The sequence below is a fragment of the Arachis hypogaea genome, chromosome 2, assembly GCF_003086295.3.
Source record: "Arachis hypogaea cultivar Tifrunner chromosome 2, arahy.Tifrunner.gnm2.J5K5, whole genome shotgun sequence".
NCBI lineage: Eukaryota > Viridiplantae > Streptophyta > Magnoliopsida > Fabales > Fabaceae > Arachis > Arachis hypogaea.
In genome coordinates, this window is record NC_092037.1 from 99,986,619 (window position 1) to 100,130,797 (window position 144,179).

General features: G+C 31.3%; 13 protein-coding genes and 1 long non-coding RNA gene across 22 annotated transcripts; 9 read left to right on the forward strand and 5 right to left on the reverse strand.

Moving 5' to 3' along the window:
• Positions 1–2,250: 2,250 nt before the first annotated feature.
• LOC112756791 (DExH-box ATP-dependent RNA helicase DExH12) lies at positions 2,251–12,645 on the forward strand. The gene is made up of 5 exons (XM_025805412.3): positions 2,251–2,670; positions 2,870–5,933; positions 6,820–7,209; positions 8,306–11,489; positions 12,220–12,645. The coding sequence occupies exons 2-4, from the start codon at positions 2,964–2,966 to the stop codon at positions 11,483–11,485; spliced, it is 6,540 nt and encodes a 2,179-aa protein (XP_025661197.1). The 5' UTR covers positions 2,251–2,670; positions 2,870–2,963; the 3' UTR covers positions 11,486–11,489; positions 12,220–12,645.
• Positions 12,646–19,654: 7,009 nt separating this feature from the next.
• On the reverse strand, positions 19,655–21,595 carry LOC112729662 (uncharacterized). The gene has a single exon (XM_029290445.1). The coding sequence runs from the start codon at positions 21,593–21,595 to the stop codon at positions 19,655–19,657; it is 1,941 nt and encodes a 646-aa protein (XP_029146278.1).
• Positions 21,596–23,910: 2,315 nt separating this feature from the next.
• LOC112756814 (nuclear pore complex protein NUP35) lies at positions 23,911–26,526 on the forward strand. Of its 3 annotated transcripts, none has more exons than XM_025805437.3 (4): positions 23,911–24,176; positions 24,722–25,334; positions 25,750–25,861; positions 25,972–26,526. In XM_025805437.3, the coding sequence occupies exons 2-4, from the start codon at positions 24,757–24,759 to the stop codon at positions 26,275–26,277; spliced, it is 996 nt and encodes a 331-aa protein (XP_025661222.1). In that variant the 5' UTR covers positions 23,911–24,176; positions 24,722–24,756; the 3' UTR covers positions 26,278–26,526. The 3 variants fall into 3 exon arrangements, with proteins under 3 accessions (XP_025661222.1, XP_025661217.1, XP_072077966.1); XM_025805432.3 differs by having other exon boundaries at positions 23,932–24,176; positions 25,738–25,861; XM_072221865.1 differs by having other exon boundaries at positions 23,954–24,176; positions 24,336–25,334.
• Positions 26,527–27,659: 1,133 nt separating this feature from the next.
• LOC112756827 (uncharacterized) lies at positions 27,660–28,288 on the reverse strand. The gene is made up of 2 exons (XR_011874736.1): positions 28,152–28,288; positions 27,660–27,848 (listed from the first exon to the last, which is right to left on the reverse strand). It is a non-coding gene; the product is annotated as an uncharacterized lncRNA (long non-coding RNA).
• A 3,629-nt stretch (positions 28,289–31,917) lies between these two features.
• Positions 31,918–34,277, forward strand: LOC112756833 (uncharacterized). Its single transcript, XM_025805450.3, has 4 exons — positions 31,918–32,055; positions 32,222–32,377; positions 32,513–32,667; positions 33,158–34,277. Exons 2-4 carry the CDS (start codon positions 32,256–32,258, stop codon positions 34,030–34,032), a joined length of 1,152 nt encoding a protein of 383 aa, XP_025661235.1. The 5' UTR covers positions 31,918–32,055; positions 32,222–32,255; the 3' UTR covers positions 34,033–34,277.
• Positions 34,278–41,884: 7,607 nt separating this feature from the next.
• On the reverse strand, positions 41,885–44,381 carry LOC112756843 (uncharacterized). The gene is made up of 2 exons (XM_025805459.2): positions 42,537–44,381; positions 41,885–41,914 (listed from the first exon to the last, which is right to left on the reverse strand). Exons 1-2 carry the CDS (start codon positions 44,379–44,381, stop codon positions 41,885–41,887), a joined length of 1,875 nt encoding a protein of 624 aa, XP_025661244.2.
• A 7,738-nt stretch (positions 44,382–52,119) lies between these two features.
• Positions 52,120–54,504, forward strand: LOC112756853 (uncharacterized). 4 transcript variants are annotated; one of them, XM_072221824.1, is made up of 6 exons: positions 52,120–52,232; positions 52,350–52,478; positions 52,718–52,869; positions 52,977–53,106; positions 53,350–53,501; positions 53,648–54,504. In XM_072221824.1, exons 2-6 carry the CDS (start codon positions 52,354–52,356, stop codon positions 54,337–54,339), a joined length of 1,251 nt encoding a protein of 416 aa, XP_072077925.1. In that variant the 5' UTR covers positions 52,120–52,232; positions 52,350–52,353; the 3' UTR covers positions 54,340–54,504. The 4 variants fall into 4 exon arrangements, with proteins under 4 accessions (XP_072077925.1, XP_072077927.1, XP_025661256.1 ...); XM_072221826.1 differs by having other exon boundaries at positions 52,121–52,232; positions 52,353–52,478; XM_025805471.3 differs by having other exon boundaries at positions 52,153–52,478.
• A 1,579-nt stretch (positions 54,505–56,083) lies between these two features.
• LOC112729681 (MATH domain and coiled-coil domain-containing protein At2g01790-like) lies at positions 56,084–59,557 on the forward strand. Its single transcript, XM_025779843.1, has 5 exons — positions 56,084–56,261; positions 58,317–58,431; positions 58,526–58,677; positions 58,946–59,164; positions 59,247–59,557. Exons 1-5 carry the CDS (start codon positions 56,084–56,086, stop codon positions 59,555–59,557), a joined length of 975 nt encoding a protein of 324 aa, XP_025635628.1.
• A 1,299-nt stretch (positions 59,558–60,856) lies between these two features.
• Positions 60,857–62,677, forward strand: LOC112756868 (uncharacterized). 2 transcript variants are annotated; one of them, XM_025805483.3, is made up of 4 exons: positions 60,857–61,094; positions 61,216–61,350; positions 61,577–61,740; positions 61,848–62,677. In XM_025805483.3, exons 2-4 carry the CDS (start codon positions 61,220–61,222, stop codon positions 62,540–62,542), a joined length of 990 nt encoding a protein of 329 aa, XP_025661268.1. In that variant the 5' UTR covers positions 60,857–61,094; positions 61,216–61,219; the 3' UTR covers positions 62,543–62,677. The 2 variants fall into 2 exon arrangements, with proteins under 2 accessions (XP_025661268.1, XP_025661273.1); XM_025805488.3 differs by having other exon boundaries at positions 60,857–61,297.
• A 1,093-nt stretch (positions 62,678–63,770) lies between these two features.
• On the forward strand, positions 63,771–65,553 carry LOC112756881 (uncharacterized). Its single transcript, XM_025805494.3, has 3 exons — positions 63,771–64,121; positions 64,345–64,505; positions 64,613–65,553. Exons 1-3 carry the CDS (start codon positions 63,955–63,957, stop codon positions 65,308–65,310), a joined length of 1,026 nt encoding a protein of 341 aa, XP_025661279.1. The 5' UTR covers positions 63,771–63,954; the 3' UTR covers positions 65,311–65,553.
• Positions 65,554–67,467: 1,914 nt separating this feature from the next.
• LOC112756888 (uncharacterized) lies at positions 67,468–71,277 on the forward strand. The gene is made up of 2 exons (XM_025805499.2): positions 67,468–69,312; positions 71,095–71,277. The coding sequence occupies exons 1-2, from the start codon at positions 67,468–67,470 to the stop codon at positions 71,275–71,277; spliced, it is 2,028 nt and encodes a 675-aa protein (XP_025661284.2).
• A 14,365-nt stretch (positions 71,278–85,642) lies between these two features.
• On the forward strand, positions 85,643–88,461 carry LOC112756897 (MATH domain and coiled-coil domain-containing protein At1g31390). Its single transcript, XM_025805503.3, has 4 exons — positions 85,643–85,826; positions 86,542–86,688; positions 87,037–87,194; positions 87,471–88,461. Exons 2-4 carry the CDS (start codon positions 86,564–86,566, stop codon positions 88,187–88,189), a joined length of 1,002 nt encoding a protein of 333 aa, XP_025661288.1. The 5' UTR covers positions 85,643–85,826; positions 86,542–86,563; the 3' UTR covers positions 88,190–88,461.
• A 37,003-nt stretch (positions 88,462–125,464) lies between these two features.
• LOC112756902 (replication protein A 70 kDa DNA-binding subunit B-like) lies at positions 125,465–129,698 on the reverse strand. 3 transcript variants are annotated; one of them, XM_025805508.3, is made up of 12 exons: positions 129,583–129,698; positions 128,432–128,598; positions 128,067–128,334; positions 127,870–127,966; positions 127,649–127,770; positions 127,455–127,539; positions 127,215–127,347; positions 126,929–127,083; positions 126,663–126,792; positions 126,361–126,549; positions 126,017–126,262; positions 125,465–125,868 (listed from the first exon to the last, which is right to left on the reverse strand). In XM_025805508.3, the coding sequence occupies exons 2-12, from the start codon at positions 128,579–128,581 to the stop codon at positions 125,698–125,700; spliced, it is 1,746 nt and encodes a 581-aa protein (XP_025661293.1). In that variant the 5' UTR covers positions 128,582–128,598; positions 129,583–129,698; the 3' UTR covers positions 125,465–125,697. The 3 variants fall into 3 exon arrangements, with proteins under 3 accessions (XP_025661293.1, XP_072077935.1, XP_072077933.1); XM_072221834.1 differs by having other exon boundaries at positions 126,681–126,792; positions 127,649–127,966; XM_072221832.1 differs by having other exon boundaries at positions 127,649–127,966.
• A 6,904-nt stretch (positions 129,699–136,602) lies between these two features.
• Positions 136,603–138,923, reverse strand: LOC112756920 (uncharacterized). Its single transcript, XM_025805526.2, has 4 exons — positions 138,116–138,923; positions 137,829–137,963; positions 137,564–137,712; positions 136,603–137,378 (listed from the first exon to the last, which is right to left on the reverse strand). Exons 1-4 carry the CDS (start codon positions 138,145–138,147, stop codon positions 136,723–136,725), a joined length of 972 nt encoding a protein of 323 aa, XP_025661311.1. The 5' UTR covers positions 138,148–138,923; the 3' UTR covers positions 136,603–136,722.
• Between the last annotated feature and the right edge of the window lie 5,256 nt (positions 138,924–144,179).

Sequence of the window (144,179 nt, forward strand, 5' to 3'; positions counted from 1 at the left end):
AATGTTAGAAAGTAAAAGTTATGAATTTATGGACATGATGATGATAAACCTACTTGTTATTTAGCTATTTTAACTCTCTTTTACTATTATATTTTTTGCAAAATTAAATGCTATAGTTTGAGGTTGTTATGACTTAGATTAGTATTATGGTAGTTAGAAAAATAATAATGATATAATTAGAAGTATTTATGTCTTAGAATAGTATTATAATATTTTGCAATGATGATGTAATGTGAGATTGTGGATTTTACATAATACTTTATATATAAAATTTGATGGTAAATGTTCAATTAGTTTTTTTTAGTAATTTGATTCAAATGATTAAGGTTATTTATTGACACTAAATAAAAAAAAATAGTTGGAACTAATTTCAATGCAACATAAAAAAATTATTGTAAATAAAGAATTATACAATTATAAAAAAATGTTGTCAAAAGTTACAAAAGGCAATAGTGTTAAAATCGTTGCTAAAGGCAGCTACAAAATGACAATGGTATTAAAACCGTTACAAAAAATAACACTGAAGACAACAACTTAAAACCGTTGCTTTTGTGAACAACAAAACTACAACAGTTTAAAACCATTGCCTATCCAGTTATGGTTTTAAACCTTTACGTCATGAAAGAGAACGGTTCTAAACCGTTTTCTATATAATAACGATTCTAAATCGTTCTTTAAAGATGATTGTCGAAAACTGTTGTCTATATTAGTAATTATGGCAACGATTTTTTTGTTACTGTTGCCTTAAGTATTGACAATGACCGCATATATCACAGATCAAAAACTATCGTCAAATTGTTACCTAAAGTTTTAAGAACAGTTTTTTAATTTATGAAAATGATTTTCGACCGTTACGAAAACTTTTATTTGTTGTAGTTCTCGAAACTAAAATTTAACACAATATTTTTTTTTTACATATTTCAAGCACCACTAGACAGAAATCAAGGAAAATAGAAATATATAGCGCAAACTCATTAACCGAGGAAGAACAATGAATAAATTGAAACATAACACATTTAAAAAAAATGACAAAGGAAAGGATGATTAAATTCAAAGTGGCAATATCCAATTGTTGACTAAAAAATAATTTACGCGGAAAAAAAAAAATAAAAGGAGACAACATGAATCCTACATGAAAATTCGAGGCACACGGTAACAACATAGAAGAAATTAAGGCAAGAAAACGAAGGATAATTGCCAAAAATAATAAATAGTAATTACTTGATTATTTATTTTGTACTTTATCAGAACAAGTAAATAATTATATCAGTATAAATAATATTGGTATTATATATTATCTTAACTTTAAAATATTTTGATGAAGTTAAACGGATTAAAAATACAAGTAAAAGTTTTTCATTCGATACATTTAAATAAATATTTTAATAAAAACCTTTTTTTGATATGGGTCTGTCTAGTTAAAAAGAAGTAAACTGTAATTCTCGAATTTTGCAAATTTCAAAAAACTTAAAAATCATATTACGGACTTACAATTTTCATTAAGGGTAAAGTATACTTTTTGTTTTTAAAGTTGACAAAAGTTTTAAAAATATCTTCAAATTTTATTTTATTTTAATTTTGTTCTAAGTTTTTAATTTACATCAAATATATCATTAACGGCTAAATTTTTAAAATATTTAAGAACAATTTAACAATAATACATAAAAATTATGCTTAATTTGCTTGAGTTAAGAATTGTTTTTATGAAATTGTTGTTGAATTTGTCTTAAAACTTTTAAAAAAATAATCGTTAGGGATATATTTGATGTAAATCGAAAACTTATAGAACAAAATTGAAACAAAAATAAAACTTAGAGATATTTTTAAAATTTTTATCAAATTTCAGGAACAAAAGATATACTTTACCCTTGTATTAATTATTTTTTAAATAAAACATAAAATAATTATAGCTCAATAGTTAAAAATCTATATAGATTATAAACTTTGTGTGAACCAAGTTCGATTTTGTATTATAATTGTATAAAAGATAAAAAAATAAATAAAATAAATAATATAAAATAAAATAAAAATTGTGATGTTAATTGGACAAAAATTTCACTCCAACCATTACAATTCTCTTTATATCTTTATATATAGGTACATGAAATTATTATCTTTCTTCCTATTTAGCAATTATTCAATAATTTTTATTATTTAATCGAAAAATTGATACTATAATACTTATGAGCTAGTATAACAAAATTAATTATTATTATTATTATTATTTCTCAAACACACTATATTTTTTCTAACCCGTTCTGCTTCTACATTGCTCACGACCGACCATCCAAATAAGCCGACTCTTTTCCCTGTTTACTCCATCACCATCTTCGTGCAAACACGACCGCACCACCCCATTCACTTACTTGCCATTGCCAAAGCCCTAATTTTCCAAAGTCCCCTGTCTCTCGCTCTGTCACGCACACATACAGCCCTCTACCAATTCGACCCTCTCTTCACTGCGGCTACTTCTATGTGTTCTCTCTCCTCCATCCTTCTCCAACAAGGCTACTACCTTTGAGCTATCTGCTCTAATCTCCTCTGGTTTTCTGTCCCTCTCTCCGTTGCTGCTTTGCTTTCTACTCACCGGGTCTCGGTGGCTACCTCTGTACTCTCTCGCTGCCGGTCATATCTCTCTGCTGATCTGTGATATTCACTTTTCCAATATAGGTATTACATTTTTCTATTCTCTTCAACCTTTTCAGCATTAGGGTTTTACCATTTCCATAGTCGGACACTTTTGTTATTACTTTTTTGTTCTTTCGATTACTTCAATCTTATTGTCTTTCTTATGTTGCCTGGTTTTGTTTCAATTGGTCGTATCTAAGACTTTTCTGATCCATCTTTGCTTTCAATTTTGATTTTGCAGGGTTAGGGTATCTCTCTCTCTCTCTCTCTCTCTCTCTCTCTCTCTCTCTCTCTCTCTCTCTCTTTTAACTTGGCTTTAAAGAGAGTAGAGAAAAATGTCGCACCTTGGTGGTGGTGCGGAGGCACACGCACGGTTCAAGCAGTATGAGTACCGTGCCAACTCGAGCTTGGTCCTCACCACCGACTCGCGTCCCCGGGAAACCCACGAGCCCACTGGTGAACCCGAGTCACTGTGGGGGAAGATCGACCCGAGGAGCTTTGGTGACCGGGCCTACCGTGGCAGGCCCGCCGAGCTGGATGAGAAACTTGAGAAGGCTAAGCAGAAGAAGAAAAAGGAGCGTGACCCTTTGACCGAGCCCCTGCCTCGACAGGGCAAGCGCCGCCGCCTCCAGGAAGAGAGTGTCCTCACTGCCACTGAGGAGGGCGTGTATCAGCCCAAGACCAAAGAGACTAGGGCTGCCTATGAGGCCATGCTGAGTGTCATTCAACAGCAGCTTGGCGGGCAGCCGCTCAGCATTGTTAGCGGTGCGGCTGATGAGATTCTTGCAGTGCTCAAGAATGATGCTGTTAAGAATCCGGACAAGAAGAAGGAAATTGAGAAGCTTTTGAATCCTATTCCTAATCAAGTATTTGACCAGCTGGTTTCTATTGGGAAGCTTATTACAGACTTTCAGGAGGGGTCTGATGCTGCCAATGGTACCTCGGCTATGGATGGCGATGATGGCCTTGATGATGATGTTGGTGTGGCAGTGGAATTTGAGGAGAATGAGGATGACGATGATGAGAGTGATCTTGATCAGGTGCAAGAGGAGGAAGAGGACGAGGATGATGTTGCCGAACCGAATGGATCAGGTGGTATGCAAATGGGTGGTGGTATTGACGATGAAGATATGGAGGATGCAAATGAGGGAATGAGTCTCAATGTACAGGATATAGATGCCTATTGGCTGCAGAGGAAGATTTCACAGGCATTTGAGCAGCAGATTGATCCACAGCAGTGCCAGAAACTCGCTGAAGAGGTTCTAAAGATTCTGGCTGAAGGTGATGACAGAGAAGTTGAGAACAAGCTGTTGATCCATCTTGAGTTTGATAAGTTCAGTCTCATTAAGTTCCTTTTAAGGAACAGACTGAAGATAGTGTGGTGTACCAAGTTGGCAAGGGCACAGGACCAGGAGGAAAGAGAGAAGATTGAGGAGGAAATGAAGGGGACAGATTTGCAGCCTATTTTGGAACAGTTGCACGCAACAAGGGCCTCTGCGAAGGAGAGGCAGAAGAACTTGGAGAAGAGTATAAGGGAAGAGGCACGTCGGTTGAGGGACGATACTGGTGGTGAGGGGAACACGGACAGGGAGAGGAGCAGGAGGGGGCTTGCTGATAGAGATGCAGAGAGTGGATGGTTGAAAGGTCAGCGTCAGATGATTGATCTAGATAACCTTGCTTTTGCTCAAGGTGGTTTGTTTATGGCAAAAAAGAAGTGTGACCTTCCAGATGGGTCTTATAGGCATCTCAGCAAGGGTTATGAAGAAATTCATGTGCCAGCTTTGAAGGCTAAACCACTTAAGGAGAATGAGAAGCTTGTTAAGATATCTTCTATGCCTGACTGGGCACAACCAGCCTTTAAAGGAATGACACAGTTGAATAGGGTTCAGAGCCAGGTTTACGAGACTGCTCTTTTCAAGCCTGACAATCTTCTTCTTTGTGCTCCAACTGGGGCTGGTAAAACTAATGTGGCGGTCCTCACAATTCTCCGGCAGATTGCCCTGCATAGAAATCCAGATGATGGTTCAATTGATCATAGTGCATACAAAATTGTTTATGTTGCACCTATGAAAGCCCTTGTAGCTGAGGTTGTTGGGAATTTATCCAATCGGCTGCAGAGTTATGATGTTAAAGTTAGGGAGCTCAGTGGAGATCAATCGCTAACCCGACAACAGATAGAGGAGACTCAAATTATTGTAACAACACCTGAGAAGTGGGATATTATCACTCGGAAGTCAGGAGATCGCACTTACACACAGCTTGTGAAACTAGTTATCATTGATGAGATCCATCTTCTTCATGATAATAGAGGTCCTGTTCTTGAAAGCATTGTTGCTAGAACAGTGAGGCAGATTGAAGCCACAGAAGAGCATATTCGGTTGGTGGGTTTGTCTGCTACCCTTCCTAATTATGAAGATGTGGCACTATTCTTACGAGTTAAACTGGATAAGGGGTTGTTCTATTTTGATAATAGTTATAGGCCTGTTCCCCTTTCTCAACAGTATGTTGGAATCACAGTAAAGAAGCCACTTCAGAGGTTCCAGTTGATGAATGATATTTGCTATGAGAAAGTTATGGCTGTGGCAGGAAAACATCAAGTTCTTATATTTGTACATTCAAGGAAAGAAACTGCTAAAACAGCTAAAGCCATCAGAGATACTGCTCTTGCAAAAGATACTCTTGCTAGATTCCTTAAAGAAGATAGTGCAAGTCGGGAGATTCTTCATACTCATACGGACCTTGTGAAGAGCAATGATCTTAAGGATCTTCTGCCATACGGTTTTGCAATTCATCATGCCGGTATGAACAGGACAGATCGTCAGCTTGTTGAGGATCTCTTTGCTGATGGGCATGTGCAAGTTTTGGTATCCACCGCAACCCTTGCCTGGGGTGTGAATCTTCCAGCTCACACGGTGATAATTAAGGGAACACAGATTTACAGTCCGGAGAAGGGAGCATGGACTGAACTGAGCCCTCTTGATGTGATGCAGATGCTGGGTCGTGCTGGAAGGCCCCAGTATGACTCGTATGGTGAAGGAATAATTGTTACTGGCCACAGTGAGTTGCAGTATTACCTCTCACTTATGAATCAGCAACTTCCTATTGAGAGCCAGTTTGTGTCCAAGTTGGCTGATCAGCTGAATGCAGAAATTGTACTTGGTACTGTCCAAAATGCTAGAGAAGCCTGTCATTGGCTTGGATATACTTACTTGTATGTCCGCATGGTGCGGAATCCTTCACTTTATGGTTTAGAACCTGATGCGCTGACAAGAGATGTATTATTGGAGGAAAGAAGAGCTGATTTGGTAAGTATCACTGCAATATAAATTTTAATTGTATCATAATGCATTATTACATGAACCAAAAAGATGGATGTCATTATTTGGTTTGTTTTTATAAGTTTTAACTTGACACTTCCTTTTTATGTTTATTTATTAAGGACCCCCCCCCCCAAAAAAAAACAACAAAACCCCCCCCCCCCCCCCCCCCCCCCCGGTTTTTCATTTGTTTGTGTGAGCGCGTGCATGCGACATATATATGGATGGGCGTTGTAGTCATGTTAGAATTATTTAAAGGGTACTAGATCTTCATCGGCCAAGAAAAACTTGAAGTTGCGCTGCAATATATGCTTTCATTGTGTCGTTATGCATCATTTACCTGAACCAAACTGATTTCTTTGACTTTATTTGGTTTGTTTTATTTAGCTATTTTTTATCTTTTAACCCAACACTAGTTTATTTATTATGGGTTTTCTTTTTCTTCCGATTAATTGTATATCTGTTTTTTTTGTGTGTGAAATGTATGGACTGTGTCTCTAGTCATATTTATGCTTGTCAATTAATGGTTTGTGTAGAATTGTTTAAAGTGGTTACTAGTTCATTATTGGCTGAGAAACTTAAGGTTTGTTTACTTTCAGAAGATGCTTTCTACTTTATTTCATGCGTCCAGAATTAGTTACAAAGACGGCACATGGTTTCCATTCTATTTTTCACTTAGAGGAAAAATTTGTTGTTTTCACTACTAAAATTTCCTGTTTCCTTTACCTGGAATTGGGATTTTCTCTTTCGATAATATGGTGGACGAATTTGGGTGATATTAATGCAGATGTTTTGGATGTGTATCCTTGTATTGCCCATTCCAATATTTTACTGGTTTATTGGCTAATCTTAATCTCTGATTGAAATCTTGCAGATTCATACAGCTGCAACCATCTTGGATAGGAATAATTTGGTGAAGTATGACAGGAAGACTGGGTATTTTCAGGTCACTGATTTGGGTCGCATTGCGAGTTACTACTACATAACACATGGAACCATCTCCACATATAATGAGCATTTGAAGCCTACGATGGGAGACATAGAGCTATGCCGATTGTTCTCACTGAGTGAAGAATTCAAGTATGTGACGGTACGGCAGGATGAGAAGATGGAGCTAGCAAAGCTTTTGGACCGTGTTCCCATTCCCATCAAGGAGAGTTTGGAAGAGCCAAGTGCGAAAATCAATGTTTTGCTTCAAGCATACATTTCACAGTTAAAGCTTGAAGGGCTTTCACTAACATCTGATATGGTTTTCATAACTCAGGTGAGAATGTGTTCTATACTATTGAGATATTAATGGTCAGTTTTGTTAAAGAAATAAGAACATTTTCTTTTTTCATTTTCTGAAACAGATTTTATTTTCATATTCTCAAGTTCTAGGAAACATGTTTGGTTTGACTATATTTTGTTGTCTTTAAAAACTTGGGAACGTTGAAAATCTGTTTGATTTGCCAATTTTCAATCTGTTAAAACTTTTAAAATAAAAGTAAATGTCAATTTAAAAACAATTTAAACGTGAAATATCTTAAAGTAACTAAAAAAGTAACTTAATTTTATTATGCATCATATTACGTGTCATTGTTTTAAAAAATTATGAACTAAAAAATATTTTATATGAACTTCAAAATAAATTGTGATATTAGAATACGTTTAATTTTCCCTGTATGTACATGCCTGTATTTTATAACTGAGTACAGTTAAGTTGATCTCTTTTTTCTTTTTTCTTTTTTTTTTTGAATGCAAACCCAGATACAAATTGATTTTTCTTTTCATATCCATTATTAATTCCCTAACAGAAAATTAACTTCATTATGAATGCAACTACAAGTAGTTGAAAGGGAGGAAATGACAAAAATACCAAAAGGCTCAAAATTACAATTTCATGAAATTACTGTTAATGCATATGAAGAATAAAAGGAAGAACGGAACTGTTGCAACAATGCTTGACAGTGGTCGCTTGGGGCATGTGTGGTGCTGGCGACGGAGCAGGAGGCAGTGCCAGCAAGGGTTGGAAGCAGTGAGGCAAAGTGGGCAACATTTGCAGTTGTGAGGATGAAGTGATAAAGGGGTTTTGGGTCGGGGACTATTTAAAAGAAAGGTTGAAAAGAAAAAGAAAGAAGTTCAGCTTAATTATGGGGCATGCCACCATGTTTTCATATCTCAGTTCTTGTCAATTTTCTTAGAGAACACTTAAAAAGAATGCAAATTCCATGTTTTCCAAAATTTAATTTTGAAAATTGTTTTCTAAAATTCTTATAAATGAAAACAGAAAAACACAGCAAAAAACGCCAAATTTCCCTGTCTTGCTGACTTTTATAATTTGCAAGTATTTTACTGATTTTTATTATTTGTTCTTTCAGAGTGCTGGACGCCTTTTGCGGGCTCTTTTTGAGATTGTATTGAAACGTGGATGGGCACAGTTGGCTGAAAAGGCTCTGAACTTGTGCAAGATGGTGACCAAGAGGATGTGGAGTGTCCAAACACCCCTTCGTCAGTTCAATGGTATCCCTAGTGATGTATTAACGAAGTTGGAGAAGAAAGATTTGGCTTGGGAGAGGTATTATGACCTATCATCACAAGAGATAGGTGAACTCATTCGTGCTCCAAAGATGGGAAGGATGCTTCATAAATATATCCATCAGTTTCCAAAACTGAACCTTGCAGCTCATGTGCAGCCTATTACTCGGACAGTTCTGAGGGTTGAACTCACGATAACTCCGGATTTTGCATGGGATGACAGAATTCATGGTTATGTTGAGCCTTTTTGGGTGATTGTTGAGGACAATGATGGGGAATATATCCTTCATCATGAGAATTTTATGCTGAAAAAGCAGTTTATTGATGAGGATCATACGCTGAATTTCACAGTTCCAATCTACGAACCTCTTCCTCCTCAATACTTCATCCATGTTGTTTCAGATAGATGGCTTGGATCACAAACTGTTCTACCTGTTTCCTTCAGGCACCTTATCTTACCTGAAAAGTACCCTCCCCCAACTGAACTCTTGGACCTGCAACCACTGCCTGTGACTGCATTGAGAAATCCATCGTATGAAGCACTTTATCAGGATTTCAAGCATTTCAATCCTGTCCAGACCCAAGTATTCACAGTTCTGTATAATTCTGATGACAATGTATTAGTTGCTGCACCGACAGGAAGTGGTAAGACCATCTGTGCAGAATTCGCTATTTTGAGGAATCATCAAAAAGGGCCTGATAGTGTCATGCGTGTTGTTTATATTGCACCTATTGAAGCACTGGCCAAGGAACGGTATCGTGATTGGGAGAGGAAATTTGGAGGTGGTCTTAAATTGAAGGTGGTTCAATTGACTGGAGAAACAGCAGCTGACTTGAAGCTACTTGAGAAAGGTCAGATTATCATTAGCACCCCAGAGAAGTGGGATGCTTTATCCCGCCGCTGGAAACAAAGGAAACATGTGCAGCAGGTTAGCCTTTTCATCATTGATGAACTCCACTTAATTGGAGGTCAAGGTGGTCCTGTTTTAGAAGTCATTGTTTCGAGGATGAGATATATTGCTAGTCAGGTTGAAAACAAGATTCGTATTGTGGCATTGTCTACCTCTCTTGCAAATGCCAAGGATCTAGGAGAATGGATTGGAGCTACTTCCCATGGTCTCTTCAATTTTCCCCCCGGCGTTCGTCCTGTACCTTTGGAAATACACATTCAAGGTGTAGACATTGCTAATTTTGAGGCAAGGATGCAAGCAATGACAAAACCAACTTATACTGCAATTGTTCAGCACGCCAAGAATGCAAAACCTGCTCTTGTATTTGTGCCTACAAGGAAGCATGTGCAGCTGACAGCTGTGGATCTGATTACATACTCGAGTGCAGACGGTGCAGAGAAGCCATTCTTATTGCGGTCCTCAGAAGAGCTTGAACCTTTTCTTGACAAGATTAGTGATGCAATGTTGAAAGAAACTTTACAAGGCGGAGTGGGATACTTGCATGAGGGCTTAAACAATCTGGATTATGATATTGTGACCCAACTGTTTGAAGCTGGCTGGATTCAGGTGTGTGTTTTGAGTAGTTCTATGTGTTGGGGAGTGACATTGTCGGCTCACTTGGTAGTTGTGATGGGTACACAGTATTACGATGGGCGTGAAAATGCACAGTCAGATTACCCTGTTACTGATCTTCTGCAGATGATGGGTCATGCCAGCCGGCCTTTGGTAGATAATTCTGGGAAATGTGTCATCTTGTGTCATGCACCCCGGAAAGAATACTACAAGAAATTTTTATATGAAGCTTTCCCTGTTGAGAGCCACCTTCATCACTTCTTGCATGATAACCTGAATGCTGAAATTGTTGCTGGGGTTATTGAGAATAAGCAAGATGCTGTAGATTATCTCACATGGACATTCATGTACAGGCGTCTCACACAAAATCCCAACTATTACAATCTACAAGGAGTTAGTCACAGACATCTTTCTGATTACCTTTCAGAGCTTGTGGAAAATACATTAAGTGATTTGGAAGCGAGCAAGTGTGTTCTCATCGAGGATGACATGGATCTTTCTCCACTCAATCTTGGTATGATTGCTTCATATTATTACATCAGTTACACAACAATTGAGCGGTTTTCGTCATCATTGACTTCAAAGACAAAAATGAAGGGTCTTTTGGAGGTTCTGTCTTCAGCTTCTGAGTATGCTCAGCTTCCAATACGACCCGGGGAGGAAGAGGTGGTTCGCAGATTAATTAATCACCAAAGGTTTTCCTTTGAAAACCCGAGAGTCACAGACCCACATGTTAAAGCTAATGCTTTGCTGCAGGCCCACTTCTCAAGGCAATTTGTCGGGGGAAATCTTGCACTGGACCAGAGGGAGGTTCTTCTTTGTGCAAATAGATTGCTTCAGTCAATGGTAGATGTAATATCAAGTAATGGTTGGCTAAGCTTGGCTCTTCTGGCCATGGAAGTTAGTCAAATGGTTACTCAAGGAATGTGGGAACGTGACTCCATGCTATTACAACTTCCTCACTTTACTAAGGATCTGGCTAAGAAATGCCAGGAGAACCCAGGGAAGAGTATAGAAACTGTGTTTGATTTATTAGAGATGGACGATGATGAAAGGCGGGAGTTGTTGGGCATGTCAGATTCCCAGTTGTTTGATATTGCCAGATTTTGTAATCGTTTCCCCAATATTGATTTGTCATATGAGGTGATAGACAGTGACGACGTGCGGGCTGGGGAAGATGTCACAATACAAGTCGCTCTCGAACGGGATCAGGCAGAAGTAGGACCTGTTGATGCTCCCAGGTATCCAAAATCCAAGGAGGAGGGATGGTGGCTTGTTGTTGGTGACACCAAAAACAACTTGTTGCTTGCCATTAAACGGGTTTCGCTTCAGCGGAAGCTAAAAGCCAAACTGGAGTTTGCTGCTCCTGCTGATGCTGGAAAGAAATCCTATACCCTTTACTTCATGTGCGATTCATACCTGGGCTGTGATCAGGAGTATGCTTTTTCCATTGATGTCAAAGCAGCAGGGGCTGCTGATTTAGATAGCAGTAGAGAATGAAGAGGTAGATTGCTTTTCCCTTTGCCATATGCTAAACTTCTAGTTGAATGTTTGATGGGATCATCTTATTTGATAAAACACTTGTCAACAATATCTTGCCAGATGTCAGGAGTTGATGTGTGTGTGTTGTTTTGTTTTGTTGAGAGGTTCTAATTAATTAGGTTTGTGGATGTCACTTGGATTAGTTAAATTAATGCATACTGCTGAAATAGTACGATATTCTAATGCCATGTGTGTTTTACAAGTAGTATTAACTGCTTATCTCTCTCTTTCACAATTAAATTGTCTGTTTGAGTGGTACATGAGAAGATTAATGTACAAAATATTACAAAATACTGTCGATTTGGAGCGCTACATTTAGAAGATCAATGTTTCCAGACAATGAAAGGGAGTATTTGGTTATTGGGTCATGACATATTTAATAGAAGTAGCCTCATCATCCCCCTTACGAAAATGTCATCGTCATACTCTCGTATTGAACCCTTTTATTTGAATATTCTTTTGCGTGTTTGCTCTGAACCTTATGAAATCTCTATATCCTTAACAGTTTTGTTAAGCACTCAAGCGGCAAATTTGAATGACAATGCTTCGGTTTTTTGGTAGTAATAGTGACAACATTTTTTTTATCTTTATTAACTTCTGCTTGTTGGTTTGGTGGCAATTTTGGTAGTAATAGTGACAAACTCACTTTTCTTTTCTTTTCTTTTCTTTTTTTTTTTTTGTCTTGGATTAAGGAACACGCATAAAACAGTGGTAGGCAAAGGAGTAATTATCATTCTCAGGGCTCAGGAGTAGCAAGTGAAGTAGATGTAGCGTTGCTTATTGGAACACAATTTTGCAGGCCAGTAACAAGTTGCAACACTAGGAAATGGAGTTTGGATAGGATGCTAAATTTGGACGCTTGAGCCCTTTATTGATTTAGTATTATAATTTTGAACTTTGGGATGAAAGGTGTCAATTTTGGGCTATTGCATCCAAGGATGATAGACCTGAATTTTCATTTTTGACCATTTTTATCCCATCTCATAATGCAGGTGAACTCTCTTATATTTTTGTTCGTGCATGTGGTTTCGGATAACTGCTAGTGTGGTAGTTAATCTTGTAACTCTAGTTTGTACAGATGTATTGCTATCTGAATATCGATGATTGTACTTTACGAATTTCTTATTTTGCTTTTATTTGGTTACATAATATATAGATTGTGACTCCAGGTATGGTCTATCGATGATAATGTTTTCAGACCAGCTTATCCAAGATTGGGGTTGAAGAAAATTAGGGTATATTTAGTTTGATTGATTTATTTTTTTATCGTTATTATTTTCTGTTTCAGTATTGTGGAAAAAAAAGTGTATTGACGGGTTTTAACGGCGCTTTTTATTTTTATTTTTATTTTTTTTTTCTTTGGTCAATGGATTGGACAACTTCCAATCCTAGGTTACACAACACATCCACTCACACACTAAAGGTTCCATCACTACCCAGCTGTAGCTGGGATTCGAACCTGAGATGTGATTCGAACCTGAGATGTGGTTTCTGTGAGGCCAACATATTGGCCATCGGTGCAATGCCTCGGCCACACGGCGCTTTTTATTTGAAATAGTGGAGAAGAGCGTGTGTTTTGATGTGTTATAGAGTTGTGTATCACGAAATTGAATGGGCCCAAATGTAATGGTCCAATTAAATCCAAACAGGTGATGGATATGTTTTGAGCCCAATAATTTGTGATTAGCCTGACCGTGTCTATATAGAAAAAAAAAAGAAGAGACTAGGATTCCATATTTTTCATGTCCAAAAAATAAAAGATTGGGGATTAAATAAAAAACCATGTTGGGTAATTAATATATGATAATGTTGCAAACTTGCAATTTGAATCGTAGTTGAAAAAATTTCGAACGGACCCTATTCTAGGTCGGTCCGGTCTGGACATTGGAGTGGATAAGGAACATGTTCTAACCTGTTGACACTGGAACACAGCTCGTTCTCCGGAAAAGGTCGGCAAAACTCCTTGTGATCGAAGCACGAAGCGCGGCAGTCAGAACTGAGGTTGTGGATACCTGCAAAGGTTCTCCGACGCTCAAGTCAGTAAGAGGTTTTATGAGTGTGAGTTTCTATATTTGAAAGATTGCATACCTGTTTGGTCTCTGTCTTTCGCCTTATATCTGGTTGGTCGTAAGTGAACGTTTTTTTAGATAACGTCCGAGCATTAATCTGTATATCCGATGTTATGAGAAGAACATGAATGCCGATTTAATTATAATGGTCGGTTACAATTGTAAAATGGTACGTTGCCGAGATATAACTCGTAACCGATTTTTACCTGTTCATATCACAGCCCCCAAGCTTGGCCTGATTTGAGGAGGACAGGTTGAGCTTATTATTGATTTAGCGAGTTATAGCTCGGTATACTTAGCCCCCTAGGTCAACGTGGCGTACCAGATTTTTACTTTTTTTTGTAGCAGTCTGCTTTATTGGTTATTGTGTTAATTTAATGTCTTGTCTGGTTCAACTTCCAACGTTAATCTTGGACCGTTGAAGTGACTTTAGAAAGTGTGGATGGGATTTAATTTTGGAACTGAAAGGTTAATTAAATTGATGCTTGAGTTTGAACTCTGAAGTTCTTCATTAACATTGCGTTTAAGTCTGGGGGCAGAAGCTTTTAAGTGAAAATGAGTAGAAGAGGTTAGTGCAGTTTTTTCGTCTACTATTTCTTGGTAATTTTCGTTTTTGCATTTGTTAAAAATGAGTGAAAAGAAGAAAAATGTGTTACCCCCAATTGAAAATGCTGGGAAATATGATTGGGTTGACAACGATGTTCACATACGGGCTTCATTATTTTCTGATGCTGATAGTGTGAAGCGGATAAACATGAGTAGGGTAATGAGGACTGGGTTTCATATAGAGCTGCTGCCATGCAGCCGGTCGGATCGTGTTTTCCATAGACAAGATGGGTTTGAATATTTTTATGTTTATAGTTGCATGATTGAGGAACTAAGGGTCAAACTTCCGTTTTCTCTTTTTGAATGTAGTGTGATGAAACAATTGAATTGTGCCCCTTCCCAAATCCATCCGAATGGGTGGGCTTTTATAAGATGTTTTGAAGCTTTGATGGATTTTCTTGAAATTAAACCAGACTTAGAGCTGTTCTTTTCTTTGTTCCAAGCTAAAGGGGTATGGAAGGGTTTATGGATTAACTTGAACAGTACCCCTGGATTTTCTATTTTCAAACTTTATAAATCGTCGTTCAAGGATTTCAAAGAAATGTTTCTGAAAGTTAAATCAGTAAATGAAGAGTTTCCGTTTTACCTTGACGAAAACCTGGGAGAAACATTTCCGCTTTACTGGTGTTGCCATCCGCAACATATTCTGGGTCCCGACCTTATCAATAGTCGCAATGAATGTATAATCTCATTTTTGATTGAGATGGTTGACAAGGGCGGACTGATATCTGTGTCTGACCTGCTACCGTGGGAGGAAAATAAAGCCGTAGTATTAGAGTATTTTGGTGAGAGAAATTGGAGGTTATCTTCTTCTCAAAGCTATTTTTAACTGTTTTAGGTTTTGCTGACTTTTTTCCTTATGAATGTTGTAGCTGGTAACTTCCCTGGAGTGACTGCCTCTAGTTTGAGATCCCGATTCAAAAGCAAAAATTTTGAGGGATCTTCATCAAATGTCGAGAAGGCGGATGGTGGTGCTGAGGTGGATCAGCCCCCACCGAGGAAGAAGGGTATCGTTTTTAAGATAAGGAAGTCGGATGCGGTTGAAAATGAGGGTGGAGTTGAAGAGGAGAAGATGCGGCTTGATGATTTGCCGAATTTTATTTTGAAGCAAGAGAAATTACATGCGTTTGAGGAGGAAGAAGAAAATTCCTCGGTATGGAGCAAGAAATTTCCCTTTAGTGTTGTATCGGATGAAATTGTGCAGTCGGAGGTAGATAGGAGTCGGGTGGACGCGGTTGGAGACTTAGGTGTTGATCAGTACCTACAGGTAACGTGTTTTTTCTCTTTCTTGCTCTCATCTTTCTTTTTATGATGGTTCGTGTCTTTCTTTGCGTTTGTGTTTCCTATCATGATGGTGGCTTTATGCTTTCAGGTCTTAGGATTTCGGTTGGCCAGTATTGGCCGTAGCCAAGAGAAGAGACACAAGAAGGAACTATCTGAGGCTTCCAATATTGCTAAGTTAAAGGAACAATTGATGCTAAGTGAAGCAAGTGCTAAGGATTTGAAGAAGAAGTTATCTGAGACTGAGTCTGAACTTAAGGTTGAAAAGGAGTGTCATGAAAGAATTTCTGCATTGTTAAAAGAAAAGGAAAATGATCTTTCGAGCATAAATGATCGGCTCACCGAATTATCTGTCAAGATGAAAAAATTTGAAGAAAATAAGCAAGGTGATATTCTGGACGCCTTTGCTGAAGGCTTTGAGCGAGCTGTTAATCAGGCGAAGTTCCTTGTGCCCGGCGGAGATTTCAGCGCCATGGATCCTGCTAAAGTAATTCAAGGTGATAAACTCATAGACGACGAGGAAGTTGTTGAGGAAGGAGATGATAACCTTGCCGAGTAATTTGTTTTAGGAGTTTGTCCTTTTTGAAAGGTTCTGTGGGTTTTGCTGGATGTATTTCCGTGTTTTGATTTGTGAAGTGCAGTAGTCTGGTTATAAACTGATAGATTAGGTTTTGTTGTTTGCCTAATCAATTTTTTGATGTTGCCGTTTCGTGGCTTGACGACTGTAATATTTGCGCATTCGTGTAATAATGCGACTTACTGTTTCATAAGTTATTCCCTTTCATAGGAATATTACTTTTTGGAGAATGTCATGAAAAATATATATTAAAAATTAATGTTATTGAAAGTGATACCTGTACAAGTTTGTGTCAGGTGAACCAGCCTCATTAAAACCCCTATGAGGAAAAAACCCCTTTTGGGAAAAAAAGTTCTTAAGGTGGGAAAAAGAGTACTGGTATACTGCTTATTGTTAACTGTAATATTGTTTCAAAGAATTGATGTTCCATGTGTTGGGAATTTGCGTGCCATCTAGTTGTTCCAACTTATATGCTCCCCGGCCCAGTACCTCAGAAATTCGATATGGGCCGTCCCAAGCTGCGGCGAGCTTCCCGTGAGAAGGAGGTCGGCGAGCTTGTTCAGTCTTTCGAAGTACTAAATCTCCGCTGATGAATGCTCTTGGAATCACTTTCTGAGCATATCGCCGGCCCACCTGCTGTTGCAAAGCCCGGTGCCGAATTGCTGCTGTTTCCCTAATTTCTTCAATTAGGTCGAGCTCTACTTGCCGAGCTTTGTCGTGATCTTCGGCTAACGTACGCATGGAGCCTTGGGACACCTCCATCGGAATCATTGCTTCGGATCCGTAGACCAACCTGAAAGGAGTTTCCTTGGTCGTTGAGTGGATTGTTGTATTGTATGCCCATAGAACTTCTGGGATAAGCTCGGCCCACAAGCCCTTCGCGTCGCCGAGCTTTTTCTTTAATGCTTGCAGGATGACCTTATTTGCTGCTTCTGCTAGACCGTTGGATTGCGGGTGTTCGACAGAAGAGAAGTGTTGCTTTATCTTTAGATTCTGCAAAAATTCCTTGAAAGTGTTGTCAGTAAATTGCCGACCATTATCAGTGACGATATGGCCTGGTATACCGAATCTACAAATTATATATTTCCATACGAAACTTATCATTTGTGATGAGGTGATTTTTGCAAGCGGCTGGGCCTCAATCCATTTAGAAAAGTAATCTATTGCAACTACCAAAAATTTTACCTGTCTCGGAGCAGTGGGGAAAGGGCCAAGTATGTCTATTCCCCACCTATTGAACGGCCAACTTACTACTGACTGATGGAGATGTTCGGCAGGCATGTTAATGATCGGTGAGTGTTTCTGACAGTTGTCGCAGGTTCTGACTTTATGCCTACTGTCCTCCCATATTGTCGGCCAATAAAAACCTGCGCGGAGAGCTTTTTGTGCCAAGCTTCGAGCTCCGCAGTGTATGCCGCAGATTCCTTCATGAGCTTCGGCTAAGAGAAGATCGGCCTCTGCCCTATCTAAACACTTCAACAATGGTCGAGAATAACCTCACCTATACAGAGTGTTATTTATCAAGGTGAAAAAAGAAGCTTGTCTTTTGAATTTACCTTTGTTTTCAATTTCCTCCGGAACAGAGCCGCTACGGAGGTATTGAATGTAAGGTTGCTGCCAACTGTTTTTACTCAAGGTATTTAAAATTTTCGCCGATTCAATGCTCGGTCTGTCTAAGGTTGACTGTAAAAGTGTGGCAGTGTGTGCTTGCGTTGTTGCTAGTTTTGATAGAACATCTGCCCTATGGTTTTGTTCTCTAGTTATGTGGGCAATTTCTATTTTAGAAAATTTGTTTAATAAGGTTTGAACAATATTTAAATATTTCAAAAGAATTGGATCTTTTGTTTGGAAATTTTGATTTGCTTGTTGCACGACTAGTAACGAATCGCAGTAAACCTTTAAATCATGGATATCTAAATCAATGGCTAACCTGAGCCCAGCTATGAGGGCTTCGTATTCGGCTTGGTTATTGCTGGCTTTAAATGAAAACCTGAGAGAGTGTTCGAGGATTACACCATCCGAGCTTTCTAGTAGTACTCCTACTCCTGCCCCTTGAGGGTTTGAGGCTCCATCAACGAATAGTGTCCACAGCCGACTTCTTTCATCGGATGAAGTGTTGGTAAATTCCGCCACAAAATCAGCCAGGCATTGTGACTTAACAGACCCTCTTGGTTGGAATTGTATGTCAAACTCAGACAGTTCAATTGACCACTTAGTCAGTCGCCCTGCTAACTCAGGCTTAGAAAGTATTTGTCGTAGTGGATGCTCTGTTCGGACGATAACTATATGACTTTGAAAATAAGGTCGGAGTCGTCTCGCCGAGAATATGAGTGCCAGGACGAGCTTTTCAAGCTTTGGATACCTAAGTTCCGCGTTTTGTAGTGTCTTGCTCACAAAATATACCGGTTGCTGGTCTTTGCTGTTTTCTGTGACAAGAACCGAACTAACAGTCATCTCGGTGACGGACAAGTAGAGGTATAGCGGGTCGCCGAGCTTTGGTTTCTGCAAAACAGGTGGCTTAGACAGGAGGTGTTTCAAGCTTAAAAATGCTTCTTCACATTTCTCATCCCAGGAAAAGCTCTTTGCACTTTTCTTTAGACATTGGAAAAAATTGAAAGATTTCAGGGCCAAGCATGGTAAGAATCTTGACAATGCCGCTAATCTCCCTGTTAACCTTTGTACATCTTTCACTGTCTTTGGACTGCGCATATCAAGTATTGCTTGACACTTCTCTGGGTTTGCCTCGATTCCCCGACTTGTCAGCATAAATCCGAGGAACTTCCCTCCTTTTACGCTGAAGGCGCACTTCTCCGGGTTCAGTCTCAAGTTATAGCGTCTGATTTGAGCAAATATTTCTTCGAGATCTTGAGTATGGGATTGGCCGATCTTGGTCTTGGCGACCATGTCGTCAACATATACCTCGATGTTTCTGCCTATTTGTTGCTCGAAAATCCTGTTCATCAGTCTTTGGTATGTTGCCCCTGCATTCTTTAAACCGAAAGGCATAACATTATGGCAGTAGTTTCCATATTCAGTTATGAAAGCTGTTTTTTCTTGGTCTGATGGATGCATAAGGATCTGATTATAACCCGAATATGCATCCATAAAACTCAAAGTGTCATACCCACAGGAATTATCTACTAACGTATCTATGCAGGGTAAAGGATAAGCATCTTTTGGACATGCTTTATTTAAATCAGTAAAGTCGACGCACATGCGCCATTTACCGTTATTCTTTTTTACCATAACGACGTTTGCTAGCCAAGTGGTAAATCTGATTTCACGGATGAACTTTGCTTCAAGGAGCTTGTTGACTTCACTCATGGAGGCTGATCGCTTCTCGGCGCCAAGGTTTCTCTTTTTTTGGGAGACGGGTCGGGCCGCCAGACTAACAGCTAACTTGTGTGTGATTACTGACGGACTAATCCCTGGCATGTCTCCTGAAGTCCATGCGAAGAGGTCGGCGTTTGCCCGTAAGAAATTAGTCATCTTTATCTTAGCCTCGTCGTCCATTGATGTTCTGATGAATGTAAACTTTGATGGATCGTCGGTTAAGGCGACCTTTTGAAGTTCTTCATTAGGCATGGGACGTTCCTAGAAGTCGGCTCTTGGGTCTAATTCTGTCAAGATTGGTTGCTCGGATTGTATTGAGTTGATCCGAGTTTCGGTGTTTCTTCTGATAGGTTTCAGACTTATGTTGTAGCACTGCCGAGCTTCCTGGAGGTCGCCATGTATAGTTGCAACCCTATTATCCTGCACAGGGAACTTGACACAGAGGTGATACGTAGAAACAATAGCAGCAAATTTGTTTAAAAAAGGTCTTCCTAAAATAAGATTATAAGGGTTGAAATAGTCTACGATAAGGTACTGAATGTCCTGTGTTCTGGATAGTGGTTGTTCGCCTAGTGTGGTCTGCAACCATGCGGATCCCAGGACGGGGACCCGTTCTCCTGAAAATCCGACCAGGTCTCCTGAATATGGCTGCAAAATGTTAGTACTCAATTTCATTTTTTGAAATGTTGCAAAAAAAAGTACATCAGCACTACTCCCTGGATCAAGCAGTGCTTTCCGAACAATAAGGTCTCCTAGTTGGATAGAGATGACTACAGGGTCGTCGTAGTTTGTGTGTTTGGTATTAACGTCGGTAGGATGAAATGTCAATTCGGGAATGTCCGGGACTGGTTCCGAGCTTTGGTCGAGATCCCCCACCGTTAACATAGCTCGGTACGTCCGCTTCCTGGCTGAAGTGGTACTTCCCCCTCCGGCATATCCTCCTGAGATACAATTGATTACTCCCCGTGGTTGAGCTGGGGTCTTATCCTTTTCTTTTGATGATTGGCCTGTTGAGGGTTGTTCTGAGTTGGATATCGTTCTTTTCTGCATGTGACCTGCGATGAATTTATCGAGATGGCCTTGTCGGGCCAATCGCTCTAGGAGGTCCTTAGCAATTATACACTCATCAGTTGTGTGACCATGCTTCTGGTAAAAAGTGCAATATTTTGATTTGTCAATGTTTTTGGGCTCAGGGTAATTTCCCGCCTTGCGGGGAGGTTTGATCAATTTTGAATTCAGAATTTCCTTAATGATATCATCCCTCTTGGTATTAAACTGGGTATATGATTCGTAACGGGGGACTGGTTTGAAACCCTTTTTGGTATCACGAGCTCTTTCGTCGTCTTTAGGGAGGGACCTCTCTGATTTCCGTGCTTGGCGAAGCTCTTCGATATCTATCTGTCCCTTGGCCTTTTCGCGGAATTCAGCTAGAGTTTTTGGCTTAGCTACCGCGATAGTTTCTTGGAACTTTCCTGGACGAAGGCCACTTTTAATGGCGTGAAGATGGACTTCAGGATGGAGGTCCGGAATACTCATGGCGACCTTAGTGAACCGAGTTATATAGTCCTTTAGACTTTCCTGTGGACCCTGCTTGATGGTCGTTAGGTAGTCAGAATCGTGGAGATATATCGCCGAGGCTGCAAAATGATCTTCGAACTGTTTGGCTAGCTCCTGAAAACATGAGATAGAATCTGCAGGCAAAGAACAAAACCAGTCAAGTGCAGGACCATCCAAAAAAGAAGGAAAACATCGGCATAAAATAGGATCAGAAGCACCGTTGACAATCATGATTGATCGGAATTTTTTAACATGTTGTTTAGGGTCTCCCAGCCCGTCATATGAGGTTAATGTGGTCGGCAAAGTAAACTGTCTGGGTAGCTGGAAGTTCATTATCTCGGCTGTGAACGGTCCTACAGAATTGTCGGGGTTTTCCCCCTCATGTTCAGGTTGGCTTTCTTCATTCCGTTCCTCCTCGTCATGTCCCTGCTGTGGTGTGTCAGAGACGTGAGTCGGAAGCGATTGCCGCTCATCGTTTCCGTGCTCTTCGCGGTTATTATTATTGTGCTCCAGACGAGCATGTTCTAGTTGCGCGATTTGATTTTGCATTCGCTGATTATCCTCCGCCATCCGTTGGTTTGCTTGTTGAAGCTCGGTCACCATCCTCAGAAGCTCGGACGGGGTGGGGGGAGGAACATCAGCCATAGAGAATTGGGTATTTACGCCGAATGATATCTCAAATCGGCCCTTCTTCTAGCGCCAAATGTTCTGACCTGTTGACACTGGAACACAGCTCGTTCTCCGGAAAAGGTTGGCAAAACTCCTTGTGATCGAAGCACGAAGCGCGGCAGTCAGAACTGAGGTTGTGGATACCTGCAAAGGTTCTCCGACGCTCAAGTCAGTAAGAGGTTTTATGAGTGTGAGTTTCTATATTTGAAAGATTGCATACCTGTTTGGTCTCTGTCTTTCGCCTTATATCTGGTTGGTCGTAAGTGACCGTTTTTTAGATAACGTCCGAGCATTAATCTGTATATCCGACGTTATGAGAAGAACATGAATGCCGATTTAATTATAATGGTCGGTTACAATTGTAAAATGGTACGTTGCCGAGCTATAACTCGTAACCGATTTTTACCTGTTCATATCAGAACAAATTCGTGAGAACCCTTTTGACTCGGTTACGTTTTGTAAAAATTCGGTAAACCGGCGAGTTTGAGAAATATGGACGGCGCTGGCCGCTCACTTTGGTTTATCGCCACTGCATACTTGCCGTCTTCGCTGCGTTTCTCGTCGGATCCTCAGCATTGTGTGCTCACGAGTCGTGTCTCGTCTTTCTCTTCCGTCTTTGCTGTGTGCTCAGTCGCTTGCATATCGCTACGCTTCTGCTGTTGAATGCTCGAGCTGTGTTTCCTGTAGCCATGTAGCATGTCGTCGTCTGCCATTACAGCACCAATGTCTAATGTGCTCCACTGCTTGTCTCTTGCCTTTCTTCTTGCAGTTATGCTTTCTGGTGAGTGCTCGCGTTTCGTCGTGCCACGCCTTCATCTCTCTCTCGTCTCTCTTCCGTGGTTGTTTGTTTCCTGAGCTCGTCGTCTACCTTCTGTCCTTGCAACATGTGATGATTTAGTTTTTGTTTTAGGTTTGATTCTGTTTCTGTCTGGTAATTTGAACCGAAGTATAACTCCTTCTAGTGCCGAGATATAACTCCTTCCTCCGTGTGTATGGAGTTTTCTGTCCTAAGGACACATATGCCGAGCTATACTTCGGTCGTCAAGGAACACCGAAAGAGGTTGGGACCTGCAAAGAAACTCCAACACTCAAATTAGTAAGAGTATAAGATGAATATCAAATAACGCAGAATGAATAGTGTTCTATACCTAAGATTGGAGGTGGACGTATTTATAGAATTATTGTGGTACGATTACTCTGATATTGTGGAGCTGTTATTTAGTGGGTTTGATAACTGCTCTTTAGTGAGCTTGTTTAGAGAGATTTGCGGAGAGATTCCTGTGCCATCTGGGTTGGCACGTAGTTATTTGATTGTATATGATAAGTTCGTTAGGAGAGCAAAACAAGTACTCTCCACGTACTCTGCACGTGTGTATTTAGTTTTAACCAGATTGATTCCGATTTATAGTCCTTAGCCGAATTATAGCCAACGGACGGATCAGATTCATTGATGTTATTGTTGTGAATTTTATTGTTAATTGGTTTATGAATTGATTAGAAATAAATATGGCCATGGTTAAATTGAAATATTGAATTAGTTTATGAATATGAATATGCAGAAATTTTGCTAATTATGAATGTGGTTTGATTGTTAAATATACAATAGTTTTGTTAATTGCTGAATCGGTTTATGAATTAATTTCACTGATTATAAATTTTGTTGATTGTTTATTGTTGTTGCTGTAATGGTGCTGGTTTGTTTTGCTATTAGTTGATTGAATTTTTTTTTATAAGATTTTAAGATGGCTTCATTAGAAACACTGTCATCCCAAAAACATCATATGAAGATAGATACTACTTCTTGGACATAGTTTATAGAGAATGGATCCTCTCAGTTGTTAAAAAAAAATTGAGAGTATAAAATGTAATCTTTAATTTTTTATTGCTCTCTCTCTCTTATATTTATTCTTAGTCCCACTTATAAAATTAATGGTGAGAGATCACACTTTATTCTCTCAATTATTAAAAAAAATTGAGATAATATATTTTCTAATTTATGGGTTGTTAATCTTATTGTGTCAAATTAAAATATTATTCTAACAGTACTAACTAATTTTATGTCTATTTTTATATTAGTTATTTTTAGAGTTTAAGATTTAATTGTTGTTTAAATATCACTGAAAATATGTATTTCAATTTTAATTTTAAGTTGTTGACTATTTTATATTTTTATTTAAATAAAATTGAATTAACCGGTTCAATTCGTGATTTACCAATTGAATCAGAAATTTAATAATTTGACCGGTTCGATCACTGAACCGGTTTTAACAACTATGATTTGAATCTGTTTTGTCGGCAAGTTAATTAAAAGTGGAAAGAAAAAGAAAGAGAGGTGGATTAGGGTTTTGAATTGAATAATGAATACTACAAAACAGTATAATAGAAAAGAGTTGAGACGTTATTGCAACGGAGCAGCTGAGTTGAGCTAAGGAGCGCTTTGGTTTGATTTTGGGAGGGAAATTTTCTAAAACCCCCCAAAAATTGGACTCAAAATCTCGTCTCTTCTGAAATCTGAATCCATTGCATCGCTCTTCAACCTTCGCTCCCATATTTCCAGGTACTCTTTCTTTCTTTCTCTCAGCACAAACTTGGATTAAGAATCCTTTGTTCGTTTCCTCGTAGATCCTTTTTCATTGCAACTACTTTTTATTTGTTCTGAATTCATCTTCATCTCTTTATTGTCGCGGTTTCGATCCTTTTATATGCCTAATTGCAGCTCCAGATAGCTCATTCAAGTCAAAGTGTTCGTCTCTGATTCTTAGCTGAAAATTTTAATTTCAACACAATTCTTTCCTCCTTTTATTCTCTGATTTCTTACACTTTACATGACACTTTTATTGTGTCATTTGCATTTGGATGCTTCTTTCTTCTTCAAGAATTCTAGCTCTCTGATGAAAATGAACCAAATTTTGATACGTACTTTAATAATAGGGTTTTCAAATACTAAGCCCTTGCCTGTACCTTCATAAATTATGATTTTAGCTACCTTAGCTGCAAGGTAAATCTACTAGTTATATTGAATTCTGGGAATCCATATCCTTATCATGAATTTCTCAGCGAATTTTGTTTTAATGCAGCCGTTTTCTTTGTTTGCTTTTGCAGCTAGTAATTTGATTCTGCGAGATTAAGAATATAACATGAGCACCACAGTGCACAAAACTCCAAAGTCTGGTAGACAGACTTTGTTTTTCCAGGATTTAGCCTCGCCCGTTTCTGCCAGGAGAGGAAAGTTTTCAAGTCCGGGACAGGCAGCTGCAGTATCTGCTCTGTGGCGTGAGAATTTTGGTGGTTCGGACCTTCCACCTCCTCCTGTTTTCACCTTGGAAGACAGGTCAGATTTTTCTCCTGAATCAGGCTTACCGGATTACCAAATATCCCCGGAGTCTAAATCCAATATTAGGACTCCAGTTCAAGCTTCAAATAGAGAATTTTCAACTCCATTGAAAAGCAAATCCGAGGCCAGCACATCTTATGTGTTAAGAGGGGTGCAACAAAGCCAGCAGAGCTCACCAGGGTTGAGTTGGTGGTCACCCACAACTGCAAAGAGTGCCGGAGAACAAGATGAAAAGGGAAGGAGTTCACCAGTTGAGGGTGTGGTTCAGCCTGGTGCTCTTATAACTCTCCCTCCGCAGCTGGAAGTAGCAAGGCCAGAGGTTCAAAGGAATTCTTTGCCAGCTGGGAATCTCAATGAGGAAGAGTGGGTGACTGTTTATGGGTAATGGCCTATCTTACTTCAGCATTTAAGTCTTGACTATTGATTGTAGTACCTTAATCCTATTCCACTATATATATTTCATTGTGATTATGCACCTTATGCTGTTGCCATGTATGCAAAGAAAGCGTGAATAAAATAACATAAATTTTCCTATGACACACAAAGAAAGCTTACTGAGTGGGAAAGAGTTTTGAACAATGTAAGAAGTAAGATGTGCAGCTATTTCTGTGTAAGAAATATACCTTCCACAAAATGACCATGTTTTCGGTGTAAAGAATGAATATGCTCTTGCACCTTTCAACGAGGCCCTGTCAAATTTGCAACTATGTTTTGGATGTTATTTCATTTATATGATGAGATCTAGTTTCTATATTGTATATACTGATATCATTTCGTTAACAAGTTCCTCCTGCAGATTTTCTCCAGGTGATACTAATTTGGTTTTAAGGGAGTTTGAAAAATGTGGTGAAATTTTGAAACATGTTCCTGGTCCTAGAGATGCTAATTGGATGCATATTTTATATCAGGTGTGCGATCTTTCCCTTACTTGAACTTATTGATTAAATAGCAATAGTTGTGCATCAATCAATCAAAACTATGCATACATACTGTTTTGATGAGATCAATGCATATGCAGAATCGTTCTGATTCCCAGAAAGCCCTTAACAAGAATGGAGTGCAGCTCAATGGAGTCCTAATAGTTGGTGTGAAACCCTTGGATCCCATGCAACGTCAAGCATTGGATGAACGGCTTAACCATCAGGGATTTATGCCCTTACCTCTACCGTCTGCTAGAAATTCAGAATCAAGTACGCTGAAAGCTTCATCTCGACCCTACTATCTGCAGAATGGCAACTCAAGTGCCCGGCAAACTGGAGGAGCCATTGCTTCTCCAACAAAATCATTGGTGTCCAAGATCATGGATTTGATGTTTGGAGTCTAGATGAGCTGTAATGATGGATCATACTATATCATTCTGTTTTGTTTTTAGCAATGAGTGACTCTTTCAGCTATACAAATGTTGTTAAGAAGTTTGGCATGCATTCTGGATTTGAGTTGGAATGTTTACTCTTTAGATGCTAGTGATTGGAATTTATTTCTTCATAATGTTTCATTCTTATTGGATAACTATAGGTCAAAGTCTTTGTAGCTATGTTTTTGGAATATCATATATTAACTACAGGTTCATCAATGGTTCTGTAAAGCTGGCCATACTCTAGGTATTTGAGATTACGGTGGTTCTGTTAAATGGTAAAAGGAATGAAAATTGTAGCCTCTAAAATCAAAGAGGATGCTGTATGTGAGCTTGTTTCATTATTTCTGTGATCCTTTCGAGTCGAATACTTTTGTCAACAGAATATGGAAAGTGTACTTAGATAATCTTTGGAGCTGTTTTTTTTTCTCTTTTGGTTAAAATCTTTTGCGCTTGTTTTGCATGGATACTTCTCACTTCTGTCAACAGGATATGGCTTCCAAAAACCCATTATAGATGCTGCATCCATTTTTAATTGCTCTAGTTCTAGTTTCATATTCTAAAATCTAAATTTCGTAGGAAATATAATTTGAAGGTTTCAGCATTATCAGACAAAAGAATCCGTCACAAAAATAAAATCAGACAAGAAACATCGTATAATTAATACTTTTTTCATTATTATCTATACTAGCAAGGAACGTTAGCTATAGCAGCGGCCATATTCGAAAACCGCCACAGATGTGATGTTGGTTGTCGACCATTCTTTGACCAACTTAACTCATAACCGCCAATAATGGCCGCACGTTAGTACACTTGGCATTGATTTACCACCACTTTTTGGTTCTTCAACATCCATTCTTAATAAAGCATGCCACATCTATTTAAGTGTGTGATTCTCTTCATCATGCTGTGTACCACAGCTGCGAGGGACTATCTATGGCATTTAATTTGCACTTAGACTTATGCAACTTCTGAATGTTAATTTGCTTTGTTTTTTGCAGTATTTGAGTATGAGAATGACTCAGTTGAGTCAGTTCTAGGTGTGGAGAAATGGGACTACTTTCACTGCGATGCAATTGACTCATTCAAGTTATATGGATTTTGTATTGTATTTAATTATTTATTTATGATCATGCCTTGAGTTTCTCTCATTCAAGTTTCTTTTTTCCTCTTTGTGCTGAACTATTTTATTAGCTTAGACATTGTTAGTTAATTAGAACATTCAGCTTTCGACTTTACTTGGTGCTTCTAATCACAGAATATTCCACTGCTTGAGGTGTATATTTCAAAACAAAGAAAGTTTTAAGCAAATAAATTTGAAGACTAGGAAGGAGTAAAACTGAAGCCCTGCATAGACCAAATAGAAAAATGCATTGTATTAGTTTATTGAGAGTTCCTTTTCACCTCCTTGTCATGGCAAACAACACAGTCCTATATCATGATCAGGGGCTGAAATGGATATTTTTTTTTTGTTTGGGGTCTCGTGCTCCTTCGAAAAACTATCAGGGATCGGGATGGGATTTCCTCGGCCAATGTTCAACCTGCATCACACTAAGACCAATGAAGATTGTCCCAAGAGAGCCACAACCAAGTGCTATCAGCATAACAGATAACCATTGCATCCCTTCACTATGTGGCAAGATAACCCATGTTGCTGTAACATAAACACTTGCCATAAATGCAATAGCCACCCACATAACCTTGTGAGCTATACTCAATAGTCTCATATGTGGTTTCCTCTTAAAAGGAATGATACTAACAAGAACAATGACTATAGATAGAGAAGTGAATAGTGCTATGCTGTTGCTTATTGCAAAGACCTTAAAAGCTGTTGTATTACTCACCATTTACTTCCCCTTCATTGGCCCTTCTTGGTATACACCACCAGGAGGAGCAATACCAATTACCAGCAGCAAAGGTCACAGTTGCAATCAAACAGCAACTAATATGATGGTGTTTCTTGCATTCAGTAATGCCTCTTTGTGCATCTCCATGTGATTACTCCTTTTAGCATAATAAAGTTGATTCAGATTTTCCATTTTCTTTTGGCTCTGATGCTTATGTTTCCCTAATTATAATACACATAATGAAAAACCAAGTTTAATTAATATATCTCAACACAAGTTATGCTACATTTAATTGTACATTACTATTATTATTATTATTATTATTATTATTCATAAATGATATTATCTATTTCTTAATTATTGTCTCTGAAAAAGAATTTAATGCTTTTAGAAAATAATTATTCCCAAACTCAAAACAAACATATCGAGGTTCATGAATATATATTGGATAACTGTGTAGATCCAAATAAATAAATAAATAAAATAAAATAAATAACTTAAGACTCTGTTTTTGTGTGTTTCTCTCCAGAAGACTGTTTGATACCTGGCAGCAGCAAAGGCATATGCATGCATGAAGATTGACTACGTGTAAAACATTGAAGAAAAGTGTTGCCAACAATGGCTTTCCACACCAGAACAAACGTTAAAAAACATATAATAATAATTGATATTAAAATACATCCTTTATTTGCCATGTCTATATGACGCAACCCAAATATATCCTTTTAAAAAATACTTAAGAGTCGGTTTGTGGACTCAATGAGTATATATAAGGACCCCCCAAAAGCTTGTATAAATACTTATTTATTTATTTTTATGAATTTAATTAACCGACAAAGATTAGTTAAGTTAATTAATTAAATCCTTAAATTCTCAAATTTTGTAACAATATTCAACATAAGAGAAGCATCCTGGCAATTATATGAAGATATGTATTCTTTACCTTGACTAGTTATATTAAATATTGAGACATACAACCATAAATTGGTGCAAGTGTTTTATGTAGACAAAATTTAGTTTACTTTGAATATTATCCGAAATTGAAGGAATACTATAAGCAACGATGCTGGTATATTCCACAACAAATAATTATATTATAATATTAATTATTACGTAATATATATTAATGGCGATTCGCGATACGAAGATTCCGAACTGCTATCACAAATTCTATATGGACGTAGTCACCAAAAAAGTTACAAATGCATATTTGTTTGGTAACTAAGAATTTGGAAATCATAAGTTGCAACAAGCTCCAAAATGAAAAGTTGGGTGATACCTATAAACATACTTCGACTAATACTTAATTGATTTTAGGCAATTATTTTTCAAGTATTTATAGAAATAAGCAATTAAGGTTATTAGGGTTCATGCGTAGTTATGGTTAAGAGTAGAAAAAGGTGAGGTGACCTGTTAGGATTTATAATTTGGTTTATATTTGGTTTTGTCTGATTTGTTATAAAATAATTTTAGTTTTAAACTGATTTAATTTATTAATAAATCATGTTCAAGTTCACAAAATAATCTAATAAATCTGTTAAATTTGTGTTAAAATATAAATAAATATAAAAATAATTTTTTATAATTAAAATAATTATTAAAAAATTTAAATTTGTTATACTTTATTATAAATATTCTTTTATATTTTAAATACTTTAAAAATTTAAATATTATTATAAAAATTGAATTTAGTATATTGCATATAAATATTTAAAAAAATATTTTTTTAATATTTTTTATTTTGGTAAAAATTATATATATCAAGTATTTTATCAGATTTCAAGTCAAATTAAATTTAACAACAGACTGAACTTAGTATTTAATTTGCTTGATTTCATGGGCACATTTTTATGTAAATTTATTACTACTTGCAGTTTGATCGTTAATTATGATGAAGTTCTTGAATAATCTAAATTAAATGATTTATATGATATAGTGCATGACATACATATGCAAAACCTTAAACAAATGACATGATTGTTATGCGAATTAGAATGTTTACTTTTCGATGTGACCAGTTCTAACTTTGCATTCTTCTGGAATTTATATATATACTTATGACCAGTTCTAATGTCTATTTAAATCAGTGTTTCTGTGTAATACACATCACCACATAATAAATCGAAAATAATGATGTATTCAAATATTTTCTACCTCCCGAAAAATAGTAGGTAAATATTAATTAATGTGTTGGAAAAATTTGATAAATATAGAAAAATTCAACAGAACTGAGGTGATCTGATTAGCATTGTGTCCAGCAGGGTGTCTGCGGATCAGATCAGATCGAATCTAATATCCGCAGTTTTTAAGGTTAGATCCGATCCGATCCGCATATTTGCGGATCGGATCGGATCGGATATCAAATATATCCGCAAAATACAAAAATATTTTTAAAAGCTTATTTTTATTAAAAAAATATCAATAAAATTCATTTTTTCTATTCTTTTAAATATGTTTACTTTTAAAATAATATTAAACATACTTTTTCTTAAATATTAAAAAATAATACAACATATATGATAATTATTAGTTGAAATAAAACATAAAAAGATTATTTACTTATTTATTTCTTTATTTTTGCGGATACGCAGATATGCAAATCGGATATGCGGATACCGACACAAAATCCGCAATCCGATCCGATCCGAAAGCCTTACAAATCGGATCAGATTGGATTCGGATAAATACTGCGAATATGCGGATCAAATCCGATCCATGAATACCCCTAGACTCCAGCTATCATATCAAATCTATTTATTTTATTTTGAAAAACAGAAAAGAGAATTGAATATAGGCTATAATGGTCATTATCTAACACGAAATAATGGACCACAGCTATTATAATTTGCAATCTGTTTGTATGTCATTGTTAGCACACAAATTAATGAGGAAGATTGAATGCATATAAAAGTATAAAACAGAACAGCCGCATCAAGTAGTTAAAGAATATAATTGTATTTTATTTGGAAAATATAAATTTGCTAATAAAAATATACATATAAAGATTCATATCGGATAATTGGTTATATATTGAAATGTGAACCGATCAAACGAAAAAGAATAATACAATAATGAACTTAATTTTAGTGTACAATTCGTGTAAAATAATTTTAAATAAATATCTACTTATATAACATTATGTTAATGAAAAAATTTATTTTTATATAAAAAATGTAAATATTTATAAAAAAATAAATATAATTAAATGATTTTCTAAAATCAATACATTAAAATTAAATATATAATAGTATCCCTACTATTAGCTAGGTGTGTATTAATAACCTACATATTTTATTGTTGACTTATTTTCATTCTGTCAAAAAAAAGTTATTATTATCCAGGTAAGGAGGTATACCTATGCTTAGCTTATTCAAATTCTAGATTACACATCAAACAATTAAAACATCCCTGATGTATTTATCTGTTAAACAAGTTTAAGTAGATTTAGTATTAATTATTTTATGAAAACAAGCTCTGAATATTTTTTATTTTTTAATTACCTATTAGGATTCTCACAAATCACTCATTAATTATTAAAAATTTATTTTGTGTTTTTTAATATATAAAAGGGTCAGAATATACTATTGTGGAACAGTAGAAGTGACCCCTAACGTCCAAATTCTGCTCATGCTCTTTCCTTGATATTTCTATCACCTTGAATTAATTAATTTAAATATAGTACAAGCTAAGCTAGCTAACATGCTTCCTTGCATAATAAGAATCTTGTTCGTTGACTTGACTAATTAATTCACAATATATTACCACTCTAGCATTAAACAATCACTTCTTTCTCTTTCATTATTCTCTCATCAGTTTCTTTCATTCCAAACTATCATATTCATGTTCATCATCACCACCTAAAACTCAAAGCTCTAGCTTCATCTTCATGCTCCAACATCTGGTACCCCCTCCCCCCCAATTGGTTTTTCTTTTTTTTATTTCTTTTATTGTTTGGAAAAAATAATTAAGTAATTTTCAATTTTTCATGTGTTTTTTAATTATTTTTCTTAAATTAGTTTGAACTAATAATTAATTTCTTGTGTTTTTTTTTATTTGTCATAAATTAGTTTTTCATAGTAGCCGCCAGATGCACCAAACGGAATGAGAAATAAGGTGGGAAGTAGTGTTGATTTTGAGATATTCACATGGAAAATTGAAGATTTCACAAAGAAAGATATCACCAAATTAAGCTCCAAGGCTTTCAAAATACGTGGCTATACATGGTAATATAATTAAGTACTAGTAAATTAAAAACATGTATCAAGTTTTTATTCTTTATTTTCTATTGAATTTGTGAAATTTTATTAATATCTCTTAACTTAAAGTATTATGTATGTGTCTGGATTTTTATGTGATAGGAAGCTTGTTGTGCATCCAGTGAGGAACGATGTGAATCATTTTTCATTGTATTTAATGGTTGCTGATAATTTACCTCCTTATGGATGGACAAGAAACACTTTCTTCAAGTTGGCTCTAATCAATCAAGTTGATAGAAGAAAGTCAATTGTGAAGGGTAAGCCACCTATCCATGTCTAATCTTATTTATTAGTTGTTTAATTTTCTTAATTTGTTGTTGATTTTATTGTATATATAGTATTAGCATAGCAAATGTGTAACATTATTTTAAATCGAAAAATATAAAATTTAGAGTGATTTTTATTCTTCCAATAAAAATAATCATAAGATTTAGAGTGATAAAACAAACAGTTAATATTCTCAAACAAGTGTGCTAGATTATTGTTTCACCAAAATAATATAGATAAACAATTAAACATACTTAATTTTTTTATTGATTTTGTCATATGAAATTATTATATGTATTACAATCATGTTAAATATATATCAAATTAGCTACTAATACAAAATACATATTAAAATACCTCTTTAATGATGTTGAACAATAGAATATTGATATTGTGAAAATTTTAAGATTATGTTTGTATAAATAAAATATCTTATATTGGAGTTTTTTTTTCCCTTTTCCCTTTACCTATGAATTGTAGACACACAACAGAAATTCAATGGAGGACATAGATGTTGGGGTTCATTCTTCATGAATCTAAAAGATTTCCATGACCATAGACAAGGTTACCTTGTGAGGAACACATGCATCATTGAAGCACACATTTGTGTCTCCAATTTTCCACCACCTCTAGACACCAACATCATAAACCCAATCAATGATGATTATTCCATCTTAGATAATAACAATAACACTAATAATCCACCACCTTCAACAACAAATCATGCTAATCTTCGATCCTCATGTGATGAAATTACAAATAGCCCCTCAACATCATCATCACAATCATCATCAAGGTCTAGTCCAAATGAATTATTAGGTAACAATAGTGAAATCCAAGCTTCATCAAAAAAACAACTAAGACTAAGAGACCTAATAGATTTGCAAGCCTTAAAAGATTACATTCCATTGTTAGAAGAAGTTTGCACATGGCACCCTTCACTTTTACATAGCCAAAAGAATAGGACTCAAGCTTTTAGGTTATGGGCATTCACATCATTAGGCCAAGTTCTTCACTTTCTTAAGACAAAGAAGGTTAAGGACATTGATGACAATGACATAAAAACCCTTCAAGGTTTGTGGGATGAACTTGAGAAGTCTTCAGGGTTTGAATTGGCTTGGCTTCAGCCTTATGTTGAGGCTGCATTGAGTGTGAAGGCTCACTTGCAAAAAACAAAGAAATTGAAGAAATTGGTGGATCATGTTGTTGGTTTGGAAATTAAGATGAAGAAATTGAGAGGGGAACTTGCTGCTGCTGAAGCTGAGTTTGAGATTGCAAGAAAAGACTTGTCTCAAGTCAGAAAAGGGTTTCAAAAGATGGATGTGAATGCTACTATTGGTTATGCCATGTTCTAATAATAATAATGATGATGAATTTGTTATTATTATTAACATGTGGTTAATGAATTTGTTGTTATTAATCATATGTCATTTCTCTTGTAACATTTTTTAACATACCTAGAGTTATTGATCTTAGAAATTGCAACATATGATTACTTCATGTTCATAGCTATATATGTAAGGTACAGTACTTTTGGTACTTTATTATTGTAATGATAGACATTAACTTTAATTTATCTTATACAAAAATTTATAATGTATTTATTTTATCTAGATTAACTTATTCTTGAAAAATGTCAGTAATTATAATCAATATGATATTAATCAAATTTAATAAGTATTTTACTCTCTTATTAAGTAATTTTGATATATAAAAATTAAAAATAAGGGTAAAGTAGAAAAAAAAAAGATGAAAAAGATATAGTACACACCTCCATGCATGTTAAAAATATATACATTTACATTAAATTTTCCCCATTTTTATATTAATATATCATGGTACATGAGATATATATAATAATGAGATCAATATTGTAATAAGGCTAATGACTTGGTCCGTCCAGAGCAAGGTTTGAATTTTCATTCTAATAATGTTTTAATTTCTTGTGCATGAGTTAGTTATTGACTTATTGGTTAGCCTCGCTCTCAATCATGGATTCATGGGGTGCCACCACCCATCATAATTGAAGAGAATCCAATTTTGATTCCAAAACCAATTATTCTATGTCTTAATTAGTGCAGCAACTTGTACCTGTAGGATACTTTGATGCATTCTAATCTTGATGAAAATAATTAAATAATTCATGGTGAAAACATTTTTTAACTTATTTTCTATACTGATGATGAATAGACTCATTTTTTACCTATATTATATATTATGAATATCTCACTTTTTTTTATAACAAAAATGAATTAATTTATAATATCTACGGACAAAGTTAAGTAGTGATATAAAATAATATATTTATTCTTTTTAGAGTTTAGCACATATGACAAAGTTACCAGTTAAAAAATTCTTTATAAAAAATAATATAAAATTTAATTCTCAATGTATTTATTTTAAATTTATTAAAATTTTATATTACTAAAAATAACTTTAATTTGTATACTTAGAGCATAGGTTAATTGTTAAATCCGTACAAATAAGTCATTATGCATGCTGTGAAAAAGACAAGAGTGTTAAACTAACCCAACTAGGCTAGCTAGTTTGCACCGACATTTTCACATTGAATACGTGGCATGAAACTATTCAATGCTCATAGAAAGAGGTTTTTTAGACTTTAGAGATGTGACAATGCAACAAGGCAATTAACGATTCATGTACAACAAATTAAGGATCAACAACGGAAGCTGGCTAGTACTGATTTCTTAGTTTAAATTCGCTATGTGAGAAGTGTTTTAAGATAACAAGTTGGTTATCTTTTTTCTACAATATAGTTTTTTTTTTTAATTTTATGACATCCGACATATGGAGAAGTAATTGTCGCATGAGAAAAGTCAGATGATAATTAATTTGTTTGGCTCATGGAGATTATAAAATGGATTTGGTTGACTAGTCACTAGTGGTCATCAGTTAATATATACCAAAAACAAGATGTTAGCTAGTAACATTTAAAGAAGTAATAATACATATGCATATAGAAATTGTTAAGAGATATAACAACGAACAAGAGTGCGAGAGATAGAAACTGTTATTATTTTTTGTTAATAATAAGTTAATAATGTTTAAAAATATAAATTAAGTATGTTATTAGATTATTAAATTATAAAAAATGAGTTGATAGTCAATAATAAATCCAAAAATGTTAAGCAATAAGGGCAAACATATAATATATAAAAGAACAAAAAAAATCTTATAAACATATCAACTAAAAGCATATGAAAAATAAATAATGTAAAAATATTAAATAATTATATATTTATTTATTATCAATAATGATATATTGATAAGTAATAATGTGATTATTAATTCATTAAATATATAATAATAATAATAATAATAATAATAATAATAATAATAATATGAGATTAATCAAGATGATAAATATATTATTTTTTAATTAATAATAAAAGTAAAATATATTTTTTTATGAATTATGTACGATAAATGGTACTTTAAGAAAAAAATTATGCACCGAATTTTTCATATCTTTATTATATATTTTATAGATTACTTAATAATTATTCAATTATTTAATAAAAATTAATTTTAAATAATAATAATAATAATAATAATAGAGTTAGTTATTTAGATAGATAAAAATATAAAATGTGTTATTATTTCTATTTGTTTTTATTTTAATTTATGTTTGAGAACTAATTATCAAAATAGATGTTCCATATAAATTCTTTAATTTATCAGTAAATATTAAAGTCGAGTAAAAAAATGTAAGCATATAAACTTTAACTAAATGAATTCATTAATTAAATAATGCTACAATAATATTTTGTTTTTTATTAAATTAATTTAATATATATTTTTATCTTATATTTTTAAATATAAATTAGAACTTAATTTTAATGTATTAACGATATAACATATTTTACACAATTATCTAATTACATTATATATTCTTTTGGATGATTATTCACACAAATGTAATCAATGTAAAAGATAATTATTTTTTATGATATGATATTAGGTATAATTAAATGTATGTGTAAAACTATTTTACACTAATAATATATCAAAATTTAATTCTAAAATATATATATATATAAAATAAATATTTTAACACAAAATTTAATAGATATTTTTTTTAATATGAGACAAATATAATTTTTTGATGGGACACATATATATTTATACATATACTTATATTTTTCTAAGAATACTTACCTCCACAATTTATAACATTCTACCATTAAAAGTGTTAGCTAAAAATACTTTAGAAATATAATTATTCATCTATTTCTTATGATTAGCTTAAACTTTTGAATTATGTTAATTTTTTTTAAATCAACAAGAATTAAAATCTAAATTTTTAGATCATAAAAATTTTAATAGTATATTATAAAATTATTTTTTTTTTAATTTAAACTAATAAAAAACACATAAATTATTATATCTCTAACGAAAATACTAATGCAGAAGTATTAAATTAAATTAAAGATGGTAAGATAAGAGGAAATAAAGAAATTAAAGTCAACAAGAAGTGAGAAAAGTGGCTCCAAGTGGGTTATTAGTGACTCAGTGTAGAGGAAAGTGATTTTGTTTTGTTTCAGTACCAGGCAACCCTGCTAAACGAACCTTCTTCAAAAAGCTTCTAGAATAATATATAATGTTAATATAAATGCTATTTAAGTTTATAATTCAAGAAATGTGTGTTATATAAAAATTAGAAATGTTTGATAAATAAAAAAATTAATAAAAAATAGACTAATTTTTGTTATTGATCTTTTAACTATAATATATATATATATATATATATATATATATATATATATATATATATATATATATAGTTAAAAGATATGCATTAATAATAATTGAATAAGATATGCAGTAATTATATAATAATAAATTAATAATAGTAAAAAGTATATTAGTATTATTCAAATTGTTTTACTATTATGGCAAAGATATATATTATCTTTTATTCTCTAATAATATCATATCTATGCCAATTTTCAGTCTATTATACACATAATTTTTATATTTTTTTTTCTTGTTCTATGTAGGGAAAATGGTTAAAATATCTTTAATTTAATATTTATAATTTCACATATAATATTTATAGTTTTATATAAATAATATCCATAATTTCATACTCATAACATTCATATTTTTATATATATAATGTCCATAATTAATTATTTTTTATGATTAATATTATTCAATTTTAAGATACGTATTTTTTAAATTATCTCACATGTGCATTAATAATATATCATGATTTTAAATTATTTTAATATTTTTTAGTTGATATTTGTATGTATATTTATTTATTGATTTTAATATAATCAATTAATAATTATATTTATAATTTATTTTATAATTTTTTTCATATTTTATTTTAATTTTATAATACATAATATATATATATAAAATTTATATAGTTAAAGTTATTAAAATATATCTAATTTAACATTCATAATTTTATATGTATAATATCTATAACTTTAAATATATAATATTTATAATCCACGAATTGAAATTGATTGGTTATTATTTATTTTTTATTTTTTATTTTATAAGTAATAAATCAACAAACTTTTTTATATTTTTAATTTTTAATAAATTGAGACTAACGAATTTGAGGTTTTAGATTTTTTTTTTATAAAATATGTTGTGATAATTTAAAAATATTTTTTAGGGTTAATGATATAAGAATTTAAAATTTTAATTTAAAATAAAAATAATATATTTGTGGATGTAATAAACTAATAATAAGAGAAAAAATTTTAAGATTTGATTATCATAAAATTTAAATTGATTTTTAGATTTAAATCTTTTACTCTCTATTTTCTCTGATGTATGTTAATGTTTTTATTTTTAACAGGTGTAATTAAGATGTATTGCCAATCTGATTCTCTTTTTTTACTACTCATCACTTCTACTCAATTTTACTATATAAAATATCATTCATCCCCATTTAATTTATCTCTTCATAGAGTTCAAACTTTAAACTTTGAATTTTACCCCAATTCTGGATTATTCTTTCAATACATTGGCCTATGTATTTCCAATGTTCAATGAGGGTAGGAATATGTATAGGTGGAGATTAATAATTAATAATTAATAATTAATCACAATTCACATGCGTGTAGTGACGTAGTGTAGCGTTAAATGCATGGACGATGAAAATCTCAGTTTAATTTTGAACTACGAAAAAACTACTCTACTTAATTATTGGCCGTTTTCATTGATTACAAATTTTCAATTTACGATCAAACCAAGTTCATCATCATGTGTGCCTTTTCATTCTCAAATAATAATCAGATTTTTATTGTTTTTGTTGTACCTACTCTAAAACATAAGCAGATCCAATTAATTAAATTAAAAGACTCAATCTAGAAGAATAGTTTTTATTGACTATCCCACCTTCACTAAGAAATTGGAGTCAATATAAATAAACAGTTAGCATTTATCTAAGTAAGTATCTGTCTCTCTAAATTTTTTATCCACTTTAATAAGAGAGATTCTAATATCTCTAAAATAAAAGAATGGTTATCCATTATCAGAAGTGGTATTATTTTAGTGGTGGTTATTGATTCTTTCTCTATAAATACACTGATACCATTAGATAAACTTAAATTCCAATACACTTAAAATCTGTTTAACTCTTTGCTGACTTAAACATCAAAGTGTTTTATAAATACTATCCCCTACCTATTCAAATACATTCGTACAACTCGAATGGCGACTTCCCAATATGAACAAGTCGGATACCACTATCCTACATCATTTGAACCTTCTATCTTAACTTAATCATCCAGTTTCAGATCACTTCAGAACAATTTTTAACAAGTGTCATATTCTCAATAAATTAATTAGTTAAAGAATATATATAAATCTATAAATCTTTATAATAAAGTTAACCGTCAATTAAATTTATTGTTTTCAAGGCTGTGAATTAACTTATGCAATAATGAAAATAATGATTTCTGTTTACTATTATTTTTAAAAAATGGATTATTAATTGACAGATACTTTAAATAAAGAGTAATTATTTAAATCCACCTTTAAAATTTATAAAATTAGACATTTTGATCTCTTATATTTTAAAATACATAAAATAAATCTTAATATTAATTTTTATTAGACAATTTGTCTTTCTCTAATCTGATTTTAAAAGTGATATATAAATCAATCTTTAAAAAATTTTAAAATTTTTAAAACAGTTATTTCTATTAAATAGATCAAATTAAAAAAAAGACAATAATATCAGACAAAAATAAATATTAAAAACTTAATATTTTAAAGAATTTAACTAATATGTATTATTATTATTAATAAAAAAATTTAAATATTTTTATTTAATAAATATAAAAAATTACTTTAAAAAAATAATTTATACATTTAACCTGTGCCTTAAAGACACATAATAGATAACGATTTGGGTAATTAAGCATGTTTATAAGACCGAAGTCCTACCTTGTCGCTTTAAGTTACTGAATCAGCAAATGAGAAATACAGTTAGGTTCTAGAAATGGAGGTTTACTTTCGGGTTGAAACAATTGTGAAGTTCACTTGGACCATAGAAAATTTCTACGAGTTAGTAGAATGCAGGGAGCTCCACTCCGAAACCTTCTTCACTGGGTCCTATCCATGGTATATATAATATATTATTTCAATTTATATGCATGCATGCACTTTCAAATTTTTAATGATTCCTCTAAATCTGATTATTGTAGGCGGATTATGATAACCCCAAAAGCTGCCAACACCGGAAAAGGCTTGTCAATTTATTTGGATGCTGTGGACATTGCTAATGCCAAAACCAGATCTGCTTGCTTCAAGTTGTCTCTAATTAATGAATTCTGTCGCAAAAAGACCAAAACTAGGACAAGTATCTTTCTTAATCTTTTTTTAGCAATGCTAAGTAATTATTATTTTTTTTTTACATAAAAGAGATGTAGTTTATATTTATATTTATCAAAATTTTGCACATATAATTTGATATTGTTTATAGCTATATTTTTTTAGAATTTATACGTATAAATTATTAAAATTTATTTGTTAAAAATAATTTAATATTTATGTTGATTAAATAATAGCCAAATATACTAAAAATTATTGATTTTTAATTTTTTCTTCATCTTCACTTTCAATTGCTTGAAATCTGTGGTATCATGTTGCTGTTCAGCTTCAATTATGTGTACTATTCTTATGAATATAGGGTTTTCATTTGAAGCATAAATAGTTATATTTTTAAATGATTTAATTTGCAAATACTAGCATTTACCAGAGGATTCATATATTAGACACCGTGCGTTTATAGAATTTAATTTAATTTTCTCCAAATTTATTGTCATTATTTTATATAAGTATGAATATATTTTATACCATTATTTTTACTACTTTTAACGTATGATTTTGTTTTGGCAGAGAACAGGCACTTGTTCAGCTCAGAGAACGTTAAATTTGGTTACAAATCGTTTATATCTTCAGATGAATTTCTAAGTCCTAACAATGGGTTTCTTGTGGATAACACATGCACCATTGTTGCTGAGGTTTTTGGATATGATGATCAAAATACAGATACTAATGATGATGACGAGGAACATGATGATGAAAATACAGATACTAATGATGATGATGATGAAGAAGAAGAAGAAGATGATGACTCTCCTAAGGATACTGTGTTAGTGGATTTCAAGGGTCTATGCAGAATAGAGAAAGAGTTTGTTCAATTGTTGGAAAAAGTATGTTCAAGGCGTCCAAATCTTGTTGAAAGCCATAGAAAGAGGAACATGAGTCAAAAGTTCAATGAATGGTCATTCACAACATTAGGGAAAGTGCTGCAATTTCTTAAGACTAAGAAAGTGAAGGACATGATGAACGATGATGCTTGTAAAGAGCTTCAGTATTTGTGGGAGGAACTTGAGATAGTTAAGTTTGATGATTTGAGTTGGTTGAAGGAACATGTTGAATCTGCATTGGGTATGAAAAATTATATGGAGAGAGGGATGAAGGTGAAAAGGCTTAAGGGTAATGTAGTTGCTCTAGAGGGTGAGGTGAAGAGCCTCAAAGAAAAAATGATTGTTGCAGAGAGAGATCTTGAAAAAGCAAGAAGGGAATTAGTGAAAGAGGAAGAAGGCTATGTAGCTAGAGATTTGAATGATGAGCTAGCATGTGAAATACTCTAATAGCATAACATATCTTCTTGTTAACTATTAATTTATTATTTATATATCTTTTATATCACATTTTCACCTTTCTCTGTTGAACCATCTAATAATAAAGGTAGAAGTTTTTACTAGCTTGATTATCAAATATCAATGACAATTTTATAAGCAGTGGCGGAACCAGAAATTTCATAAGAGGGGGGCCAATTAAATATAAAATATAACAAAAAATTAACAAAATATGATTTGTAGCATATATATCAAAAAAGTAATTATATTATATAAAAGTCAATGTTTAACTACATACTTTAAGATTTTGATATTTTTAAACTTGCTCGACGATGCTTCATGGAACTAAAATCATCAATTATCATCTCTGAAGTGAATTTTGAAGCAATTTCCTTTTCAATATATACAATCATACAATCTGCTAAAAATTCATCTTCCATCTTGTTTCGAAGCCTTGTTTTAATAATCTTCATAGCTGAAAAGGCCCGTTCAGTTGTTGCTGTTGTCACAGGAAGAGTCAAAACAAGACGAATTAATCTATCAATTAAAGGATATATATTTGATTTTCCTGTCTCTGTCAATTTTTGACACAATTCAGCAAGAGTAGACAAATTCTGAAAATCTGGAGCTTTAACCACATCAAATTCATAATGTTGTAACTCATAATCCAATTGAATCTTTTCTTGCTCAGAAAAATCTAAAGAATAGAAATTCTTTACAAGATTGCATATGTTGCAAACACTGAATAACTTGAAAGCATCTTTAGGATCTAGAGATGTACTCAGTATGAGGAGCTCGGTTGCTTGCTCACTAAATCTACTATTTAGCTCTTTCAATTGAAAATCTATCACGCTAGTAAAAATGTCAACACGATAGTGGTGTTCAACAGTGACAACATCCTTTTTACGACGAGACCGAATTATGTCACTAAAAGAAGCACCCATATCAGGTATCTGAATAGCATGATCATTGCAGAAAGAACTAACTTTCTCCAAAAGTGCTCCCCAACTACTATCTCTTAACTGTTGAATCAATGACTTTGTACTAGAAACCAGATGCATAGCATTCAAAATGTCTTGAGATTTTTGTTGCAATGCTTGACAAAGTTTATCAGTGATTCCCATGATTTCTTTCATCATATGCAAAATGAAAACAAAATCAAATGATAATAAAGATTTAAGAGCATAAGTAGCATCACCACGTTGAGAATATGTAGATCCATTAGTAGCCAAATCTTCCAGAACTGAAGTTGTTGCTCCAAACATACGTAAAAGGCTACAAATTGAGTTGAAGTGAGAGCTCCACCTGGTATCTCCTGATCTTTTTAATGTGCCAATTTGATTTGCTCCTCTTCCTGTTTCAATTTGATTAGTTGCAACTAAATGGGAAATTTCAGTTGCATAAGCAGATCGTAATTCATCATTGCGTTTGCAAGAAGAGCACACAACATTGATAATATTACTCAAACTTTGGAAAAAAGCATGAACATCAACAACTTCTTTAGCCGCAGCAACAAGAGCTAGCTGTAATTGATGAGCAAAGCAATGAACATAATATGCATAAGGACATTCTTGAATAATTAAAGCTTGTAACCCTTTCCACTCTCCACGCATATTACTAGCTCCGTCATACCCTTGACCTCGAACATTTTGAATGTTGAGATTGTGATGAGATAATGCAGAACAAATCTCTTGTTTTAGAGTAGCAGAAGTAGTATCTTTGACATGAACAACATCTATTAGCCTTTCTTTGACAAATCCATGCTTATCAACAAATCTAACAACAAGTGCCATTTGTTCTCTTCTAGATTCATCTCTAGCTTCATCAACAATCAAACAAAACTTTGCATTACCAATCTCATTGCGAATTTCATTTTGCACCTTTCTAGCAAAAACATGTAGAATTTCCTTTTGAATAGAAGGTGATGTGTATATTGCATTTTGAGGAGCATTATCCAAAACAACTGCATCCACTTCTTTATTGTAAGAAGCTAATAATTTTAACATTTCAAGAAAATTTCCTCGATTCTGAGACTCATGACTCTCGTCATGTCCCCTAAAAGCACAAGCTTGAAACGTTAACCATTTGACAGTATCAATAGAGGCTTTAAGACGCAATCTATTGCTTAAAACTTGTTGTGAGCTTTGCTTAGCCAATACTTTGTCAATGTGACATAATTGATTAAGCAAATCTTTACAAGACTTAACAGCAATATTATGAGGAGAATTAAGAGATTTACCCGCATGAGATAAAAATGCACAATCCTTTCCATTATTCACTTTTTTCCAATTGCGAAATCCTCCTGATGTGAATGGACTTGATTTTCTAGAAAATAAATAGCATGGAAGACAAAATGCAGCATCCACTTCTGGCGAATGTTCTAGCCAAGAAAAACTCTTAAACCAATGAGCTTTGAAACGACGAGGATGACTTTCTAGACCACAAAGAGGGTACTCATCCATAATAAATTGATATGGTCCAAACTTTATGTATGCTCTACGGATTTCATCTTGTTGATTGATAGGATAATTCCAAATTTGCGGACGCTTTCCGGGATCACGCATCAATGTATCAATATTAACTTGATCTATTTCAGTCCTTGCTATTTTGGAAGCAGGGGGTTGAATATCTTGCTCAACAAGTTGTGTCACAGGTTGTTCAATAATATTTTGAACATTACTCAAAGAATCTGAAGCTGAATTTTGTTCATCATATATTCTCTCTTTTCTCTTGAAAAATGAGTGAATTGTTTTCATCTTTGACATTTTTAACTTAACTTGAACTATCTAACAAAAAAAAACAAAAATAATTGCATATATATTATTTTCTTAAAAAAAAATATTAAACCTATTGAGCAATAACAAATAATTTTAGAAACACAAATATATAATAACCAAAAATAAAGTTATTGATTTACCTGATTATTTTTTGTTCCAAGTCTCACAAAAAAATAATTCTATTGAGTTTTGTCCTCACTTCAATCTTTGAACACTGTCCATTATAAAAAAAAATTAATTATTTTAAATAAATAATGTAAATAATACTTGACATTGTCATTAACTTAAAAAAAATTGAAATATACCTCTTTGAATCTTTGTTGTGCATTCAATGGTTAATATTTTGTTGTTCACTTCTCTTCAATGGTTTTTCTTCGTATGTCTTGTTTTGGTATGGAAAGAAAATTAGAATGAGAAGAGTAGAAGACCAAAAGTTTGGGAATCACTAAAAGAGAGAGAAAAGTGGCGCTATGCCTATGATAGTTTGAAACAAATATTTGAAAAATGTACTAGGGTTACTTTAATTAATAGTATGGGCTTGGGCTAGTATAATAGAACCATTTTTATTAATTATTAGAATGGGCTATTTGTTAACAAGAGCAACAATAATTCAAATATCTAATACATAATGCAGTTTTTAGTTTTTTTAATTTATAAAATTTTGTAAGTTATATTTTTTTTAATATTATATATAAAAAAATTTAATATTATTAATTATTACTATTTACTATTTTTTTAAAAAAATTTGGGGGGACCATGGCCACCTTAGGTCCCCCGTGGATCCGCCACTGTTTATAAGCAATAAACGAACACATTATTATCACGTTGGTATTAATTAATTGTGAGTAAAAATAATAAATTATACTGACTATATATACCATTACTCTTTTTTTACTCACTTTTTCTACCAAATTCCCATGTCCTCCACTATTTTATGTCCCTTATTTTTTCCTGTCATAGTAAACAATTGGCCGCATCTTTTTTCACTTTTGATCACATTATTTTCATTAATTTATACACACTAGGCCACTATATATAAAAAGAATCTCAATAGGGAGCCAATATAAACTTTTTCATATAAAAATATTACTATTCTTACTTTATTTTGAAGTGGCAAGAGAAAAACTTTCTAGACTCTTTCAATTGTTGTTATTAATTATTATATGTCGTTGCATTGAAGCAGCTCCTATATGGGTGTGTTTGAAACTCGTTGAAAAGAAAAAGCACTTTAGACTTTTTGAAAGCTTCGACTTTTGATTTGACAATTTTTTTTTATAAACCTAGAAGTGATTTTATTACTAAAACTACGTTTACAAGAAGCAACTATTTATAGCTTCTTCATTTTTTTAACGGGCTTTTAGTTTTGGATACTAATCATTTATTTAACTTTTACGTATGTTATTGTATTGTTTATAGAAACATTGTTATTTCTATTTATATGAGCTCTATTTTTTTATTATTTATTATTTTTATTTTTTTCAACTGTTTGTTTGATATTATACACTTTTATAATTGTGATTTTTGTGTATTATATTTGTTATTATCTTTTTATAATATGATTTATTGATTCTATTAAGTAAAGTAAATTAAATAAAAAATTAACTGTAAATAATAATAATAGTAAAAAATTATAACATACTAACAAAAATACTAAAAATATACTATATAAAAAGATCATCAAGAAATTTTAGATTTGTTTCAATCACTACAAAATAAATATTTAATTTTTTATTATTTTTAGTACTTTCTTTTATAATTGTAGTTCTCGTATACTATGTTTTAATGTAATTTTTTGTAATATAAATTATAATTCTATTAAAAAAGATAAATTAAATAAAAAATTAATTATAGATAATAATAAAATCATAAACTTTGGATTCTAAATTAATATTAAGAATAAGATTATTGAGAGTACTAGAATAAAAATACGATGTAAAAAATACTAAAGTAACATTCTTATGTTAATACTTAAAAAATGTAACATATTTGATTAAATATTTTTTACATATATAAATATATATCTAAAATTTATATTTTTTATTTTTATTTAAAAATATATTTTGTCTATTTTTATATGTTATTTTTATTTTAGTAAGTAAATATTAATTTTATTATAAAATTAACTAATAAGATCTATTTAAATATCTAAATTAAAATGATAGGATAATATAAAAAATTATTTAAGTTGATGTCTATTTTAGTAATTTTTTTATCTAAAAGTGATTTTGAATGGTATAAGCCAAATAACATTTATTTTACTATAATCTATTTTGATACAAAAATTATCAAATATAAATCACTTTAAGACAAACTTATTTTTTATCAAAATCAATTTTGCAAAATTAATTTTATACAAACTCATTTGGAATTGCTTTTCATATATATATATAAACTAATAACAACATTCTATATATATTTCAAATGTTGAATGAAAGATCGGATAGGAATATGTAAAGATTAATAATTAATCACAATTCACAAGTAGTGCCTTAGTGTGGTTGTTTTCGATGCATGTGGGAAATGAACATCATCAATTTTGAACTACGAAAAAATTTCTCTACTTAACTATTGGAGGCATTTTCATTTATTACAAGTTTTCAATTTACTATGAAACCAAAGATAATTGCTTCATGTATTCATCAGATTTAAAAAAAAAAAAACAAGTCATATTTTCAATAGAATTATTAATAGTTAAGAATATAAATATTTATAGTAAAATTAAAATAAATTAAATTTATTAATTTTTCAAGGCAATAAATTAATAAGATGCAACGGAAATCATAATTTCATTTTTTTAAAACAAAAAAGAAAATTTGATGATTAGTTGAAAAGTGTTTAAAAAATCAATGGGGGTGGCAGTTATTTTCTTTTAATAATGGTTTATCTAAAAAGCATTGCTATTAATTAAAGGAACAAGAAAAGAGTTTACCTGAAAAAACGTTACATTTCAAGTATCATGTTACGCAGCTTATTAGGTTGTTCCACTCACACACACACACACATATATATATATATATATATATATATATATATATATATAACGGATAGCCCTGAAGCTTCGCTTCTTAACAAAAGTCATTACTTAATTTTAAGGAAATGTTGAATCAAAAAGCAAACCTGGAAACAGTTGTGAAGTTCACATGGACTATTAACAACTTCTCTCAAGAACTGAAGAACTGCAAGATGCTCTATTCTCAGACATTCTTCGTTGGTGCTAATCCATGGTACGGTGCTTGCAATTGAATAATTAACTCCTACTTTAATATTTGGAGTGCTTTAATTTTTTTGCCTTTTTTTTTTAATCATGTTTAGGAGGCTATTGTTATACCGTCAAGGTGACGACGACGAGGACGAAGATTACGAAGAAGGAGAAGAAGAAAAAGGATTGTCAATTTATTTTGTTGCCTAATGGAATAAGTGTTGAACATCCAGTAGCTTATGTTCACATACAAAATGGGTTAGCAGAATCGCTTATTAAACGCCTCCAATTAATTGCTAGACCCTTGCTTATGAGAACAAATCTCCCAACCTCGGTTTGGGGGAATGCTATTTTACATGCCGCAGCACTTATTCGTTTGAGGCCAACGAGTTACCATCAGTTCTCTCCTATGCAATTAGCCTTTGGCCAGCAACCAAACGTTTCCCATTTAAGAATATTTGGGTGTGCGATATATGTTCCCATTGCACCACCTAATCGCACTAAAATGGGACCCTAAAGAAAACTGGGGATATATGTTAGATATGATTCTCCCTCTATAGTGAGGTATCTTGAGATACAAACTGGAGATGTATTTAAATCCCGGTTTGTGGATTGTCATTTTGATGAATCAAAATTTTCAACATTAGGGGGAGAGAATAAGCTTCCTGAAAAGGAACTTAATTGGAATGCATCATCCTTGATGCATATAGATCCTCGATCAGGGCAATGTGAACTCGAAGTTCAAAAGATTATACATTTGCAAAGAATAGCAAATGAATTGCCTGATGCATTTTCCGATACAAAGAGGATAACCAAATCTTATATACCAGCAAAAAATGCCCCAATACGAATTGATGTCCCAGTTGGACAAATTGCCACCGAAGCAAATACACGCCAGAAGCGTGGCAGGCCTGTCGGTTCCAAAAACAAAAATCCTCGAAAGAGAAAAGAGGTAAATAGTATTTCTGTTGAAAAAGACATAATAGACACACCTGCAGTTGTCCAAAATTCTGATATAGTTTTAGCACCAGAAGACGTTCAGGTACCTGAGAATAGTGAAAATGACGAGATCTCGATAAATTATGTCTTTTCAGGAGAGAAATGGGGCCGAAATAAGACAATTGTTAATGAAATATTTACATATAATGTGGCATTAAATATCATGCATGAAAGTAAGGATCTTGAGCCAAGATTAGTCGAAGAATGTCAACAAAGAAATGATTGGCCAAAATGGGAAGTAGCCATGAAGGTTGAATTAGACTCACTTGAAAAACATGAAGTTTTTTGACCTGTAGTCCGTACACCTGAAGATGTAAAACCTGTTGGATACCGATGGGTATTTGTGAGAAAACAAAATGAGAGGAATGAAGTTGTGCGCTATAAAGTCCGACTTGTGGCACAAAGATTTTCACAAAGGCCCGGTATAGATTATGAAGAAACGTATTCCCATGTAGTGGATGCAATAACATTGCGTTATTTGGTCAGTTTATCTGCATATTATAAACTGCATATGCATTTAATGGATGTAGTAACAGCCTACTTATACGGCTCATTAGATCGGGATATCTATATGAAAGTCCCTGAAGGACTAAAGATATCTAAACCATCCAATGAATATTCGCAAGGGTTATACTCAGTCAAATTGCAAAGATCTTTATATGGTCTGAAGCAATCTGGACGAATGTGGTATAATCGTCTTAGTGAGTATCTGGCCAAAATGGATTCAAGAATGATGATATCTGTCCATGTGTTTTCATAAAGAAAACTACATCTGGATTCATTATTATTGATGTGAATGTTGATGATTTAAATATCATTGGGACTTCTGAAGAGATTCCAACAATAATAAAAACTCTAAAAGAAGAGTTTGAGATGAAAGATCTTGGAAGGACTACATTTTGTCTCGACCTGCAGATCGAGCATATAAAAAATGAGATCTTTATTCATCAAACAACATACACAGAAAAGATCTTGAAGAGATTTTATATGGATAAGTCACATCCCTTGAGTACCTCAATGATCGTAAGATCTTTGGATATGGAGAAGGATCAATTCCATTCTAAAGAAGAAAACGAAGATATTCTTGGTTCTAAAGTACCATATTTTAGTGCCATTGGAGCACTAATGTATCTTGCTAATAATACAAGACCTGATATATCATTTGCTGTGAATTTACTAGCAAGGTATAGTTCCTCTCCAACCAGAAGACATTGGAGTGGAATCAAGCAAATCTTTCGATATCTTCATGGAACGGTTGATATGGGATTGTTTTATCCCTATGGATCCAAGTCACAACTAGTTGGCTATGCAAATGCCGGATACTTGTCTGATCCACATAAAGGGAGATCTCAAATAGGATACCTATTCACATATGGTGGTACAGTTATATCTTGGAGGTCCACGAAATAGACGATTGCTGCAACATCCTCTAATCATGCTGAAATACTGGGGATTCATAAAGCTAGTCGCGAGTGTTTTTGGCTGTGGAGTCTGATTCAATATATTCTGTCATCATGTGGACTGATTGATAATAAGATAGCTCCAACTGTCATGTTTGAAGATAACATAGCATGCATTACTCAACTTAAGGGTGGATACATCAAAGGTGATAGAACAAAGCATATTTCTCCCAAATTCTTCTTCACTCATGATCTTCAAAATCAAGGGAGAATAGATGTCCAACAGATCCGCTCAAGTGACAATCTGGCAGATTTATTTACAAAGTCACTCCCAAAATCCTCCTTTGAAAGATTGGTACATTTTCCTTGGTCAAGTTTTTTTTCTCATTGGATTTTTCTTGACAAGGTTTTTAATGAGGCAGTCCCCATCACAAAGGATATTGTATTCTTTTTCCTTCACTAAGGTTTTTCCCATAGGGTTTTTCTCTAGTAAGGTTTTAATGAGGCAACAATCTTAAATGGGCATCCAAGGGGGAGTGTTGTGACAAGAATAGGACGTGGATGCCCATTCCCATGCAGTACTCACATTCTCAAAAAAGGAATAATAATTAATGAATGTTGAAATTGATCCTCCTCATACATATATAAATAAAGGCATTTGGCTCTGAAAAAAGCAAGCAAATAATAAATCACAAATCAATTCTCTCTCTTATTTTACTGAACAATATTTCTCTTTCTCATTATATATATATATATTCCTCTCTTATTTTATACATTACATCATATAATATTAAGTGAATAGATAAATTTCTTACATTATAATAAAATACGAACATATTTATATTTCTATATTTTTTATTTATTTCTCTCCTTTATTTATTTATTTTACAACACTTTCGTCTAATTTCAACTTTTTTGTTGGTGTTTGTCTTTTATAGTTTTATTCATATCTTTTTTGAGAGACCCCAATTTACCTTTAAGTCTTTATGCATTAAACTATTTGGATCAGTGGTAATTTTGTCAAATTGTAATAATACCACTCTATTATGTTTGAAAAAAAAATGGAATTTCAATGTATTGAATTGAATGCATTCGAAATCACAGTGAATTTCTGCTTTTGATGATTTATTAATACTTTTGATAAACTATCTAATAATAAAGGTAGAAATTATCACGTCAGACGTATTGGGAAGTAATTCTCGCATGTGGCAAACTTGTGCCAAAATGGTATTAAAGACGTTCACAAGTCATAATCTCTTCGAAATTCACAACTATAATAACATGGGGTTTAATTTCTTTATTCCCAATTCAATTGTTATTATTAATTAATATGTTGTTATATTGAATTAGCTAGCTAGTATTGAGTTCAAACTTTAAACATTGAATTTGACCCAATTCTGGATTATTATTCCAATACATTTGACCTATATATTTCCAATGTTCAATGACTGATTGGGTAGGAATTTGTATAGATTAATAATTAATTAATCACAATTCACAAGTAGTGCTGTAGTGTAGTTTCCAATGCATGGACGATGATTAAGATCTCAGTTTTGAACCACAAGAAAATTACTCTACTTAATTATTAGCCACTTCTATTGATGATATAAATTTTCAATTTATTATAAAACAAAAAGGTCATTTCATCATATACTCATACATGTGTGACTTTTTTTATTCCCAAATAATAATAATTAATCAGACTTTTATTGTTCTTAAAAAGGGTTTAAGGCAGTAAATAAAATTAAGTTAATTAATTAATTTAAGAATATAAATCTTTATTTATAGTAAAATTAAGTTAAATTAAATTTAATTAATTTTTAAGGCAGTGAACTAAATGGGATGCAATGAAAAATTGAAAATAATATTAAAAAAAAAACTATAATTAATTGACAAGAACTTCAAAACAATCAGCGGGAGTGGCTATTATTGATCTCTATTAATAGTGGTTTATCTAAAAGGCATTGAGCCATTAACTTAAAGGAACAAAAAAAGTTTGGTATTGAAGAAAGAGTAGCTAAGAAAAAGAGAAGATTGTTGGTAAGGTTTTTTCTTCTGATTTCTATTTTTTACTTGAAATATTTGCTGATATATAAGTAGAACTCTGAGCATTGTGTTGATTACATTGGGGTTTCACTAATACTTGGCGGGTGGAAGGAGAATGGAAAAGGAGCAACAAGAAGTAAAGGTTTTAACAACCAGCAAGTTCGCATGGACCATTAACAACTTCTTTTCTAGTACCAGATTCTTCTACTCCGAAACCTTCTTCGTCGGCCCCTATTCCTGGTATGTACTTACAGCGATAGCTTTTTCTTCAAAGCATTTCTCATTTTTTCAAAATATTACTTTTAACTTTTTATTTCATTTTAATTTTAATGTTTTCGATTTGTCAAAAATATTCTGGACCTTGACTCCACAAAGTTGAAAACTTTAACTGCTTACAATATAATAATGGACGAACGAATATGAGTGATTTTGCATGTGTACTTATTTATATAAATTCTGTTAACTTTGGATTCTTTTAGGCAGATAGCTATACTTCCAAGTGTCACCGACATTATTTTACGAGGCTTATTGGTAGATCGATTGTATGCTGTGGACATTGTTGGATGGAGATCTCTTAACTTCAAGCTCTCTTTAGTTGATCAGTTTCAAGGCAAATCCACAATAATAAATGGTATCATTATATTCTTTGATGGATATCCTCTGTCCTTTTGATTAATCATTTAGCGTCATTTTTTCTTATCAAACTTTATTTTGACCTATCATTTGTGATTTTGCGAGAGAGTGAGAATATCAATATTCATCGGCTCAAAAAAGGCAAGTTCACATGGACCATTAACAACTTCTATAGTCCTCAGCTTTGGTGCAAAGACTTCTACTCTGACACCTTCTTCGTCGGCCCCTATTCCTGGTATGTACTTACAACGATACCTTTTTCTTCTAAGCATTTCTCATTTTTTCAAAATATTACTTTTAACTTTCAATTTCATTTGATTTTGTTTTTAATGTTTTCGATTTGTCAAAAAATTCTGGACCTTGACTCCACAAAGTTCAAAACTTTAACTGCTTACAATATAATAATGGACGAACGAATATGAGTGATTTTGCATGTTTACTTAGTTATATAAATTTTGTTACCTTTGGATTCTTTTAGGCAGATAGCTATGCTTCGTCGTTTTCCCTACTTTCATTTAGAAGTCTTATTGGTAAATCGGTTGTATACTGTGGACATTGTTGGATGGAGATCTCTTAACTTCAAGCTCTCTTTAGTTGATCAACTTCATGGCAAATCCACGATAATAAAAGGTATCATTATATTCTTTGATGGATATACTATATTCATTACATGTCACATTTATATAATTATTATTCCTTTCTCCTTTTCATAAATCATCTAGCGGCAATTTTTCTTATCAAACTTTATTTTGACCTATGATTTGTGATTCTCTCAGAGAGTGAGAATATCAATATTCGTCGGCTCAAAAAAGGAGTTGTTCTTTCCTTTAAATTATGTTCAGACCTAGTTTTTTACCACGAAAACGGGTTTGTTGTAAACGACACGAGCATTGTTGTTGCTGAGGTTTCTGTCAATGGTTTAGGACTTGATCATGATCAAAATCACCCATGTTCAGGTATGAAGTCCACTGCTTTATTTTTGGATTTCATGGGATTCTGCAAAATGGAGAAAGACTATGTTCAACTACTAGAGAATTCATATTCAAAGTACCCTTCTCTTATTGAAAGCTATATAAAGAGAAATAGGAGCCAAAGGTTCAACGAACTTTCATTCACAACATTAGGGAAACTGTTGCATTTTCTAAAGACTAAAAAAGTGAAGGACATGATGAGGTATGATGCTCGTAAGGAGTTACAAGATTTATGGGAAGAAGCTGAGATTAGATTTGATGATTTGAGTTGGTTGGAGCCACATGTTAAATCTGCTTTGACCTATTTTGAGAATGCATCCAAGGTGGAAAAGCTTAAGGCTATTGTGGTTGATTTAGAAGAAAAAGCTAAGACCCTAAAAGCAGAGGTAATTGCTATAGATGCTGATCTTGAAACAACAAAGGAAGAATTGGCAAAGGCTGAAGAAGGTTTTGTAGCAAGAGGTTTGGATGATCAACTAGGTTATGGAATAACCTAAACCCTAATTAAGATTACATATAAAGATATTTTTGTATTTTGCTTATTAGTTAAATTTCTATCATTCTCTAAACAAAATTCAGAACACTGATGTCTTTAGGACTTTATAATAATTCTATTATCTAGTATTTTATTTTTGTCAATTATAGAATGTTTAGTAGTGAAACTTGTATGCCGTATATAATCGCTAATGTTTGGCCTATTACTTTTTTCTAATATAATCTAAACATATTTGTATTGTTGCGATTATATTTGCATTGTTTATGTTTATATTGCTGTGATTATTTTTGTAGTCTTGTGAGGATAATTATATATCTGTCACTATATTTGTGTAAGGCAACCGACTACAAAGTAGTATTAGAATTATGTGTATAAAATTTGGTTTTAGGGAGATTGAAGGGTTTAAATGAAACGATTAGGATTTATTTTTGTTTGATATATGAGTGTTTTAGGGACTTATCTGTGTGATATGTGATTTTCCTTGTAAATGATTTGTTTAAGGGGACCAATTTGTTCTAATTTAACACGTGGTGTTTAAGGATTGAATCACCAAATTGACGTGATACATCAGATTGTTTCGTCAGTGCTAAACAGAACGGTATTAAAAAGGACCAATTCGTCTAACACCAGAAAATATTGAAGATCAACTATATAATTAATTTTTATTAGAAACCAAAACCAAATAGTCTACTTTAGAATTATTTAGGAATTAATTTGAATAAATTTTCAAATATTATTAATTAATTACTGACTAAAAATAATAAAATATATTGGTAATCTAACATTTTTCTTATCTAAAAGGAATTGAGCCATTAATTAAAGAAACAAGGAAGTTTTGTATTGAAAAAAGAGTTAGCTAACAACGATGTTTATAACAAGGAAAAAAATTGAAAAAAAAAAACAAAAGAAGTTATTTTTCAACTTTCAATGTTAAGTAGTTTCTTGTTCCAATCACATAAATAAATCAAGATAACGCCGTGTGTATAATTCTCAACATAAGTGTTTTCTTGATCTAGAAATGGAATATCAAAAAGCAACTGTTCACATGGGCCATCAACAACTTCTCTGAATTGTATGGGTGAACATGGATAGCGGGTACTCAATTACCTGTTCGAACTCGAATCGAATCAATTAAATTGGTTCTAGAACTAACAGGTAATCAGATTCAACCCGAATCAAACCGATAACCTTTGTTAATGATTGGTTCGGATATCGGTCTTGAGAATGCAAAATCCGAACCAACTCGTGAACTCGATCATATATTAATTAAATAAAAAAATTGGTGTTTAATTAACAAATTTGTATTTCTATTAGACAAAGATTATTCACTATTAATAGGTTTAGATTTTAATGAGTATAATTTTTAATGTATTTGTTGTTTAACTTGTTTGGATTATTTCTATTGATGTTATTGTTAAATTTTTAAGATAAAAATTTGGTTTTTTTATGAATTTTAAAGTTATCAGACACCCAATAATTATCCGAATCGAATCAATCCATTCTTAATCGGTTTGGTTTGATTCGGATACATACACAAAAAAATAAAAATTTGAACCAATTACATTTTAATCGATTCGATTCTAATTTTATCTTAAACCCAAACCAAACCAACCCATGCTCACTCCTACTGAATTGAACTCAGACTTTGCTCACTGGCTCTTATCCATGGTACGGTGCTTGACTGCTTGCAATTGAATTTAATCCTACTCTAATTTTAGGATGCTTTAATTATACTTTTTTAAATCATGTTTAGGAGGATAGTTTTATATCCATTTGAGAATGAGGAAGAAGAAGAATGTGAATGTTTGTCAATTTATTTGGATGCTGGGGATTCTGCTCATCTTCCTGATGAGTGGATCCGAAATGCAAGATTCAAGTTGTCCCTAATTAATCGGATTAATGACAAAATGACAGAAACAAAAGGTATATGATTGAATATTATCATCCATAACCATCTATCCCATTTTCATGCTCTCATCATTCAACTATGTAGATAGGTAGTGTATTAATATATATTGATAATAATATAATATCATGTTTATTTGAGGGTGTAAATAACTTGTATAAACATTTCTAACTTATGAATATTATTGTGGATCACCACTGTATTACCATCTCAACTATCAAATATCATTGTACCACTATCTCAGCCATCTTTCATCACTGCATTACCATTTTAGCCACCAAATATTTCTGTATCACCATTTCAGCCATCAAACACCATTGCATCACCATCTCAGTCAGTTCTCATCACTGTGCCACTTTATCAGCCACCGAACACTCTTATAACATCATCTCACTCAGTTCCTATCACTATAATACCATTTCAGCCATCTATTCCGATCCAATTGCACCAGCATTTCTGTCTTTGTCTAAGACCAAAGTCTTTAGTGTGAGAAGGAGTGAAAGACTTAAGTAAGGAATTAGAAAGACAACACTTAATTGAAACTTTAATCTATCTAAGGTTTCTTTTTGATATGTGATGTTGCTCTGTAAGATTTTTAGACTATGTCATAATATGTGACATTGTTTTGTTTATGATATAAATCACTTTTGAATTTTGATGTTGTCTTTTCTTATGTGAGTGGATCACTGTTATGAATTGGTGGATCATTTATTCTGTGATTATCTAGATGACTTTGAATATATAATGCAAAAGTACTTTCTATTTCATAATTCAATGCATAATTTGTTGTGATTTTCTTTATATTCGTATCATATTTTTCATACATATTAAATAGCAAAGAAATAATATTCATTTGACGAAATTAATTAACAGAAAATGTATCTTCATTGCATTTACATTTTCAATTTCATAGATTATTACACTTTCATTATACCTAGAAATAGAGTGTGTTCACAGTGCTGTTTGGATCGGTTTTAAACTAAAAACTCATCCGATTTGAATACTAATTTTACTTGCGGTACGATTTGGATTAGATGATTTTTTAAAAAAATCTGATGAGATTTCAAGCAATTTGGATTGAATTATATTTGCGATTTTGTAAATTAAAAAAATTATATATATATATATATATAATAACAAGTCTCAGTATCAAATTTTAAATAATCAACAATGACAAAACAAGTCTCAACAATATCTTAAAAATCAACAACAGGCAATGGAAATAAAATTATAGATTAGTTAAAATAAATAAATAAATCACATTTTGAACATAACATATTTATTAAATAATAATAATACATGAATAATATAAAAATATATAACAAATTGAATATATTATAAGTATAATTATAAATATAATAATAAAATAATAACATTATAGCACATTGTACAGTTTTGATTGGATTGGATTGGTTATGAAAAGTTAGATCCAAAATCCGATCAAATCCAGTGATTTGCAAAAAATAGAATCCAATCAAATCCAAATTAGTGCAATCGGTCTGAATTGTTTTCGGTTTGAATGTAAACACCCTTTCTTATAACATAGCAACAATCAAAACACCGAAAGACAATATAACATAATTTGCATCATATTTGCTTTTTCATAGTATCTTTCATGCTGCCAAGTTACTCTTGGACAAAACTCATCTCACTACATAACCTATCCACACAAGTATTTATTTGTCTAATTTTTACATTTAATTTCTTTTTTGTGTCTCAAATTCTCTAACCCTGCCAAAATCTTGTTGTGTACTCATTAATCTATCATCTTTAGAATTTTTTTTTCTTCTTTATCAATCTTCTAAAAAAACTTCCATCTCGTATTAGGGCAAGAAATGAATCTTTTATTTGAATTTTTTGGTGTACTTGAACTTTGGAAAATGAAAATGTCTCCACAAAAGTAAAGAATTCTATGTTCCTTTTGCTTCAACCATGCACTCTTCTGATCTTCTCCGTCATCAACTTACTCAAAGAAGCTGCATTTTGTCATCCTCCCATAAATAGATCAAGTTTCAAGTTTATTTACACTCCCATTGTCAGTATCATTACTTACTTGATTTAATGAAATGGAGGATCAAAAAGCAATGGTGGAACAATTGTGAAGTTCACTTGGACCGTCAACAACTTCTTTGGTCTGAACTGCCAGGTGCTCTACTCTGACACATTCTTCGCTGGCTCTCATCCGTGGTACGTTGCTTTCAATTATTGAATCAGCTCCTACTTTAATTTTGAGGTTATTTTAATTTTTTTCAATTACTTTTATTTTTTTTATCTTGTTTAGGAGGATACTTTTATATCCAGAAGGAGAAGATGACGTTGAAATTTGTTGGGATGCAGGGAATAATTCTACTAATCTTCCTGATTACTGGAACCGATATGCAAGTTTAAAGTTGTCTTTGATTAATCAGGTTGATGGCAAAATGACAAAAACAGGTATGACGAATATTATCATCCATAACCATAATTAACCACCTACCCCGTTTTCATTATATATACTAAAAAGTGTCACCATATAACTGGACACTAGTTAACAGTTTTTTTTTTTTTTTTCCTAATTCACATTCAACTAAACAAATCCATATATAATAGTACCTCATATTCCATTATTGACATCATTCCATTTACATTACACCTTGGCGTGGTAATAATAATTCCATTCAAAAGAATTTCTCACCTTAAATTTGTTTTGTCATTTTTCCAGATAGTTTGTATGAGGATTTCCACAAACGTCATTTACCGATGATAGTAATGGACATGGACAAATTTAGTGACCAGAAAAATGGGTTTCTTGTAAACGATACATGCGTCGTTGTTGCCGAAGTTTCTCTCAACAATAATGTCTCATTTGGTAGAGAGTTAATAGATTTCAAGGGTGTAGCAAAAATTGAAAAAGATTATGTTGAATTGCTAGAGAAAGCATGTTCAAAGCACCCTTCACTTATTGAAAGCCTTCTAAAAAGAAATATATAGGAGCCAAAGGTTCATTGAACGGGGATTCACAGCTTTAGGAAGAGTACTTCATTTTCTCAAGACTAAGAAAGTTAAGGATATGTTGAATGATGATGCTGCTTGTAAAGAGCTTCAAGATTTATGGGATGAAGTTGAGATAGTTAGATTTGATGATTTGACATGGCTTGAGCCTCATGTTAAATCTGCACTGCGTATGAAAGTTTATAAGGTGAAAGAAGAGATGGTGACAAAGCTGAAGGGTTATGTTGTTGATCTTGAGGATAGGGTTGAGAGCTTGAAAACAAATGTGGCTGCTGCAAAGGATGATCTTGAAGGGGGCAAAATTGGAATTGGCAATTGCTAAGAAAGGCTTTGTGAAGAAAGATTTGAATGACGAATTAGGTCATGGAATACCCTATCTATGATATATAAGTTGATACAAATAAATGAGGGACTTTTTTCTTTTGTTGAAAAGGAAATGTGAACATTGCTATTAATTTCCAGCTTCTAGCGTATGTTTTCTAATGCAATTAAACCAAACTTGCATTGCTATTTGATAGTTTCTTGTGAGTTGTCATTCAAAATTATATTCTTTAATAAATTATTTTATTAATGGCATTAAGTTATGATAACTTTGTATTGGTTTCATCAAACTAAAAATTTCATTAATCAATTTCTAGTTAAGTGTTTCTTGTGTTTACACGTGCACAATTGTTGCTGAGGATTTTAGTGAAAGAGGAAGAAGGTTTTGTAATTGGAGATATCAACGATAACTAGCATGCGAAATACTGAAAGTCTAAGATTGTATAATATATGTTGTTATTAGTTAACTCTCGTTAAGTAACGACTAAGCAGATTAGGTGTTATTGATCGGCATGATAATATATGTATTTTATGTTATAAGTCCGTTGAGTCTATTTTTTATCTATTTACTGGGTTCAGGTGGCAGGTGTAGTGTGCTTCACAGAGAAAGAATAAGAGAAAAAGATGGTTCGTGGATTCTTTGCTGTCCTTTGGGCTATTTGACTAGAAAGAAATAGTCGAGTATTCAATAATCAAGTCTCAGATGTGGTGAAGATTATAAATAAGTCGTTTATGCTATCGGACGAGTGATTTAGTAGTAAATCTTTTGGTTGTTGATGACAATACCAAAAATGACTAAAAAATTCTTTATTTTTTGAGTTATTCAATATTGGTGTGTACTTTAAGTTGTCTTTTGCTACTAGACTTCTGCCCCACTCTTAATGTGTTGAGCATTTTTTACTTAAAAAAAACCCTCATTATAATGTAATATTATAATGTTATAATACATGCTTTATATCACATTTTTCATCCACTCTTTCTATTGAAGATGATAATAAATTAAGAAACATAGTTCCTCCCAACCTAAGAAAATAAGGCAAAGTCTAGAGCCAGCAATTTTATTGAATTTTGGTCAGCATGTATTCAGCAGAGAAAGGTGAGTCATTGGATGAAATTTCACACTAATCTCACACCATCAAATCATCATTGATGGTTAGTTGATGGCTAACAATCACAAAAATTACTAACCCCTAGCATTGCTTAAAAAATAAATGTGTATAAAAGTATAATATTTGAAAAAAATAACTCAAAAAAAACATAATACAAGCAAATGGTGGCGAGTCTTGGAGGAAATGGAAATTGTACAATCCGATTTCTGGTGGTCAACATGCACCGTTTGATTTTCTTCTGGTTGGCCACGTGTCCCACCGTGATTATGCCTGTCTTTTCGCCTGATTTTCTCCTGGAAGATGAGACTCACTTTGACTCCCCATCCCACTTCAATCTCCATCTCAGAATTCAAAAGAGACGCATATTGTTCGGCATCTGAAGCAGAACCCACCAAGGTGAAGAAGAAGAAGAAGAAGAGAAGATTGTAGGTAAGCTTTTTCTTCTGATTTCTATTTTTTATTGAAATAAGTAAAAATTTGTCTATATTAATATTTCTCTGAGCATTGTGTTGATTACTCTGGGGTTTCACTAATACTTGGCGGGTGGAAGGAGAATGGAAAAGGAGCAACAAGAAGTAAATGTTTTAACAACCAGCAAGTTCACATGGACCATTAACAACTTCTCTAGTCAGGTTTGGTTCAAATTCTTCTACTCCGACACCTTCTTCGTTGGTCCCTATTCCTGGTATGTACTTACAACGATAGTTTTTTCTTCTATGCATTTCTCATTCTTTCAAAATATTACTTTTAACTTTTTATTTCATTTCATTTTATTTCTAATGTTTTGGATTTGTCAAAAATATTCTGGACCTTGACTCCACAAAGTTCAAAACTTTAACTGCTTATAATATGAGTGATTTTGCATGTGTACTTAATTATATAAATTCTGTTACCTTTGGTTTCTTTTTTAGGCAGATAGCTATACTTCCAGGCATGCCCAACATTTATTTACGAGGCTTATTGGTAGATCGATTGTATGCTGGTGACATTGATAATGTTCCTGTTGGATCGAGATCTCTTAACTTCAAGCTCTCTTTAGTTGATCAGCTTCATGGCAAATCCACTATAATAAATGGTATCATTATATTCTTTGATGGATATCCTTTGTCCTTTTGATTAATCATCTAGCGGCATTTTTTCTTATCAAACTTTATTTTGACCTATGATTTGTGATTTTGCTAGAGAGTGAGAATATCAATATTCATCAGCTCAAAACAGGAGTTGATGTTGTTTCCTTCAGAGTACATTCAGACCTAGTTTTTGACCGCAAAAACGGGTTTCTTGTAAACGACACGGGCATTGTTGTTGCTGAGGTTTCTGTCAATGGTTTAGGACTTGATCATGATCAAAATCACCCATGTTCAGTTATGAAGTCCACAGCTTTATTTTTGGATTTCAGGGGATTATGCAAAATGGAGAAAGACTATGTTCAACTACTAGAGAATTCATGTTCAAAGTACCCTTCTCTTATTGAAAGCCATAGAAAGAGAAAAAGGAGCCAAAGGTTCAATCAACTTTCATTCACAAAATTAGGGAAACTGTTGCATTTTCTAAAGACTAAGAAAGTGAAGGACATGAAGAGTGATCATACTCGTATGGAGTTACAAGATTTATGGGATGAAGCTGAGATTAGATTTGATGATTTGAGTTGGTTGGAGCCACATGTTAAATCTGCTTTGACCTATTTTGAGAATGCAGCCAAGGTGGAAAAGCTTAAGGCTAATGTGGTTGATTTAGAAGAAAAAGTTAAGACCCTGAAAGCAGATGCAATTGCTATAGATGCTGTTCTTGAAACAACAAAGAAAGAATTGGCAAAGGCTGAAGAAGGTTTTGTAGAAATAGATTTGGATGATCAACTAGGATATGGAATACCCTAAATCCTAATTAAGATTAAGATTATATGTAAAGATATTTTTGTATTTTGCTTACTAGTTAGATCTCTATCATTCTGTAAACAAAATTCAGAACACTGATGTCTCTAGGACTTATTATAATAACTCTATTATCTAGTATTCTACCTTTGTCAATTATAGAATGTTTAGTAGGGTTACTTGTATGACGTATATAATCGCTAATTTTTGTCCTATTATTTTTTTTTAAATATGGCCTAAACATATTTGTATTGTTTATGTTTATATTATTGTGATTATATTTGTATTGCTGTGATTATATTTATAGTCCTGTGAGGATAATTGTATACCTGTCACTATGTTCGTGTAAAGCAAGCGATTGCAAAGTAGTATTCGAATTATGTGTATAAAATCTAGTTTTAGGGAGATTGAAGGATTTAAACGAAATGATTAAGAACTTATTTGCTTAATATATGATTTTTTTAGGGATTTATATGATATGTGATTTTTTTGCGACTTATTTAATATTAGTGATGGGAATCTCAAAAAAAAAAAACCAACTATTTCCTCCATTATAAAAATCTATAGTAAAAAAAATCATATTTACAAATCATCTTTAAAATTGTTGACAATTTTTTCATAGAACTTGGTCCTTTGAGCACCACAAAATATTTTTCCCATCCAAAAACTCTCCATCAATGATAACTAGCATGTGAACTACTGTAAGTCTAAGATAGAATAATATATCTTGTTATTAATTAACCCTCATTATATTGTAATACTATAATGGTATTACTTATTTTACATGCTTTGTATCACATTTTTCATCACCCATCTCTATTGAACATGATAATAAATTAAGAAACATAGTTCCTCCCAACCTAAGAAAATAAATGTGTATAAAAGTATAATATTTGAAAAAATAACTTAAAAAAAATAAAGTGATACAAGCATATGGTGGCGGGCACCTTTTTTTTTTTCGTGTGGGAGAGAGAAGAGTTATGTTTTCGAAAATAAAAAAAATAAAAAATACAAAACGGACCCTGCGTAGTTTTTTTTCAAATAAATCGGATCCTTCAATTTATAGTTTATTTTTTTTTAAACAAATCAGATCGTCTGATTTAAATAAAACACCGTATAAAAAAAATACCTGCAAACCAAAAAAAAAAAATATCTAATCTTCCAATAACAATAACAATGTATTACACATATATTTAACCAATATAAAAAAAATTAGCCTATGCTGGCGTGTCCTGGAGGAAATGGAAATTGTAGAATCCGATTTCTGGTGCTCAACACGCACCGTCTGATTTTTGGCTGGTCGGCCACGTGTCACCGAGATATGGAAGATGAGATTCACTTTGACTCGCCTATCTTCATTTCAGAACTGAAAAGACACGCACATTGTTTGTTGGGCAAGCTTGAGCTTTCTGAAGCAGATGCAGAACCCAGCAAGGTGCAGAAGAAGAAAAAGGAGAATGGAAAAGGAGCAACAAGAAAAAAAGGTTTTAACAACTGGCAAGTTCACATGGACCATTAACAACTTCTCTAGTAAGTTCTTCAATCACTACTACTCCCACACTTTCTTCGTCGGCCCCTATTCCTGGTATGTACTTACAACGATACCTTTTTCTTCTAAGCATTTCTCATTCTTTCAAAATATTACTTTTTAACTTTTTATTTCATTTTATTTTGTTTCTAATGTTTTGGATTTGTCAAAAATATTCTGGACCTTGACTCCACAAAGTTGAAAACTTTAACTGCTTACAATATAAGTGATTTTGCATGTGTACTTAATTATATATATTGTTACCTTTTGTTTCTTTTAGGCAGATAGCTATTTCAGGTATCCCCAACATTTATTTACGAGTCTTATTGGTAGATCGATTCTATGCTGGGGATATTGATAATGTTCCTGTTGGATGGAGATCTCTTAACTTCAAGCTTTCTTTAGTTGATCAGCTTCAAGGCAAATCCACAATAATAAATGGTATCATTATATTCTTTGATGGATATCCTTTGTCCTTTTGATTAATCATCTAGCGGCATTTTTTCTTATCAAACTCTATTTTGACCTATGATTTGTGATTTTGCCAGAGAGTGAGAATATCAATATTCGTCGGCTCGAAAAAGGAGTTGCTGTTGTTTCCTTGAGAGTACTTTCAGGCATGGTTTCTGACCCCAAAAACGGGTTTCTTGTAAAGGACACGTGCATTGTTGTTGCTGAGGTTTCTGTCAATGATTTAGGACTTGATCATGATCAAAATCACCCATGTTTAGTTATGAAGTCCACAGCTTTATTTATGGATTTCAGGGGATTATGCAAAATAGAGAAAGACTATGTTCAACTACTAGAGAATTCATGTTCGAAGTACCCTTCTCTTATTGAAAGCCATAGAAAGAGAAAAAGGAGCCAAAGGTTCAATCAACTTTCATTCACAACATTAGGGAAACTCTTGCATTTTCTAAAGACTAAGAAAGTGAAAGACATGAAGAATGATGATGCTTGTAAGGAGTTACAAGATTTATGGGATGAGGCTGAGATTAGATTTGATGATTTGAGTTGGTTGGAGCCACATGTTAAATCTGCTTTGAGCTATTTTGAGAATGCAGCCAAGGTGAAAAAGCTTAAGGCTAATGTGGTTGATTTAGAAGAAAAAGCTAAGACCCTGAAAGCAGAGGTAATTGCTATAGATGCTGTTCTTGAAACAACAAAGAAAGAATTGGCAAAGGCTGAAGAAGGTTTTGTAGCAAGAGATTTGGATGATCAATTAGGATATGGAATAATTCCCTAATTTAGATTAAGATTATATATAAATATATTTTTGTATTCTGCTTACTAGCTAGATCTCTATCATTCTGTAAAATCCAGAACACTAATATCTCTAGGACTTTATAATAATTCTATTATCTAGTATTCTACTTTTGTCAATTATAGAATGTTAAGTAGGGTAACTTGTATGCCGTATATAATCACAAATTTTTGTCCTATTACTTTTTTCTATTACGGCCTAAACATATTTGTATTGTTGTGATTATATTTGTATTGCTGCTATTCTATTTGTAGTCTTGTGAGAACAGTTGCATACCCGTGACTATGTTTGTGTAAGGCAAGTTTGACTCCGAAATAGTATTAGAATTATGTGTATAAAATCTGATTTTGAAGAGATGGAAAAGTTTAGCTGACTGTTAAATGAAATTATTAAGGACTTATTTGATTGATATATGAGTTTTTTAAGGACCTATCTATCTCATATGTGATTTTCTTGTGATCTATCCGCCTAAGAAATAGTTTGCTTAAGGAGATTAATTTGTCTTAATTTAACAAGGGGTGTTTAACGGCTAAGGCATTGGCTTGACGTGACACATCAGATTATTCTGTTAGTGCTAAACGGAGTGGTGTCAAAAACGACCAATTCATTTGAATAAATATTCAAATATTATTAATTAATTACGGACTAAAAATAATAAATTATGTTGGTGCTCTAACATTTTTTTTATCTAAAAAAAATTGGGCCATTAATTAATTAAAGGAACAAGAAAAGTTTTGTATTGAAAAAAGAGTTAGCTAACAAGGATGTTTATAACAAAAAAATGATAAAAAAAAAAAGTTATTTTTCAACTTTCATGTTACGTAGCTTCTTGTTCCACTCACATATATAAATAAATCAAGATAACTTGTGTGTATAGTTCTCAACATAAGTGTTTTCTTGATCTAAGGAAATGGAATATCAAAAAGCAACTGTGGAAACAATTGTGAAGTTCACATGGACCATCAACTACTTCCCTGAACTGAACTCAGACTTTCAAGTTGTCCCTAATTAATCAGATCGATGACAAAATGACAGAAACAAAAGGTATGTGATTGAATATTATCATCCATAACCATCTATCCCATTTTTGTGCTCTCATCATTTAACTATGTAGATAGGTAGTGTATTAATATACAGTGGCGGATCCACGGGGGGACCTAAGGTGGCCATGGTCCCCCCCAAATTTTTTTAAAAAAATAGTAAATAGTAATAATTAATAATATTAAATTTTTTTATATATAATATTAAAAAAAATATAACTTACAAAATTTTATAAATTAAAAAAACTAAAAACTGCATTATGTATTAGATATTTGAATTATTGTTGCTCTTGTTAACAAATAGCCCATTCTAATAATTAATAAAAATGGTTCTATTATACTAGCCCAAGCCCATACTATTAATTAAAGTAACCCTAGTACATTTTTCAAATATTTGTTTCAAACTATCATAGGCATAGCGCCACTTTTCTCTCTCTTTTAGTGATTCCCAAACTTTTGGTCTTCTACTCTTCTCATTCTAATTTTCTTTCCATACCAAAACAAGACATACGAAGAAAAACCATTGAAGAGAAGTGAACAACAAAATATTAACCATTGATGCACAACAAAGATTCAAAGAGGTATATTTCAATTTTTTTTAAGTTAATGACAATGTCAAGTATTATTTACATTATTTATTTAAAATAATTAATTTTTTTTTATAATGGACAGTGTTCAAAGATTGAAGTGAGGACAAAACTCAATAGAATTATTTTTTTGTGAGACTTGGAACAAAAAATAATCAGGTAAATCAATAACTTTATTTTTGGTTATTATATATTTGTGTTTCTAAAATTATTTGTTATTGCTCAATAGGTTTAATATTTTTTTTTAAGAAAATAATATATATGCAATTATTTTTGTTTTTTTTTGTTAGATAGTTCAAGTTAAGTTAAAAATGTCAAAGATGAAAACAATTCACTCATTTTTCAAGAGAAAAGAGAGAATATATGATGAACAAAATTCAGCTTCAGATTCTTTGAGTAATGTTCAAAATATTATTGAACAACCTGTGACACAACTTGTTGAGCAAGATATTCAACCCCCTGCTTCCAAAATAGCAAGGACTGAAATAGATCAAGTTAATATTGATACATTGATGCGTGATCCCGGAAAGCGTCCGCAAATTTGGAATTATCCTATCAATCAACAAGATGAAATCCGTAGAGCATACATAAAGTTTGGACCATATCAATTTATTATGGATGAGTACCCTCTTTGTGGTCTAGAAAGTCATCCTCGTCGTTTCAAAGCTCATTGGTTTAAGAGTTTTTCTTGGCTAGAACATTCGCCAGAAGTGGATGCTGCATTTTGTCTTCCATGCTATTTATTTTCTAGAAAATCAAGTCCATTCACATCAGGAGGATTTCGCAATTGGAAAAAAGTGAATAATGGAAAGGATTGTGCATTTTTATCTCATGCGGGTAAATCTCTTAATTCTCCTCATAATATTGCTGTTAAGTCTTGTAAAGATTTGCTTAATCAATTATGTCACATTGACAAAGTATTGGCTAAGCAAAGCTCACAACAAGTTTTAAGCAATAGATTGCGTCTTAAAGCCTCTATTGATACTGTCAAATGGTTAACGTTTCAAGCTTGTGCTTTTAGGGGACATGACGAGAGTCATGAGTCTCAGAATCGAGGAAATTTTCTTGAAATGTTAAAATTATTAGCTTCTTACAATAAAGAAGTGGATGCAGTTGTTTTGGATAATGCTCCTCAAAATGCAATATACACATCACCTTCTATTCAAAAGGAAATTCTACATGTTTTTGCTAGAAAGGTGCAAAATGAAATTCGCAATGAGATTGGTAATGCAAAGTTTTGTTTGATTGTTGATGAAGCTAGAGATGAATCTAGAAGAGAACAAATGGCACTTGTTGTTAGATTTGTTGATAAGCATGGATTTGTCAAAGAAAGGCTAATAGATGTTGTTCATGTCAAAGATACTACTTCTGCTACTCTAAAACAAGAGATTTGTTCTGCATTATCTCATCACAATCTCAACATTCAAAATGTTCGAGGTCAAGGGTATGACGGAGCTAGTAATATGCGTGGAGAGTGGAAAGGGTTACAAGCTTTAATTATTCAAGAATGTCCTTATGCATATTATGTTCATTGCTTTGCTCATCAATTACAGCTAGCTCTTGTTGCTGCGGCTAAAGAAGTTGTTGATGTTCATGCTTTTTTCCAAAGTTTGAGTAATATTATCAATGTTGTGTGCTCTTCTTGCAAACGCAATGATGAATTACGATCTGCTTATGCAACTGAAATTTCCCATTTAGTTGCAACTAATCAAATTGAAACAGGAAGAGGAGCAAATCAAATTGGCACATTAAAAAGATCAGGAGATACCAGGTGGAGCTCTCACTTCAACTCAATTTGTAGCCTTTTACGTATGTTTGGAGCAACAACTTCAGTTCTGGAAGATTTGGCTACTAATGGATCTACATATTCTCAACGTGGTGATGCTACTTATGCTCTTAAATCTTTATTATCATTTGATTTTGTTTTCATTTTGCATATGATGAAAGAAATCATGGGAATCACTGATAAACTTTGTCAAGCATTGCAACAAAAATCTCAAGACATTTTGAATGCTATGCATCTGGTTTCTAGTACAAAGTCATTGATTCAACAGTTAAGAGATAGTAGTTGGGGAGCACTTTTGGAGAAAGTTAGTTCTTTCTGCAATGATCATGCTATTCAGATACCTGATATGGGTGCTTCTTTTAGTGACATAATTCGGTCTCGTCGTAAAAAGGATGTTGTCACTGTTGAACACCACTATCGTGTTGACATTTTTACTAGCGTGATAGATTTTCAATTGAAAGAGCTAAATAGTAGATTTAGTGAGCAAGCAACCGAGCTCCTCATACTGAGTACATCTCTAGATCCTAAAGATGCTTTCAAGTTATTCAGTGTTTGCAACATATGCAATCTTGTAAAGAATTTCTATTCTTTAGATTTTTCTGAGCAAGAAAAGATTCAATTGGATTATGAGTTACAACATTATGAACTTGATGTGGTTAAAGCTCCAGATTTTCAGAATTTGTCTACTCTTGCTGAATTGTGTCAAAAATTGACAGAGACAGGAAAATCAAATATATATCCTTTAATTGATAGATTAATTCGTCTTGTTTTGACTCTTCCTGTGACAACAGCAACAACTGAACGGGCCTTTTCAGCTATGAAGATTATTAAAACAAGGCTTCGAAACAAGATGGAAGATGAATTTTTAGCAGATTGTATGATTGTATATATTGAAAAGGAAATTGCTTCAAAATTCACTTCAGAGATGATAATTGATGATTTTAGTTCCATGAAGCATCGTCGAGCAAGTTTAAAAATATCAAAATCTTAAAGTATGTAGTTGAACATTGACTTTTATATAATATAATTACTTTTTTGATATATATGCTACAAATCATATTTTGTTAATTTTTTGTTATATTTTATATTTAATTGGCCCCCCTCTTATGAAATTTCTGGTTCCGCCACTGTTAATATATATTGATAAGATCATGTTTATTTGAGAGTGTAAATAACTTGTATAAACATTTCAACTTATGAATATTATTGTGGATCATATACTACTCTTTGTCACTTTAATTTTTCAGGAAGTTTGAATGTCGAATTCATAGGAAGCATTGTTACAACTACTTATTATCAATAGTTTATGGCTTTAAAGTACATCAATCCCTTTCTTTACATATATTCAAAATCAATCTACTTATTCCAATGGCTGGTATTCACAAAATTGCAGGCATCAATCCTATTATGGACAATTTATGTGTATGTATACGAGTGATACGGTTATGGACACTACCAAGTTACGAAAATTCTCCATTGCCATACTCAATTGAGATGGCTTGGCTCGATGAAGACGTGAGTTTTCTACTAATATTTTTCTATTTTATTTTAAATTTATATTATTTATATTTTAAATTTATTTGTTTATTCTTATCTAATCGTTCTTTGATTTTTGTTCATCAATTCTATTTTATTTTATTTTGCATATTTTATAGTATTTGATAATGAGGCAAAACAAGTTTTGAAAAGAGTTGTGTAGAGATATTTGATCCATTCCTATTGGTAAGTTCTAACCAATATTTATTTCTAAAAATATTAGTGAAGATATTTTTAATGGTAATTTTTATATTATTTATTATTAATATATTATGTAATACTCTGCAGAAAGGAGATCTATCGGATACACCTACACTTTTTCTCATTCTAATTGATAAGACCTTTCTCTTCATCGTTGAAGTTCAAATATCTGATGATCCATATTTTTCATCTTCTTATAAAGTTAAGAAGATAATTGATAATGTGGACCTCATAAATAAATTCAAAGATGCTCACCCTATTCAAATTGTGAGTATAATTATAAGTGTACTTTCTATTAAAAATCAATTTATTTTTTGCTTCCTTGGTCATTAGTAGTATCTAATTTATAAATAATAATTAATAATTAATTATAATTTTAGAATGTTCACTACACGGTGGTTTGCTTCTAATTTCAAAGGCATCCTCAATCATTAAAGAGGAGAAAGTAGAAAGTGTTAAGATATTTGTTCAAAAAATACATTTTTTTTTGTTCTCTCAAAATTAGATCTTAATTTTATTAAAAAAATATTAGTGAGATAAAATCAAAGGTTAGAAAGAAGTCTTTAATTTAACGTGGTAAAAGTACATAATTTGTTATTTGAATTCTCCAATGAAGTTACGGCCAATGGTGAATCTGAAGGGTTGGAAAATGCTATTACACCAACTAAGTGACTATCCTAAGAGCCGGAAGATTCGAATGTGGAAGGGGATACCTCAACTTGCAAGAAGATCAAGATTGAGAATGAAACTTGAGAATTCGGATGCACATATTTTGGAATCCCTTTTAGAGTCTATCTAATAGAATAATGTCAAGCATATGTTTGTTTTGGTGGAAACATTGTCTTTTCTTGAGTTGTTATTTTTCTTTTAGTTCTTTTCGATTTTTATGTTTGGAATTTAGAATTTTTTAAAATATAAATTGAAGTTATTTGGTTATTACTTGTAGTTTTATTTTTAATGATTCTCACCGTTGATATTCTGATAATTTCTAATTTAATATTTAATGTCATAAAGTTATAATTTTTTTTGAATTATTGTTGATACAATTAAGTTAGTTATTAATTTTTAATGTGTATTTTTTTAAAAAAAATTAATTATAAATTTTAATTAAAATATCATGTTTAGAATTTTAAATTTAAATTCAAATATACTTTTTTTTGAATTTTTAAGTAAGTAATTGGGTTTGAGAATACTTTTTAAAAATTTATATAATTTATAAGCTATTATGCTAATTACAAAGGATTATAATAAAGTAAATAGAATTATCAATCTTATTAAGATGTGAGGTTATTTATACTGTTTTAAAAAAAAATCTTTATCTTTATAGCAATACAAATAGAAAGTTCTTATGCTGACGTGATGGTCATACATTGAGTTTGAAAATTTATTTGTTTAAGTGTCAGTCACTAAAATATTTTAAAATTTTATTATAAATCATAACTTATTATTTGCTTGCGCTATTACCTTTTAAATTTTTAAATATGCTTTCTTAGGTTGTTGGGTACTTAGTTTTTAATATTGTTGAACTAATAATTTGCTTAGGTATCATCACTAAAAATTTTTAAAATGTTATTTATAAATTATAATTTATTATTTGCTTAAGTTGTTACTTTTTAAATTATAATATTAAAGTAAATAGAATTATCAATCTTATTAAAATGTAAGGTTATTTATACTATTAAAAAAAATTAATTTGACTTTTTTCTATACTTAATTCTATTTCTAATGTTGTTTCGACATTGAATTAATTTAAAAAATTTTATTTAAAATTTTAAAATTTGTACTAGCTAATTAAAAAATTCTATTTAAAAATTTAAAATTTGAAATTCTAATACTAATTCCTAATTAAGTGACTTCTTAACCGTTTCTATTTTTAAATTTAAATTTTTTTACTTACTACATTTATAAATTTTTTCTTTACTCAATTTACATTGTTATCTTTTAAATTATTTTTACAGAATAGAAGTACTTTCATTTTTTTTCTCTCTTTTTAAATACTTTTTCAAAATTTATGTAATTTATAAGGTTATTAATTTTTAGATTGTATTTAATTTTATTTTTTTTATCGACAAATAATAGGATTGATACTATTTATGACGAAACTAATAAAATCATTCTTAAATTAACAAATTCCTATATTCTTGATGAACAATGAACATTTAATTAAAAAAATTTATTTAAAAATTTAAAATTTGTACTAGCTAATTAACAAACTCTACTTAAAAATTTGAAATTTGAAATTCTAATACTAATTCCTAATTAAGTGACTTCTTAACCGTATCGATTTTTAAATTTAATTTTTTTATTTGTCACATTTATAAATTTTCTCTTTACTCCATTTATATTGTTATTTTTTATATTGTCTATATACAATAATAGAAGTACGTTCATATTTTTCTTTTCAATTTCATTATTTAAAGAAACGAAAAAAAATATTTTAACTATTAGTTAAATTTATTGACTGAGATTAAACTTATTATTATTTGTTAAAATTTTTTTACTAGCATTTACCTAATAAAATAAAATATTTTGTGATTAAAATATATTTATATCTAAACTTTTCCGACAAAAAAATATTTGGAAAAGTAATTTGGAGTATTATTTCCGAAAGTTAAGACGTATATATATGAACATTATCATCCATAACCATCTGTTCATACCCTGGCCCAATAATAGAGGCCTAATCCGAAGAATTAAGCCTAGCTAAGCACCGACCTTCATATAAGAAGTCGGTATTGACTACAACTTACTCTAAAGAAGTCGGACATGAGATTAACTGGCAGATAAACACTCATTCAAATGAGTAACCACCCCTAAAATCTCTCTAACCATTTCAATCAAGCCATATCTTAACCTCCCTAAGATAGAGGGACGGTTAACACCCAAAAGATACGGCACTACTCCAACGGTGGTTATTGGCTCACCACTATAAATACATTGACACCCCTCAGGTATCTCTAAGCCCAATACTCTTTAGACCTGCTAACACCCTTGCTAACTTAGGCATCGGAGTGTCTTTGCAGGTACCACCCCCCATTCATTTGCGTATACAAGTCGGAAGGAGACTCCAGCATACGAACTAGCTCGGAGACTACCATCCGCGGACGATTGGGCCAACTAGCGCCATCTATTCTATTAATCTCCGGTTACCCACCGAAACATTGGCGCCGTTACCGGGGACCCGAGAGATCATCCATCGATGGCGGACAGATCCCACGAAGAAGGCCATGTGGAGACAGATTCTGAGCAAGAGAATCTGGACACAGGCAATAACGATGTGGACCTCGCCCTCCACCAGGAAGTCGATAATCAGCATAGAGAAGGCACCTCCGGGGTAAAAAACCCGAAGGTAAACTCCTCAGAAAGACGCGAGTCAGAAAAAGGACGACCATCCCACGTAACTGAACTCATGGGGTTAGTCCACAGCTGCCTGGAACAGTTAGAACAAGAGCGGGAGCGACAAAAGAAAACTGAAAAGAGCCTAAAAGAGGATATGGAACGACGAAAAGAGTTGGAAAGAAAACTCTTAAAGTTAGAATCCTCCCTCAAAGGTCGTAACTCCCGTGATGAACAAGAAGAGCTGCCTTTAGGTGGGGAGGATCCTTTTAGCGAGGACATAATGAGAGCAAAAGTTCCGAGGAACTTTAAAAGCCCTGATATGGACCTCTACGATGGAACCACGGATTCAAAGCATCACCTGAGTAACTTCAAAAGTCGGATGTACCTAGCCGATGCTTCCAACGCTACGCGATGCAAAGCTTTTCCGACTACTCTATCAAAAGCAGCGATGAAGTGGTTCGACAGCCTCCCCCCGAGATCGGTTACTAGCTTTGAAGACCTCTCAAGGAAGTTTTTGATGAGGTTCTCAATTCAGAAAGACAAAGTGAAACATGCACCGAGCCTCCTGGGAATAAAACAGGAGGTCGGAGAATCTTTACGAGCCTATATGGAATGGTTCAACAAAGCATGTTTGGAGATTCAAGACCTGCCCACAGAGGCAGTCATAATGGGACTAGTCAATGGACTTAGAGAAGGACCCTTCTCGCAGTCCATATCTAAAAGACATCCCATTTCTTTAAGTGATGTACAGGAACGAGCTGAAAAGTACATCAATATGGAGGAAAACGCCAAGTTAAGAGACCTGAGTTGGCGACCTGGGCCCCCTCCCTCAACAAAAGAGAGGGAAAGGGAAACCAAGAAAAAGGAAGAACTCGGTCTCGAGAGGCCAAGGAAATATCACTCTTATACTCCCCTGAAAGTTTCTATAGTGGATGTATACAGAGAGATTTGCAACACTGAAAGACTGCCACCCCCTAGACCCATTAAAAATAAAAAAGGGGGGAGCCGCAGCGATTACTGTGAGTACCATAAAATATATGGTCACTCCACAAACGACTGCTACGACCTTAAAAATGTGATAGAAAAGCTGGCCAGAGAAGGTCGGCTTGACAGATATCTCATAGAAAGGTCGGACAGCCATGGAAAGAGAAAGCGAGATGATATGGATAGAAGAGACCCACCACCGCAGACTCCAGAAAGACATATTCATATGATCTCAGGAGGGTTTGCAGGAGGGGGACTCACCAAATCCTCTCGCAAAAGACATCTCAAAAGAGTCTACCAGGTCGGGGAGGAGACACCCGACCTTCCCACTATTTCATTCACAAAAGAAGATGGGCAAGGAATAATCCCTGGACACGATGATCCAGTGGTAATAACTATGATCCTAGCAAATGCCCATCTCCACAGAACCCTAGTAGACCAAGGAAGCTCGGCAGACATTCTCTTCAAGCCTACCTTCGACAAGCTAGGGTTAGACGAGAAAGAGTTAAGAGCCTATCCTGACACCCTATACGGATTAGGGGACACGCCAATAAAACCACTAGGATTTTTGCCCCTTCACACCACTTTTGGAAAAGGGGAAAAATCAAAGACTCTGAGCATAGACTTCATAGTCATTGATGTGGGGTCAGCTTATAATGCTTTAATCGGCAGAACTATCCTTAATCGGCTCGGAGCAGTGGTATCCACTCCCCACCTCTGCATGAAATTCCCGACCTCAGCAGGAATAGCAACGGTAAGGGGAGATCAAAAATTGGCGAGGAAATGCTACAATGAAAGCCTAAATCTGAGAAGAAGGGGCAGAGAAGTTCACACAATAGAGCTCGGTGGCGCAAAGGCCAGAGAAGAGCTGCGACCACAACCGGGAGGAAAAACCGAGGAGATTCAGGTCGGTAAAGAGGAAGGGAAAAACACTCATATAGGAGCCAACTTGGGGGAAACCCTAAAACAAAAATTGATCGAGCTCCTAAGAGATAATTCCGACCTCTTCGCCTGGAAGGCCTCTGACATGCCAGGGATAGAGCCGGAACTCATAAGCTCTCGGTTTATCCAGGATCCCGACCTGTACAACAAAGAGGACGCAAACTCGGCCCAGAACGAGCCCTAATAGTAGAAGAGCAAGTGCAGGCGCTTCTGGAAGCTGGCTTCATTAAAGAGGTAAAGTACCCAACGTGGCTAGCCAATGTAGTGCTAGTCAAAAAACAGAATGGTAAGTGGAGAATGTGTGTCGACTATACCGACTTAAATAAGGCATGTCCTAAGGACCTTTATCCCCTACCAAGTATTGATACCCTAGTGGACTCCAGCTCGGGGTACCAATACTTATCATTTATGGACGCCTACTCGGGATATAATCAAATCCCGATGCACGAGCCATACCAGGAGAAAACATCATTCATCACACCCAGAGCCAATTTCTGCTACGTGGTCATGCCATTCGGATTGAAGAATGCAGGAGCCACATATCAAAGGTTGATGAATAAAGTGTTTTCCCCTCACCTGGGGAGCCTAATGGAAGTATACGTCGATGACATGCTGGTAAAAACCAAGAAGGAAGTCGACCTCTTGTCCGACCTCTCACAAGTCTTTGACACCATAAGGCTGCATGGAATGAGGCTAAATCCCGTAAAGTGCGCCTTCGCGGTGGAGGCAGGAAAATTTCTAGGATTTATGCTAACACAAAGAGGGATTGAGGCCAATCCCGATAAGTGTAGAGCCATCCTAGAAATGAAAAGTCTGACTTGTTTGAGAGAAGTCCAGCAGCTCAATGGCCGACTTGCAGCCCTCTCCAGATTTTTGGCAGGATCGGCACTAAAATCCCTTCCACTATTTTCCTTATTAAGAAAGGGATGCCAATTCAAATGGACTCCGGAATGCGAGGAGGCGTTCCAAGAGTTCAAAAAGTTTTTAAGCCAACCTCCTATCCTAACCCGACCAGTACATGGGAAAGACCTCGTCCTGTACTTATCCGTAGCAAACAAGGCTGTCTCATCGGCCCTGATAAAAGAAGACGAGGTCGGACAACATCCAGTCTACTTCATTAGTAAAGTTCTACAAGGCCCTAAACTAAGGTACCACAAACTAGAAAAGTTTGCCTACTCCTTAGTAATAGCCTCACGAAGGCTACGACCTTACTTTCAAGCTCACACAATAAGAGTCCGTACGAACCAACCCATGAAGCAAATCCTCCAAAAGACGGATGTTGCAGGGAGAATGGTTCAATGGGCAATAGAGCTCTCCGAGTTCGATTTGAGATATGAAACTCGGACAGCAATTAAAGCCCAGTGCCTCGCCGACTTCGTGGCAGAATACGCAGGGGATCAAGAGGAAAAACCGACTACATGGGAACTCTATGTAGACGGATCCTCCAATAAAACAGGAAGCGGCGCATGCATAATATTGGTAGATGAAAGAGGAACCCAGATAGAGGTTTCCCTAAAATTTGAATTTCCAGCTTCGAACAATCAGGCAGAATACGAAGCCTTGATTGCTGGATTGAAGCTGGCAGAAGAAGTCGGTGTTACAAAGGTGATGATATACAGCAACTCACAAGTGGTGACCTCCCAAATAAGCGAAGAATATTAGGCAAAGGACCCTAATATGAAGAGGTACTTGGAAAAAACTTTGGAACACATTGGGCGCTTTGCAGAAACCAAGGTCAAACACATAACTCGGGATCTAAACAGCAGAGCGGATGCCCTATCCAAGTTAGCAAGTACCAAACTAGGAGGGAACAACAGAAGCCTGATTCAAGAAACCCTCCAGGAACCCTCAATAGCAAAAATAGAAGACAAACAAGAAGTACTTGAGGTAGTCAGTCTAGACCTCGGATGGATGAACCCCTTAGTCGAATACATGAAATTCGACATCCTCCCTAAAGGCGAAAAAGAAGCTAAAAAGGTCCGAAGGGAAGCACAACACTACACCCTGGTGAGAAATATCCTCTACAAAAGGGGGATATCGACACCGTTGTTAAAATGCGTACCGACCTCAAGAACCGCCGAGGTATTGGAGGAAGTACGTAGTGGGATCTGCGAAAACCATCTCGGAGCAAGGTCACTAGCCAGGAAAGTAATCCGAGCTGGATTCTACTGGCCGACCTTGCAGAAAGATGCCACAGAATTTGTGAAAAAGTGTCAACCATGTCAGATGCATGCAAATTTCCACGTAGCTCCACCAGAAGAGCTCATCAGTATCGCTTCTCCATGGACTTTTGCAAAATGGGGAATGGATTTGTTAGGTCCTTTTCCCCAAGCGCCAGGACAAGTCAAATACCTGATCGTGGGGATAGATTACTTCACAAAGTGGATAGAAGCAGAACCATTGGCCACCATCACCGCTCAAAGAAGTCGCAAGTTCCTCTACAAAAATATCATCACAAGATATGGGATACCTTATTCCATTACTACAGACAATGGAACCCAATTCACCGACGCTACCTTCAGAAGCTTAGTAGCCAGTATGAAAATCAAACATCAGTTCACCTCGGTGGAGCACCCACAAGCTAATGGGCAAGCCGAGGCAGCCAACAAAGTCATACTGGCAGGGCTAAAGAGGAGATTGCAAGAAGCAAAAGGAGCTTGGGCTAAAGAGCTTCCTCAAGTGCTGTGGGCCTACAGGACAACCCCCCAATCCGCCACGGGAGAAACACCTTTCCGACTAGTTTATGGCGTAGAAGCCATGATACCAATAGAAATCAATGAGCAAAGCCCAAGGGTAACTCTCCATGACAAGGTCGGAAACATATGGGGGCACAAAGAGGAGCTCGACTTGCTTCCCGAAGTCCGAGAGGATGCCCAGATAAGAGAAGCAGCATTGAAACAAAGGATGACTACAAGGTACAACAAAAAAGTCATTCGAAGAACATTTGCCCCGGATGACTTGGTCTTAATCAGAAACGACATTGGAGTCAACAAAACAGGAGAAGGAAAGCTCGCCGCAAATTGGAAGGGACCATACAAAGTCAATGAAGTTTTAGGAAAAGGTTATTATAAAGTAACCGACCTGAACGGCACTGAATTACCAAGGTCGTGGCATGCTTGTAATATGAAAAGGTACTACAGTTAAAAGCGAACTCTACTCCCTGATGTACTCTTTTCCCAGCTTCATGATTTTTTCCCAAAAGGGTTTTTTCTGAAGAAGGGTTTTTAACGAGGCATCATAGTAGAGGCTAAGGGAAAATAGGCTATAAAAACCCTTAGTAGCAAGAAGGTACCCCCCCAATAAATAAAGATCTTTTTCATCTACAATATCTCTTATAAAATCCTTTTTATTTTTTCTAAGTCCTTCTACGAAACGCGCCGACTTAAGCTCGACAAAACGTGAAAATCCCATGAACCGACCTAGATGGTCGTCAGGATAAAACGACGAGGTACAAGTCGGTGTAAAGAGGTTATATGAGTTGATCGTAAAAACTCGGGAACAATCCGACTCCTAAGTCGAAATGAGAACCCGAGTATAAAAGCTCGGAAATACTCCGACCCATAAATCGGAGCGAAGAACCGAGTAGAAGAGAAACGTATCGCAAGAATAACCTAAGTCATAAGAACTCGCTAAAACAAAGTCGAGTATAGGGGATAACAAAAAGAGATTGGAAAACCTAGAAAAAGTTTAAAGGCTGTCCCAAAAGTCCTTAAACAAAACAAACAAGCCAAAAGGAAAGGTTTTCAAGAAAAGATCAAGGGGACTTCAAAAAACCAAAAAGCATACACGCATAAGGTAATCTAAACCCTTATCCAAAAAAGGGTATCCATTTTGTTAACTTAAAAACCCTTATCAAAAAGGGTATTTTTTAATATTTTGTTTACGGCCTGGAAAGGCCAGAAAAAATTGTTCAACCAACACCACCAAAAATAAATAAATAAAGAGTTTAAAAACGGGGGGCCCACAGGCCGGACCCCCAAATAGCCACAGATCATTTTTTAGGAAGAAGAGTAGACGGATCACCACCACCAGAGTTAGGAGGAGCGCCAGCAGAAGCATCCATGGGAGATGAAGAGATCGGAGGAACTACTGAAGAACTCGGAGCGTCTTTAGAACGAGGAGGAGACTCAATAATCCTCTGCCCCCGAGTCTTCAACTCTGACTCGGAAACAATTACAGGGGCAGGAGGATCTACAATGGCGCCGTCAATAACAACTTTGTCGGGAGCAATAACTCTGACCTGCTCCAGGAAGATCCTCCAAGACTCCTCGGCACCATCAGCAATAGAGTCCTCCAACTCCTCATACGCTTTCCGAGAATTCAACAGGTCAGTCTTCACAGACACAAGATCTTTGAATAAGCTTTGATAGCTGGCCTGCGCTGTTTTCCTCAGATCCATCTCCGTGTTGCATTGGGCCTGTAAAGCCTTCCCTTTCTCTCGGAGGGTATCTCTCTCCTCCCTCAGCTTGGCAATTTCCTTCCTCAACTCTCCCTCATGCTCTTGATATGCACGAAGTCTTCCTTCCAGCTCCTCGACCCTCGAGGTCATCCCTAAAGAGCTGAGAGGAGCCTTCTCAAAAATATCCAAGAGCTTGCCACAGACCCCCGCCGCTTTGAGACTCTCCTCGATCATAGTGGTAAGGTGGCTCCGAACAGACATATCATCCATGCCTATACGAGCATGAGGATAGATATTCTTTCGGACGAACGCAAGAGCATCCGCCTTAACCTCACCAGAAGAACCAGACTCTAAGGTCTTGCGCTTCTTGGGATCAGGGGAAGGTCGGACGACAGGGGACGACTGAGAGGGAGCTGAAGAAGAAATCACCATGGGATTGGAAAGAGTCCCAACGTTCCGAGGAGGAGGAGGAGGAGAGATAACCCTGGCATCACCAGACCGAGCGCGAGACTTAGCTTTAGCCTCCTGGACCCTCTGGAAAGATTCTTGAGCGTTTGTCTTTGCCATTTCTGAAAAAGAAAACAATAGCTAAAGAATCAAACAAGTCAGAATGATCAGTTAACAAGTCGGGAATCTAACAGACAAGAGAAAACTACCTAGCTGTGATTGGATAAAGGTCGGAGACCCTTGGAGAAACTTTTTAGTATCCAAATATGGGGCCCTCCCCCACACTTCTCGGAGGAACCCCACGACGGCAGCCTCTACTTCATCCAGGTCATCCGGACCATATTTCTCACAAGGGGAGGCCTCCAGCCAGTATAAAGGAAAGCGAGGAGAAGAATTATCATCCAGAAAAAAGGGGTGATGACCCTCTACAGCTTGCACTTTGAAAAAGAAATTTTTAAAGTCATGAAAGGATTCATCAAAAAGAGTAAAAATCCTCCGACCTTGTATGGCTCGGAAGGAAACCCATTGTTGTTTATTGTTCAGCCCACTAAAAGGCTTGGTCATATGAAAAAGATGGAAAAAGATTTTCAGAGAGGTCGGGAAATCCAGAGCATGGCTAATAAATTGATAAATTTTCAAGAAACCCCAAGAGTTGGGGTGAAGCTGGGTAGGGACAACCCGACAATGCTGCAAAACAGACATCTCAAAATCTGAAAAGGGTAGAAAGACGCCCAGACGGGTGATCATGCACTCATACATAAAGAAGAAATAGGGAGCCGTTTCGTTGGCTCTCCTATGACAAACTCGGTCCTCTGAGCCAGGGACAAGCAATTCATACTTAGGCTCATCCTCATCTGAAGTACAGAGCCGGTGGTGGGTGCGAAGATGAGTAATAAACTCTGCATCAACCAACGGCTCCTCCCCTAGAACAGTAACATCGACCCAATCTACGGAGGCCATTTTCTTTCTCTAAGGAAAAATGAGGAAACCTACAAAGGGAAAAAGAAAAGGAAAAATCAAAAACAAAGGTCTCTAGAGAGGAGAAAAAGGAACCAAGCAAAAGTCCACAAACCTATTTCTCTACAAAGTAAAGTCAATACGAAAAGTGCGAAGAAGAGAAAGGAAAAGCTAACCTTTATCCGAAAGTGAAGGTTGGAAGAAGCAGAAGTCTCCAAACGCAAGAATGCAGCACGAACAAAGAAAGAAGAAGTTTGAAAGATTGCAGAAACGGAAAAATGAAAGAGAGGGAAAGTATTTATAAACATGCTAAGGGGCATAATGGTAAAAGCGGAGCAGTCATTAATGAGAGTGCACCGTTACCAAAGCCATCAATCCCTAAGTGCATCCCTAACGGACACGACGCTAGAATAGAAGTAACTGTCAGAAACAAAAGGTCGCGAAAATCACGTCGGTTTGAAAACCCGTGTTTCCTCCAAGAAAGTCGGCTACGACCCCGAGTAAAATACTCGAACCCAAGTCTTATACAGATCTTGGGCTCGAGTAGGGGCACTGTTCATACCCTGGCCCAATAATAGAGGCCCAGGTCCAAATAAAAGGCCTAATCCGAAGAATGAAGCCTAGCTAAGCACCGACCTTCATATAAGAAGTCGGTGTTGACTACAACTTACTCTAAAGAAGTCAGACATGAGATTAACTGGCAGATAAACACTCATTCAAATGAGTAACCGCCCCTAAAATCTCTCTAACCACTTCAATCAAGCCATATCTTAACCTCCCTAAGATAGAGGGACGGTTAACACCCAAAAGATACGGCACTACTCCAACGGTGGTTATTGGCTCACTACTATAAATACACTGACACCCCTCAGGTATCTCTAAGCCCAATACTCTTTAGACCTGCTAACACCCTTGCTAACTTAGGCATCGAAGTGTCTTTGCAGGTACCACCCCCCATTCATTCGCGTATACAAGTCGGAAGGAGACTCCAGCATACGAACTAGCTCGGAGACTACCATCCGCGGACGATTGGGCTAACTAGCGCCATCTATTCTTTTAATCTCCGGTTACCCACCGTAACACCATCCATCCTGCTTTCATCTCTTCATACAAATTCCTATATTCTTGATGAACAATGAACATTTAATTAAAAAATTTTATTTAAAAATTTAAAATTTGTACTAGCTAATTAACAAACTCTACTTAAAAATTTGAAATTTGAAATTCTAATACTAATTCCTAATTAAGTGACTTCTTAACCGTATCAATTTTTAAATTTAATTTTTTTATTTGTCACATTTATAAATTTTCTCTTTACTCCATTTACATTGTTATTTTTTATATTGTCTATATACAATAATAGAAGTACGTTCATATTTTTTTCTCTTTTTAATTATAAGCTATTCATTTTCAATTTCATTATTTAAAGAAACGAAAAAAAATATTTTAACTATTAATTAAATTTATTGACTGAGATTAAACTTATTATTATTTGTTAAAATTTTTTTACTAGAATTTTGATATTAGAATTCATTTATCTAATAAAATAAAATATTTTGTGATTAAAATATATTTATATCTAAACTTTTCCGACAAAAAAATATTTGGAAAAGTAATTTGGAGTATTATTTCCGAAAGTTAAGACGTATATATATGAACATTATCATCCATAACCATCCATCCTGCTTTCATCTCTTCATATAACTATTTAATTATTTATATAGTGTATTAATATTATTAAGGCCATGTTTATTGGAAAGTGTAAAAAACTTGTATAAATTTAGTTTTGTCAATTTTCCAGATGATTTCACCGTCAACTTAAACGATAGCAATGCTACAATTGGTAGTTCATCCTTCATGGATATCGACAAATTTCTTTACTTCGATAATGGGTTTCTTGTAAACGAGACATGCATCATTGTTGCCGAAGTTTATCTCAATGACAACAATGCTTCATTTGATACTAAGTTAGTAAATTTTAAACCAATGAGTAATAGCTCAAATGGCATAATCTCCCCATACTCAATTAAGAGGTTGCGGGTTCGAGTCTCCTATCTTTGGTTAAAAAAAAAAAAGTTAGTAAATTTCAAGGGATTATGCAAAATGGAGAAAGACTATGTTAAACTAGTAGAGAAATCACGTTCAAAGTACCCTTCTCTTATTGAAAGCCATAGAAAGAGAAAAAGGAGCCAAAGGTTCAATCAACTTTCATTCACAACATTAGGGAAACTCTTGCATTTTCTAAAGACTAAGAAAGTTAAGGACATGAAGAGTGATCATGCTCGTGTGGAGTTACAAGATTTATGGGAAGAAGCTGAGATTAGATTTGATGATTTGAGTTGGTTGGAGCCACATGTTAAATCTGCTTTGACCTATTTTGAGAATGCAGCCAAGGTGAAAAAGCTTAAGGCTAATGTGGTTGATTTAGAAGAAAAAGCCAAGACCCTGAAAGCAGAGGTAATTTCTATAGATGCTGATCTTAAAACAACAAAGAAAGAATTGGCAAAGGCCGAAGAAGGTTTTGTAGCAAGAGATTTGGATGATCGATTAGGATATGGAATAATACCCTAAACCCTAATTAGATTAAGATTATATATAAATATATTTTTGTATTCTGCTTACTAGCTAGATCTCTATCATTATGTATAATTCAAAACACTAATGTCTCTAGGACTTTATAATAATTCTATTATTTAGTATTCTACTTTTGTCAATTATAGAATGTTCGATAGGGTAACATGTATGCCTTATTATGAATTATGATCACTAATTTTTGTACTTTTTCTTTTTCTTATACATCATAATTAATTAATAAAATTTTTTTCCCTTTAACTTTGCTTTTTCAAATAACTTTGTAAGCATTTTGTAGTGATGATGAAAATAAACAAGTCCATTGTATAGATGTAGATTATTAAACTAAGTTTAATTTTGACACTATTGTACTATCATTTTAAATAATGAGTGACTACTTTTTTTATTTATTTATAAGAGTCCAAATAACTATATAGATAGATAGAACTATACATAAATAAAAAATAACAAAAATATTTTTCCATTTGAAAATAAAAAAATTGTTAGGAAAAAAATTGGGAATCTTTTTTATAGACCGATTCAAAAGTATACCCTAGAAAAAATGAAAGTAGATACTAATTTTGTTGATATGATTAAAAAAAATTGAAAGCTCCTCATAAGAAAAAGAAAGTAACTGAGGGGTAGTAAAGTATGGTAATATATAAGTTTTTAGTCACCAAAAAAAATAATATATAAGTTTTTTATATTTTTTATTCTTTTTATATAAAATCAATTGAGATTAAAAAAAATGGATAATATCTTAAAAATACAATACACAATGACTCATTCTGATTATTATATTCTAGTAAATAAGGATATTATATTTTTTTTATTATGAAAACCATAACTCTAACTAATGAATTATAACTTAAATGATACATCATTTTTCAATATTCACCTAAAAAATGGGAGTTCGAGCCTTCCTAATTTTGAAAAAAAATAAACTCATAACCTTAGCACCAAATAGAAATTAAAAAGTGAAGCCCATGACATAATTTTTTTCTCACTTAAAAAGTTTTGGTTCCAACCTCACTTTTAATTCTTAAAAAAAAAATAAGTGAAAGCTTTGAGGGGGTAAAACCGTAACCGAGAAAAAATTAGGCTAATTTTTTTTTATATTGTATAAATATATGTGTAATACATTGTTATGGGAAGATTAGGTGTTTTTTTTTTATATGGTGTTTTAATCAAATTGGACGGTCCGATTTGTTTGAAAAAAAAAGTAAAGTACAAATCGGAGGGTCCGATTTGTTTGATAAAAAAAAAATACAAATCGCATGGTCCGTTTTGCATTTTTATTTTTTTTATTTTTTAAAATAGAAATCGGACAGTCTGATTTCAACATTAAAAATTTTTTTATTTTCAAAAACACAAATCGGACCATCCGATTTGTGATTGTTGATTTAAAAAATGAAATAAATCGGAGAGGTCCCCCTCCGATTTATTCACACCGTAACAATAAAAAACTCATCTCTTCTCCCATCATTGTGAGATACACTCACCTCTCTCCCACACAAAAAATAATAAGCGGAAAAATTATATCCAAAGAATTCTTGGAAACTCAATCAAAGGATTCTGCAAGCGAGGGAGTAAAAACTAAAAACCAGAGCTTTGAGGATTACATAGAGGGAAACGAAAACAGAGCTTTCAACAAGCATCAAAGAAGAGAATTTACTATTTACCACTTACCAAGTTTTCATCTTTCTCAGGTAAACCTCTTTCTCTCAATCAACCTATCATCTTATGTTATCTTATTATTCTATAACGTCTGTATCATTGACATTTCACCAATGGTTAATGATTTAGGGCTAAATTTTTATTTTGTTATTTTTTATTTTTTTCATTCTTATTGGTGAGACCCGTCAGATTTTTTTATCATTCTTATTGAATATATAGAAAGAGTTTGAGTTTATTACATATAGTTGTTAGTTTAGAATTCTCAATTCTTCAAACACATTTGCATGTTTTTGTCTCTGGCTGTATAATCTTCAGCAATTGGATTATGAAAATACATTTCGTCTTAACTTTCCAATCACTGGTATTGTTAAAATCTTGTCAGTTTTAACTATGAGAAAATTAGTTGGGGTGAAATTTTAACAATGATGCTGGTGCTGGGTGCTAAAATTTGGTGTTGTAGAGTCTCTCTGAATACTCTCAGGGTTAAGACAGAAGATCCTTGATCTATAACTAGTTAGCCATTACTCATGTTGTTTCAAAATAAATGTGGTTTTCATTCTTTTGATACACTGGAAAATCAATGTATTTGAACATAAAATATATAGATAGTTGTCTCATAACCATGGTACATAGTAAGTAAAGAAGTACTTGCATAGTTGCATGCATGCTTGATGTTTGTTTCCAGAAACATTCACAACCACTAAGTTTCATTGATAATGTTTCGAAATTATGTTAAACACAAACAAGTGTTACGTGGTGAGCTGAAGAAATGGAGGATCAAGGAGAGGTTGAAACAACTATCACCTCAAAGTACACATGGACCATCAAGAACTTCTCTAAATTGAAGTGCGACAAGCTCTACTCCGAGAACTTCTTCACTGGCAAGCATCCATGGTACTTGCTTGCAACCAACTCCTATATATGTATTTTGCAATTATTCACTAATAGGTATTCTCTTTGGTACATTGTTTTATTTGTGTTATATATATATTATTAGAATATTATAATTAGGGAACAAAATCAGGAAAATATCAAAGAGAATCAAAAAAAAAAACAATGTAATTTATTAGGATATTTTTCTATAATTAGCGTACTCATTAGCGTTCTCTTGGTCTATATATTGGTAAGAACCTTGTAATCAAGTGAAGAAATCAATATGATACTTTTCTAAATTATTCTTCGTTTCTTTTCCTAAACCTTTATACCAACGTAACATATATATGCTTTGGATTTGATTTTTAGGCGGATTCGTATACATCCAAAAGGGAATAAAGTAAACTGCTTGTCAATCTATTTGTCTGTTGGTGATAATGCTAATTTTCCTGTTGGTTGGAGCAAAACTGCTAACATTAAGATGTCTCTAATTAATCAGCTCTATTCTGATGACACCATAACACATGGTACTTCTGACACTACTATTTCGATTTCTTCATTCTCTTTATTGTGAAGTTTACATATATAAAGCTTTTAATTGAGTCTTATCAGTATCATTTGTCTTATTGATGAAAACTTTTATTTTCTAGCAATCTCATGCATGTCATAGTGCTGCCTTTTGGATGATTTTTGACAATTTTTCATAGATGAATGATCATGTTATGAAGGATTCAGTAGATGGAGCATTTTTCACTCAATTCTCTTGTTCTTATTTTAATTCCAATCTATTCTGCTTTTGCTAGTGGGCGTGCATACCTACAAGCACAACAGCACAGGAGTGGTTGCTGCCTATGGTTTCCCATCCTTTGTGTCTTTAGCTGAATTTTGTGACCCTAGTGAAGGGTTTCTTGTGAAGGACACATGCATAATTGTTGCTAAGGTGTCTGTCGAGAATTCAGGACACGAAGATACTAATGTTGATCACTTGCCTAAGGAAATGTGCTCATCAACATGTGATGAGTTGATCAATTTCAAGGGTCTATGCCAAATAGAAAAAGACCATGTTAATCTGCTGGAGGAAGCATGTTTGAAGCATCCTTCCGTTATTGAAAGCCATCGAAAGAGAAAACGGAGCCAGAAGTTCACAGAATGGTCATTCACAACTCTAGGGAAAGTGTTGCATTTTCTAAAGACAAAAAAGGTGAAGGACATGAATGAAGATGCATGTAAGGAGCTTCAAGATTTGTGGGAGGAGCTTGAGATGGTTAAGTTTGATGACTTGAGTTGGCTAAAGCCCCATGTTGAATCTGCATTGAGTATGAAAAATTATGCGGAGAGATTGATGAAGGTGAAAAGGCTGAAGGGTAGTGTAGTTGCTCTAGAGGTTAAGAGGAGGAACCTGAAAGAACTGATGATTTTAGCAGAGACAGATCTTGAAAGAGCAAGAAAGGAATTGGCAATAGCTGAAAAAGGGTTTGTAAAGAGAGAAATGGATGATGAACTAGGATGTGGAATACCCTAATTAAGATGACTGCCAAATAAGACTTCTATTTTGGTTTGCTGGCTGAGATTATATTAGAATCTATTTATATTTTTTGGTAATATTTATTGGTGTTCTTCAAACATTACACATGCCATATGGAAATAGAGGCCATAGCTCCTTAGATTTCTATTCTTTTTCTTTTTATTTGTCAAAGTGCTACTTTATAACTGTGTGTAGCTGAACAAAACTGCAAATCTCAAGTTGAGTCTACCTAATCAGTTGAATGCCAACAAGAACATATCTTACATTTCATATTACTCTCTGTCAATATATAGTTGATTGGATAAAGTAAAATTTCGATTTCTACCAAGTCAAATAATTTTACTGTTTAAATTATGTTACAATTTTATATTTTACATGTTTAATTTATTCTTTCAATTTTAGTAATTATTTTTCCTACCTGTTGGACAACTATACTTATATAAAAGTAAGAAAAGTAAATTTAGGCCATATAAATTATTCATAGTTATTAGTTAAGATTAAAAGTTTTTACAAATTTATCAGATAGATTGATCAACTTTTAATTTTAGATATCACAATACAACACATTTATACAACACTAAAAAGTTCCTTTTCAATACTTGACACATTTGTCAAAATTTGAACTTAAGTACAGCATATTAAGAACATATGAATTACCACTGAAGCTTTAGCTTACTTCATGGGCCTAGAGAAAGTCCAAAAATATTTTTTTGGAAATCATTGCGGAGAGTAATAATGTTGGAAGTCATACAAAGTCTCAAAAAAAAAAAAAACTCAAAGCAATTATTTTAGTATCTTTATTATTGACTGTTTGCATCTAGTATTAGTATCTAGTTCTAGTACAGTAAATTTTTTATATATTAATTAAGAGAAATAGTAAAAGAGTAGCTCATAAATTGGCAAATATATCTCTAACGAATTCAAATATATAACCTAGCATATATCTCTAACGAATTCAAATAGTATGAATGAAAGATGTGCCACAACACATATATAACCTAGCACGTTTGGATCGCCTAGATCCTTTCATGAATAAATAGCTACCTATTTACCCGTCAAAAACAACTACATAATAAACACACAAACTCTTCTCCCTCATCTCTTCACTTATTTCTAGCTATTATCATTATCATCAGGTTCACCTTCTTTCTATTATTACTCTTTCTTTCTCTCATTCATTCCTTTTTCATTGCCTTATTGTGATGTTACAATGACGAAATTAAATAATTAATTAAAATAGATAGTAGCATATATGGTCTTTCTCATTATGAAAGAAAGAATACTCCCAAAAAATAGTTCTATATATGTGTATGAGTATGTGTGAATTGAATTCTCACAAGTAATTACAGCTTAATACTACCTTTTATTATTTAAGATTTATTTATTTATTGTTATTGTTTTTTTTAAAAGGTGAGAGCCTTGGCGGCCATGGCAGCACAAAAAGAAATGGGGAGGAATTTCAGTTTCAAAGACAGCCTTATAATGTGCTTCAAACCTTACAACAACAACAACAACAACAATAATAATAATAATAATAAGAAGGAAAGAGATGATAATCCCATGGTGAAAGACAAGTTATCAGATTCTATATCCAAATTGAAAGGTTAATTTCTTCTACTCTGAGACCTTAGTAGAGTTTGAGTATTTTTATCGTTTTGATTTCTCTTAACAAGATTTGAATATTTGCGTTAAATTGTGAAAAATAATTATCAATTAGAATTTGTATTTGTAATTACTTATTCTTGAATTTTTATTTAATATTTTTAATATTATCAATTAGAATATAAGTAGTTGCGAATATTCCGAAGACAGATATATAAAAAAGTTTCAACTAACGTTATCACTATTTCGGTAAAAAAAAAAAAAAAAGGTAGCTTCGCTGTTTGCTAAGTCAATTTTAAAATTTTAATGTTTTTTTTTTTTTCATTTTGATTCATTTATCTAGTTTTTCTCCATTCTAAATTTAATATCACTTTCAGTATCAGACACAGGGAAGAATTTTTCTCAAGGAAGACGAATTGAAACAAATCTTTCTACAACTGTGAAGTACACATGGATCATTTGGAACTTCTCTGCATTGAAATGTTACCTCAAATACTCGGACACATTTTTTACAGGAGATCATCCATGGTATATATATAAATACGAATGACAATATAAAATATTTTATACAGTTGTACAATTATAAGTTCACAATATTTTTTTAATGAACATTCATACTTGATTAGACACGTATATAACAGTTTTACATTAATATTATAGTAAAATTAAATTCAATAAATATATATACTTACATATTATATATATTTGCAATTTAATAAACTCATCTATATACGTATATGTTGCAAAGGTACTCTCTATTTTACACAGATTTTTTGCTGAGGTTTTAATAATTATGTATTATTTTTTCTTTGGATTTAATTTTAGGCGAATTAGTCTATATCCACAAGGATTTCGGCCGAACTATTTGTCAATTTATTTGAGTAATGGTGATAAATCTCTTTTACCGGCTGGTAGTTGGAATAAAACCGTTAGTTTCAAGTTGACTCTCAAAAATTACTTCTTCTCTGATAAAGAAATAACACTAGGTATTTTTCTCTCTACTCTCTCAATTCAGTTTATTTATAATGGAGTTTAGTTACTGTTATTTCATTTGGTTGTTTGCCTTGTATTTTTTTTTTTTTTTGAATTTTATAAAAAAAATTAGCACCATAATTAAATATTCTGTATTATTATTAGTTTTATGAATTTGATTATTATCACAAAATTTCAATTTATTAGTATATGATTTTGGCAGGTACTAAATATGAATCAGGCAGTGCAAAAGGTCCTGGTTATGGTTATGCATCTTTTATAACTTTAACCGAGTTTCTTGATCCTAATAACGGGTTTCTTGTGAACGATTCTTGTACTATTGAGGCTGAAGTTTGTGTTGTGAATGATGGTCATCAACATCATCCTAATGATAATCGTATAGTGCCTTTGGTTACAAGAAATAACGACAACAACAACTTAGTGGATTTCAAGGGTTTATGCAAAGTGAAAAAAGATTTTGTTCCACTACTGGAAGAAGCGTGTTCTAAGCATCCTGAACTTGTTGAAGGTCAGAAAAGGAGAAATCAGAGTGAAAAGTTTATTGAAAACTCGTTCATGGCTTTGGGAAAAGTTCTTCATTTTCTAAAGAGTCATAAAGATGTAAAGGACTGTACTGATGATGCTGTTAAGGAGTTTCAGAATTTGTGGAAGGAACTTGAGTCTTTTGGATTTGATGATCTCACTTGGCTGGAAAATGATGTTAAAATCTATATGGTGAAAAAGTTGAACGAGAATGTTGATCTTGGAGGAGAAAAAGGAGAATTGTTGAAAGTAGATTAAGGCTTTGTTATTATTTAGTAGAGTAAATAAATTCTGATATATTTTAGTAGATCATATTCTAATGTCAGAATTAAACCTCTCTAAATTACAAACAATTTTAGTAGATTAGATTATATTATATTAGGGTCAATTAAGGATTGGTTTAAATTTAAGTGTGATTAGTGTGTTTGCCTTAATTTAAATATGTTTGACTTTATTTAAATGTTATGGTTCTTTTGTATTTACTTTAATATTTAATATAGCTTTTTCAGAAAGAAAAGTATCGGAGCCAATGAAATATTTGTATAATGTGTACAATAGAGGTTTAAGTAGTATTAGAGATATAACTATTAGTGTTACCTTTACTCATCAGCGTAAATCTCTAGGATGAGTGGTATCATGAGTCATGACATGATATTAAAGTTTTAGATTCGAAAAGTAAAGAGTTCGATCCTAATAAAAGCACGAGAACGTGTTTTATATTGTTGACTAAATTCAATAAAATTAGTCTAATATAATAAAAATTAATTATGATTAATATTATTTAAAATCTTATATATTATTTAACATGATTAAACTTGATTTATAAAAAAATTTGAATGTAAAATATTACTTTTATATATATATATATATATATATATATATATATATATATATATATATATATATATATATATATATACTCGTATCTAATTATCTCTAAACAGTTTAAACCACTCCAACTAACTATTCTTAAATTTATTTTCTTCTCTTAAAGTCACCGCGTATTCTCTGTTTACAAACCATATGCATCCTTAATAGTTAGGAATAGGATCATATATGAATTATCTAATTAAGATGGTAAATTAGACTTTGGTTATTACTTATTAGTCAGGTTCTTAAATTTGGTCACGATGCATGTCATGGATGCTATGAATCTGATGACTTCTTGATGGGATATTCTTCTTTTTTGAAAGATATTGTTAAAAGGTTGTATATTACTAGTTATCATGTTATGTGAAAAGATTATTATAATTTATTTATTTATTTATTTTTGCAATTAGAGTTTAAAAATTTTGTCATGTAAAAACAACAGACACGTTAAAAGATTTATTTGATTCTCCTCTTTAGTAGCATTAATATCCTTTTCTTTTTGAGATATGAAAACTAAAAGCTCGCTCATTTGTTAGTTGTTAATTACTAATTTACTATTAATATTACCTAGTCTTGTGGAGATATAAATGGCAAGAACTTAAGTTTTCGAAAAATATATAAGCCTCCGCTTTATTAGTTGCCTTTTAACTAAATACTCAATAGTCGACCAGTCTTTGTAACAATAATTATTTTTGAGAAGTTTTAATTGGATATTTACTCTAATAATTTTTTAAATATTCTTAAATTAAATCTTAAATCTTTTAAAAAATATAAAAAAAGAAATTTAATAAATGAAAGCAATAATTTTTATACATGTTCACATTTTGATTAGGACATAAAAATACATTTTTTAATATTAAACTAATGTATGTACCTGTATTCTATCTACACGCGATAATATACAAAAATTAAAAAATATATAAAATATATTTTTTAAATTTTTTAAATGAAACACATGATAATTTTTGTTATAAAAGTTTTGTAAAGTTAATTAAATTTAAAGTTTAACTATTTATTATATTAAAAATAATAAAACTAATAAATAATAATTATATTTTATTTATTTTCAATGTATAACAGTTGCTCATTAATTCAACTATGCTATTAATTAAAAAATTTTAATTTTATTAATATATAATAAATAGATAAATATTTTGAATTAACTCGGAATAACCAATTAATTGTCCTAAGAAGAAAGTGCAATGCAGGAAGAAAAAACTAAAAGAGAGGGGCGGGTGTGAAGAATTAATTAACATTTAATAATGTTCACTTTAAGTAAATAATTTAATTAAATTCTTTATTTAAAAAATAAATTATAAATATTAAAAATAATTTATAAATAAATTATTTTATATTTAATTTTTTAAATTTTAAAAGTATTTATTTAAAAAGAATAATAATAAAAAGTTTTTTATTATAAAAAATATATTTTTTAATTTTTCTATAAATATTTAAATAATTTTTTAAAAAGTTAAATTTAATTTTAAAAATTATACCAAACGATAATATTATAATTTTTTATAAATAAATAAAAAAATTATTTATAGACGTATCCAGCTCAAAATAATTTCTCTCTGTATATGCCTACTAACAAGTAAAGTTATCTAAGTTAGTTGTACTTTTATCAAGAGAGTTTTAGTGGTTCAATTCACGTTGAAATAACATTTAAATATTTTTTAAATTTCTGTTTACTGTTGAGTTTAAATTTATCTTTGAATTTAAGTTAAAAATATCAGTTAATTTAGTATTTATATTTAAATTTAAGTAAAATCGTCATTTTTTAATTTATTTAGCACTTATAAATAGGAGTGGCAACAGGACGAATAGAAACAGATTTTTGCTATGTTCCACCCTTTTCTACTCTACAATAATCCGCATAAAACTCGTCCCACTCTTATTTGTGGATAGTAAAAACTTAAATCTTAACCCGTTCCGCCTTTACTCGCCCTTATAATTATTAAAATTTAATAAATAAAATTAAATTTTAAAATTTATATAACCATCATCACATACATAACATAAATTAAAATAAAAAATTTAAATATAATATAATATTATTAATTATTTTATATATATATATATATATTAAAATTATATGTATTATATATATACTGGAACGGGTAGAAACAGATATTATCTAAACCCGACTCCATCCCGCCCCAGATAAGAATCCGCTTCGATAAAAATCCATCCTAATGTGAGATGGATAATTACCCGCCTCGAATAATAGAGGCAGAATGAATACCTACGAGTTAGAATGATGATGCTATTTCTATCTATAAATAGAGAATATATTTCATCATTAGATACATATTACCTATATAATAATAAACACACAAACTCTTTCGTCTGATCTCTTCTCTTATTTCTAATCATTATCATTATCAGGTTCACCTAATCACCTTTTTATCATTCTTCTCTCTTTTCTTTTTTCATTCCTTTTTCATTGAATTATTATGATGTTACTATGACGAAATTAAATAATTAAAATATAGTAGCATGTATGGTCTTTCTCGTAATGAAATAATACTCCCAAAAAATAGTTCTATACATGTGTCTATGTGAATTGTCGATCAGTAGTTACAGCTTGATACTATATTCTATTGTTTAAGATTTATTTATTAGTTATTAATTTTTTTTAAAAAGAGGTGAGCACCGTGGCGGTCATGGAAGCAGAAAATACTCAAAATTTAACGGAGAGGAAATTGATCAGTTTTATTAGAGGCCTTACAACGTGGTTCAGACCTTACAACAAGGAAAGAAATGATCATGCCATGCTGAAAAATAAAAAAGGTAAAATATATTTTTATTTTTAGTTTTGCTTAATTTTATTTTTAATATTTTTATTTATTTAATTTTACTTTTAATATATTTTTATTTGTATCAAAATTATCTTTAAAAAATTTAATTTTGTCATTAATCTTTTACATAAAATTAATATCTAAAAATAATTTTAAAACATTAAAAATAAAATTAAATAAAATTAAATATTAAAAATATTTTAAAAAAATCACAAACATTAAAAACAAAAAAACTTACTTTATCCAAATAAAAAGAATGCCATGGTTTTTTAATGTTTGATATTTTACTATTATTTATTTCATCCCCTTGTTTCACATATATGGGATATAGTTGGTTTTTTACGATTACAAAAAGTATTCATTTTTGTTAGAAAAAGTATAAGGAACCAAAATCTTATCGGCTAAAAACTAAATAAAATTATATTAATTTATATCAATAATTAATTAATTTTATTTTTTTTAAATTCAAAATTTAAAAAATTTTAAATTGATTAAGTAAACCTAATTAAAACCTATAAAAACCTTCATTCTTTTTTCTCACATTAATCTATCCACTTCTAACAATCACAAATTCGAAAAATATATAAAAGAACATCCATTTAATATGAAAAAGAAACATTCTAATACTTAGTAGAAGAAACATTTATATATATTAACTCGTAAAAATTTTGAATTCATCCAAAGATATTTGGCTGGATTTTGTCTGATATGCTTTTGGTTCCTAGCTTTACTCTTTTTGTTATTAAAATAATTTGGGTCAAACGTATATGGATTTTTGCATTGCCAGTTATTATCTTAAAATTTGAAAAATTATTCCACATGTATTTATAATTACTGATTCTTGAATTTTTATTTAATATTTTTAATATTATCAATTAAAATATAAGTAGTTGCGAATATTCCTATGAAAAATATATAAAAAAAAAGCTTCAACTAACCTTGTTGTCACTATCTCGGAATAGAAGTAGCATTGCTGTTTGCTAAGTCAAATTTAAACTTTTAATGTATTTATATTTTTTCTCCATTCTGATCCATTTATTTATTTATTTATTGATGGATTGATTCATTCATATTTTTTAATGTTTAATATAAATAGAAAAGAGATCGATAAGACTTAAAAGATGTTAATTAAAATTAAAGTAATATAATTTTGGACTATAAAATCATTCACCTAATTATCTACTATATATCTTAGCATAAATAAGCCTTTCCTTTTCTTTTTTGTAATAATTCCTACTTTAATATTACTTTCAGATTCGGAGAAAAGGAAGAAATTTATTCAAGAAGGAAGAGTTGAAACAAAAATCTCTACAACTGTGAAGTACACATGGATCCTTTGTAACTTCTCTAAATTAAACTGCAAATCTAAATACTCAGATACATTTTTTACGGGGGATCATCCATGGTATGTAATTATGTATATAATAAATATATATGATTAGTTAATTACATATTATATATTACTTTTTTTTTATTTAATTTCAGGCGAATTCTTCTATATCCACACGGAGTTGAAAAGAACCATTTATCAATTTATTTGACTTGTGGTGATAGTTCTTTTTTACCAACGGGTGCTTGGAGTAAAACTGCTAAATACAAGTTGACTCTAAAAAATTACTACTACTCTGGTAAAGAAAAAACACTAGGTACTTTTTTCTCTACGCTACTCTTAGTTTAGGAAAAAAAATTTATATATGTAATTTATTTATAGGTGATAAAATTGATAACCGAGAGTTATTAAATAAAAATTTAATCAAATTAATTAAATTATTTAATGGCTCTTGACTATTAATTAGCTGCACCTGAATTCACCTTATTTATAATGAAGTTTGGTTACTATCATTTTATTTGGTTTATTATTAATTGATATTTAATTGATTGTTTGGTTCGTATTTTTTATTTTTTTTTAGTTTTATAAATTTGATTGTTATCACATCATTTCAATTTAGTATCTGATTTTGTAGGGGGTGAATATGAGTTCAGCAGTGGAAAACCTGATGGCTCTGGTTTCTCATCGTTTATAACTTTAACCGAGTTTCATAATCCTGACAAAGGATTTCTTGTGAACGATACTTGCACTATTGTGGCTGAAGTTTGTGTTGAGAACGATGGTCATCGACATCTTAATGATAATCACATAATGCCTTTGGTTACAAGAAATAACAACGACTTAGTGGATTTCAAGGGTTTATGCAAAGTACCAAAAGATTTTGTTCAACTATTGGAAGAAGCGTGTTCTAAACATCCTGAACTTGTTAGAAGAGTGAAAAGGAGAAATTGGAGTCAAAATTTTACCGAAAGATGGTTTATGGCTTTGGGAAGAGTTCTACAATTTTTAAAGAGTCATAAAGATTTAAAGGACATGGATGATGATACTGATGATGAGGAGCTTCAGGATTTGTGGGAGCACCTTAAATCTTTTGGATTTGATGATCTGACTTGGTTGAAAAATGATATTAAAAAATATATGGCGAATAAAATGAGGAAAATTGTGGATCTTGAAGGAGAAAAAGGAGAATTTTTGAGTGTGGAATGAAAGCTTTGTCATTTAGGATAAATATAAATATCCTGAGATTTGGTTGCACCTATTATAATGTGATTTAACTTAGACTCTTTGTTTCTCTTTTTCTTTATTTTTTTCAGCACAAAAAGAAAGTGTGATTAGTGTGTTTGGCTTAATTTCTTTGAACTTCATTAATATATTTGACTTTATTTAAATGTTATGGTTATGTTGTATTTATTTTAATATTTAATATTGGAGGTAATGACCAAATCAGTATCCGAAAGATTGAAACGCTGACATTGCGGTACCTGACTATTATAATCGACAAAATGGTACCTGGTTAATTTTAAAAACTGACAAACTTGTCTATAAGCTTGCCGGATCAAAGCTCCGGTGAGGACAATGCTTACCTGGACACCGGATTTTGCTGACAAATCATATTTTATTTGAGTTGTAATATCTAATTAATTAATTAGTTAGGTTAGGTGGAAATTAGATCAATTGGATTTTATTTTGCCCCAAATCAGAACTCTTTGCCCTAATCCCAAATTAACAAGTGTTGTTACTACTTGGTGACTTACTGTGACTTAGTGTTTCAATAAGAGTAAAACTGAAAGGTCACGTAAAGAGGGAGAGACGTTGCTCTGGTTACTTGGCGCGAAGAAGAACGAAGACGAGTTGAGAGACATTGTCGAAGTCGACTGAAAGGTCACGTAAAGAGGGAGAGACGTTGCTCTGGTTACTTGGCGCGAAGAAGAACGAAGACGAGTTGAGAGACATTGTCGAAGTCGTAGCGTCAACAGTGAGGGGTTGGTAGTGGCATCATCGCGACCCCAGTCTTCGCTAGGAAGCAACCTACGAAGAGGTAAGTTTGCCTTCACTCCATCCTCTCATTTACGTGGCTTTTGTCGACAGCATTATGATCATTTTGATTGTTTTATTCATTGTATCTTCCCTCTACGATTTTTTAGATAGATCGTCTAGTTACGTTTGTTTATCATCACATGGGTGCCTTGAAAGGGGTGTTGACGGTAATGTGATATACGATGGGAGTTTAGTAACTGAGATACACAGGGTGAGTGTGGAGACATGTAATTTATTCTTCGTTGAGGGGTTATTTCTAGACTTGGGTTATCCTGGATACAATGAGGTGTACTGGCTGGAACCTGGTTTAGACTTAGGTAAGGGTCTTAGAGTGCTTAGGACAGATGCTGAAGTCATGAGAATGTGTGAGAGTGCAATGAAGAATGACAACACTGTCCACCTATATTTTGATCATCCAATTGATGCAAACCCTGAAATCCTTGAAGAAGAAGTCGTGTCTGATGGTAGCAGTGATAGTGTGGTTGAAGTCAATCCAGCTGGTGATAATGTCAACGAGGTTAAAATTACTAATAAGGTTGACGGTCAGGCTAATGAGAAGGAGAATGAAGGTGTGAATGAGACCAGTAGTGAGGTTAATGAATTGGATATGGTGTTGAGTGTGGTTGTGAAGGAGAATGTGAATGAGGTTGTAAATGAGGCCACTGTTGATGTTAACGAGTCGAACAAAGGTGAGAGTGGTGCAAGGGAAGAAGCTGCGAATGACGGGAATATGGAGAAAGACACTGAAGGAGTATCAGCTCCAGAGAAACCTGCTAAGAAGGTTAGAAAGAGACATCCAAGACCACCACCTAGTGGTTTACCCCGAGAAAGAAGAGCTGCCGAGAATGAGGTTCCTGAGAATAATCCTCGAGAAGCTGAAGCTGTGAATGAACCCATAGAGGAGACCAGTGCTGATGATATTGCTGATCTGAATGAAGGTTCTGATTTTGGAGAACCTTTTGTGGATGAGCAAAGGGCAGCGGAACCTGTTACAGAAAGCCCAACAGGTAAATTTGATTTTTTTTTAGTTAGAGGCTATATGAATAAAAATTGCATCAATTCTCATGTATCTCAGATGACTCTGCAACAGATAATGTAATACAAACAAGTGAGAGGAACAATGTAAGGAGAAATCATCCAAGGCCTCAACCGTCTGGGCAAAGAATTGTACCTGGAAAGGAGGATGAAGCACCAAGGGTAGAGGTGCCTAACCCGAATAGAGAATATGGCGATAGTGAACCTGAGATGTACCAATATGAATCTGAAGAACTATGTAGCCCTCCTGCATCTGATGATGAAGAGAAAGAGGCAGCACCAACTTTTGTAAGGGACAACCCAGTTCTATCAAGAGGAAGAGGCAGCACCACTCGAAGAGGACTGGCAGCCACTACAACACCTCCAACTCCAGCACAAAATGCAGCAGCTGCACCACTACCCCCTGCTCAACCTAGGATTGTCAGGCCTGATGTTGGGTCTAGATCCCAAATTCCTGCATCTCCATCCAATGTTGGGTCATTGCCTCAAGGTCCATTACTTAGGCCTACTCTTCAGGCCCAACCTACAGCACCATTTAGGCCACCAACTGTAATTAGGGAGACCATGGCAGTAGCAAGCCCAGCCACACAGAGCAGGTTCACAGGCTTCATGCCCACCCCATCCTTGAAGAAGAAAAAGCCATCCGGACCACCACCATCAAAGCCATCAACAAATGACAAGAAATGAGCTAAGATTCTTGGGTTTTTTAGTTTGTTATTATTTGCATTTTGGACAGGATTTAGTTAACATGCACCCAACTGCCATTATGGCATGTAAGTGCTAACCTAGTGTTTCTGTGTTTTGTTACTGTCATTTTGGGTCTGTAGCAGTTACTATGAACATGTGTCATTTTGGTAGTCTTATTTGGGGCCTGAACTTTGTTACTCTGAATAGTTAATGGTTATAACTTGATGTTATTTTGGTGTTTATTCAGATTCTGTTCACAAAACTATTTTACATGGCTTACATATACTCCATATATCTTGCTCAAATCACAACAACAATAACTCAATCAAAGCACAAGAAGAACACATCATACATTAATTCATCTCAATTACAATGAGGACAAGATTACAAAATTTCAAAGTCTCACTGTTATACTATTATACTGTGCAATGTCTACCTACTTAGCCAAACTAAACATATTCAAAGCCACATTTAACCCAATCAAAATACACATAAAAATTAGGCACAACTCAACCCTCTTCAGATTCTCCTTCATGTCATTCACCACAGTTAGTACCATCATCATCCTTTGAATTTCCTGGCCATTCCCACAGTCGACATTGATTCTGCCCTTCTTTTTGGGTTCTGATTTGCCCAGCATATTACTGTTCTCTGAAGAAACTTCTCCTTCCACACATTCCACTTGTATTTCATCCAACCATTGGAAATACCCGCACCGCATTTGTGTGTTCTAGCACAACACAAAAATTTCAAAGATCAGAGAGCAATCGAATACCAAAACTGAATAAGAACAGACGACAAACCAAGAAGGGATATTATTCTACTTCCTCACATATTAATCACAATTCCAACCTTACCTTCCACATAGGGCAGCGTACAAACCATCTATCAGGGTTGCTACTTGTCTTCGACTTCAACGGAACCACCGGAAAGGGACAAAAACAACAGCCATCGTAAGTTTTGCTCACAATGCCCGAAGCACCATCCACGTCGAAGGCTTGCATCGATGACTGCCTTCTCAGCGTTACAGCTTTTTCAAGAACCCTTACAGTATGCATCTTCCAATCTTGGATCCCCTCCTACGAATGAACGAACAGAGAGCTTGTTAATTTGGGATTAGGGCAAAGAGTTATGATTTGGGACAAAATAAAATCCAATTGATCTAATTTCCACCTAGCCTAACTAATTAATTAATTAGAAATTACAACTCAAATAAAACATGATTTGTCAGTAAAATCCGGTTTCCAAGTAAGCATTGTCCTCACCGGAGCTTTGGTCGGCAAGCTTATGGACACGTTTGTGAGTTTTTAAAATTAACCAGGTACCATTTTATCGATTACAATAGTCAAGTACTGCAATGTCAACGTTTCAATCTTTCAAGTACTGATTTAGTCATTACCTCTTAATATTGCCATTTTAAAAATGTTTGGAGATAATACTATTTAGTCCAAAATTATTCAAAATTTTTAAATTTTACCTCATTTATTTGGAGATGGTATGAAAACTTAGTGGTTCAGGTTACTCATCGTTTATACCTTCAATGAAGTTTGTGTTGAGAATAAAATAATCGCATAATGCCTTTGATTACAAGAAATAACAACAACAATTTAGTGGAGTAAAGCTGCTAAATACAAGTTGAGGATAAAAAATTATTACTACGTTGATAAAGATAAAACATTAGGTATTTTTTTTCTACACTCTCAAAATAGATTTTTTTTATACATGTAATTATTTATAATGGAGTTTAGTTACTCTCATTTTATTTGGTTTATTGATTGTTTGGTTTGTGTTTCTTTTTTTTTTAGTTTTTGAATTTATAAAAAAGAAATAAAAAAGTAAAAATTTTAAGGGTTAACCACCAAAAATACACCCGAATTATTCAAACGCTGACAAAAATACACTCGAATTTTACAATCGACAAAAATACCTTTAAATAATTTAAAAACACAACAAAAATATTCAATAGTAAATATATATTTTAAAAAATGCCTTAAAAATTGAATTTTGATGCAATATTTTGCAAGCATAATTATAAAATTAAGATATTATTATCCTTAAAATTTAGTAATTTTTCGTTAAGTATATATATTTTTTATAATTTTTTTGTTAACAACCAATAATACTTTCAAAAATTACAAAAAAATATATAATTAACAAAAAATCACCAAATTTTAAGAATAATAATATCTCATTTTCTAAGCATGCTTGTAAAAAGTTACATCAAAATTCAATCTCTAATATATTTTTTGAGAAATACATATTTAATGTTAGTTTTTTTGTAAGATTATCTAACATTAAATATGTATTTCTCAAAAAATACATTAGAAATTGAATTTTGATGCGATTTTTTGCAAGAATAATTAGAAAAATAAGATATTATTATACTTAAAATTTGGTGATTTTTTGTTAAGTATATAAGTTTTTGTAATTTTTTTGTTAATAACCAATAATACTTTTAAAAAATCACAAAAAAATATATACTCAGCAAAAAATTACTAAATTTTAAGAATAATAATATCTCATATTTCTAATCATGCTTGAAAAAAATTACATCAAAATTCAATCTTTAAGGTATTTTTTGAAAATACATATTTACTGTTAGATATTTTTGTTGCATTTTTAAATTATTTAAAGACATTTTTGTCGATAGTAAAATTCAAGTTCAATTTTGTCAGTATTTAAATAATTTGGGGGCATTTTTGATACTTAACCCAAATGTTAAACTAAATTATTTTTCTTTTTATTCACAAATTATACAAACAAAAGATAATAAAAATAAAAACTCAAATCAAACATGCCTTATTTTTTAAGAATCACAAGTATACACGACGAGTACTAGAATTAAATATTCTGTATTATTATTAGTTTTATGAATTTGATTGTTATCACATAATTTCAATTTAGTATATGATTTTGCAGAGGGTAAATATGAATTCGGCAGTGGAAAACATGATGACTCTGGTTCCGCATCGTTTATAACTTTAACTGAGTTTTATGATCCTAACAAAGGATTTCTTGTGAATGATGTATGTACTATCGAGGCTGAAATTTGTGTTGAGAGTGATGGTCATCGACATCCTAATGATAATCACATAATGCCTTTGGTTACGAGAAATAACAACAGCAACTTAGTGGATTTCAAGGGTTTGTGCAAAGTATGAAAAGATTTTGTTCAACTATTAGAGGAAGCGTGTTCTAAACATCCTGAATTTGTTAGAGGAGTGAAAAAGAGAAATTGGAGTGAAAATTTTACTAAAAGATGGTTTATGGCTTTGGAAAGAGTTCTACATTTTTTAAAGAGTCATAAAGATGTAAAGGATATGGATGATGATACTTATGAGGAGCTTCAGGATTTGTGGGAACAACTTAACTCTTTTGGATTTGATGATTTGACTTGGTTGAAAAATGGTGTTAAAAAACATATGATGAAAAAAATGAAGAAAAATGCGCGTAGATCCTGTTATTGCTTCTTAAGACTATAATATTTTTCAATCGACTGGCTTAATTTAAGTGTGATTAAATTGTGATGGTAGCGTCTTTTCCAATTCTAGTACAGCTGGTTTTGGTTGTCTTGCGCGATCATGACAGAAACTGGGTGGTTGGAAGTGCTAGAATGGTCTCGGAAACAAGTGTAACGTGATTTAACTTAGGCTTTTTCTTTTTCTTTTTTTTTTTCAACACAAAAAAAGATTGTGTGATTAGTGTGTTTGGTTTAATTTCTTTGGACTTTATTAATATGTTTGACTTTATTTAAATGTTATGGTTATTTCGTATTTACTTTAATATTTAATATTGACATTTTAAAAATGTTTGGAGATAATACTATTCAGCCCAAAATTATTCAACATTTTTAATTTTTACTTTATTTATTTGGAGATAATATGAAAATTTAGTGGTTTTGGTTACTCATCGTTTATAATTTCAACTAAATTTCATGATCTAACAAAGAATTTCTTGTGTTATTGTGGCTGAAGTTTGTGTTGAGAATGATAGTCATCAATCAACATCATACTAATGATAATCGCATAATGCCTTTGATTACAAGAAATAACAACAACAATTTAGTGGATTTCAAGATTTATACAAAGTAAGAAAATATTTTGTTCTAACTATTGGCCTGGAGGAAGCGTACTCTTAGCCTGACCAATTGAACTACAATCCCAGGAAAGGAGCGTACAGCATAGAAATTCTTATGCTTTCATTCAAACCTTTTGTTTTTATTATTTTAGATTATAGAATGTTTGCTTTAATTAACTGATAGAGATGTATCATATATCTATTATTTTTATTATTATTCAATTATATAAATAGATATATTTATTGAATTGATATATCAATACGCACTTTAGAGATCGACATAGATTACTTGTAATCCCTTCATTCATTATTGCCAAATCAATTGAAAAATGAATCCATCAATACAAAAGAAATTAAATAAAGAAAGAGTCTTTTTTTTTATCTTTTTTTTATTTAATCGTTTTTTATATTATACTTAGAGATCCTTATAAGGATCTAGATCTTGATCCTAAACCTATTGAAGGAGTAAAAAGAAGAAATTGGAGTGAAAATTTTACTGAAAAAAGTCATTCATGGCTTTGGGAAGAGTTTTTCATTTTCTAAAGAGTCATAAAGATGTAAAGGATATTAATGATGATGCTGTTAAGGAACTTCATAATTTGTGGGAGGAATTTAAATCTTTTGAATTCGATGATCTGACTTGGTTGGAAAATAATGTTAAAATATATACGGTAAAAAGGTTGAAGGAAAACGTGGATCAAGATCCATAAATATGAGTTTTAACAATGTCAAAATTTGTAATGCTTTAAGATCGTTTTTTTTATTAGATGATTTTAGACAATAATTTTTTATAATGTTATTGTTAAAGTTTAATTTTTTATTATTTATAGAAATAAAATAAAACTGTTCTCTTTGACTAATTTAAAGAATGATTTTATAACCGTTACAATTATTTGTTTTTAAGCAACGAATTTTTTAATGTTGTTTAAATAATTATACAAAAGATACGCATAAAAATCATTTTCTAAGAATACTTAATTTATAGTACATATAAAAAATATTGTCAAAATATGCTATAGAAGTTCAATTTTTCATTATATTACAACAACAAATAAAACTGTTCCTTTGACTATTTTAAAAAATGATTTTATAATCATTATAACAATTTTTTTATCAAGCAATAATTTTTTAAAATTATTCAAATAATTATACAAATAAAAAGATACAATGATTTTTAATTCGTTGTTCAAATTAATAACAAAGCTATACCGGCATAAAACTGTTATCTATCTAATTATAATTTTAAACTGTTCTTTGAAATTGCTATAAAAACCGCTGCCTATAACAATAACAAAGACAACAAATTATATCATTATGATATATTGATATTTGATGTTAGTAAACAGTAAATGCAAATAATCAATGAGTTATAATTCAAATAATATAATCTCTTCATACTTACCTAAGAGATCGCAGGTTAGAATCTCCTTATCTTTAGTAAAAAAAATAGTAAATGCAAATATCTTTGTTTAGTTATGTTTTGGGTAAATTATTAAAATGGTACTATTTTGTGGACAAAATATTTAAAAAAATTATAAATGACAAACAATTTTTTTAAAAATTTTAAAGTGACAAAAATATACAAAATTACATTTTTATAAGTAAAATAATTTTCTATTTGAAATATAATTTGTACATTTAAATCAAATTTTTGTATAAATATTTTGAATAATTTTAAAAAATTCATGCAAAATTTGATCTCTAAACTTCTCATTTTTTAAAATTTCGATTATTTAAAAAAAATTATAAAAAAAGATTAGAGTAAAATTATCAAATTTTAAAATAAAAATATTTTATTTGTAACTATATTTATAAAAATTATATCAAAATTCAATATTTAAAATTTTTTGAAAATACATTTTTAAATCTAGTTGATTTTATCATACATATTTTTAAGGAAAAGTATAGGGTACCAACATATTATTTGCCAACTTCTGCCAACTCTTATTTATATTTGTGTTTTATGGAAGTGTGTTCGTAGATGTGTCTAGTAATTAATATATTTTAAATACATATATAAAGGGACACATCCAGAAAATATATCTATAAAGACACTTCTATTAAACACAGTTATAAAAAAGACATTTTTATTAGACACATCTACGAACACACTTCCATAAAACACAAATATAAATAAAAGTTGGCAGAAGTTGGCAGATATGTTGTTGGTAACGTAGCGGAACTGTATTTTTAAATTTTTTTAGATATACATAATCCAATTTATTTCCATCTCTCTGTTTGTATTTCATGTCTCGTAAACATAATTCAAATATTACTCTTAATATTTTCTAATGCATGTTCAACCTAAAAATAAAGAATGATTACTGTGCAACCAATTAGATTAGACATCGACTCCAATATACCATTATAACTCAAGAATGTGAATCTTTGGATTCCTGTGATTTCGTACTCCGTTATATATATATATATATAAGTAGGTGACTTCTGTGATGGCATGAAATTCTGTAGTTAAGGATGGCTAAATTTGACCGACCAATCTCGTAATGATATGTGGAAGAAAAATTTTTCTATTTGTAATGTTGTAGCACAAGTACAATAACTAATAAGTAAATTATTACAAGGACCTTTAGGGATTTTTCTGGCCAAAAATACATTTTTGTTCTATCGACCTTAATTTGGATGGACCAAATATGAAATAGAAAAATAGTTGGATATCTAAAAATATTAGAAAATAAATAAATATAATTTTTAAAAATGCAATATAAATTAAGATGAATAGGACATTATAAAAAAAAGAGATGTCATTTATCTTAGAAATTAATTAGAAGCGTATGTCATTGTTTTCACTATTAAATCATATTTGTAAATGCAATTATATAGCTTACAAAGGATATTTTCTTCTTTATTAAATAAATATATAATTAATTAATTATCGTTATGAATGTATTTAAATTATTTTTTATTTATAATTTTATATTTTCATAATAGTAAATTGTCCGTCGTAAAATAAAATATATAACGGAATCATTTAGTGAAAAATTTTTAACACTGATGAAATAAAATTACGAATAATGAGTTAATAGTTTTTGTTATTTTTTATTGTATTTTTATGAATCAATAGAAATATAAATTGTTAGTAAAGTTGGTGTATTTTAAACTTGTTTTAATAATTCACACGCCCCTGATTGCATATCTGTTATGTGAACAATGGCACTTGAATAAATTTTTAATTGAATCTAAGCGTTACTCATTATCAAGATTTACATTTTTTTTATCATAATATATATTTTTTTTCAAAAAACTATAGTTCAAATGTCTTAAGTGTCCTCATGTTTATCTAAAAAATTGTAAAAAATTATAAGTTTGAGTCTCTTTATTTTCGGTAAAAAATATTTTTACTTAAAAAAATACTTTTAACATATTAAATACATAAATAAGTACTTTATATTCTTGTACTTAAACATAATTGATAAATAAAAATTTATTTTTATATAAAATATTCAAATATCAAATTATTTTAAAAAATCTTTAAAAAATAATTATTTTAAAAATTCACCCAAATAAATATTTAATCTTATTGAAATTGAATTGAATTAATAGTACAAAGTCATTTTAATCTATTTCAAATTAATCTTTAATGAAGTAATTTAATAAGGTTAAATTTCATATTTCAAAAGATTTTTCAATTTTATAATAAACCAAGAGAGCAAATTACTTATTAAAAAAATTAACATAAATCATAAGTGACTTAAACAAATTTATTCCTGAACAAAGATTTATTAGAAAAGTTTTTTTTGTGACTATTAAGAAAGTATGTTTGTATTTTTACGAACTTCACACGAATACTTCTTTTTAAAAGAGAAAATATTTATCCTTTTTAAAGATAAGAATGAAATTTTATATATAATACAATACAATAGTATTTATTAAATTAGATTGCATTTTAAAATACCATATTCATTTTTTTTGAAACATCCAACCAAAATTTTCATTTCATATTTTCATCCATCTATACTAGACCTATGTAACAGAAAAAAAGTTATTGGTTGAGAAAATCTCCCAAATATCCTTGCAGTAACCTACTCTCACTTACTGCGCTCAACATTGATATGCTCAATAGAAAAATTCTTTTTGACACATGTTATTATAATATTAGTCAGTCAAACTTTAGCCACCTTTAGCCACTTAATTCCATGCTACCATATAGAACTCATCATACAAGTATGAATTTGAACTTCGTCAATATCCTTCTTCTTTCTCTATGCCCTTGCACTTTGACTTTATTTCAACCTGGTACGTAATTCTTCCATACTCTGATCTGATAATATATAACTTTAGTTTCCTAATTTCTTATTTTCAAAAATATAAAATGTAAGAATTATTATATGAAAATCAAAATTAACAGGATTTCACTTACCTACTACTCTTGTATGATAATATTTCAGTTATTTTGTAAGAATTATGAAAAATCATCAAACAATGAGTGAGAAGTTTGAGAAATTCATATGGACCATCAAAATAATTTCTCCGTGCTGGTGGAGTTTGATAAGTACCAGTTTGTTTTTGGTGGCTATACATGGTACACTCAAAATAGTTATGAATACCCATTTCAAAGTTATATAAAAACATTATATTATTTGTATGTGTCCATTGATATATTTTGACAATTTTTTTATAATTTTGAAATTACTTTTAGGAGCATTTCTGTGGCTATAGATGAGAATCGCCTTATGGATTTTATCTTGGATGTTGTTGATTGGATTCAAGGACACAACATCACTACAAATTTCAAGTTCTCATTTGTTAATCAGAGGGTTGACACACTCGTAAAATCAATAGCAATAGGTATCTATGTTTTTTATGTTTAAGTTCTCTAAGTTAATCAACACAATAGAATTTCGTCTCAAATATAATTTGAAATTGAATAAAATAAAATAAAATTAAATAAGCATGAAGATTAAGATTTAAGATTCTTTTACTATTAGCTCCCAATTTTTAATTTAGTCAAATTTTTCTTTTTACTATGCAAGATGGACAAGTAAGATTCACTGAAGATACTCATCGTGGAAGTTGTGTTTTCAGTTGGAGGACGTCTTTGAATCCACTAGAACTTACTTTTAATGATAATTTGATCATTGTTGCCGAATTTTTCGTGAAGGAATCACCACATCATCATAACCAGTTAGATGATGGAACTAGTAACACTATTATTGTTCAATTGGCAGAGGAAGCTTGTCATAAGCATCCATCAGTCATTGAATGTCATAAGAACAAAAATCATAGTTCTATGTTCACCAAGTGGGGATTCATTGCATTGGGAAGAGTGTTACATTTTCTTAAGACTAAGAAGGTGAAGGATATGAATGATGAAGGTTGCAAGGAACTTCAAGTTTTATGGAAAGAAGTCATTGCTTTCGGATTTGATGATTTGGCTTGGTTGGAGCCTCATGTTAAGTGTGCTTTGGGCATGAGGAATCATAAGGAGAGAACTATGCATGTGAAAAAAATGAAGGAGAATGTGGCAGCTCTTGAAGTTGATCTTAAAGTGGCAAGAGAAGAATTGATTAAAGCTGAAGAAGGTTTTGAAGAAAGAGACTTAAATGATGTGTTGGGATATTAAAGACCTACATAGCTAGGTTGGTTTCACTTTTGTGTACCGTCATAACTCGAAAATGAACCTTTCAGACTCGTTTGATTTTGTACCATCATTATTATTGTTAACATTTTTCTCTGAATATGAATATGAATTTCAATATCCATCTATCTTCTGTTTCTTTGCACTTTGCCTTTATTTCAACTTGTACGTTTTTCCTTCATGCTCTGTTAATAAATAACATTAATTTTCTAATTTCTTATTCTTATAAGGGTCTAGCTAATCTTGTATAAATTAAGGTTGCTAGTAATAGAAAATTTTAGATACTTTATTTTAATAAATACATAATAATTACATTGAAAATTTAAATTTTATATTATTTTTTATAAAAATATTTTTAATTGGTAATTTTATCGGGTGCACTAAAGACGTATATTAGTTAAACCCTTCTTACAAAAATAAAATGTCCAAGTGTATGTTGACATTTTATAAAAATCAAAGTCCCGAAGATTTCACTTACCTACTACCACTTTATAAAAATATTTTCAGTTATTCTATAACAATTATTGGAGGGTTGTGGAAATGTTGAATCATGAAACCATGAATGAGAAGTTTGAGAAATTCACATGGACCATCAACAATTTCTCCAAGCTGGAGACTGAGGCGGAATATTTTATTGTTGGTTGCTACACATGGTACTCTCAAAATAATTATGAATACCCATTTCAATGTTATATAAAAACACTATATTATTATATTATTGTGTATGTGCCTATTGATAAATTTTGATCATTTTTATAATGTTGGAATTACTTTTAGGCGCATTATTATGTATATAGATGAGGACCTTGTGGGCATTTGCTTGAATTTTGTTGATTATTCTCTTGATTTAATTCAAGGACACAGTGTCACTGCAAATTTAAAGGTGTCTCTTGTTAATAAGAGGATTAACACACTCACAAAATCAATAGGTATATATCTATGCTTTTTATTAGAAGAATGGTTCATAATTAAACTAAGCCTTATTTAATTTATGACTTAATCAACACAATAGAATTTTATCTCAAATATAATTTGAAATTGAATAAAATAAAATAAAATAAAATAATTACGTAGATTAAGATTTAAGATTGTTTTACTATTAGCTCAGCTCCCAATTTTTAATTAGTCAAATTTATTTTAACATTTATAAAAATTTATAATACGTGTATATGGTTGCAGTGGCTCATTACATTTGATGAATACAAGTTAATACATTTATTATGATATATATGTAGTTTTTTTTGTTAATATATTTCATAAAACTTATCAAATAAGTGTTAGACACATACAATTGGATATAATCTCTTCATACTTACCTAAGAGATAGCGAGTTCGAATCTCCTTATCTTTGGTAAAAAAAAATTGGTAAATACAAATATCTTTGTTTAGTTATGTTTTGGGATAAATTATTAAAATGATACTATTTTGTGGACAAAATATTTAAAAAAATTATAAATGACAAACAATTTTTTTAAAAATTTTAAAGTGACAAAAATATACAAAATTACATTTTTATAAGTAAAATAATTTTCTATTTGAAATATAATTTGTACATTTAAATCAAATTTTTGTATAAATATTTTGAATAATTTTAGAAAATTCATGCAAAATTTGATCTCTAAATTTCTCATTTTTTAAAATTTCGATTATTTAAAAAAAATTATAAAAAAAGACTAGAGTAAAATTATCAAATTTTAAAATAAAAATATTTTATTTTTAACTATATTTATAAAAATTATATCAAAATTCAATATTTAAAATTTTTTGAAAATACATTTTTAAATCTAGTTAATTTTATCATACATATTTTTAAATTTTTTTAGATATACATGATCCAATTTATTTCCACCTCTCCGTTTGTATTTCATGTCTCGTAAACATAATTTAAATATTACTCTTAACATTTTTCAATGTATGTTCAACCTAAAAATAAATAAAGAGTGATTACTGTGCAACCAATTAGATTAGACATCGACTCCAACATACCATTATAACTCAAGAATGAGGGTGTGTTTGGCAACACGTTCAAAGAAAAGAAGTACGTTTGGACATCTTGAAAGTTTCAATTTTTGGTTTGGCAAAATTTTTATTCATGAACACAGAAGTGATTTTACATTCAAAACCACGTTTTTAAGAAGCAACAATTTTAAGCTTCTGCATTTCACCAACGAGTTTTTAACCATCAATACTCAATCTTTATTTATCTTTTACCAACTTTATCCTTTATGCATACTATTGTATTATTTACATTATTTTTGTTTATATGAACTATCTTTTTCTATTATTTACTATTTTTTATTAATTATTTATTTGATATTATACACTTTTATAATTATAATTTTTTTGTATTATTTTTATTATTTTTTATAATATAATTTATTGATCCTATTAAGAAAGTAAATTAAACAAAAAATTAATTGTAAATAATAATAATAAAAAATTATAACATACTAAAAAAGAGTATTAATAGTACTAAAAATATACTATATAAAAAATATCATAAATTTTTTTTGATTTATTTCAATTACTACCAAGATAAATATTTAATTTTTTTATTATTCTTAGTACTCTCTAAAATTTATATTTTGTTAATTTTAATTAAAAGTATATTTTGCCAATTTTTATATATTATTTTTATTTTAGTGTATAAATATTAATTTTATTATAGAATTAATTAATAAGATCTATTCAAATATCTAAATTAAAATGATAAAATAATATACAAAAATTATTTAAGTTAATGTTTATTTTAGTAATTTTGTATCTAAATGTGATTTTAAATAGTATAATCCAAACAACATTTATTTTACTGATATAAATATTGTCAAACATAAATCACTTAACATAAATTTACTTTTCATCAAAATTAAGTTTGCAAAATCAATTTTATTCAAACTCCTATTTGTAAACTGAAATCCAAACACACACTAAATCTTTAGATTCCTGTGATTTCGTACTCCGTTGTATATATATACTAGTAGTATACCCCGTGCATTCGCACGGTCTTAAATATGATTTTTTTATTAAATTTAATTATATATGTATAACTCTAAATGGTTATGTATATAAAATATATAAAAACATTTAATTTAGTGTAATGAAAATATTTAAATTATAGAGATAATAACATTAAAATTTTAAATACATTCAACAATTTAGTTTAAAATTTTGGTATTAACACAATCAATTTCTAAATATATTTATATAATAACTCATTTAAAATATAATCAACTAAAATACATATTAATCAAAACAAAATATTTCATACAAAGTTCACCAATATCTTAATATAAATATAATAGTTTCAATCACATGAGGGATAACGAAAATACATATTAATTCATCTTGGAGAATTTTACTCTAAATTCACAAAATCAAGACAAAATCCAAAAAGAACAAAATACAACTGAAAACATATTTCTATTTTAATGCATTGAGGTCGGATCAGATTGATGTTGCATGCATATTTTAAATGCATTTTGAAGTTCATGTTCAGCTACACCATAAGAAGACGAATCTGGTAAAGCCATGCTGCTAGCACAATCTACTTCCTCATCCAACAAAGAATCATCCATCTATACAAAAATAAATATCAAATGCTAATAAGTACAAATATATAATAAAGTTAAACTAATAGTAATCATTTTTTAAAATTCAATCCCAATTCTTAAAATAAAATTATGAAAAATAGTTGTACATCGTAAGAATAGAATTACAATTAAGACACCTTTTTTTCCATGTTAACAGTTGCTTCTGATAGACAGCCAATATCCATGAAGTATTCCTACAACCATAAAATAAAGAATTTTGAAACTTATAATTACTAATTAAAAGATGAAAGTAATAAAAAAAATTAACTTCTAAAAAGAATCAATAATTTAAACTTATCATACTTTGGTATCCACCACTTGATATAATTTTTGAAAATCATCCATTGTCAGCAAACGTGAGGATGAGCTCTCAGCTTTTTCATTTTTAGTAATACTATCAGGGAACTTATTCTGAATCAAACCTCTCTGAAAATGGACACATTTGAAAATTTTAAAATTTTAAAATAAACTAAATATTTAACCAAATTAAATATAAATAAAAATAGCAACATAACTAAAGCATATATAATACAAAGATTTATATTCGAAAATATTACATCGATCACCTTTTTATCATGCATGAAAGCAGCAGCTTCAAAAAGATTAACCAATGACATATCATCACAAATCCGATGAACCATATACACACTTGTGTTATACTGATACCCCAGAGGTCGAGGATCAATCATGAAAACCATCTTCCTTTGAATCAAATAGTTACCCAGTTCGGGAGGAACTTTACGTTCAGTATTAGTCTAAATTCAAAAAAATTAAATAAGAAATGAAACAAATCATAAGAAGGAATGGAATTACAATGAGTCTAATGAGAAAAAATATTCTATAATCAATATCAGCCTACGTTAAAAATTTAAAAAATCAGAAAAAAACTATAAGAAACATAAATGAACCTGTTTCAAATGGGGATTTTCATTTAGCAAAGCAGAGCATCTTTTCTTAATTATTTGAGTAATCTCACGATCATGAAGCAGAAACACATTGCTACCGTTTGCATGAGAAATAATCACCTTAATTCGGTAACTGTATAATAATAACACAAAAGAAATATATAAAAGATCATTTTGATGGCTTAACATTTATCTAAAAAGTATGTAAGTGAACAAAATAAGGAATTACTTGATTTTGAAAAATCATTGGAATTAAAAAAAAAAACCGGATAAAATCAACTCTTTGTGCAAACCTGGGTATAACATCAACACATTCAAGTTCACACATGTCACAAAAAAATGATCCTTTAATTGCACGAGTAACTCCACCACAAAGACAAGATGAGTACCACCATTTTTGTTCCTTTATGACAGAGACTATAGATCCAAGCAACAAACCATATACATCCTATGCAGAGGCCATTTTTAGAAAAGATAAACATATGATTAATAACAATAAATATGACAAAATTGCTCAATAGATAATTTTTGCAAAGAATATTTCATTTTTTATGGCAGTAATAAAAAACAATTAACATTCTTAATTCTTTAATAAATAAAAAAATTCACGTAATAAATATTAGAATATACTGGATCGGGAGTTGCACAATTGAAACCAGTTGAAATAGAATCCAGCAACATCTCATCAATATTGTTAGCATCAATAGAAGCATCAAATGGAATTCGACTTGTATATTTTTCTATTTCAGAATAATGAAAATCAGCTTCACATATTGGAGTGTACGCAGGTGCTTGAAAAGTATCCTACAGTATAAAGAAAAAATACCAAATGAGTACATTTACATAAAAAATAAATAAAAAATACATTGCAAACAAAAATTGACAAATTTATATCTATGAAGCTAAGGAAGCATTATATAAAAGTTACAAATAGAATGTAAACATACATTTATATGTGAATCAACACTCAACCCTAAACCTGTCTGTCTGTCATCCAGTATTGTAATAACTTTGAACATTCCACCAAATTCTTCCTTAATCAACTCTGTGAACTCAATTTTGAGAATTAATTCTTTTCCAACAACAACCTCAAAAAAAGCAGGATGCAATGGATGATTAAAATCCTGACATACACAAATAAGAAGATATAAACCACATAATGAACTAAATATAAAGACTTGAAACTGACAAATAGATGATTGTTTTAAAAAATAAACGTAACTCACATTCAACTCTTTCTGAAACTGATCCAAAGCGACAGAGCAAGATTTTCCAAATAATTTAGTTGCAGCAGCATTAAGGAGAACAAAGATTCCACTTGAAGTACTATCTTCCACAATTATTTTTACTCTATAGCTAAGGAAATGCATAAAAAACAGTTATGTATTATATTTTAAACGTATAAAAAAAAGCTAAAAGCAAGAACAGATTTTGCCAATGCAGAGTTATATTATACATATTTAAAATAAATACCTAGCAATGACATTATCAATATTTTTGTCACAAACTTGACAATAGAAATTGTCATGTGAATGCTTCTGAACGCTGTGTCCACAAACACACGAGAAAGACCACCAATGACCATCACCAACAACTTGTTTAATTTTACCCGCAACAAAGAAGAATCCATTCTAGAAAGAATTGAGCACATAAAATGAAATTATAAAAGTTTAGCAAACAAGACTGGTTTAAAAAATAAATTCAAGTTAAAAATACGACGGTATGAACCACACAAATGAAAAATTACCTCCATCTTTTGTTGAATTAGTTGAATTGTACGGATGCGCCTCCAATCGAATGAATCATGATTAATATAGGAAACTAATGAACCATGAATATTCTTCTTAAAGCTAAAGAAATGATAAGAAGCAACATCAAGCCTACAGATAACAACAATAAATCATTAATTTATAATACTAATAGAAAAAACTTCAAAGATAGAATTAAAACAGAGAAAAAATTTAAATCAAATAACTAACCTCTCAAGAAATCTAACAGTTTCTTGTAAATCTGGATTAATAAGAATATCGGAGACATTCAATACATTTTGTAGACATACTTCATCTGAATAAGAAACCCAAAGATAAAACAAAGATATAAGTACAATAACTTCTTTTACAGAATAATTCAAAGATTAGACATCCTAAGACAAAATTATTCGAGAAATCATTTGTTAATTATAACACAAACCTCCATATACTTTGATTTTAAAAGATTGGAGCACAATAACAGGCAGTCTTTCGAATTTCATCAGAATGGAATTATCCAAAGAATCACAGCATTTTCCGAACACGTTGCATTGGACCTTTTTCCTATAAAATTTGGATTCAGAAACATCAAACTAAAAGGTATATAATAGAAAAAATAATTAAATTTGAATATGATTTTTCCAAAATATAATACCCATCAGCATAGATTTCCAAAATCATTAGCTTAAGCTTCTTTCCATAGTAGTCAACTTCCGTTTGGTGACGAACCGAAGTGATAACTCCTATAAAGTCTGAATAGTAAAAAAATAATAGTATAACTTTAAATTAGATAAATAAAAGATGGAACATATACGATTCTCATTTATATCGACATGATTAAAATAAAAAATTTACAAATAAAATTAGTAGTATTATAATAACATACCTATTAGATAATGGTAATCTGATTTTTTTTCAAGTATTTCGAACATTGAACAAAAACTGAACCCAGAATCACGAATTTGGAGACTTGGTTCTGGTATAACAGTGGTTCCTTTTTGAAAAAGTAGCTTAAAACGATGATGAGTCATCTTCATGATCCCAATATTGGGCACAACAGAAAAACTTGTCATACAAAAAGCACCACCAACATATAAATCATCAACAAATATTGATATGTAAGGTTCTTTGACGGTAGCCTGTATTTTATCCAGCTAAACTCAAGAAAAAAGAAAGAAAAAAAAATTATTATTTCATATTACAAAAAACATGAAAACAAAAGATTTTGATATCAATATGAATATAAATGAAAATAAAACTACTCACATTTTGATCCATTAGTATCATATGAAGCAATTTTTCGTTATCTTCTGCTAATGGATCTGTATAAAACCACAGCCTAACAATTTTCACTCTTAACCTCCACGATTCCTTCCATGCTGTAATACACTTGATCGAATCAACCTTGTCTTCCATATTGTTCTGAAGTTGCATTTTGATTGTAAAGGTATGAACTATGAAAGACTTTGCAAGAGAAACAAAGAACGAAGTTTTTTCTGATAGTTTTTGTCTCCAATCTTCGAAGTCTGAGTCCCATATAAATAAATAAATAAATTTAATTTAGTCAAACACTTGAGTTCAATTTTTTTGATTTGATATATCAACAGCTCTTCTGAAAAACCTTCTCTACACATTTACACCAACTCACATTAGTTTAGCCACTGTAACAGTTAATATGACTACACGTACCTTCTCAGCTTCTCTGCCATCTGAGGCACTCCATCAAATATTGGGAAAGAACAAATTGGTTGGATAGTACCATTTCTATTGATCTATTAAAAAAAAGAAATAAATTAATTACATACATCTTCTCGTGAACTCATACATAAAAGAATGTTTAATTTTTTTAAATAATTAATATTTTCTTTTATAAATAATAAGCTTTTATGATAATTGTAGACAAAAATATAATGTGTATTTGGATTGAAATTTGTAAATAAGAGGTTGCATAAAATAGACTTTACAAAATTATTTTTTATTAAGAGTGAGTTAGTGTTAATTTCATAATTTGGTTTATGTTTAGCAATTTTAGTATAAAATAGATAGCAGTCAAATACAGATGCCGATTTAGAAGGGGCTAGTGGGGTCATGGGTCATGGCCGTCAAAAAATTTTAAAACTTTTATATATTATATGATGATACATTTAAATTTAAATTAAGTTGTTAGTCTAGTGACTAATTAAAATATTTTTTACATTTTTTTAGACGAATCATTTTGATTAATAAATCTTTTTTAATTGTTCCTCCTATTCTTTATTTTTTTCATTAACCATTTGTTTTGATGAATTCTTTTTTTATTGTGCCTTGTATCTTATTAATTTTTTTCTTAACTTTTAAATCTATTATCATATAAAAAAGACTTTGATTTTTATAACAAATTCTAATTAAATAGTAAAAAAGTATATATATATATATATATAATTTAAAATATTTCAATATTTATTTATTTTCTCATAATATTGAAATAATTACATATTAAATTATATATTAGTATGAATATTTTACATATTTTGTTAATTAATTATTTTAAATGCATATACTAAAAATATTCGAATAACTTATCTATATCATTCATGTTACATTATTTATAATAATAAAGGATAAAAATTAAAATTTTTGTTATTATGAATGATATCAAATATAAAAATTAGTTTTTAGTAGAAATTTCTGTTTCAATATAGCATTTATTAATAATTTTTTTAAAAAATAAAAAAATAATATCATCAATTATATAATACAATATTAATTATATAAATATTATTAAATATTTAATTTTCGATTCCCTGTTCAAAAAATTTCTGAATGTGTCCTTGGTCAAGTAAATGTTATTTTAGATAAAAAAAATTATTGAAAAAGACATAAATTTAAATAATTATTTTATACAATATTTTCATTTTATTTTACATATTTAAATAAATTTTAATACTCTTTTTCTAATATTCTCAGTACTTTTTAGTACTCTTTTGGCTATAATTTTTTAGTACTTATGATTCTAATATTACTTCTAGAAAAATTTATTTTATTTAATTTGGTTTGTCTAATGAAATTAATAGAATTACATTACAAAGTTTAAAAAAAGACCTCCATACAAAAATAAATAAAAAGAACAATAAAGAAAGGAAACTCACATAACCAAAAAATAATAATTCTGCATCAGGGAGTATTAGAGACATAGTTATAAAAAGAAAAAAACAACAAAATTCATTGTATAAACCATGATGAGAAAAGTGATAAATATAAAATAAATTTCTTTAATTAATAGTTTAATAATAAAAAGTGAATACAAAACTTAGAATTTTTATTTTCAGGTAAACATAAGCTAGACTAAAGGCATGTTTGTATTTAAAAATAAAAAAAGAAGCTTTCAACAAAACTAAAGTTGAATTTAAAACTCAAAACACTAAACCAAATACACTCGTAATGTTACAAAAGTAAAATAAAATATATAGTAACCTTTATTTAAAGATTTTTTTACAATTATTTATTTTATAATAACATTATAATTACAATATAAAAATATAAATTCAATTATATCATTTGACAATTTAGTAGGATTTAACAACAAATTCAATGAAATAAGATATAAAATATAGAAAACTAATGATTAAATTCAAATGAGAAAATAAAACAACTTACCGAAAATTTTATTGAAAACTTCTGTGAATACTATATTTTCTGTCAAGTCGTCCTCTGGTCTATTCTCATCGCACAATAAAATTTTCAATCCCTTTTTGTACCTCACACGTGATATAGCCACATAAAGTTGCCCATGTGAAAAAATTGGACGACGTAAAAAATAATCCCACAGTTGATAAGGTTTGACCTTGACTTTTGTTAATTGTCATTGCGAAGCACAATGCCAGTGGAAACTGCCTACGTTGAAATTTGAAAGGTAAACCAGAATCACTTGGAATCAAATTTACTCGGGAAATGAATACTCTATCCCCAACATTACTACCAGAAACAATATCTGCAGTAATCACATTTCTTCCAAGACTGTGAACAATAAGTCTAGTACCATTGCATAATCCACCAGCAGGGTCAATATTTCTCAATAAAATAACAGGAACACCTTTTTTCAACTTCAAAGAATGATTTGGTAATCCAGAGCATCTGATCTGATTTAAAAATTCAACATTGATCCAATCAATGTCAATGTCAACATTTGCATCACTGCCACATATGCTATCTGAGCTCAAATATTCTGTCATCTCCCCCGGTAGTAAATTAACAATATGATCATTGACTTCCTCAACAATCTCAATAGTCGCAGCAAGAATAGGTCTATCTTGAAAATATCTAGAATCAGCTGAATTCTCTGAGATATTTGGATATATTGCAGAAACAATATCATGAATTGGATCATCAGTAATAGGAATCGATAGATCTAAAGGAATACGAACAAAATGTCTATCATTAATTATTATACCACATTGAGCTTCTCCAACTTGAAGAATCCACTCTGAGAATAATTTTAACTCATCGACATCTGAATTTTCAATACCACTCTCGAGTCGCATATTCCTACTCAAATTAAACACTTCACAATGCTTCCATAGATAAGAAGAATTTATTGAAGCCATGACAATTTCAGCACGTGAACCTTTAGGTATAACTGGTAAAACTTGTCTAAAATCTCCGCCTAGAACAATGACTTTCCCTCCAAAAACTAAATTTTCATTGGAAGCACAAACAATCTTCATTAAATCTCGAAAAGTTCTATCAACAGCTTCAAATGCTAACTTATTTGTCATTGGAGCTTCATCCCAAATGATTAAAGCTGCTTGACGAATTAAATCTGCCTTTTGTGAATTGATTCTAATTCTACAAACTGATTCCTCATTCAATTCAATAGGAATACTAAACATAGAATGCGCCGTCTTACCTCCTGGTAACAATAAAGAAGCAATACCACTTGAAGCAACATTAATAACAATCTTTCTCTCAGATCGCAATCTAGTTGACAATGTTTTATACAAAAATGTTTTCCCCGTACCACCAAAACCATGCACAAAAAAGAAACCATGCTCTTTATTTGAAACACAATTAATAACCCTATGATATATGCTCATCTGTTCTACTGTCAATTGATGAAAATATGCATCATGTTGCTTCTGCATTTCTGAGATATCATATTGCAATTCACGCACCACCATAGAATTGGAAAAGTGAGATATTGAGTTAACATTAGGAACTGGCATTCCAGCATAATCCTTCAAAGATTTACCATTATTTTGAAGAAGGTTCTCAATCTCAACCAAACAAAAATTCTGTAACTCTTCAGATGTCATTCTTAATCCTATAAAAAAATTCATACAGTGGAATTTATATTTTATTACTTATTATAAACAAAAATCTAAATTATAATATAACATCACACAATAAATATAAAAAATTATTTAAAATTTTATTCCAACGAATAAAATTTTCTTTTCATACCTGGATATTGTAACTGGAGTCTTCTATGATAAAGGATATCTTCAGATAAATACATCCAAGTTTGATTCCAAACAGAGAAAGGCCTACTCATTGAACCTGATAATAATAAAGTTCCAAATAATCGCCTAAGTTGAGCACCTGTACCTAACTCAGCAGCTTCTTTAATAGCTTGAATGAATTCATTATCATCAGTCAACAAACCCAACGATGAACAAGCTTCTTGAAATGTATTATATGTCACGCCACAAACTGTTCTAAGGCTCTTAAAGCTTGTACAACCTCTTTGCACATTTAGTAATAGGCGCATATAAAACAATTCACCAGTTGATGGTGGAACAAAACTTAACCTGCCTACTGAAAATCCCCTTTGTCGTGGTCTCCATTCTCTATTGTCAACAATGTAAACAAAATGTTGTGGGAACTCAACATATGTTAAATGTCTTCCCTCCGAATAGGTCCTGTTAGCTAACATCCAAGCAATAAACATAGTAACCAAATCTCTATTCCTGACTAAAACTGAGCTTATTGAGTCACGATCATCAAAAATAACATGTTGCTCTTTCGGTAAATGAAAACTTAACCTTTGAACAGATGGCCACCGATGATGAATATCATAAGCAAAAAGCCTCCAAATAGACTCACATGGAGATAAGTACCGACAATCAAAGTATTCTCTAATCTCATCAATTGCGTGAGAGTGTTGATTCCCAATATTACTATTACCCAATGTTGCTGTTACGCGATCAGGACCTTTATTAACATATTTGAATAAATATTTAATAACATTCGATTTGTTACAAAACTCCAAATTAATATGAGCACGATACTTCATCAAAAGTAGCGGATTATATGGCACAACAAATCTATTATCAACTTCAACACCATATGTTTTATAGGTCACACCAAGATCACGCCGTTTATATATGGGATATCCTTCTTGATCAAAGTAAGTTTCATTAACAAACTGCTTAGGATAAAACTTAGAACATCTACCGTCTTGCATGCAAGGAGAATTAAACCGAAGTTGACCACACGGACCATGAATCATAAATTTTGTTACCACATCATAAAGCAGAGGATATTTTGCAGGATTAGGCAGTTCCGCACATATCAATTCATCTATTATTTCACTTGATTGCAATCTACTCCTCCCATCAAGCCAAAGCAAAATATGTGCATGCGGCAATCCTCTCTTTTGAAATTCAATTGTATACATTCCTGAAAAAAGAGATTAGACAAGAAAAAACATTAGTTTTAGAAAAAAAAACAAGAATCAATGAAAAAATGAGACAGGTGCACATACCTGCATTAAGTGGCCCAAAGAAAACACCACTTTTCAAATCTTCTAATAAACACTTCATTTTCGCATGAAAACCTCGACATGAAATATCTGGACGCTCAGCAATTGGAATACCATCAACACTCGTATATCTTTGAAATTCAGGCCAATTTGGATTGCACGTCATTGTCATAAATAGATCCGGATAACCAAAATGCTTACAAATTGCCATAGCATCTTGACAATTGTTAAACATATATCTTCTACCACCAGTGAAAGAAGAAGGTAAAATAACACGTGTACCAATTGAGGAAGCTTCTGTATCTCCATGCTGCATAGCTTCTTCAATTCCACTCAAAAATTCTCCACGTATAGTACTTTGTTTCTTCCGTATCTCATAAAGTTGTTGTGACTCGACCATCGAAAAACTATCAACAACAAACTGTTGAAACAATCTTCTAGCTTTATGAATAATGCTTTCTTCTGTCTCTCTAATTTGTAACCGAAAACATATGAACTCCCGCAGAGAAACTTTAGTTCTTCTTCCACGCACATTTATAGTTCGAACACCTCTATAAGGTATATTATTCTCAAAACCATCTTCACCATAGGGAAAAAGCAAAGGATATTGTAATGGCCAGTATACAGGATGAGTTTCATAAATTCGCTTCAATTGGCCATCTATAGATCGAAGAATAATATCTCGCCCTTGATCTGAACTATCAAAATCACCAACAATCAAAGCAGCAATCTCATCACAAGAGGGAGAATTATATGTTCTTCGATCAAAAGATCTATGAGAGAACAATCTAAGACTAAAAATTTCTGATCGGTGATCCTCATAGAATCCTCTAACTCTTCGAAATGACTTTGCTACCACATTATGTTCATCAATCATATGTATTAGACTAACAATCAATTCTGTATCCACATCTGATCCATGGCTGAAAAAATAAACAAAATTATAGAAATTTATAGAATAAATGAATAATAATAACAATCTTATAATATTCATTGCGCTAATATTTAAACAAAAACATACCTAAAAATGCTTTGTCGATTATTAACTTCATGCACTGTGTCGTAAATGTAGAGTTGTGCAAACTTAGGTCTTTCACCATCTGAGGGTAATAAACTACCAATTCTATGATAGTTTTGTCCACTAACAATAAATTGGGGTGGACCCTGACCATTGTTAATAGAACTAACAACTTTACCTCCAAATGATGTGAATGCAAACATACTATTGTATGATCGTATATTCTTTTGAAAATATTGGCTCTTTGCATCGGTACCATTAATTAAATTAACCAATAAATCTGGTGCTCTCTGTAAGAACGGTAATTGAACCTTCCCTTTAGCACAGCACACAGAAAATATAGGCTGATTTTGTCTTGAATCTTTTTCAACACGTTCTAAATACCAAAAAACAGCTCCACACCAAACACATGCACAATCAGGATCACCGATATCAAGACATTCTAAAAGAAAAAAAATATGAAATAAATTATTTTAAAACTTCAATTTAATAAATAAATAAATAAAGAATTAATATAACCTTGGATTTCACTTTGTGCAAATAACGGATGATCAGCAATATCATCTTCTATAGGTCTAATACTTATGGAAGGATCAATTACATCTGTTAATAAAATGACAATTTAAAAAAAATCCTAATCAGAAAGAAAATTATAAATTATTATATTTAATGAAAATAAATAAATATAATATATGTAAATTTTTTAAATTTTACTATAATACTACCTGACATAGTAATAGATGAACTTGTTGGAAGACAGCTAGCTAGAAATATTGAAAAAGATTATAATAAATTAACAAAAACAAAAAAATGTTGGATCATGCACATTTAAAACAATATATTTAATCAAATTACAAACACTTACAATAATTAAATTGAGTTGCTTGAGTTACAACTCTTGCCTTAGTAACTGCATAAGAAACCAACAATAAATTGGACGAAAAAATTTATGAACCACAACATTAACTAATATAAAATTTTATCACTAATAAAACTACATAAAAAATCAAAAAGAAAAAACTTGCAATAACACACCTCCTCTTTGTTGTAACTTGAATGCTTTTTTCCTCTTCAAAATATTTATCCTATTCAACCTTGCCAAAGCAAAATCAGTAGGCATGATGAATAAAAAAAATACAATACTGACCTCCACAAAAAAAGTAAGTTCCAAAGAATGATATAACTATTTAGCAGCAGCAATCTAATCTACTTAAAACGCACTCATGAACAATGAAAATAACTCTCTCTCTATGTCTCTCCTTACGCATGTATCGATATATATCTGTATATCTAAAAGAGTTAGATGTCTTCTTCATATCCTTTTATCTTATTTAAAAAAAATTAATTGTTTAAAATAATTGCCACATTGCTATTTGTATTTGGCAAAAAAATATTTAATTAAAAATCATTGTATAGTTAAACATTGGCGAACTCTAAAGTAATTATCATATTTGATATTCAATGTCAATTATCGGTAAATTGAATTTTAAAAATAAATAATTATCATCATACAATGCAAATTAATAAAGCTGCTGCATATTATAATTAATATCATAAGAACTACATTCATTACTGAAATTCACAACAGTGGACATATACATCCACACTATGACTTATATCTACACTCCTCCAACTATATGACACTGTGTCCAATATCTAGCAAAGCAGATTTTAATGTAGCACATATTCTCTTTGAAACAAAAAAGATAAATATAACACCTAGGACAAAAGAACCACTAATCTGCTTGAACATTGTAGAACTTCAAAACGCAAAAGTTCTTCCAAAAAAGAAAGAGGAACAAAGATGACTCTCCTAGCAGTTGGACACACCTCAAAAAAAGAGGAAGATTAATAAACTTCATACATAATTCACCATAACAAAGATAAAACCTATTACATAAATCTAACTTCATAGAACTAAGACAGCAGCTAGCTTTCATCCATAAACACCCATCTTAACTATCTTCAATCTTGATTATTTTAGAGCAATGAGCAACAGTATCCTCAAGTTCCTTATCAAAATCAGCCTCAAGATTCCTCTTCACCTTTAAAAATACTGCATCTTTGGGAACAACATTAGGCACATTAACTTTCCTTGAGTCATCTAAAAGGTGTGAGAGCAAATCCTACACAAGAAAATAAAACAAAAAAAGGAAAGCACCCAAAAAAAAAGAGGATCACCCAATTAGATGAAAACCTATTGAAACTCCACAGAAAACTAATTATAATGATGAATAAGAATTATTAAAAATCAAGCAATAAATCAAGTATCACCTGAGTTTCATCAACATCAGACCGAATAAGTGAGCCAATATCATCCGACAGCACTACATTTTCATCACTATCAACAGAATGATCTTGAATATCAACCTCCTTAACACCTTCCATATCTAAGTGTATATCATCAAGTCCAGCAACATTTGCTTCTTTTTGAAGAAAAGATGACATGACAGTATTCTCTAAACATTTTGTATTAGAAGTTTCACCCAACTCAGGACCAAACACAGGAACATGTGCATCCTTTAAATAATAAGACAAAAGGCACAAAAGAGGAAAGATAGATATCAAAGGACTGCGACAAAAAAATGAAACATGGCACCTATAAATAAATTAAGTACCTTCAAAGGTGTTATCTCAGTCTGAGCAAGTTCAAACATTGAAATAATTGCAGCATCATCACAAATCCTCTTCACACGAAAAGTTCCAAAATATCTATCAACACCAAGAGACTTAGTATCCACTTTCAGCAAGACTTTTTTACCCTCCAAATTTCTAAAAATGATAGGGTAGTCATCCCCACAGAGAACCTACAAAGAAAGAAATAAATGCAACCATCAATAAAAAAACCATTTTGAACAAAACCAATAAATTACTTTCTGCTTTTCTTTCATTAAAACAGAGAAAGACAAATCTGACACACCTTTGAATCTTTATGTACCTCATTAAATAGGTCACCACATGTTTTTTTAACCAAATAGGTTGTTTCACGATCAAAGAGGACAAATATACCCTGTCCAGTTTCATCTGATACAACTACCTTGAGCCTATACCTACAAAAGAATGAACTACGATCATAAAAGATAGTAGTAAATGAAAAAGGTCTATTCAACACATTAAAAGACCAGATTACTCATAAATAAAAATTACAAAGTAAATAAAAAAAACAAGAATGTAACATGACAGAACCTTGGGATCACATTTGTCACATGATGCATGCACATATCACAAAAGTAAACACCAGATTCAGGATGTACTGTCTTCCCACAAACACAGGTAGAATACCACCAGCACCCCTCTTCTACAACATCAGTGATAGTACCTAAAATGACAAAGGTTCCATCCTACAAAACATAGAAAATAGAAGCCAAATGCATAAAAAACCATAAAAATTTAAGAATCAAAGTTTCAAAGGATTTAATAATCAAGAACGAAAACAAATAACTACAAATCAGATAAAAAATTTTTTTTTAACCTCCTTGTTTTCTTGCAACTCATCTATTGTAGATTTCTTAGTCAACCTCATGAAGTCATCTTCCAATGAGATAGTTTTTCCTTCATTAGCAATAAACAGTGGCTGGGTCCCATTTATCCCTTGTTCTACCACGCTAACAAAATGACAATGAAGGAACAATCTTAATGCTTTTTTCAGCATATTCAAACATACATAAAAAATAAATAAAACTAAATATATGAAAAATAGTACTACACAAACCTCTTCCTGAAATCAACAACAGCTGCCAAGTCAGGATTAAGATATATTTTTGTTGCTTTCATGACATTTTGTAACCCAGGTTGCCCTAAAAAAGAGGAAAAAAATGTTAGCAACCTTTCCAAAAAAATCTTATACCAACAATGTAAGAAAAGAGTTTAAAAAAATCATGATAATACAATATTCAACAACAGTACCTCGAAAAAGCTTAACTTTGGCAAGTTGAAGAATCACTACTGGTTGTTCAACATAACCAGAAGAAAGAAAATGATTTAGTTGATCCACATATTCTCCAAACAGGGCGCACCTAAGCACCATCCTACAAATAAAACACAACAAATTGTAACATAAAAAATAGATAAAACAAAAAATAAATGAAAACCATATGCTGAAATAAGAAAGTAATGAAGCAACGAACTTTTGAGAAGAAAGCTCCACAACAACCATCTTGATTGTTTTTCCATCTTTATCATAACTTTTTTCCTCTCCAACTAAAGTCAGCAACCCAATAACATCTGCAAGTACATTAAAAAAACCGCAAAAAAGTAGAATAATATATAACACGATCAACAACACATAATCTCAATAATGGAAAAGAAATACAGAACCACTCACCAACTAAATAATCATGATCTTGACTCATTTGCAATATCTCCTCAAAAGGATATAGAGTAAAACAGACTCTTGGTATGATATCATCTGGTAAAGTTGTTACTATTGTTCGGAAGAGGAAGGTAAGCTTAAACTCATGTTTTGTAGCTCTATAAGAGCCATGATTTGGAACAACAGAGAAATAGCACATCTTGTAGCAATTCCCTTCAATAATATTATCTTTAAACCTGTTGATAAGTTGCTTCCTTATAGTGGCCTGGATTTTGTTTGACTATAAATAATAAAAAATAAGAATACATATTAGTCAGCAACTAAAGAAATATCAACAATATGCTAACTCAAAATAAACTACAAATAAAATCACTAACATTTTCATCCACCAAAATGAGCTCCATTGAATTTGGAGAATCTGGATTTCCAAAGCTTGGAACAATCCAAGCCCTAATTACCCTCACTTTAAGCCTCCAAGCCTCTCTTGGAGGAACTATCTTGCTAATAGCATCAAAAGATGGACTCATTTGAGCGTACTAAAACACTTGTAGAAAAGAAAACAACAACAATATTAAGATATGTGAAAGATGAATAAAGCCAATGATCTGCACTACTCTTACCACTTCAACCCTCTTTTATAGACAACGCTAGATGAATAGTTTCAAATTTGAATTCAATTTTTTTAGCAAAATGGGGGGAAGTAAAGATTTTTCACCTTGCAAATCCAAAAAGAACTGAGGTTTCTCATAGACTAATTTAGGGTTTTCTTGGAAAAAGAAATGATGTGATAAGGAAACTACCATTTTTGATATCACAGAAGTTTATACTGACAACCACCAACTACTCCACATTCACACATCTCACATCTCCATAAAAGATCTCTATCAAACATCAAATCAAATAAGCCTTCATTCTATAGAGAAGACACAAGCAAAGAAAGATGAAATGAAAATCATAAAGCATTTACATGATGTATAATTAAAAAAAATCGAATTTAAAAATAAAAAAAAATAAAAGAAGAAATCTACAGGATCAATGACACTAGATATACAATCACAAACCTTATCACTTGTCAGAATTGAAATCCAGATTTTGGGAGAAAATCAAACAACCACCAATTACCAAAACCACTTCTACGTCATACATCACAAATATCTGAATGCTACAAACCACATCTTAAAAACAAAATCATGAATAATCTTCCAATGAAATAAATGAAAAAATTCGAATTTAAAAAAAAAAAAGAAAAAATCTACAGAATCAATGACATCAGATTTACAATCACAAATCCCATCTCTTGTCAGAATACAAATCCAGATTTTGGGAAAAACCAAACAACCACCAATCACCAAAACCACTTCTACATGATACCAAAAAAATATCTAAATGCTACGAACCATACCCTAAAAATAAAATCATGAATAATCTTCCAATGAAATAAACGAAAATATATCAGAGAGAAAAATATAAGTAAACAATCGATGAATTGAACATCTAAGTCCTGAGATTTCTGCATCAAAGAGCACACCTGTGTAACCCTTCTCATTCCTAATATTTAACCCTAGCCACTCTTTTTCAATACAACGTTATCTTCTGGTATAGTTCACTTTTATTACCTCACCTTTATAATAGATTGGATTCTTTTTATTTTGATTTTTTTTAAAACCTAATTTGGTCTTTTTTTTTTTAAGCTTGTAACCATATTTTTCTGAAATGAGGGCCTTTAATCTTTTTGATCTGTATACACAAGCACAAAAACATGAAGTGTGGGCCAAATATAATGAAATGTCATATCCACTACTTTTTTTGTATATATTAAAGCCTAAAAAAATTACCAACCCTACTAAAACCTATAAATATAATTGGTAGTGATTGAAACCTAAGACCTACACTACAAATAGATACATAATTAGATACATAGATATAAAACTGAGATGAAACTTGTGTTAAAAATAATTTTACAAAAAATCTAAATTATAGGAAAATTCCATGTCAGCTTGTGCTCTTCCTAGTTTACTAGTTTAAAAGATAAAAGTAGGTGACTTCTGTGATGGCATGGAATTCTATAGCTAAGGATGGCTAAATTTGACTGACCAATCTCGTAATGACATGTAGAAAAATTTTTTTTCTATTTGTAATGTTGTAGCACAAGTACAATAACTAATAAGTAAATTATTACAAGGACCTTTAGGGATTTTTCTGGCCAAAAATATGTTTTTGTTATATCGACCTTAATTTGAACGGACCAAATATGAAATAGAAAAATAGTTGGATATATAAAAATATTATAAAATAAATAAATATAATTTTTAAAAATGCAATATAAACTAAAATGAATAGGACATTATAAAAAAAAGAGATGTCATTTATCTTAGAAATTAATTAAAAGTGTATGTCATTATTTTCACTATTAAATCATATTTGTAAGTGCAATTATATAGCTTACAAAGGATATTTTTTTCTTTATTAAATAAATATATAATTAATTAATTATCGTTAAGAATGTATTTAAATTATTTTTTATTTATAATTTAATATTTTTATAATAGTAAATTGTCCGTCGTAAAATAAAATATATAACGGAATCATTTAGTGAAAAATTTCTAACACTGATGAAATAAAATTAAGAATAATGAGTTAATAATTTTTGTTATTTTTTATTGTATTTTTATGAATCAATAGAAATATAAATTGTTAGTAAAGTTGGTGTATTTTAAACTTGTTTTAATAATTCACACGCCCTGATTGCATATCTGTTATGTCAATAATGGCACCTGAATAAATTTTTAACTGAATTTAAGCGTTAGTAATTATTAAGATTTATATTTTTTTATCATAATATATATTTTTTACCAAAAAACTATAGTTCAAATGTCTTAAGTTTCCTCATGTTTATCTAAAAGGTTGTAAAAAGTTATAAGTTTGAGTCTCTTTATTTTCGGTAAAAAATATTTTTACTTAAAAAATTACTTTTAACATATTAAATACATAAATAAGTACTTTATATTCTTGTACTTAAACATAATTGATAAATAAAAAATTATTTTTATATAAAATATTCAAATATCAAATTATTTTAAAAAATCTTTAAAAAAATAATTATTTTAAAAATTCACCCAAATAAATATTTAATCTTATTGAAATTAAATTGAATTAATAGTACAAAGTCATTTCAATCTATTTCAAATTAATCCTTAATGAAGTAATTTAATACGGTTAAATTTCATATTTTAAAAGATTTTTCAATTTTATAATAAACCAAGAGAGCAAATTACTTATTAAAAAAATTAACATAAATCATAAGTGACTTAGACAAATTTATTCCTGAACAAAGATTTATTAGAAAAGTTTTTTTTTGTGACTATTAAGAAATTATGTTTGTATTTTTACGAACTTCACACGAATATTTCTTTCTAAAAGAGAAAATATTTATCTTTTTTAAAGATAAGAATGAAATTTTATATATAATACAATACAATAGTATCTATTAAATTAGATTGCATTTTAAAATACCATATTCATCTTTTTTTTTTGAAACAGCCGACCAAAATTTTCATTTCATGTTTTCATCCATCTATACTAGACCTATGTAACAGAAAAAAAGTTATTGGTTGGGAAAATCTCCCAAATATCCTTGCAGTAACCTACTCTCACTTACTGCGCTCAACATTGATATGCTCAATAGAAAGATTCTTTTTGCCACATGTTATTATAATATTAGTCGGTCAAACTTTAGCCACCTTTAGCCACTTAATTCCATGCTACCATAGAACTCATCTTTTGAATTATATTTGAGACGAAATTCTATTGTGTTGATTAAGTCATAAATTAAACAAGGCTTAATTCAATTATGAACCATTATTCTAATAAAAAGTATAGATATATACCTATTGATTTTGTGAGTGTGTTAATCCTCTGATTAACAAGAGACAACTTAAAATTTGCAGCAACGCTGTGTCCTTGAATCAAATCAAGAGAATAATCAGCAAAATTCAAGCAAATGCCCACAAGGTCCTCATCTATATACACAATAATGCGCCTAAAAGTAATTCCAACATTATAAAAATGATCAAAATTTATCAATGGGCACATACACAATAATATAATAATATAGTGTTTTTATATAACATTGAAATGGGTATTCATAATTATTTTGAGAGTACCATGTGTAGCAATCAACAATAAAATATTACGCCTCAGTCTCCAACTTGAAGAAATTGTTGATGGTCCATGTGAATTTCTCAAACTTCTCATTCATGGTTTCATGATTCAACATTTCCACAGCCCTCCAATAATGGTTACAAAATAACTGAAAATATTTTTATAAAGTGGTAGTAGGTAAGTGAAATCTTCGGGACTTTGATTTTTATAAAATGTCAACATACACTTGGACATTTTATTTTTATAAGAAGGGTTTAACTAATATACGTCTTTAGTGCACCCGATAAAATTACCAATTAAAAATATTTTTATAAAAAATAATACAAAATTTAAAATTTCAATATAATTATTGTGTATTTATTAAAATAAAGTATCTAAAATTTTCTATTACTAGCAACCTTAATTTATACAAGATTAGCTAGACCCTTATAAGGATAAGAAATTAGGAAATTAATGTTATTTATTAACAGAGCATGAAGGAAAAACGTACAAGTTGAAATAAAGGCAAAGTGCAAAAAAAACAGAAGGTAGATGGATATTGAAATTCATATTCATATTCAGAGGAAAATGTTAACAATAATAATGATGGTATAAAATTAAACGAGTCTGAGAGGTTCATTTTCGAGTTATGATGGTACATTGGTATCGATGTCTAATTTAATTCGTAACACAGTAATCACTCTCTTTTTTTGTTGAGCATGCATTGGAAAATGTTAACTGTAATAATGTTAGAGTCGTACCCCGTACGTCTATTTGAATTATGTTTACTAGACATGAAATATAACCGGAGAGGTGGAAATGAGTTCGATAATGTATACCCAAAAAAAAAAAATTAAATTATGATAAAATTAACTAGATTTAAAAATGTATTTTCAAAAAATTTTAAATATTGAATTTTGATATGATTTTTATAAATATAATTAAAAATACAATATTTTTTTTAAAAATTTGATAATTTTCCTCTATTTTTTTTGTAATTTTCTTTTGTAAATAAATGAAATTAAAAAATGAGAAGTTTAGAGATCAAATTTTACATGAATTTTCTAAAATTATTCAAAATATTTATACAAAAATTTGATTGAAATGTACAAATCATATTTCAAATAGAAAATTTTTTTACCTATAAAAATGTAATCTTTTATATTTTTGTCATCTGTAATTTTTTAAAAATATTTTGTCCACGAATTTTTTAGAATCATTTTAATAATTTACTCAAAAACGTAACTAAACAAAGACATTTATATTTACTGTTTACTAATATCAAATATCAATATATGATAATGACATAATCTCTTGTCCTTGTTATTATTAACAATTTGAAAATTATTGTATCTTTTAATTTTTATAATTATTTAAATAATATTAGAAAAAATTTTTTTTACCAAAGATAAAAAAATTCAAACACCCGATTTTTTAGATGAATATGAAAAGATTATGCCATTTTAGCTATAATTCATTGGCAATATTAAAAAATTATTGGTTGATAAAAAAAATATTATTGTATAATTATAAAATTATTTTTTAAAATAGTCAAATAAAACAGTTTTATTTGTTGCTATAAACAGGGATGATCCAAAAATTTTAATATGGAGGAACTGAATTTTAAATAATTTTATTCTTTCCATAAAGATAATTAACATATAGTTATTAGAGTTAATTTTTAAAAAAATTTATCAATATATATATATAATTTTTTTCATAATTTTATTTTTAATATGATAATTTCACAAAAAAAATATAATAATATCAATAATACATTATAAAATTTAAAAATACCAATAATTTATAGCGTGTTTAGTTAAAAATTATTACATATTTTATTAATTAAAATTAATTCTTTTAAAAATTTTAAAAAATTTGAAAATAAATTATAAATTATTAATTATTAATTATTTAAAAGACATCGTACTCTTATAAAATACAATATATAAGATATCTTTATAAAATTTTTTCTTTTAACAATGTAAATTTTGAAGAAAAATGAACATTTTTTACAAAAAATAATATCTAAAGTATATCATGTGATTACCAAAATATAACTACGTAAGTCAATATTAATATAATAATATAAATATTAAATATATTAATATAAAAAAATAAATAATTTTTTTAAAAATAAATATAGAGATTACTATATAAAAAAATATTTGAAAGATATAAAGACTTGAAGGTATGATATTAAATTAGTTAAATAAAAAATATTAGTGAATTAAACAATTAAGACATAAATCCATCACATAGTAAAAAATAATACATATAAATCTATTAAATTATATTTTTTTTTTATTTTTTAAACACATATCTCATATATAATAAGTATAGTATCTTAAAATTTGGGAGGGGAGCCGAGGTTACTACTTGTCCCCCTTTAGGTCCATCCCGGATTATAAATACATAATAAAAAATTAAATTCCAATAGTAACACTATAAAAATTATTATCTAAAACTATCTAATAAGATAATTTTAAAGTGTAACAAATTTTGACAATAATTTTTATGTGTATTATAAATTAAGTATTTTTAAGAAAGGGTTCTTATATGTATTTTTTTATAATTATTTATACAATATTAAAAAATTATTGCTTAAAAATAAATCATTATAATAGTCAAAAATTATTATTTAAAATAGTAAAAGAAAATAATTTTATTTTGTTGTTATAAATAATAAAAAATTAAATTTTAACAATAGCACTATAAAAAAATTATTGTCTAAAATTATCTAATAAAAGAATGATTTTAACGCATTACAAATTTTGATATTGTTAAAGATCATATTTATTGGAGTGAACATTTCACGGTCAGGATCCATTCTCCTTCAACTGTTTTATCGTATATATTTTAACATTATTTTTCGACAAATCAAATCCAAAAGATTCAAGTTCTTTCAACAATTTGAATATATAAAATACATATTTTATAAATAATTACGATGGAATAAAATTTGATAAGAGATATTAAATAAAATTTTAAATAAAATTATTGAGATTGATTTAAAAAAATTGAATGTACATAAAATCTTACGATAGGAATTATTTTATTCATTTTCACAGATAGCGCGAATTGTTCTTGTGTAGATGAACTTTTGAGGTATATATATCTCGGCTTAGAGGAAATTAAATTTGTCTCTTTATCTCCAAAAAATGTATACACAGATAGCGCGAATTGTTCTTTTGTAGATGAACTTTTGAGATATATATATCTCGGCTTAGAGGAAATTAAATTTGTCTCTTTATCTCCAAAAAATGTATACTTTGGCAAAAAAAATACGAAGGGTGGGTACCTGCAAAAGACATTCCGACGCTCAAGTCAGTAATTGTTTAAGCAAAGATGGAGCTAGATGAAATATTATAAGGGAAAAAAATATTTACATAATAAAATAAGACCAAAATAAGATTTTAATAGAGATTAAACTGAAATTTACATATAATTTACATGTAAAAATTAAAATTAGGGGTCATTGCCCCTTTGTCACTATGTGGTTCTGCCACTGTGTTTAAGAGGTATAAAGATTCTATTATTATAGAATGTTAAACTTGAAATAGAACATATCATGTATGTATGTGTTTTGAGATGTAGATCAGAAATTGGTATTTTTTATAGACATGTTGATTTTATAACCTTTGGTCATTAAATTAAAATAATAGTTATTAAGATCATTCGTTATAAACTTAGAATGAAAATAAATAGAGTCGAGTTATAACTCATAATATATAATAAATAATAGTTATTAAAATCTTCCGTTAAAAACTTAAAATAAAAATAAATGGAGTCGAGTTATTATAACTCATAATATATAATAAAAACCGAACTTTGATGAATTAATATTTATTATAGTAAACATTGCCTGTCAGGATCCATGTTCTCCTTCAATTTTTCCACCCCATAAATTTTAACACTATTTTTCAACCAAGTTAGATCATCAAATCCAAAATATTCAAATTCCTTTCACAAATTCTGAATTATGATCATGAATTTGTTCAACAATGAAAGAGAAAGGAGAATCATTATGAGTTTATTAATATTTTTACAATACAAACTCATATTCAAGGGATTAATTAACAACTAATAAGTCTTTCAAGTTTTTCTTTCATAACCTTTCATGATCAAGTGAAGTTCATATGTTATCTATTAAGGGTCTCATTTGAATCTCGGTTGTAACATATAGAAAAATTATATGCTCAAATAAAAATATATATTAAAAATAAATAAATATAGAAAAGTTTAAACACTCAACAAGATTAGTTTAACTGAATGACAATAATATGATATGACAAATTATCATATTAATTTAAAAAAAAAGTTACAAAAAAAACCAAATTAGAAAAAAGAGAGAGAAGAGAGAGGCATATATATGTAAAAGATCAGAGAAGGAGTAAATATTCATGTAGGATCCAAATAACTGATTTCACACTAAAGTAATTAATCACTTAGATACAAAATTAATAGCCAAGATTTTTAATTAAAGACATTCTACACAAAAGTGAAACCAACCTAGCTATGTAGGTCTTCAATATCCCAACACATCATTTAAGTCTCTTTCTTCAAAACCTTCTTCAGCTTTAACCAATTCTTCTCTTGCCACTTTAAGATCAACTTCAAGAGCTGCCACATTCTCCTTCATTTTTTTCACATGCATAGTTCTCTCCTTATGATTCCTCATGCCCAAAGCACACTTAACATGAGGCTCCAACCAAGCCAAATCATCAAATCCGAAAGCAATGACTTCTTTCCATAAAACTTGAAGTTCCTTGCAACCTTCATCATTCATATCCTTCACCTTCTTAGTCTTAAGAAAATGTAACACTCTTCCCAATGCAATGAATCCCCACTTGGTGAACATAGAACTATGATTTTTGTTCTTATGACATTCAATGACTGATGGATGCTTATGACAAGCTTCCTCTGCCAATTGAACAAAACCTTTTTCGTTTGTGTTCTCAAAATCTTCATAAACATGAAAACATGATTTTGAGGAATCATCAATAATAGTGTTACTAGTTCCATCATCTAACTGGTTATGATGATGTGGTGATTCCTTCACGAAAAATTCGGCAACAATGATCAAATTATCATTAAAAGTAAGTTCTAGTGGATTCAAAGACGTCCTCCAACTGAAAACACAACTTCCACGATGAGTATCTTCAGTGAATCTTACTTGTCCATCTTGCATAGTAAAAAGAAAAATTTGACTAAATTAAAAATTGAGAGCTAATAGTAAAAGAATCTTAAATCTTAATCTTCATGCTTATTTAATTTTATTTTATTTTATTCAATTTCAAATTATATTTGAAACGAAATTCTATTGTGTTGATTAATTCAGAGAACTTAAACATAAAAAACATAGATACCTATTGCTATTGATTTTACGAGTGTGTCAACTCTCTGATTAACAAATGAGAACTTGAAATTTGTAGTGATGCTGTGTCCTTGAATCCAATCAACAACATCCAAGATAAAATCCATAAGGCGGTTCTCATCTATAGCCACAGAAATGCTCCTAAAAGTAATTTCAAAATTATAAAAAAATTGTCAAAATATATCAATGGACACATACAAATAATATAATGTTTTATATAACTTTGAAATGGGTATTCATAACTATTTTGAGTGTACCATGTATAGCCACCAAAAACAAACTGGTACTTATCAAACTCCACCAGCACGGAGAAATTATTGTTGATGGTCCATGTGAATTTCTCAAACTTCTCACTCATTGTTTGATGATTTTCCATAATTCTTACAAAATAACTGAAATATTATCATACAAGAGTAGTAGGTAAGTGAAATCTTAGCGACTTTGATTTTCATATAATAATTCTTACATTTTATATTTTTGAAAATAAGAAATTAGGAAACTAAAGTTATATATTACCAGATCAGAGTATGGAGGAATTACGTACCAGGTTGAAATAAAGGCAAAGTGCAAGGGCATAGAGAAAGAAGAAGGATATTGACAAAGTTCAAATTCATACTTATATGGTGAGTTCTATGGTAGTATAGAATTAAGTGGTTAAAGTTGGCTAAAGTTTGACCGACTAATATTATAATAACATGTGGTAAAGAGAATCTTTTTATTGAGCAAATCAATGTTGAGTACAGTAAATGAGAGTAGGTTACTGCAAGGATATTTGGGAGATTTTCCCAACCAATAACTATTTTTCTGTTACATAGGCATAGTGTAACACCCTACTACACAGTGTTTTATGCTTAAGTCATAGAACAGAGGTAGTGTGGTATTACAGACCTTTAATAGTAAGGATATACATATAATACTGAAAGAAATAATATACTAGGAGCCTTGAAACAGAGCGGGTAAACAAAAATCGCAAAATAAAAAGCGCAACGCTCAAGGAATAGGATTACTTGCGTGCTAAGAAACCTAATAGGAACATGATAAAACAATAAACGAAGGGATAAAGAAAAGCCAAGGAACAACATAACTAGCCTCTGACTCAGCCTGCGAAGCTAAGGCTGGCCGGAGGATACATATATACATATAAACATACATAAGTGTCCCCAAAATATACCAAAATACCAAAGTAAACTCCTATCTCTCCCTCAACCTCTAAGAGGAGCAGCATACATAAGTTACTTGGAGAGTAAGCTACACATATACATACATATATACAAATAGAAACCAAAATATACCCAAGGACTACTTCGCTTTCCAGAATCCAGACGCCTAGCGAGGAGCCTCTCGACCTGCATCTGAGAAACAACAATACAATATGGAATGAGAACCGGAGGTTCTCAGCATGGTAAAAGTGCCACGCGTATAAGAAATACGGTCCTGAGAATGCCATAGGCAATCCTAGAACTCCGTTATTCAATTAACCAACTTAAGTACTAAACAGAAGCCATAAACAGGGGTAGGTATTCTAAATCTGCCTAACTTACTCAAGTTCAAGCTTAACCTAACATCAAACCATTTCCTCCGTTTTCTCCATCCTTTCATCATTCAGAATGTAACAGAAACAAGCAACCAAACAAGTTCACGCACAAGTAATGATCAAATAGTACAAATAACAAGTATAACAAATAGCAGGTAATATATATCAATTAGGCATACCCAAAAAAATGCATAGCAATCAATACAAACAAATGCATATGATGCATGCCTGTCCTATGGCTGATGGGGCCCATCTGTCGGTTATCCAGCCAACCCGACAAGTCCGAAAACCTTAGACTGTCCCCCGTCGCGCATCCCCAAGAGTCTATGCATAGAGTTCACATTCAATCATCATATAATCACTCAATGGGGGCTATCCATACCCGGGAATTTATACGTGCCCGGTCACCCTTACGACGTAGGGTCAACAGAGTATCGAGATTCAACCTGGAACACGTGGTGGCGAGCCACGGCTCTTACCCAGGGAACTCGTATCTCAGATAGCATTATTCATAAGCCATTTCATAGTCATAATCATTATTTAATCATTCATCAAGCCATGGCATATTAACTCCTTTTATTAACAACCTCCCTTTCACATTTTTCATCGTCATTCCCTTATAATTCAACTTGATTACCCTTTCCGGGTCCTGACCAAACTTTTTATCAAACTCTTCTCATCCTTCTTAATATCGAATAATCTTAAAATCAACCCAACTCTAACATTAAATCAATCACATCACACGAGGATTGAACTTTAACTTCTCGAACTCATGACTATCACTAAGACATCCTCGACACTCTATTTTCTTTTCTATTTTTAATATAGCAAATGAACTCGGAATTGCACAAACTTTATGTCCAGGCGTTCATATTGAAATAAGCTTTCTAACAAACTAAATATCATAATTTTCTGATTTTTCTAGCCTCAGGAATAAAGGAAAAACCGTGACTGCTCTGCAGTGCATAAAACCAGAAAAACAGCAGCAGCATGTGATATTCAAAATTCAATATAAAATCCAAGTTAAATCCAATGACTTTGAAAATTAATGTAGTTAAAATTTACTCATCCAGGTTTCTTTCTCAATTGGTTCTGAGTCAATACCATTTTTAATGAAAAAGTTACATTACCTGGAAGTTAAGTAAAAATGAGACAAAATCTGTTTTAAAAACCAACAAGCTTAGTACCTTTCAATTGGAATAACTTTTATTACAAAACTCCAATTAAGCTAAATTTTGATTTGAGAACCCCTAGCTCATCTAAAAACAAGTGTGTCTTGGTTGCAACCCAATTTCTATTTAATTCTAAGAGTTACAAGCATTGGAAGTTGATGCATAGCTTGCTGAAATCTGTTTCTTTTTAGTTTTGACCACCAATATTCAAAAATTCACAGCTCCCAATCCTCAACTCTTAAAATTCTGAAATTTTAGAGAACTAAAGAAAGTTAATCAAATTTTATAACAAAATTGGTTTCGCTCCAAGACTCAACTCGTAAAAGTCGCAGCAAGACAAACAAGTTGCTGCCTGTTTGATCTTTTCTGCTGCTGGACAGATTTAACAACCTAACTTTAAAAATTTGCCATAAATTGTATATTTAACAAAAAAGTCCCAAAATTTCCAGTTTAGTTCCTTATATTCCCAAGTTTAGCCCAAACTTGGTCTCATGCAATTCCGATCATTACATAATTAGTTACAGCATATACAATACCACCACAACACAACTCTACATCCTTATTAACAAACACCAATTCTAATCCATCATAAATAAATATAAGAGCACACTATTAATAGCTTTCACACCTCATAATTCTAATATATAAATTCACTAACAAATCTATTCTAACAACATTACAAGGCTAATCATTAAATACAACAAACAATCCAACTTATTCTATGGTTCCTCTAACCTGAGTTTTCACAACACCGTAAATATTAAACGTGCGAAACTTAAACCATACCTTGGCCGATCACTTAATTCACCCAAGGCAGCTTCTCAACATAAAATCACAGCCCCTCCAAGCTCAATCAAACAGCCCCAAAGCAAGCCTTGTCACCAACAAAGCTCCAAGTAATCCAAATTCAAGTTCAATGCATAAACACCCTCTTAAACTACACCTAATACACATATATATGTTCCAATTCAGTTCTCTATTACCAAAAACAAGATTGAGCTAGGGTTAGGGTGTTCTTACCATACCCATATGCTCAATAGCTTGAGCCCACAAGTTCCGGAATCTAACTTGAACCTAGAACACAAAAATTAGACAAGATTCACTATAGGTTTTCAAGTTTACCAAAGAAAGAGGGATAGAGATTCTGAACTCAATAGAAGGCTTACCAGAGAAATTGTTTGGATAGAAAGGTAGAGCTCGACGCGCTGAGCGCGTGGCCGCGAACGGTGCGGCAATCGGAGCCCGGATGAGGAAGTTATGGTAGTTGGAAGGAATGGTGAGGGTTAGGTTTCTTCTCTTCTCCCCCTTGCTGTGTTTTTCGTTGCTGTGGTGAAATGGAGAAGATGAAGCTGCTGCTTCATTTATGTTAGGGGCCCGGTTGAACCCATGGGTCCGGTTTGGGCCCCGGTTCAACCGGTTCGGCCCTTCCGGTCCGATTTTGGGCCAAATTATCGAAATTGGTATCAAAATTTTCGTTTCGACGAGCTCTATCCTATTTCAGTATTAGTTTTGTATTTTTAACTTTCCTAATTAAAATTCAATATATTAACTAATAATTTACCGATTTTAGCGGGGTTTACACATAGTATAGATGGATGAAAACATGAATGAAAATTTTGGTTGGGTGTTTAAAAAAAATGAATATGGTATTTTAAAATGCAATCTCATTTAATAGATACTATTGTATTGTATTATATATAAAATTTCATTCTTATCTTTAAAAAGGATAAGTATTTTCTCTTCTAGAAAGAAATATTCGTGTGAAGTTTGTAAAAATATAAACATACTTTCCTAATAGTCACAAAAAAAACCTTTTTAATAAATCTTTGTTCAGGAATAAATTTATTTAAGTCACTTATGATTTATGTTAATTTTTTTATTAAGTAATTTGCTCTCTTGGTTTATTATAAAATTGAAAAATCTTTTGAAATATGAAATTTAACCGTATTAAATTACTTCATTAAGGATTAATTTGAAATAGATTGAAATGACTTTGTACTATTAATTCAATTCAATTTCAATAAGATTAAATATTTATTTGGGTAAATTTTTAAAATAATTTTTTTTAAAAATTTTTTAAAATAATTTGATATTTGAATATTTTATATAAAAATAATTTTTTATTTATCAATTATGTTTAAGTACAAGAATATAAAGTACTTATTTATGTATTTAATATGTTAAAAGTATTTTTTTAAGTAAAAATATTTTTTACCGAAAATAAAGAGAGTCAAACTTATAACTTTTTACAATTTTTTATATAAACATGAAGACACTTAAGACATTTGAACTATAGTTTTTTGGCAAAAAAATATATATTATGATAAAAAAAATGTAAATCTTAATAATGAGAAACGCTTAGATTCAATTGAAAATTTATTCAAGTGCCATTGTTGACATAACAGATATGCAATTAGGCAATTAGGGGTGTGTGAATTATTAAAACAAGTTTAAAATACACCAACTTTACTAACAATTTATATTTCTATTGATTCATAAAAATAAAATAAAAAATAACAAAAACTATTAACTCATTATTCGTAATTTTATTTCATCAATGTTAGAAATTTTTCACTAAATGATTCCGTTATATATTTTATATTTTATTTTACGACGGACAATTTATTATATAATAAAATTATAAATAAAAAATAATATAAATACATTCATAACGATAATTAATTAATTATATATTTATTTAATAAAGAAGAAAATATCCTTTGTAAGCTATATAATTGCATTTACAAATATGATTTAATAGTGAAAACAATGACATACACTTCTAATTAATTTCTAAGATAAATGATATCTCTTTTTTTTATAATGTCCTATTCATCTTAGTTTATATTACATTTTTAAAAATTATATTTATTTATTTTCTATTATTTTTAGATATCCAACTATTTTTCTATTTCATATTTGGTCCGTCCAAATTAAGATTGATATAACAAAAATATATTTTTGGCCAGAAAAATCCCTAAATATCCTTGTAATAATTTACTTATTAGTTATTGTAGTTGTGCTGTAACATTACAAATAGAAAAATTTTTCTTTCACATGTCATTACGAGATTGGCCGGTTAAATTTAGCCATCCTTAATTACAGAATTCCATGCCATCACAGAAGTCACCTACTTTTATATATATATATAACAGAGGACGAAATCACAAGAATCCAAAGATTCATTCTTGAGTTATAATGGTACGTTAGAGTCGATGTCTAATCTAATTGATTGCACAGTAATCACTCTTTATTTTTAGGTTGAACATGCATTGGAAAATAAAAATAAAAACTCAAATCAAACATGCCTTATTTTTTAAGAATCACAAGCATAAACGACTGAGTACCAGAATTAAATATTTTGTATTATTATTAGTTTTATGAATTTGATTGTTATTATTACATAATTTGAATTTAGTATATGATTTTGCAGAGGGTACATATGAAATCGGCAATGGAAAACATGATGGCTCTTGTTTGGCATCGTTTATAACTTTAACTGAGTTTCATGATCCTAACAAAGAATTTCTTGTGAACGATATATGTACTATCGAGGCTGAAGTTTGTGTTGAGAATGATGGTCATCGATATCCTAATGATAATCACATAATGCTTTTGGTTACAAAGAAATAACAACAACAACTTAGTGGACTTCAAAAGTTTATGAAAAGTACGAAAAAATTTTGTTTAACTATTGGAGGAAGCGTGTTCTAAACATCGTGAACTTGTCAGAGGAGTGAAAAAGAGGAATTGGAGTGAAAATTTTACTGAAAGATGGTTTACGGCTTTGGAAAGAGTTCTACATTTTTTAAAGAGTAATAAAGAAGTAAAGGACATGGATGATGATACTTACGAGGAGCTTCAGGATTTGTGGGAGCAACTTAATGATTTGACTTTGTTGA

Coding starts and splice junctions, on each gene's coding strand:
- LOC112756897 (XM_025805503.3), top strand. CDS start 86,564: ATGGAGGATCAAGGAGAGGTTGAAACAACTATCACCTCAAAGTACACA. Junction 86,689..87,036: donor TTCACTGGCAAGCATCCATG/GTACTTGCTTGC, acceptor TTTGATTTTTAG/GCGGATTCGTATACATCCAA. Junction 87,195..87,470: donor TGATGACACCATAACACATG/GTACTTCTGACA, acceptor TGCTTTTGCTAG/TGGGCGTGCATACCTACAAG.
- LOC112756843 (XM_025805459.2), bottom strand. CDS start 44,381: ATGCGTGATCCCGGAAAGCGTCCGCAAATTTGGAATTATCCTATCAAT. Junction 41,915..42,536: donor TTTGCAACATATGCAATCTT/GTAAAGAATTTC, acceptor CTTTATTATTAG/ATGGTTCAACAGAGAAAGGT.
- LOC112756853 (XM_072221824.1), top strand. CDS start 52,354: ATGGAAAAGGAGCAACAAGAAGTAAAGGTTTTAACAACCAGCAAGTTC. Junction 52,870..52,976: donor CAAATCCACAATAATAAATG/GTATCATTATAT, acceptor TGATTTTGCGAG/AGAGTGAGAATATCAATATT. Junction 53,502..53,647: donor CAAATCCACGATAATAAAAG/GTATCATTATAT, acceptor TGATTCTCTCAG/AGAGTGAGAATATCAATATT.
- LOC112756833 (XM_025805450.3), top strand. CDS start 32,256: ATGAGAAATAAGGTGGGAAGTAGTGTTGATTTTGAGATATTCACATGG. Junction 32,378..32,512: donor AAAATACGTGGCTATACATG/GTAATATAATTA, acceptor TTTATGTGATAG/GAAGCTTGTTGTGCATCCAG. Junction 32,668..33,157: donor AAGAAAGTCAATTGTGAAGG/GTAAGCCACCTA, acceptor TATGAATTGTAG/ACACACAACAGAAATTCAAT.
- LOC112756902 (XM_072221832.1), bottom strand. CDS start 128,581: ATGAGTCCATCTTTTGATGCTATTAGCAAGATAGTTCCTCCAAGAGAG. Junction 127,348..127,454: donor GTTGTTGATTTCAGGAAGAG/GTTTGTGTAGTA, acceptor TCATTTTGTTAG/CGTGGTAGAACAAGGGATAA. Junction 125,869..126,016: donor CTGATGTTGATGAAACTCAG/GTGATACTTGAT, acceptor TTTCTTGTGTAG/GATTTGCTCTCACACCTTTT.
- LOC112756814 (XM_025805432.3), top strand. CDS start 24,757: ATGAGCACCACAGTGCACAAAACTCCAAAGTCTGGTAGACAGACTTTG. Junction 25,335..25,737: donor GAGTGGGTGACTGTTTATGG/GTAATGGCCTAT, acceptor TTCGTTAACAAG/TTCCTCCTGCAGATTTTCTC. Junction 25,862..25,971: donor GGATGCATATTTTATATCAG/GTGTGCGATCTT, acceptor ATGCATATGCAG/AATCGTTCTGATTCCCAGAA.
- LOC112756868 (XM_025805483.3), top strand. CDS start 61,220: ATGGAAAAGGAGCAACAAGAAGTAAATGTTTTAACAACCAGCAAGTTC. Junction 61,351..61,576: donor TTCGTTGGTCCCTATTCCTG/GTATGTACTTAC, acceptor TTTCTTTTTTAG/GCAGATAGCTATACTTCCAG. Junction 61,741..61,847: donor CAAATCCACTATAATAAATG/GTATCATTATAT, acceptor TGATTTTGCTAG/AGAGTGAGAATATCAATATT.
- LOC112729662 (XM_029290445.1), bottom strand. CDS start 21,595: ATGGCTGATGTTCCTCCCCCCACCCCGTCCGAGCTTCTGAGGATGGTG.
- LOC112756920 (XM_025805526.2), bottom strand. CDS start 138,147: ATGCCCTTGCACTTTGCCTTTATTTCAACCTG. Junction 137,713..137,828: donor GTTTTTGGTGGCTATACATG/GTACACTCAAAA, acceptor AATTACTTTTAG/GAGCATTTCTGTGGCTATAG. Junction 137,379..137,563: donor CGTAAAATCAATAGCAATAG/GTATCTATGTTT, acceptor TTACTATGCAAG/ATGGACAAGTAAGATTCACT.
- LOC112756888 (XM_025805499.2), top strand. CDS start 67,468: ATGCGTGATCCCGGAAAGCGTCCGCAAATTTGGAATTATCCTATCAAT. Junction 69,313..71,094: donor TTTGCAACATATGCAATCTT/GTAAAGAATTTC, acceptor TCTCCAATGAAG/TTACGGCCAATGGTGAATCT.
- LOC112756791 (XM_025805412.3), top strand. CDS start 2,964: ATGTCGCACCTTGGTGGTGGTGCGGAGGCACACGCACGGTTCAAGCAG. Junction 5,934..6,819: donor AGGAAAGAAGAGCTGATTTG/GTAAGTATCACT, acceptor GAAATCTTGCAG/ATTCATACAGCTGCAACCAT. Junction 7,210..8,305: donor ATATGGTTTTCATAACTCAG/GTGAGAATGTGT, acceptor TTGTTCTTTCAG/AGTGCTGGACGCCTTTTGCG.
- LOC112729681 (XM_025779843.1), top strand. CDS start 56,084: ATGTTTAGGAGGATAGTTTTATATCCATTTGAGAATGAGGAAGAAGAA. Junction 58,432..58,525: donor TTCGCTGGCTCTCATCCGTG/GTACGTTGCTTT, acceptor TATCTTGTTTAG/GAGGATACTTTTATATCCAG. Junction 58,678..58,945: donor TGGCAAAATGACAAAAACAG/GTATGACGAATA, acceptor TCATTTTTCCAG/ATAGTTTGTATGAGGATTTC.
- LOC112756881 (XM_025805494.3), top strand. CDS start 63,955: ATGCAGAACCCAGCAAGGTGCAGAAGAAGAAAAAGGAGAATGGAAAAG. Junction 64,122..64,344: donor TTCGTCGGCCCCTATTCCTG/GTATGTACTTAC, acceptor TGTTTCTTTTAG/GCAGATAGCTATTTCAGGTA. Junction 64,506..64,612: donor CAAATCCACAATAATAAATG/GTATCATTATAT, acceptor TGATTTTGCCAG/AGAGTGAGAATATCAATATT.